Source organism: Symphodus melops (assembly GCF_947650265.1).
Source record: "Symphodus melops genome assembly, chromosome: 3".
NCBI lineage: Eukaryota > Metazoa > Chordata > Actinopteri > Labriformes > Labridae > Symphodus > Symphodus melops.
Window position 1 is genome coordinate 16,768,071 of NC_136693.1, and position 143,082 is coordinate 16,911,152.

At 39.2% G+C, this 143,082-nt stretch overlaps 12 protein-coding genes and 1 long non-coding RNA gene across 17 annotated transcripts; 4 read left to right on the plus strand and 9 right to left on the minus strand.

The window, feature by feature from the left end:
- The first annotated feature begins 2,503 nt into the window (after positions 1-2,503).
- rec114 (REC114 meiotic recombination protein) lies at positions 2,504-9,789 on the plus strand. Of its 4 annotated transcripts, none has more exons than XM_079338783.1 (6): positions 2,504-2,682; positions 3,750-3,839; positions 6,664-6,747; positions 7,098-7,271; positions 8,099-8,176; positions 8,392-9,789. In XM_079338783.1, exons 1-6 carry the CDS (start codon positions 2,599-2,601, stop codon positions 8,554-8,556), a joined length of 675 nt encoding a protein of 224 aa, XP_079194909.1. In that variant the 5' UTR covers positions 2,504-2,598; the 3' UTR covers positions 8,557-9,789. The 4 variants fall into 4 exon arrangements, with proteins under 4 accessions (XP_079194909.1, XP_079194910.1, XP_079194912.1 ...); XM_079338784.1 differs by having other exon boundaries at positions 8,102-8,176; XM_079338785.1 differs by having other exon boundaries at positions 2,660-2,743.
- nptnb (neuroplastin b) lies at positions 8,974-36,369 on the minus strand. The gene is made up of 9 exons (XM_079338774.1): positions 35,775-36,369; positions 23,712-24,059; positions 19,586-19,760; positions 17,843-17,937; positions 14,496-14,629; positions 14,054-14,327; positions 10,136-10,157; positions 9,977-10,050; positions 8,974-9,884 (listed from the first exon to the last, which is right to left on the minus strand). The coding sequence occupies exons 1-8, from the start codon at positions 35,848-35,850 to the stop codon at positions 9,990-9,992; spliced, it is 1,185 nt and encodes a 394-aa protein (XP_079194900.1). The 5' UTR covers positions 35,851-36,369; the 3' UTR covers positions 8,974-9,884; positions 9,977-9,989.
- An 18,584-nt stretch (positions 36,370-54,953) lies between these two features.
- Positions 54,954-56,993, minus strand: LOC306821054 (UDP-glucuronosyltransferase 2A3-like). Its single transcript, XM_079339226.1, has 2 exons — positions 56,973-56,993; positions 54,954-56,569 (listed from the first exon to the last, which is right to left on the minus strand). Exons 1-2 carry the CDS (start codon positions 56,982-56,984, stop codon positions 54,974-54,976), a joined length of 1,608 nt encoding a protein of 535 aa, XP_079195352.1. The 5' UTR covers positions 56,985-56,993; the 3' UTR covers positions 54,954-54,973.
- Positions 56,994-59,574: 2,581 nt separating this feature from the next.
- On the minus strand, positions 59,575-65,642 carry LOC306821055 (UDP-glucuronosyltransferase 2A1-like). Its single transcript, XM_079339227.1, has 3 exons — positions 65,552-65,642; positions 61,327-61,387; positions 59,575-61,204 (listed from the first exon to the last, which is right to left on the minus strand). The coding sequence occupies exon 3, from the start codon at positions 61,201-61,203 to the stop codon at positions 59,605-59,607; it is 1,599 nt and encodes a 532-aa protein (XP_079195353.1). The 5' UTR covers position 61,204; positions 61,327-61,387; positions 65,552-65,642; the 3' UTR covers positions 59,575-59,604.
- Positions 63,056-65,674, minus strand: LOC306821056 (UDP-glucuronosyltransferase 2C1-like). The gene is made up of 2 exons (XM_079339228.1): positions 65,552-65,674; positions 63,056-64,939 (listed from the first exon to the last, which is right to left on the minus strand). Exon 2 carries the CDS (start codon positions 64,937-64,939, stop codon positions 63,359-63,361), a length of 1,581 nt encoding a protein of 526 aa, XP_079195354.1. The 5' UTR covers positions 65,552-65,674; the 3' UTR covers positions 63,056-63,358.
- Positions 65,675-67,485: 1,811 nt separating this feature from the next.
- On the minus strand, positions 67,486-70,198 carry LOC306821057 (UDP-glucuronosyltransferase 2C1-like). Its single transcript, XM_079339229.1, has 2 exons — positions 69,838-70,198; positions 67,486-69,223 (listed from the first exon to the last, which is right to left on the minus strand). Exon 2 carries the CDS (start codon positions 69,221-69,223, stop codon positions 67,643-67,645), a length of 1,581 nt encoding a protein of 526 aa, XP_079195355.1. The 5' UTR covers positions 69,838-70,198; the 3' UTR covers positions 67,486-67,642.
- Positions 70,199-70,947: 749 nt separating this feature from the next.
- chrna5 (cholinergic receptor, nicotinic, alpha 5) lies at positions 70,948-80,903 on the plus strand. The gene is made up of 8 exons (XM_079338771.1): positions 70,948-71,359; positions 71,671-71,799; positions 74,596-74,747; positions 74,847-74,891; positions 76,131-76,240; positions 78,148-78,325; positions 78,425-79,120; positions 80,299-80,903. The coding sequence occupies exons 2-8, from the start codon at positions 71,712-71,714 to the stop codon at positions 80,455-80,457; spliced, it is 1,428 nt and encodes a 475-aa protein (XP_079194897.1). The 5' UTR covers positions 70,948-71,359; positions 71,671-71,711; the 3' UTR covers positions 80,458-80,903.
- Positions 80,904-83,026: 2,123 nt separating this feature from the next.
- On the plus strand, positions 83,027-85,463 carry LOC306820799 (UDP-glucuronosyltransferase 2C1-like). The gene has a single exon (XM_079338766.1). The coding sequence runs from the start codon at positions 83,119-83,121 to the stop codon at positions 84,709-84,711; it is 1,593 nt and encodes a 530-aa protein (XP_079194892.1). The 5' UTR covers positions 83,027-83,118; the 3' UTR covers positions 84,712-85,463.
- Positions 85,464-85,670: 207 nt separating this feature from the next.
- Positions 85,671-86,768, minus strand: LOC306820809. Its single transcript, XR_013778713.1, has 3 exons — positions 86,737-86,768; positions 86,440-86,513; positions 85,671-86,029 (listed from the first exon to the last, which is right to left on the minus strand). It is a non-coding gene; the product is annotated as an uncharacterized lncRNA (long non-coding RNA).
- Positions 86,769-87,137: 369 nt separating this feature from the next.
- Positions 87,138-88,548, minus strand: LOC306821786 (uncharacterized protein; the record flags this gene model as incomplete). The annotated part of the gene is made up of 5 exons (XM_079340359.1): positions 88,281-88,548; positions 87,886-88,200; positions 87,677-87,781; positions 87,443-87,470; positions 87,138-87,249 (listed from the first exon to the last, which is right to left on the minus strand). Exons 1-5 carry the CDS (start codon positions 88,315-88,317, stop codon positions 87,138-87,140), a joined length of 597 nt encoding a protein of 198 aa, XP_079196485.1. The 5' UTR covers positions 88,318-88,548.
- A 1,118-nt stretch (positions 88,549-89,666) lies between these two features.
- On the minus strand, positions 89,667-97,069 carry chrna3 (cholinergic receptor, nicotinic, alpha 3). The gene is made up of 6 exons (XM_079340073.1): positions 96,974-97,069; positions 96,434-96,573; positions 94,154-94,198; positions 92,483-92,592; positions 90,971-92,174; positions 89,667-90,880 (listed from the first exon to the last, which is right to left on the minus strand). Exons 1-6 carry the CDS (start codon positions 97,032-97,034, stop codon positions 90,752-90,754), a joined length of 1,689 nt encoding a protein of 562 aa, XP_079196199.1. The 5' UTR covers positions 97,035-97,069; the 3' UTR covers positions 89,667-90,751.
- Positions 97,070-99,423: 2,354 nt separating this feature from the next.
- chrnb4 (cholinergic receptor, nicotinic, beta 4 (neuronal)) lies at positions 99,424-106,515 on the minus strand. The gene is made up of 6 exons (XM_079339781.1): positions 106,184-106,515; positions 104,312-104,457; positions 103,442-103,486; positions 103,087-103,196; positions 101,644-102,694; positions 99,424-100,165 (listed from the first exon to the last, which is right to left on the minus strand). Exons 1-6 carry the CDS (start codon positions 106,233-106,235, stop codon positions 100,001-100,003), a joined length of 1,569 nt encoding a protein of 522 aa, XP_079195907.1. The 5' UTR covers positions 106,236-106,515; the 3' UTR covers positions 99,424-100,000.
- Positions 106,516-121,268: 14,753 nt separating this feature from the next.
- Positions 121,269-140,034, plus strand: LOC306820802 (ubiquitin-conjugating enzyme E2 Q2-like). Of its 2 annotated transcripts, XM_079338772.1 has the most exons (14): positions 121,269-121,285; positions 121,824-122,007; positions 122,369-122,473; positions 127,734-127,856; positions 128,207-128,260; positions 129,227-129,367; positions 129,764-129,848; positions 131,553-131,613; positions 131,701-131,791; positions 131,889-131,947; positions 132,129-132,177; positions 132,294-132,389; positions 134,645-134,711; positions 135,023-135,705. In XM_079338772.1, exons 2-14 carry the CDS (start codon positions 121,849-121,851, stop codon positions 135,238-135,240), a joined length of 1,308 nt encoding a protein of 435 aa, XP_079194898.1. In that variant the 5' UTR covers positions 121,269-121,285; positions 121,824-121,848; the 3' UTR covers positions 135,241-135,705. The 2 variants fall into 2 exon arrangements, with proteins under 2 accessions (XP_079194898.1, XP_079194899.1); XM_079338773.1 differs by lacking the exons at positions 121,269-121,285; positions 135,023-135,705 and adding an exon at positions 136,807-140,034.
- The last annotated feature ends 3,048 nt before the right edge of the window (positions 140,035-143,082 follow it).

Here is a 143,082-nt window from a genome sequence, read left to right on the forward strand (position 1 = left end):
TTATGTTGTTTTCATGCATAAAACAAAACAATAAAATAAATATATTACCATATTTTTTTTTTTATCGTTAGATAAAAGATACAAATTTTGAACCCAGAAAACATCTAAAAGGCTAAACACTCCACAGTTTCATCATGAATTGTTAAATGTCCATACGTTTCATAATTTTTGATTTACGAGTCCTACCTGCATTGTTTTTCCACTGCTCATTAGCAAAGTTTAAAGCTGAATCTGGAAACAAACGGAACGGCGGAAGATTAGATTGCTTTTCTTGTGACAGAAATCTTAACTCACTACTTTTTGCATGGTCAGTTGTAGCATTTGCTCACTGCAGAGATATTGGTATCTGTAAAAGGAAACTTACAGTGGGTACGGAAAGTATTCAGACCCCTTTAAATTTTCAGGTCTCTCCAGAGATGCTCAATCGGGTTTAGGTCAGGGCTCTGGCTGGGCCAGTCAAGGATGGTCACAGAATCGTTCCAAAGGCACTCCTTTGTGTGCTTAGGGTCAGTGTCTTGTTGGAAGGTGAACCTTCGGCCCGGTCAGAGGTCCTGAGCACTCTGAAGAGGTTTTCCTCCAAGATATCATTCCAGTCGTTCTGTCCCTGCAGCTGGAAAACACAACATGATGCTGCCACTACCATATTTCGCTGTTGGGATCATATTGGGCAGCTGATGAGCAGTGCCTGGTTTTCTCCAAACACACCACACTTAGAAGTAACGGCAAACAGTTCAATTTTGGTCTCATCAGACCACAGAATGTGTTTTTTGACAAACTCTATGCAGGCTTTATGTCTTGCACTGAGGAGAGGCTTCCGTCGGGCCACTCTGCCATAAAGCTCCGACTGGGCTGCAGTGATAGGTGACTTTGTGGAACTTTCTCCCATCTCCCTACTGCATCTCTGGAGCTCAGCCACAGTGATCTTTGGGTTCTTCTTTATCTCTCTCACCAAGGCTCTTTTCCCACAATTGCTTAGTTTGGCTGGACAGCCAGGTCTAGGAAGAGTTCTGGTCATCCCAAACTTCCTCCATTTAAGGATTAGGGAGGCCACTGTGCTCTTAGGAACCTTAGGTGCTGCAGAAATTATGTTGTAATCATGGCCAGCTCTGTGCCTTTCCACAATTCTGTCTCTGAGCCCCTTGGGCAGAATCTTTGACCTCATGATTCTCATTTGCTCTGACATGCACTGTGAGCTGTAAGGTCTTCTATAGATACGTGTGTGCCTACCGAATCAAGTCCAATCAGTTGAATCAAACACAGCTTGACTCCAATGAAGGAGCAGAACCGTCTCAAGGAGGATCAGAAGAAATGGACAGCATGTGAGTTAAATGAGTGTCACAGCAAAGGGTCTGAATACTTGTGACCATGTGAAATTTCATTTCTTCTTTTTTAATACATACTGTCAAGTTGGAGTCCTGAGTGTACATTAATGAGAAATAAAATGAACTTTTTTGTTGCCTAATGGCTGCAATGAAACAAAGAGTGAAAAATTTAAAGGGGTCTGAATACTTTCCGTACCCAGTGTAAAAACACGATCTCACAAGTCACAGGTTTAGAAGCATCACGTACCTGTGCACCAGTAGGCTAAAATCATGCGCTCCATATCGCAGTAGTCTTCATCAAAGCAACTGTGGTTACAATCCTCTGCCCTTTGCTGCGTGCCCAAAAAACATCAAAACAAAAAAAGAAACATGAGGTACTAGAAGTATCCTTTATTACACCTCAGGCTTACCATCACACATCCACATTGGACCATGTTTTAATTAGTTTTATATTGATGGATTCATAAACCTCTTACAGAACTTATTCAGATGTGTTTTTTTTCTCCTGTAATAGGCCTAAATACCTTTCTTAAACACATTAGGCTAAACTACTAGTCTTTACAATTCAATGTCATTTACAGATAGACACCAGGCCATCATGTTGATGATTTGCTCGTAGGCTCAAACATAAATGTAATTCTACAGTTCTGCATGAGGTCTACTCAGCCTCATTTTGATCTAATATGATTCTTGTGAATGTATCTTTAATTTGCAAGCATTTACATGAAGGCTCCATGATAATACTGAAGGGGCACTTATATGGTGTAGGGCCATTGTAAATAAATGTCTACTCAGCTTACCTTTATTCAGTTGAAAATGATCAGGCCTATTGATGGGTGTCTGATGTCCGGTTCCGGGTCGCTGCTCGTGTGGTCGGTCGGAGCACAGAGCTGCATGTCTTTATACACAGTATGTATCGAACTGTGACTTGTGTTTTTAACTTGAACTAACATCTAGACACTTTCCTCTCTGCTGTTCTTCGTATCTAACTCTGTGATTGGATTCTAACCTGCACTAACACACTAACACCCTGACACTTATTCTTCTTTTACACTTTATTCTTGTTGATAGGTTAAACGTGTTTGTATAGTTGCACTCTTTGTGCCTTGAATTGCCCCCCGGGGGACAAATAAAGTTTTTTGAATTTGAATTTGACTTAGAATTTTTTCAGAGCGCCCAAGAAGGACGCCCACACAAACTTTTAACTTTACAACTTCAGTGTTTGTAATACATTAACAAACAAAAAACATTGACAAACATACATTGTCTGCTGGATATGGCAACTTGTCAGGAGTGGAGATTAAAACGCTATGGTCGTTTCATTACTGGCGCAGGACAAACAGGGGGAGAGCCGTGGAAGGTAACTCACTGTACTGAATATTCAACAAGCTAGCTTAGCTTATCACATCGAGCTAACGATGGTAACTATTCAGTCTATAGTACGACATTAGTCCTTCATAATCATGTTTTGACCGCTAAAAGATGCAGTCATTGCAAGGGTGTTGTATTGTTGTACATTTTTTTCCCCGTCTCAAGACACTCATTAAAACTAACATTATAAATTACCTGTACCTGGAAGCTAACTGCCAGCCTGCTGTGAGTGACCTCTTTGAATCAACCTCGAGTCATCTTTAGGTTTATAAATGACTTTAACTCCGTGTAAAAGTTCTTCTCAGAAGAGAGGCAGTGTTGATGAATGTATAAGACTCTGTCCTCTATTAAGTTCTTTAGTAACGTGTGTGTTTGAACGTGTGTCATGTGAATCTTGTGTTGTTGTTGTTTTTTTTGCCAACATATCGTAGTTTATAGCTTGTGGCTTTATGTTAGGGACTTTATTTTCTCAAATGGTTTCACCTTCAGCCACCATCCACATAGAGGGTTTTTCAGTCTCCAGTCTAACACAGGCAGGTGTCCTGTCAAAAATATTCACCTATTTAAGACTTATTTAGTTGTTACCAATGAGAAGAGAGCCTATTTATCAGAATACACCTGCACCGACTGTGTTTCAAGGCTACCCTACCTACAGGAAAATCTCAACCTTAGCAGCCCTCTAAAGACACGGGGCCTGTATTAAGAAGTGAGTTTCACATATCCAGGTTCTCTTTGGGTGATCTGGCTTCACTGACAGACATGAGAGATCGTGATTGAAGAAGTCTAGTTTGAAGAATTGTGGTTTTGTCTTTCATTGACTAGATCTGACTCTAGATGGCATACGTTTTTGATTTTAAGAACCCTTTTGTAAAGTTCACAGTGCTTACTAAAACACACTGTGCTCAAAATCTTATAGAACTGATTGAAATGTATAATAATCTAGTGCTCATAGATTGGTCATTTACCTGAATATGCAAAGAAAACAGAGACCCTTTCTAGATGTATCCATTAATGCTTGATGTCTGCCCAATGGATTATTTTCTCTTTCCCTTCTAGGTATTCGACGCTAATGGCGATAAACCAGGAATTTTTCTCAAAATTTTGGAGTCTGGATACTTGTTGGTTTTGCAAGGGCAGGAAAGTTTGGTAAGTTGACAGTTTGCCCATCTATTGTCTCTCTGGCGATATGACACCTGTGTTTCAAGCCTAATCAGATCTGGGTATGTCTGTGTGTTATGATTTGTATTTAAACATTTGCAGTGTAGGGCTTTCACACATTCAGAGAACTCCTGATATTTGCCGGAGGAGTGCCCAATCAAACGGCTGCATTAGGTGGTATTTTCATCTGGATATTGTTCTTTGCTCTTTTGTTATTAGTTTGATTTTGTTGAACTACATGTAACATGTTGACATAAAAGCAGTGAGTTTAAAACTTCATTCATATATTTTATGTATTGTAACCTAAATAAAGTATATTGTTAGGTAGAATTATGTAACATGTCTCAAATACACGTTTTGGAAAATAGAGCAAGAAGCACATTTATCAGTGTTCATTTATTTCTCAGTCTACAACACAGCACTGGAAAAATGAACTACACGTTGTAGTGAAGTTCCTTAATGGAAAAAGAAATGTATTTTTTATACTGATGTACGAAGGATGACCTGAGAAGATTACATTTAAATCTGTAACAGAACTCTGCTCTCGAGATAAAAGGCTTCAAGGGAGGCCCTGTAAAATATTCCGCTGAAGAAGAGCTTGACATTTCACTTCAAATCTGATGGGATGTGGTTGGATTGTTTTTGGTTGGTTTGTGTTAAATATCCCTCAGAATGTTATTGGGTGAAGGTTTGATCGAGGTTTAAGAATATCACGGAGAAGAATTTGTGGTTCAGGCTTTCAGAAAGAAATTCTTCGTTTGGTTTGATGTAAATGTTTTTTTTTTAAATATTTGGTGTTTAAACCGGCTGTGATCTCAAATTCCCTGACTCAATTTCTATTTCATATGCCCCATTAAAATGGGCTCAATTATTTGTTTTCTAAGTGATGTATGTTTGTATCCAACCTTGGCAGAGTTATGTGTTCATCATAATTCAGAAGTGGGTCAATAGCAGTTTTGAATAATCAGGGCTAGGAATGATTAGATTCTACTTAACAAATAATGGAGCAGACTGTGTTGCATCAACACTTTAACAGCTTAAATAATAGCTGTGTTACACTTCAGATCTTATAATAGGTCTGAAATGCCAGCGAAGAGAACGAGCATGGTGCTTTCTACGAGTGGCCTTTGGACTTCAGAAGTCAACGAGCTGACCTGCAGACAACGGACATGTGAGGGCATATTCAGTGTCTTATTAATGGAGTTCTGGCAGGTGACACAGCTATCTTGCTGTGCCAGGGTGCGGAGCCAGACAGATATTCAGGTCAGGCTGAGGAGACGTTTCACCAAGGATGATAGACTGGTCTATTATAGATTGGTGCTGTGAATGCTGAGGAACTTTCAGTACAGAGAGCTACAGCCTATACACTGTGAGGCCCAAAGAAAACATTGAACAAAATCAAAGTTTGCATTGTCAAAGAGAATCAAAGTGTAACTTATTGACTTCAGAACTCTTCTTAAAATATGGATTACATGACCTAATCAAATAAAATCTGTATTCTGTTAATGCATTTATTCATGCTGACCGTGCAAAAACTGGTGGTGGTCTGAGGGAAAGCAATCGAGAGTGTTTTAGTCGACATACTATGAGCCACCAGAGCGGCTTCACTTGTAACTAGAATAGAATAGACTTAAGTCAAATTAATGGGAAGCTACTAAAAGTGTAAAACAGCATTCTGTTAAAAGGTATTCACTCATCTGCGAGCATTGTCCTGCTGAAATTATTTGTCATTCATCTTTGATTCGGGGCCATACAATATGGTTCTCAACACTGTTACACAGCCTTATAAATCCATTTAATCAGCCTGCAGGCCTTTATGGGAACATCTGTGCTTGTCAAACTTTAATTGTATGTAACATTTTCCATCATATGGCTCCCCCTCCGCTCAATCAATTCATGAAGCAAAATCTAAACACATCTATCAGAGCATCTGCAAAAAGAGGATTGTAAAAATTCCACTTGTAAAAAGTAGCTTTGGGCGGTCTTTTCTTATCGAGCAGCACATACTTGGAGTACTCGTCTCTGAAATCCTTTTCCAAATCAATAAATCAATGGCTGTAAAAATATACATAAATCAGACATGCTGCCTTAATCTGGATTCATGTACTTTGTCTTCACTTGTACTCTCTGTGTGCTAATGCTCCTTGTCTGTGCTTCCTGTATGCTTTTTGTCTGTGTTTAAGTGTGCTATATGATACACTTTCTATCCGATGTCTGTGTGCTGTTTTATCAATTGTTTCCATGCGTATGTGTTGTGTTTTAACCTGCCAGGGGCTGCAGATGAAAATGAGTCTGCATGGTTAAATCAGGCACATTAGTTGTGATTTTTAATCGTGGGTATATTGTAGACTTTCAGTATGAATGATTCGACAGCATGTAGGCCCTTACTTCCTACTTCAGTTCCATTGTTCATAGGGAACCAGCTTTATAGATGTCATGTCTGTTTTCAAATTCAGAAGGACGAATTATAAAGCATACTCAACAAAATAGGCCGGTCACAATATGAAGCTACTGTTTTGATTGTTAACATTTAAGACCTTATCCTAAGCCTTGATGCTGATGTTGCTGGGCAAACAGAGACCCCTGCAGACCGTTTCAAGCAACTGTTTATTTCTTCCTGTCAGCTTGATTTAAAAAACCAAAGTCCTTTTTGTCCATTTATTTGATACAGTATTTCATGAGTGAATGAGCAGCCGTTAAGTTTTTTTCTTAGTTTTACTAGAGGGGATTTGAATGTACAACACATATTTACTCTAAGTAAGTTCATGTAGTCTGTGGTTGAAATAGTTTCTTTTCTCTGTGGTTTCTTTAGGATACAATATCTCTGCTCTGTGCTTCGGATTCTCACAAAGTTCACCAGAAATCTGACAACCTGATGTTTCGATTTACTGTGAAGGTGAGATGTGATTTGTCTTGCCAATTAACGAAAGGTGAAACCTTCTTAACGTTTTTATGTTACAGCTCGATTGCCTTGTTAGAAGAAGAGTATTATTTTTAACACACTTGAATAAATGGAAAATAATAACGGGGGTAGGAAGTTTGCGTTAGTTGTTTTTGTACACTGTTTTTTTTTTTTTTTTTTTAGAACAACTTAATTGTAACGTTTCTGCTTCATTTCCTAAATGTAACCTTCATTCCCTTAAATGTTACATTTAAATATTGTCTTGTTTCACAACTTCAGAGTGTTGTCATCGGCGAAGTTTAGACGGACAGAAACACACTGGATGTACTTTTGAATTGTTGCAGGGAGAGAGCCGCATGGTGAGGATGCAGTTTGATGGAAGTAGCAAGGCAGAGGCTATCAAACAGTGTTCAAGTGCTGTGGAGAAACTGATGGAGTACTTACCTGTCACCACACAGAAAGACACCCTGCCTGCTTCTAATCAGACCCCTGCCGGGCTTCCTGTTCCAGTGAAACAGGTTTCCCATTTTGCAATTCAAACAATAAAAAATGCATTTATCAAGCATTATTATATGAATATATTATTTTATGCCATCAAAAAACATAGCTCCAACAAGACGGACTGAAACTGACGGTCTCATTGTTCCTTTCCAAAGAGTTACTTCCCTTCTGATGTCACACTTTACTGCCTCGTGTGTTGTAAATATTAAAAACCATCGTTTTAATCGTTTTGTATCATATAATCATTACTCACGTTCAACCATTCTGTTGTCCGCTGCATGAATCGTGACAAGCACTAGATGGTGCTATTTGTAAGAGTTATTCTTAGAGGTGACTTTACTGCTGTTGTAGGTGGACAGAGATACCGTTTGGGCTGCACACAAGTCAATAACCCATCATAACACATACAGGAAATACAGTGAGGGAAAATGATCCACAACCTAACGCATAAAGACAAGAAAATAAGTACAGCAGTCTAAGAAGTTTACCATTCAACTGATTGACGTGTTTCCTTGTGGCCTTTTATTTATAATATAGTCTACAAGGAAATGGTAAATTCTCTCTACCATTTTACCACCACAACGGTAAATTCTGCCACTCAGTTAACGGCGTTGAGCATGAAGGACTGCAAAGGAACGGAGCCTGCCATGGGTCTGAATGTGACCTTTACTGAACAGACACACTGAAGGAGTTCACAGTGAAGATGAAAGGGCTTTGAGGGCTAGATATCTTTCAATTAGTAATGAAGCCATAGGTTGGCCTCTTAACCCTGCAGTGTCATGACGTGTTCCTCAAATCTTTTTTTTTTTTTTTCTCTTTCCTTTTGTGTGTAATTGTATGTCAGCAGACTTCCCAGGGAAATGCTGTGGGGGCTGAACCTGTGGCTGTCAACGGATCATTGTCCATAGAGCATCTCACCCAGGTATTACAATTAAAGGAAGAGATGACGACAATCATTTTTCTTGTATATCAACACTGCAACTTATTGCAACCAGTTTTCATTATTTCATTAATTTGTAAGAGGTGCAGCCGGCTCAGTTGAGTTGACTTCCTTTAAACTGTGAACGCCAACATAAGCGGCTCTATTTGCTCTTTCTTCCATGACTACGCTGATGACTCTGCTGGACCTTCCTGCAGCACTTGTTAGGAGGGACGGCTGTGACTCTGCCTCAGGCGTATCGCCGCAGTTCTTTGGCACATGTCGACCTGGAGCCCGTCCTGCGTTTGTGTCTTCTTGATCCCAGCTTTCCTGCGTTTGTGGAGAACGTGGAGGCGGAGCTGAAGAAACTGCTTGAAGAATGAGGAATCTCATATAGAGCTTAAAGCGAAGAGGTCAAGTCAGTGCAACGTGTTCTTTCTTCTACAGTTTGTGTAGGCAGCTCCTGTTAGTTGTGAAGTGTTGATACTTTGCTGCTACTGATGTTCTTTTGAAATGTTGCACATTTTGTTATTGTGTATGGCCTAATGCAGATTTTCAATTTGGGCACTGAGAAGAATCTGAAACAGAGAAGAATTTCAAACTTTTTATTCAGAAAAAAAATATTGGTCTCACTCATATGTTTGATCTTGGCTATATACTCTGGTCCCTCTGTTCCCACCTTGACGCAGGTCCCTTTCCACCTCAACACACATGGGTACATTGTATTGAAACAGGAGTCATGCAGCTACAGCAGTGAATTTTGCTATGCCCGCTTCCAAGTGATTCCCACAATATTAAAGCTTCACTGAGTAAAACAAACTGCCCTCCATATATCTATTTAAGAATACATATTGCATAGGATTATAGCCATGCTATACAGTTAAAGAGAGAAACAAAATCAAAATCAACAAATGAAATTGGGAAATATAAAAAAAATATTATTTTTTTTACAGATTTCCTATCATTTGAACACTCATACTTAAACATACACAAGACACCTAAGTTACTCCGGAAAGAAAATAAAAAATAATACACATCATTTTTGTTTAGATAGTTAAACACACAGTAGTCATTTTCTGTAATCACTCTCAATAAACTGTAAATACTGCCAGTCTTTGAAGCCCTCGCTTCACAATTAAAGTTCTGTTCAAATTGGGCTTCACAAAATCAAACTGATTTAACTGACCATGATATGCTGTACAAATTTTCAAGAATAAAACTAACTCTACATATATATGTATATATAAATATACATATATATATTAAATAGGGATGACTCCATAAAAAACATAGGTCATTTTAGATGCAAAAAAAGCCACATGAGGGATAACAACAGAAAAAGTCTATTCTGAGTATCCTATTGCGTAATCATCTTGCATGCATTGTACATGATATGTAATACAAAAGGGATCACCTCGTCTGAGGATACGATTAAATCAATAAAGGAGACACAAACAGCACATTAAAAATGTGTACACCTTTGTGGTGCTTTTAGTCATTATTCGTCATCCTGTACTCTCCATGTTAAGACTGAATAAGGCATGCTTAAGACAGCCATTATGTTCTTTTTGTTGCCAGTGTTATGCTGATATTGTTTCTCATAAAATGAGACAAGATATGCTTCTTTTTTCTTTTTTTCCCAAAACTGCCTGGAGCTCCAACCACCTCTGACACCTTCTTGTAGTCCAGAAACGCAGTTTAGCCATCTCATCTGTGGAGAGAAAATCAAGAGAAGGCGTGACTACGGATAATCCTCGCAGAGAGTTCTATTATTAGCCCCCCATCCCTACAACAGTGTCTTACTTGAGTAAATTGCTTATTTCATATTCCTCTGGCGAATGTTTTTGTCCTTGTGGTTGTTTGTTGAATTTGTTTTCCTAGGAAAGAAGTAGGTATGATTTAGTGACCTGAAGGAAGTAATGATTCAAATGCAAGAATAGGAATAAATAGGAATATACTTACATTGGTCCCACTGGTTCATCATCTTTGGTATGAGAAGAAAACAGGACAAAAAGAGAATTAAAAAAAAAAAAAGTCACATAAAAACAAAAAAAGTATGGCTTGTTTCAGCACATACGTCTTTACTTCACTGACTTCATTGTCTTTGTTTTTCCAAGGTGGCCTTTAGTTGAGCTATTTCAGACAGGTTAACAAATTCCTTAGTAAACATTCATATTTTGTGATGCTGCAGCTGAAAGCACAGATTGCTTTGAATACTGGTGCAGCATAGTCGTGCACTGGTGGGAAGCTCTGACATCACAGACATGGGAGTCAGCTGCTGAAGAGCTCTGTATGCACAGGCTTTGTGTCTGATAAACAGACTCTGAAGGAACACACGAAGGCAAACACATCAGACTGAATTAAGTAGCTTCATGCGGAAAAAGAAGACAGGTTCAATGAAAGGAGAAAAAAAAAAAGACGCGTGTTTAAAATGTTCAGTATTTTTTGTATGCAGTAGAAGGGCTGCAATGTGGAAAAAAAAAAACACGTGGTACAGTCTATACCATAACCACGTCTTTGACGCCTTGCATTGTAAACGTAACCTCCCATGCCATCTGACTCTCATGGGGTTTCTAATCGTTTCAGACCGAGCATATGTGTAGGAGGGTTACAGATGGCTCACTGAAAAGCCATCTTTTAATTACACTCTAAGTAATTTCATAATGCTTTCGAATGAGCCTTGTATTTGGGTGTGATACTGTGACTGACTTGGCATAGAAACATTTTTTCCCTTCGAGGCTTTCAGTCAGCATCTAGACCTGTTATTTTTTTTTTAAATGCTTATTCCTCTCGTACTCTCATCTTTGGATGAATTTCTCACAGGGACCAAAGTATGAAATTGTCGTTTCTCTCAAGGTACAGTAGTGCAACAACCGCATTTACTACGAGCTGAGCGTAAGATACACTGCTGGAAGAGGTACTGGTGAATAGTGGATACTGTTGCTGTGAGTGACAGTTAGAAAATTAACAGCCCTCAGGTTAACATGGTGGGGGGGGGGGGATTTTTTTTGCATAAAAGTGAGGATGTGTCAACCAGTAAATAACCATCACAGTGAGAGATTTCCCATGCAGTTATAAATCTGGGATTAGCAGCATTCCATGGAATTAATATGAAGCAGATTATGGCAGTTAATGTTTGTGAAACAAAAAAAAATGGTTCTGTGTGGTTCTGTGATCACTTGTGGGAGGAACATCTGTGAGCATAAACAGTGTTTCACACCTCATCTAAACAGCACAACAACCGTTTGTACTACAATGGCTTTGACATCACATAACATGACAGATTTTTTACTCTGTGTGTGTGTGTGTGGGGGGGGGGGTTTAGCTGAACATTGATAGTCATAGTATTGTATTAAGTCCTATTTCATTAGTTTTAGTAAGCTGTTTATGTAACTTAATAATAAAACAGAATGTGGTGTGAATTTTAAAACGTGTGTTACTACATGAAGCAGGCTTGTATTCAGCAAATAATCATCACACAGCAGAATCTGTCATTTTATCATCTGGTTTTGGAACAGTGGATAGAAATGTCATTGTCTGTCTTCAAGTCCTCGGCCATGAAGAAGGAAAGTGTTCAAACAGCTAAGCCATCAAGAGACTAAAATTCATAATGCAGGCAGACAGGGGAAAAACCCTCTGGGAATATGGGATACTAAAAGGAGATTGTAGAGAGACTGTGCACTATGAGCAGGGAGTCCTCATCCCTGATATGAATGGCGTAAACACGGCAAATATAATCCACCTTAATCTCTTCATTTTTTCCGGTAGATGAAACCAAACTACAGGCCATCAATGCACACAGCTTAGTTGAATTGTTTTTTAGTGTGTGAGCGTGTACATGGTGTGTACATGCGTGTGCTCTAAAACCTTTTCAATCGTTTTTATTTGTTTATTTTTACATTTGAAATGATTGACAGACAACGTTCGGGAACAATGATGTAGTGCTGATAAATAACGTATCTTTAACTTAATGTGTTCAGGTAGCTATTACAGCCTCATGTCTTAGAAACATTGGAAACTATTTTAAAATCAGTGAGCGTTTTTACGTCATATAATTTCTCGTTAGATTTAGAAAGAAATGACAGTGTTTAGTGAAGCTCCATTAAAAAACTTCTGTAAACTTCCTCAAAAATGATTATTACAGAAATAATCACTTCAAGCTATAAAGTGCTCTTTGTGATCTCAATCTATTGAAGGAAATCAAATTACTTCACATTTAACCTTTGACATATTAGAAACCAAAACAGACTCCATTACTTTGTGTTACTCACATATTTGACTTAATGTTTCTTTTATAGATAAATTAATACAAAGTAGAATTACCCGTAAGCTCTATTTATTACTGGCAGACAACTGTTGCTCATTATTCATCATTAGTGGGGTTACTGTTTGTATCTTTGGTGTGTTCAAGTCTCATCCATTAGAAAAGGAAACCTCGTGAGTAGAGGTCAGAGCAAAGCTTTCGTGATCGCTGAAGATGCCTCTGGGTGTTCTAGACATTTTGATCTGGTTTGTTTTTTTGTTTTGTTTTTTTCTTTTCTGGCATTTTGACTCCTCTCTTAATCACGACCAATTTAATAAATTCAACAAAAAAGCTGATTTCATCTTTTTGGATACAAACAAACAGTCGTGCAGCTCCATATCAGCCTGAATAGAGTAGCAGTACACAAAGTGACCTTTTTTTCATTCATATGTGCCATGGCTGCAAAGTAACGCATGTACTGAGGAGTGATCATAGACGAATATTGCTCATGATCACATTTTGTTTGCAAATGTTCCTGTGACTTTAACAGGGAAAAAAAACTATTAAACGTATCCATAACATGTGTTTTTATATTTTCTCATACATAAACTGTCAGGCTCTTTGAGAATCTTTGGGTCACTCTTGGATTTATGTATTCAAAGTCTTTTTGAATAAATGAGTTCAATCAATGAGTTTTTTTTTGTAAGATTTACAAAGGTTTTTGTAAATTATTGATCGACTTTAAATCTTAGAAGAGAAGAATCTTAATTTATACATGAATCGATTTGTTTACAACCTCTAATATTCTGTATATATATTATATTTGAACATATTGGTTGATCTTTTGTAATTTCAGGGGGATTTATATTTTTGATTTAATTGAATGTAGATTAAAATCATTGAGGATATTATTAGCAATCAAGGGCCACATTTTCTTACAAAAAGTGAAACCGAATTAAGGCATGCTGGGGGTTTGAATATTATAAAATACTATTTAATTAGTTATTATAAATGCTCATAATTTTATCCACAGACTAGTTTTTTTTATACATATTAACTTTTTTTGTGTTTTTAGGAAAAATCAGTTAGGGCTTTTTATAAAGATAATGAATTCTGAGGAATATATGCAATTTAAATTAATCCCAAAACATGCATCTACCACCAATAGAAATATATAAGACTTTGAGTTAGAGCTTAATTTACGTAAACATAATGTACTGTGTTAATATGAGAGTGGAGACAATCCTCATAATGTTTATGTTTTGGATGGACTATGCTAATAGAAACATACAAAACTGACAAAAAAAATAAATAAATCTCCAAACCATGCAGGTTCTCTCACTTACCACCAGTTAAGATTATGTTGCCATTAGGAAAGAATGGGAAGGGAAAACAATGGTAACCAAACATGTTATGAAGTTACCTACAGGCTACATTTTGATAACTCCAAACATGTTCATTAACTCTGCCATGTCCATGAAAAACAACATGTTACCACAGATTTAAGAGCAGCACACATTTTACCCTAACTCTGGAAAAAACTCAATGTTGCCAGTGGAACAGAAACGACATCAACACTTTTATAATTGGTGACTTGTCAATGGCCAATGTGAGTAAGTGACCAAGCGTTTGCTTACCATCAATAAAGTCGTCGGGCTTCTTGCGTTTCTCGTATACGACGATGATGACAACAAGGATGATAATCTCTGCGAGCACACCAAGGAAGGGCCAAAGCGGCGCAAGGTGGCTGCGCACCCGCAGTATCGTGGTCTGAGCAGTGTTTCCAATCACATTACTGGCATTGCATTGATATACTCCAGGGTCTGTTTTTATATCCAGGTTGATTATGTTGAGCTCTGTGTAGTTTTCTCTGTTAGTGATGAAGAAGCGTCCGGTAGAGTTGTCAATGTCCTGAAACACAACGATCATTTCTCAAGGTCATTACGACGAAAACACGCCCAAGTATTACTTCTTTTGTGTCTACGTCTTTCTTTATCTATTTGGGCCTGTTAACTTATTTATTTATTTAGAACTGTATAGATTTGTTTATTGATTGACCATACGTATATTTAGTCATACCGTGTAGGATGTGCCATCCACTTTACGCCATGTCCAGGTGGGATGTGGGTAACCAACGGATTTGCAGTACATCATTGCATCTTCTCCCTCGTTTTTATTCTCACTCCTCTTGTGGCCGGTGACATCAGGTTTTGCTGGACAGGTGAAATAAATAAATAAAGCTGATCATTAGCTGATTTGGCAGAAGTAACACACACAAAGGACTATTGTAACTGCGACCAGATGGCATGAATATGGGAAGCATGATTGGCTGTTCTGGCTATAGTAATAGTACGTGTTATTCAACTGTCTGTGAAAGGACTGTAATTAAGAGTCTCTATAGAAGGACTGATTCAATGAAGCTGCCTGCTTCACTTTGAATTTCCCATAACTTTGAGCTTCTGGAGTCCAGAAGAGGCATAGTTAACAGGCTCTTTTTGTCTTGTGGAGATTTTTTCTTTTTTTCTTTTTTTTTAAACATTCAAACACATCACAATGCATCATTAAGTTCAAGTGACATCATCTTTGTGTCGCATACAAAGCTTGCTAAATTGGTGTACTGGCAAGTTTCCAACATGTAACTGTAGATTCACTTGGCTTTCGTAAAGTGTCTCGAGATAACGCCTGTTATGAATTGACGCTATATAAATAAAGATTGATTGATTGATTGATTGACTACACAATCATCTCATATTTTATTTTCTTTGTTGTCATCTTTTTTTAGACCCTAGAATACAAAGGGGGATTTAGCTTGTATTCTGAAGTGTTTTTAGGGTCACTTTATTTATTATTATTTATTTTGCACAAATCATTTTCAAGAGGATTAAGGTCCTAAAAGTCTCGAACAAAGGAGTGCTGTCCAAACTTCATCGGAGCTGTATATTAATGAACATTTTTAATGATGAAATATGTTTCACTCTCCTTTAGGTACTATTTATATTATGCTAGACTACTTATTGGTTTTGTTGTCGATGTTTAGCGGTGATTGGAGACAAAATAATCCAATGCAACTGTCCACCATGTCAAGATGAAGACTTGCCGAAAAGGATGGCTGGACTACAACAAAGACAGCTCTATTCTAGCATTTCTGTTATTTTCTGAGCATGCACAACCCCACGACCAGACCCCAGAGAAATGGACTTATACGCTGGTAGAGATAAAGTATTTCAGTACAATACATAATGAGGTCATGGAAGAGGGGAATCAGTATGTTATATGAGCTTCCAGATGTTCCCATTGAAATTGTTCCACTGTGAATTCAACAAAAGAGATGTTGAGCACCAGAAAAACCAGTGTGAATTGGCCCTGATGAATGAAAAGGCTGATAATGAAAATTCAGCACAAAGGTTTCAATTCAAGCATATGTCATGCATGAAGCACTGCAGCAGTCAAACTGATCCATATAATGAACAGTCTTTCCCAAAGGTGAGACAGACACGCCGTGTAACTCAGCACAGCACCAACGACATAACTGTTCCTTCTTTTTCACTAATCCCCCCCAAAATTACAATAATTCTTTCCACGCAATTAAGCAGGATAAGGTAGAGGCCTGGAGTGCACGTTTTTCACCGAGGAGGCTCTGAGCTCTCCCGCTCTAATTACACTGCACTTGTGCTTCCTGAGCAGGGGGCGTGGTCGAGTTTGTTGCTTATCGTGACTGCATTGTGTCAGTGAGTGACAGCGCGGGGACAGCCCTCAGAGTGCTGCTCCAACAGGCAGAATCCTCAATTTCACACTCCTGACTGTGCTTACAATGATCACTATTCTGACTGTGACAGGCAGAGGTGATGTGACACATGATTGTGAGGGGGATGTGCGAAAGGAGGAGCTAGGTCAAAGCTGAAAGAACAGAAAAGAGCAGATTAAGATGACGGTGATTTGTTGTGCATATGTTAAAGGAAGAATAAATCCTTCATTAATTGTTTGAAGCCAGGTATTTAATGTGTTTAATTTGTCAAACTTACATTTCTTTTTTGAGAGTAAAATTTGAATTAAGTAATTATGTGAAGAAAAAATTACAGAGAAAAATACTTAAGATTTCCTCAAAATGAGAAATTTGAGCACCAAATATGTATCTGTGGTAAGCTTAGTATCACAGACAATAAAGTCCACTGCCTGCCACAGAGATGGCGGGGACTGGATTCCGAGCCTTAATCCTACAACATCACAGAACCCTCCATCTGTTGCCTCTGAGCCGAGTCCTGCAAAGATGACTGTGCCAAGGACACTGTAGGCGAGGGATCTCAGTGAAATGCTGCCAGAAGCGCATTGCAAAGCTGGCTAGCATGACAGTGGGCTCGCTACCTGGGTCACAAAAGATCCCAAACACCTCGAGAAAATCACAAGTGCTTTTTAGAACTGAAGAGATGTTTAGTTAAGGTTCAGCAGTCGTCCCCACTCTCGATATCAAACAGTCTTTTGTTTGAAGAAGAAAGTTATTCAATGTAGATCTATATTAAGGACAAAATCATGCATCATCAGTTGGTTAAAAGACTGACTTTATTCCCCTTGGGACAGATTGTAAGCCTCAACAGTCACAAGCCTGCAGTCTGGTGACGTCTCGGACCCTTCAGTTTGAATGGCAAAAGTCCCATCATCTCACAGTCTAGTGAAAGCATTGCACACACGGTCATCACCCATGTTACGCAATCAGGCAGTGTTTTAAGACCAGCCAGGGAATATGAGGCAGGGCATGCTCAGTATGCACTACAGCCATGCCACAGCAAATTGGCTTAGCACTACACACGAGCAAGCTTCTCTTGAACAGGGTTTCACTTGCCCATAGTCAGAGAAGATTCCTTATTCATTTGGATTGCTTCATTGTCAGCTTGAATGAAACCAACAAAAGTGTTTGTTTTTTTTAGTCAGTATTTTAGCAACAGACCGTCTTTGTTAAATTTCTCTACTAAAACCACAGCTTTTTTTTTTTTAAATATTAAAGTTATCAACACACTTAAATCATCCATTTTAATCAAGGTTTTTAAGTTGATTAAGGATGCCTTCTAGTGAGCTTTGAGTTTGCGTGTGTTGGTGAACATGTGCTGTGCCTGTCTATTCTACTAGACTGTTGTCACAGTGAGAGCCAAGAGTGACACCTGCCTCCGGATTGCCCCTGTCATCCCTGCTGCACTAGATGATCACAAACATCTTTGTAAACAAGGACTCTCTTTACACAGCTTTTGGGGTTAACTTTTCGAGGACACCATAATCTCTCAGTTTCTCAGAAGGAAGACACAGATGTTCGGCGCTTAATTAAAGTGTCAGCTATTTTGACAAATATTTCATTCCTCTTGAATGAATCAAGTGTTACCACTTTGTGTACAGTGGCAACAGCGTTCAGTTTGAACTTTGTCACTGGTGAAACTTACCTTTTACTTCGATTGTTGCGTTTGCATTCGGCGCCATGCTGAATGTGTAAACGCACATGTATTCCCCAGAGTCATCTGCTCGTGGTTTATTGATTCTACAACGAAACACAAAAAAACACACTTATTCCCCAAAAAAAAAAGATGTAACAGTCACTTCCTCTGAAAGTAGTCAAGTAAATAGAGTCCACAAATTTCAGTGTTCAGAGTTTAACTCTAGTATTTACTTTGGAGTACAGCAGTGAAAGCTCGAGGGACACGCAAGGCCAAGGGAGACAAAACGCTGGCATAATGCTGTTATATTACGGAACAGCAGCTCTGGATTCTGCAGGAAAGGGCACCACAGGCATTTTAGCTGTAATCTTCAGAGTATCACTGATGTAATGTGACAAGGAAGTGACCAATTGGTCTTATCTTGTGGCTAGGGAGAGTCTGTGGTATGTCTACAGGGGTGACAGTAACTTTGTGCTCCAGTGGTTATACAGTGTGACAGCAGGAACTAACGACTAGTTGGTACCTTAGGCTACAGTCATTTTATTGTAATTGGGTACATAGGTATATTTCTATTCTTAGCTTAGGGCAGTGACATGCTGTCATTTAAAAAAAAAAACAACAACAACAAAAAACAAATGAACAGAAAGCCCAGTAGTTGGCTCAGCACTAACTTCAGTCAGCGGTGGTCAGTTTAAAACTGAAACAACATCAGCAGTAATCTTAAAAACTGTGCATCACCGATAACACATCATGAACAGCCGACTGCTGGGATAGTTTATGGATCAAGGATTGCAAGAAAAAGCAGCAAGGCACCCCAAAAAAAATGAAGCCGACTTTCAGCTAGTCTCCGAGAAAGGCCGAATAATTCTACCATGTGTTAGAGTGTGAGAAAAAAATACAAAAGAAAAGGTTGAATTCATGTGCGTGCGTATCTCTAGAGAAGCCCTGTTCAGACTGATGTTTTTCACGGAGTGATATTTAAGTCTCGGTGACGTTTCACCTTCAATCAGAATGTCGTGGAGCCGTAACAGGGGTACGAGGTGATTCCTCCCTCTGTACCGTCTCAAAGGCAGTAATAGAAGTGTAACGAAGGTGAGATGGGATCAGCTGAGCAGGCTGAGGTGGAGGGGGGGGGGGGGGGGGGGGGGGGGAGCAGTGTGTGTAAGTGCATGTCTGGCTGTGCGTGTATGTGGAGCTCCCACTGTGCCATGCATCTGCAACGCCAAGACGCAATGCGAAATTCACGGACTGGGACGAGAATATTACGACATCGCGGACTCAATATAAATTTACGAAGAAGTAATGACAGTTGAGCTTCGTTAAGCTTGGCTGAATTTTGACCTCAGCGAGTGATGGGATAAAGTAACCCTATAACAACTATTCTTTCTGATATGTTTACACAGCTTCTTAGGCCTAAACATAACTCGAATGTGACTTTAGTACACTGTGTCTGGACAATGGGCAAAACACTAGAAATGTGCCATGTAAGTACAGTCCATTTACACGATGTGAGCAACACTATATCCTGCCTTTAGCTCAGTAAAGTAGGGCTTACTATGTGTAAAGTTTTTCCATTCGATCTTTTCTCCAGACCTCCATTGTGTATCGACTGGATAGCCACTTCTACATTAGAGTTGTAGATCAACAAAGCTGAAGTATCATTACATTTACGTAGATGGAGGATGTTGTCTTCATTGTCCTCACCTCCCAAAGCATGTCCTAGCTACTATATTAAGGCAAGCTGTTTGTCACCTGTATATCGTATTCCTCTGCTCTGTCCGTGTGTTGGGGATCTCCTTTCCGTTCTTCATCCAGAAGCTCTCCTGGTGTGGGGTGTGCGCAGTGGTGAGGTTACACAGCAGGGTGACAGGTTTGCTCGAGCTGTCCGCTGACAGGATGATCTGATCAGAGGCATTGATCTTTGGTTCTGGAAGACAGAGACAGTCAAACCTTGTCACAGAACTGGGGCTCAGTGCTGTTTTAAATGCTTCCACCCGTGTTTTAGTAGCTGGAGGCTATATGCAGTTTATATACAATCTGTGTAGGAGGGTGTCTATGAAGGGAAGACAGTGAACACATAATAAACGACACATCAAGAAGAAGAGGTAACTGGAATGTATGGTAGCATGAATGTACCATAAGCAGTACTGTGGTTGATTTATAGACTGTGTGTAAAGGCTTATTTTCTGATGAAGAACGGTAATACATTAAAATACTACTGCATCAAATGTCTATGTTTCATTGTCTTCACATTCTTAATGTACATGTGCACAGTCTTCACAAGTATATTTAAGAGAAGATAAACTATAACTGATAACACGTTATTTTTAATGTTACACTGTTAACAGAGCAAACTGATTCAAACCGTGTATTTGAGCTCTGAGCTAGAGAATGTTATATTATTATTAGCATTCAACAGTCTGCTGACATTTGACATGACTGTTGTGGGACTACCTTTATTACTTCCCCCTACTGAATCGCTAAATCTACTCATTACTACACGGTACCGAGCTCCATTTCTCAAGGACATTTGGGGAAGCAGGAGGCGTCATCTGAGAGTGTGGCGTCCTTCGCGCTGCCTTGAGTTGTAAGCAGGAAGGCTTCACCGCCCTGCCCCCCTCTCTCATTCTTCCCCTCCTCCTCCTCCAGGGCGGGCCAACCATGGCAACGATGGAGCCCCCGAGGGGAGGAGCAGAGAGGAGACGCATCATAATCTTACTACTGGCTGTTAGACGGCCACTAGGAGAGCAGAAGGGAGGAGAAGGGGAAAGCTTGGCTGCTGACACCAAATGTGACGTTTCAGCCTTGATGACACCTCCTTCATGCAATTCTGTATTCTGTATAGCTAAAGGGATATCTCCCAACCCCCCCCCCCCCCCCCCGCTAAGCAGAACTACATGTACTATTAATAGTATCTTTGAGACATGCATACCCGCACAACATGAGGTACATAAATTAACATTTTGCAAACACAACACAGTGTTCCATGGGCATTTTAACCAGAAGGTTGTTTGTAGGACACCTTGTCACAACTTAAAATGTGGTCACTGCTGAATAATGTATCACTGTAGCCGAGCGTAACCACAGTTCAACTGTCCTCAATGACCCAAGAATGTAAGATGTAGTGAAACCTTACCCACCCATTGTCTTATAGAACACTGTACTGTATTTAGACAAGTATCGTATCTAATTATCTGTCCGTTAATATTTTTGAGTTGTGTATTTTATTATTCGCACAAACATGTTTTTTCCATCCTTACACTATCTGGTTCTCTCAGAGTGGCAGTTTTGTTTTTGTTGAGCAGCATGCTGCTTCATTATGCCAAGATGTATTACATCAATTAGCTAAGTAGTTGAGACATAGTAACCAACTTGGCAGGGCCTTTATTCAGGGGTAAACAATGCTGCTGTTGAAAACAAGGCAGTCCTCAAATCACCATTTAGATTTAAATGACATTAGAGGAGGAGCCATGTCTCAGTGACTGTATTAGAACAATGAAACCAGTCACCCTTCTTCACATAGGGATGAGCTCATTTCAGCCACTTCTTTGATAATACATTATTATGTTTACTTTTAAACCAACACCCTTGTGTGGTTTATTAAAACGTACAGCGAGTTGACCCTTATAAACCTATTTGACTGTTTTAAAAAGTGGTACAAAAGGGGTTTTTTTCTTTCTTTTTTTTCACTTTTTGTGTTCAGTTGACTACAACAGTGTAAAGTGATACTTAATACCAAATCTATTTGTATGTATTTAAGTATGAAACAATCACCACCATTTCACATCAAAAACAGCTGTGTTTAGCTTTTTTTGAGGAACGAAAATGTCCTGCTTCCTTTTTTGATTTAGTTTGTTTAGCATAAAAACTTTTTCCATTTCTATTTCATGAATTCAAGCTGACCACAGCTGATGTTCTTTGTAAAGTCAATTGCTCAATATTTAGTGAAGTATTCATATTTTTTGTTGCTGGGATTTGGGTAAGAGAACCAATAACAATTTGAATGGCGTATGCTAAATGTGGGCTCACAGAAAGCAAAATAACAGTTAAGCTTAGCATGAAGACTCAAAGCAAGGGAAAACTGCCAGCTTGGCTTCAGGAAGTTTCTGCTCCAGGCCATAAGTCTGTCACATATCCCCCCCCTAAAGGGATTTAACAAACAAGATATGACATGTCAATTAATGAGCTTTAGAGGTAAGCATTTTTACTTATAGAAAGAGCTAAGCTCGCTGTCTTTGTATGTGTTCAATCTTTATGCAAAGTAAAACTAGATAGCTTTTTTGGCTGTCATATTTACCATATTAACAAAAGTATTGACATTCTATTGTCATGAAGAAGATTAACTTTCTTTCCTAAAATGTCCACCTATTTCTGCATTTTTTGAGTTTCATACTTCAAAGTAAGATTTGGTAAGAGTGTCACTTTAAGCTCGTAAAGATTTTTATTTATTTTTTTTAACCATGCACATGCATTCTTTGTATTTTGTAGAAAGTAACCGGAAGTATTTTTTATGAACATGCTGACCATGCGGAAATTTATGAAGAGCAATTCACAAACTAAATAAGACAAAAGGGACAAAACAATCCAACTTTCCCCAGCTACATACAACACATTCACATACATTTGCCATTATAAATAACCTATTATATACATGTAAGAAATGGAATATTACATGCATATTGGGGGAACCTGTTTTTTCCTCAGTAATGACAGAATATATACAATAAGGGGAGGACTTAAATCGCTAGTTTGATACCAGCTTCTGTCCTTTGAACTTCTTCTAATAGATAAACAACTTATCACCTAGTGCTCATACGGAAATACAAATTTCACAGTCCAATCAGAGAAGCCAGAAAGGCTCTAACTCCTCTAAGCTTCTCAGAGAGCTTCACTATGACTAACAACATTCCACATCTCCCTTTGCTCCAGTGGGCAGTGCACTGAAGCATGTATAGATTACAAGAGTCCTGTTGAAATACACATGGCTTGAATGTGTGTATGCATAGAGCAGAGGGTTAAAAGATATAATGTCATTACTGATTCACACTCACATGCTGAATGGCTGAGAAGGCACAAGGTTACAAGTGCAAAGACAAGTCCAGAGAGGCTGTGATGAAAAAAAATATTTCTTTGTCTCATTCGCACCAGAAATGAGACACTCACAGCCTTCACGTGGTCTTACCCTGTATTGTATTACCAAACAATTTGAAAGCAGAAATGATTTGCTTTTATCAGGTGAGAGTTGAAAGCAGCAATCTCTCATTCACATCTTACAGACCCCTCCTTGTGTCTCCTTACAGCTCGATTTACACTGTGCCCAGAGTAAGAAATTAAATCAAAAGCAATATTACTTCAAAGCACCACTAGTTGTCTGAGGACTTTTACCAGGCAGGGCTTTGAAGTAAATACAACAATTCAGACAAGAGATACAACATATTGTTAGGGGAGTTGGTAACACATGTATATCCAAGAATAGGAAATGGGTAAAATTAGGATACATAGAAAAAGATCATGATTTAGATACTATTAAAGGACACATGAGACAGTAAGAACAGAAAGTTTGATGTGGGTGAATAGAGGACATTGTAGATAGAGACTTGAAAGTTCTGTGTTTGTTGTCATTAGTGACAAGATGCTCAAGGGAGATGAAAACGAAACTAAAAAGGACTCCACTTGCAAAATCATTTTGTCAATTAAAATCTTTTTTTCCCCAAATTTTACAATTAAAATATTTGCTAGCATGTGAAATGTTTAATTTTTGCCTAGCCAGGACTTGCTGGGGTTTGGGTGGGCTCTTGCTTTGAGGGACTGGAGTGGTTGGGACAAGGGATTACAAGTTCCTTCACCATCTAGGTACTATGGGACATAGACCACTCACTCTGTAGCACTGAAATGGTGGCCTGGGCCCGGATCCAGGTGATGGCAGGGTTTTGTCGGAGGTTATTGCGTTTTGGGTCGTTGCTAGCCCGACACTCATAGGTCCCAGAGTCTTCCAGTGTGAGGCGCGTGATGCCGAGCACACTAACCCCATTGGTGCCGTAGGCGGTGTTGATGGATACCCGGCGCTTGCGGGCTCCGTCCCACAGCTGCTTGAAGGAGTCAGCGCGGTTGATTTCAGCATACCACCACTGGATCTCAGGGGTGGGATAACCAACCACGTCGCAGTACAGCTCAAAGGTGTCCCCCGTGAGCTTAGTCTCAGACATTGGCGACTTCACAAACCCAGCTGAAGAGGACAAGTGTATCAGGGAAGCAGGGAAGGAAAAGGTAAAAGAGGGTTAGAGCAATAGAAAGGTGTGAAAAGGACCAGGGATGGAGAAAAAAATGAAATAAGATCAGTGTACATGGAATTAAAAGAACGATTGATTAAAGGCAACAGAAAAAAGAAAGCCCTTAGGTCATTGACAGGTGGAGAAAAAAAAGGTTAAGGATTATTCGTTTAACGTCAGAGTACCTGACCCAGGAAGACCATAGAGCTTTCAGTCATGGTCATAGTCAACCAGTCCCAAGTCTTCTCCCTTACACATCATCACTTTCTTTCTCACATTCATTTCTTTATAAAATGAGGACGTTATCTTTAAAATATATCACAGCTGTGCTCAAGCTACAGTACTTAAAATTCAGCACACATAGTCCACCAACTGTCATAGAACACAACATATATAGTGAGAAGGAAATCTGCATATTGAATCTGAGTTTAATCAGTTTCCCTTAAGTTTGTTTAATCAGAGCCTAGTCAAGTAGATGAAAAGTCACACTGCTATTCCATGCTCACTTTATATCCACAATCAGTAGCATTAGACACACTTGACCCCAATGAAATGAATAAGAACACTGCATTAAAAATCCTGCAATCTGTCAAAATCAGTGGCTTGGAAATGTTCCCCTTGAGCTTAAGCCTTGCCGACACCACCCTGTCAGAGGAATGAATGTCACTGTTGAGTCACTGAACCTACTGAAATTAAAGAGGTACAAAATTGTTGATTCCCCAGCATACTGTTTGCAGTCAGTTAAAAGAGGTGAAAGGTTATTTTACCACCACCAAAGATGTAACAAATCGTTTCGTAGTAAGTACATCTGTTAAATTGATTCTTGAAAGTGATTCTGATTTTAACCAGTGCTCTGTCTCTTTGTGTTTGAATATGTTTAAATGAAGTATCAATGTACTTTTTTGACATGCAACATCAATTTCCCCAAAATAATTTTCCCTCGTTCTTTTGCTATTTATAACATGAGTCTGCAGCCTACCAGAGGCGCTGCTTGTCAATAGACAAGGAAGGCAACTGCCTATGGCCCCAAGGACAGTAGGGGGCCCCCCAACAGCTGACGAACAGCATTGCCTCAAAATGTGCAAATTGTGCAATGACAGTAAGGAGGAAACCTTCCTAATGGGACCCCATCTAACAGCACTGACTCTCAATGCCCTCTTAAATGTTGCGTGCATTATTGTTGTGAAAATGTATTTATGGACGCTGGTTGGCGGGGCCCCAAATACATGTTTGCTTAGGTCCTCAACAGACCATAGAAGCGCCCCTGGAGCCGACACTATACACATGGTCTAGGATTTGGGGTACGCCCTTGACACATCTGTAACCAGGCTAATATATAAACGGAAATCAACGGACGATTAGTGATGTAAGAACACTTGTGCATATAACCCACAGCGTTGGTCCCATTCTCTGTAATTCTTGATATTGTCCCATGTTAAAAAACACTTCTCAAATATATACTGTAAATTAAAATGTGCATGTTAGTTCAGTCTCTTCTGAGTTGTGAAGATACAAATATCTAAGTGGAACAAAAATGAAAAAAAGTTCACAATAAATGCCAATCATCGCAAAGCATTAAATTTTTAATATTGCCATATATTTAAACACCTGCATGTATGTATTTGTGTAATATACCGGTATGTATAAACCTAATCTCTTCATCCATATCAGCTCCTGCTGGTGGCGCTTGAAATTAGGTCAGCCAGCTGTCATTTTGGATAAGCCAGACTTAAAGAGCAGGTTTTCAAAATTCTCTTATGGCCACAGTGGGGATTCATCCCCCTTTTTCACCCATCACATCAGTAGTTAGTCCAACAATACACTCTTCAGACCTAATGAACCTCACCTAATGACAAATCACCTGGACCACAGCCTCTGTTCTCTGCTGCCCCTGCAGCCTGTCAGCTCGAAACCACATGAGCTTAAATGAATTAGAAGAAGAAAAAAAACTGCCCTTAACTCTGCCCTGAAATGTTTCGGAGGAAATGGGAACAAAGAGCCTGTGGTCTCCTGAGTGCTGTGTGTTGTGTCTAAATACAACAGCTTACAGGCCCTCACTGATCTGTTTGCTCTGTTCAAAGGAATGTATCATAAGCACATGAACAGATCAAGCCTGAGGAAGCAGAGAAAACATCCATGCTATTCAGCTCATCCTCACAATGAAGCCAGTTACATTTCATTTCAAGAATAGTAGTGATAGTTTAACTTCAAAGTGAATATATCCAATCATTCACAAGGTTTGCTAAACTTATGTAATACTATAAATGCATGTTTGTTAAACTCAAGTACATTATTCCCTGCTACACTGACTCAATCTTGGCAGTACAAGTGCAGCTAAAATATTTCAAACTCAACAATACATAAATTACACTAACTACCATGGTAACAAGTCTGTTGCCCAACTCCGATTAGTGACTCACAGTAATATGAAAACAACTGAGACGATGGGAACGAATGATTGTGAACAGAATTAAGCAAAAATATATTCATAAAAATGTCAGTGTTACTGCTAGGAGATGTGGCGCTCACACAACTTGTGTTTTCTATGTGCTATGCCTTGAGATATGCAGAATAATTAGCATTTGTTTCTTTTTTCTCTGGAAACATCTGGGCCCATCAAGCTCACCATAATCCCAGAGGGTGAATCCAAGCCTATCTGCCTACACTGTTAAAGCAATATTTCAATTTGACAGCACATTTACAGTGCAGTTTCTTACTGTGGTTGTGGGTATGAGGGTGAAAAGCTTTGCAAATGACACAAATGACTACGATCAGCCATGCGTATGTTTTTATAATCACAGTATAGTATCTGCTAAAACACCCTAATGAGTGTCCTTCAAGGTGATGGCAAAGTAAATAAAAAAGGGAACAGATGACTTAATTTAAATTCAAGCTCAGGGAGGATCGGTGGAGAAACGAACACACCACAGACAACACTCTGCCAGTGAGAAGACCAATTTGTGTTGTTTGCACAAGAAGCTTATATAGGGAGTGTAAAAAAACCAAACATAAAGCAGCCAGTTGATTCACATTCATTTCAAAGGTGTGCTGGGAGACTAGAATTGACAAAGAGAAAAGCAGTGGATGGTACACAGATCTCATCAATCGGGTAGCAAAAGTGAGATCAGTAGAGTTCCACTTCGCTCTGGCATGGCGGCAGCCTATTTTCTTAGCACGCATTTCTTGGCACTCACTATGATCTTTGTATAGTCAAACTGACAGAAGTCAAGCAATATCACACCTATCTCAACAGTTTAGCCATCTCGTTAAACCTTTTCCTCTGAACCAACTAACACTATCACATTGCTCTGTGTAAAAAAAAAAAGCGAAACGAGCTAATATTCTCTCCAGACAATTCTGCCAATTATGCAGACTTACTTCTGATATGCATTTTTTTGTTACCTCCACTGCCAGCTTGAGATAGAACAACTTTAGCTGGCACCAACATGCCTTTCCTTTTACATAGTACAGAAAGTGTATCAGAGACAGTAAAGTCCCATCTTAATCAAGCTGTGCAAAAAGGGCTAATGTCTGTATATAGACACCTATATGTCACAGATACAATTATATGAAGATATAATTGAAATCATTATTTCCATTTCAAATTTGTACCTGAACTACATAAAATAAAAACATAGTTTAAAACGCAACAAAACACAAAACAAAACCTTTGACCGTGACAGCTATATTTAAGACAACTTGACGTCGGGGGTTTTACAGTAGAAGCGTCACCTCTGCACTGCACCAGAATGCCACATGTGTTGATACTACAGAGTTGTGATATGTGACAGTTTAGCAAAGAAACAAATGTACACAACTAGATGTGGGAGGTCCACGTGTAATGTTTGTCAGCACCTGTACTGTATGACGAGTGCACAGAGAGTCAGTTGCGAAACATCTTGTGTAACGTGATGCGTAATGACATTAGAGCCTTTTAAAGGGGGCCTATGCTAACAAAACATACTGTACATAACAAACAACCAAGATCAAACGTGTTGATCAAAAAGTGTTGATGCTTATTGCTAAACTGATATCGAATAGTTAAATGTTACCAATTTGATTGCCTAATTGACCTCCATTATGTAACTCCTGTTACCGCTCAAGATAATTGAATGGATTTGTCCTGAACTGGATTTGGTGCCACAGAGATGGTATATGACTAGAGGTAGCTCAGCTGCCTCATGACACTCTTTAACCATGTCTCAATCACCCTCATGAGTGTCTGTCTTTCTATCTGGGGTAACCTCACCGTCCCGTAAAAAGTACAGCACACACACACACAATTGTCTAACTGGCCAATCAAGGTTTTGTCACAGGAAACTGCAAACGAAAGAAGTAATGCAACTGTTTGACCAACAGTCTGAATGAATTTCAATTTCAAATCAAAACGGTGACTGATTAGTTTTTGTGAACTGATCAACAAATATTAATTTTCTTGTTTTATGACCAAAAGAGGTCAAAATATATCAGTTGTTAAAATGATTCTGTAATAATTTAGAACTACAGGAAGGACATCAAAGTCAGCTCAAGGTTCAAACACGGTTTTTAATGTTGTACAAGAGGAGCATTCAGAGAGCAACATGCAGGTCTGTTACAAAGTGAAGACTCAATGTCTTAGGAGAAAAGCTTGGTATTTATCCGTCTCTATGAGTGTGTTATCACTCTGATAGACACTCATGTATGCCCTCCTGCACTTACAGGAAGCCTTCACAGAGAATGAAGTCATAATAATAAGTGGTCACTCAATACCCTGCAGTGTGACGCAAAACAACACAAAGGCTCACATTTAAACCCTTACATTAAACATTCCTTTGTAAGACTCCGTTTCTTTTCATAAAGTAGAACATTTCCATCATATCAGTAATAATTGTTCGAAAACATCAATGCAACAATTTAATGTCACTTTCAGTTTTTGTTACTGCACAACAAGTGAAGAATTGCACAGTTGACACTGACAGCAGTGTGTGCAAACAAGGCAAGCAGGCACGGCTTGCTGTCTTGTGCGATGCCCTTGCAAGACATGACAAAGAGTACTTATGTCCCAATATACTCTATAAATAGTTGGAAATCTAGAACGCTACAAGTGACAGGACAATGTACATGCAACACAAATTCATTTCAAGTCAAGAAAACTATCCTCTGAAGCTCCATAGAGCTTACAGAATTTCGACCCAGCCTCTGTCCAATGTAAATCTTCTTGTGTCAAATTCCTGTTAAATTCTTATAACGTTTTTATGCCTTATCAGTGCTTAACAAATGAAGTTGAATAGGATTGGAAGGCATAGGTTGCTCCAAAAATCTGGTTGCATGACCCTTAAGAGTGCTCAATTAAATGGCCCGTGGTGAATTGTTGTTGCTGCACATTTGGAGATGAGACAAACAAAACAAATAATATAAAGCAAAATATCAGACAGGCAGACCTGGCTATGTTGTGAATTCTTGGGGGGGGGGGGGTGTCATTTAATGTAGCACATTAAAAGACGATAGAATTGTTGAAAATAATCCGAGCTTCACAGTAAGAATAGACATAGTGATCTCCCCATCTTAAAACTGATCGAACGAGGGAGGTCAAACATTTGGACAAGTGCATGTTTTTGCACAAATTAGCCAACACCAAATAATGAAGTCCTTCACAGTGCCACTTCTTTCACGCTTTAGCTCACTTTACTCCCAAGTGACATGTGCACAATAGTATCAAAAATAACCTGTAGTTTTCTGTGACAACTGCTGTCTGAGGCTGCATGGAAGTCATAGTCATTACAGCCTACATACTCCACTGATGGAGGTAGAGAGGAGAGCTCCCCTGAGGACTGACAGCAAGCCACACACACCACCACCAAGCAGCCGGAGAGTGAGTCAGCTGCTTTCCTACAAACTGGATCCCCATCCACATCCCACAACAAAGACAGAAAAGCAGCGAGTAGGAAACCACCCTGGGGACACTGAACTGGTTATGTGCTATACAGTATGTGAGAGAGTCCTCGCTTTGGGTGTGGGTGAATCTTTGCTCCTGCATGGTTCTCTGACAGTCATTGGTGCCTTCACAGCTCATTTGTATGAAGCAACAGATCATACTTAATGATTGTATCGTTATCTATAACTCACTGTTAGTAGTATATTATGACAAGACTTTCTACCAAGGCCCTCATCGAAAAGCCTTTTCATCACATAGTAAAAGTATAAACTATTTCTGTTATTATTTTATTTTACTCAAGTAAAATTAAACAATTCGTATTAAACCTGCCGATTGATTTGAGTGAAAACCTAAAGGCCACCAATGATCAGACAGGTATTCTGGATTGTTCTAGCTAACTTTTTTTTTTTTTTTGTTAAAGTCAGCAAAGCTATCATGAAAAGATGTCACTATCACAACTCTCAGAATAACTCAAACAATCATAAAGGTGTAACCTTTCCTACACTCGCTGTTCCAACAAAAATAATAAGGCGTGTCAGGCAGTTGTCAGTCAAGCACAGTCTTCATACACCCACACACTTCTGAGAAAAGGTCAAATTTGGCATAAGTGAGAACACCTATATGAATGTACTATGGGTCTTGAATACTTGTAATTGTGGTAATATATGAAGCAAATCTATTGTGTACAACCATTCCCCCCTTTTTCTAATTGTTTTGATCTACCTATGGTGAGTAACAATTCCAGCATAATATAAGTCACTTGACGCTGCTATCCTGCCGTTTTCACTCTAAACATTTCCGAGTAATTTTCATAACATTTTTTGATGATTCTATTATTTTTAGTCCTGATATCAAAACAATCTCTTTAAGGAACAATCTGTGACTTCCTCATCCAGTTGACGTCGCCCTTGAGCACCAGCACTAAAACAAAACAATAATGCTGTTTGACGATACCGCTGCTACTCCGAAGCCTCCGCTCTCCTCCAGCGGCACACCTCCAGCTCCTCTCTACTCGCGTTCGCGCGAAGACGTTATCAATTACAACGCATAATACAAGCACCATTAAGCTCAAGAAGCGGACAAACTTATCCTTTGCTTTAGCTTTTATTGCCTGTGGTCTGCATTGCTGTGTTAGCTGGCTTATGTTAGCACACTCATAGCAGCACATAAATTGTCACACAGAACGACTGTGATCTAAATACACTTACACATTTAAGTGACATCCAAATAAGCTGTGAGTAGGCTGTGTTATTCTTCTTTTCTCTCGTCCTTGACTAAAACAGCTTAATACGCAAGGCCATGTACTATATGATGTAAACACAGCTCAGACAAATACATACTTGATGTCCTTGATTTATGTGTAAAATGTTACACATTCTTCCCTTAACTACCCTTTATTACTAACATTTTAAATTTGTAGAACCGAAGCCTTTGATGTCTTTTGAAAACCTTCATTTGTTGAAGTATAAAATAGGCCAAGTAACTGCTCTGTACACTATTTAGTTTATCATACAACGGTAACTCTTTATCAGCTGATGGAAAGACGAATTACCCAAAACAGGTTGCAAAGAAATTGATAAAATAATGAACTGTGGTAAATTCAAACAGTGATTACTGAGTGAGAATATCAATTGTTTGTCATAGCCATTATAAAAACAGTTCATATGTGCATAATAATCTGAAAAGGCCATTTCCTGCCCCCACATCAAGGTCAATACAGTAGCATCCCCTTAAGGAAACATCTGTGCTAAAGAGGCTATAGTGATGCATGGCCCTGAATGCGCTGACTTGATCACTACATTGATTGATGACTCTGCAGTGAAGCAAAATATAACTGTTATATACAAAGCACACAAAAAAGAGAGATACTGTGGGCCCTATATATTGACACTTTCTCCCTTGTACTACTTGAGCCTGTCTCTCAGATCACAGACAATGGCAACAGTTTAATGAGATTTAAATCCCTATAACCCTCGTGCTGGGGTAGAAATGCTCTGATCCCATCTTTTAATCACACCGAGGGAGTACCTCCTATTTCTCTATCAGGAATCAACACAAAGAAATTCAAATGATTTGATGTAAGACCAGAGAAACACAGAGACAGATGGGTCATGGGACTCTATTTCCCATCTTTAACAAAACAAGGCAGTGCTAAAATTAGACAAACCACATCTCTTCGAGTGTCTCTTCAGTGTGTAATTCTTCTCTGCAGGAAAGCTTTTCCCAAACATCTGACAGACTTACAAGTATTGTTATTATTATTTGTCATCTGGACAAATAATAGGCCTGAGCCTTTCCTTTACAACACACAGTATTGTTTCTTCTAGGTTTCTATAAAATATTTAAACCGTCGAGAAAAGTCCGGAAATGTACACATGACTATTACCTTTGAGTATTTTCTATAGACGCTGCACTACTGCAGCACACTTAACATAAGTTGTCCCAGCAGAATAGTGCAAGGATGTGGGCAACTTCCTGTGTCCGTAACTGAATGTGAAGCAGGAGATAAAACACAGTTTGCATGCACACTTTACTGAACAATTCACTGTCTTAAAAAAGTCTGCATCACCATGCAGCTATGGATCATTGCATATACCTGCAGTGTATTTTATAGTGTGTGGTGTTTCTCCCAATCAGTGCATCATGTATCAGATTTCACAGTGTGGAGGAATGACTCAGTGTAAGAGCTGGCTTGGGTACTACTGCATATTTTCCAAACTTACAAATGAACCTCTGTCAAGCGTCCGGACAGAAACATGATAATGGACATGATGCTACAACATGTTGGCTTATTGATTGGATACTGTGTAGCTGTAATTGCTTATCATAAAATGCAGCGAGGCCTCTGTTGATGGTAATGCACCGGCGAGCTTGAAAAGCAATATAGGGCCCTATATATTGACAAAACAGCATATTGTAATTGCAGTGCATATTGCAATATGTTGGCATGCTTGCTCTAAATCATGCCTTTTTACTTTGACTGTGTAACTTTAACAGGAAGTAGTGTTGCAGCTGTGTTCTTAGTCTTAAACCACAGCTAAACAAGGAACTGTTAACAGTTGCATTTTTTTTTTTAAATGACATTACTTATATCAGCAGGTTATTCTAACAGTTGTCCTAACATGATCTGGATATTATAATTTACACTTGCAGTGGCAATAACACAACGAAATTGGCAGCAGGAGAAGGCTGCATGTTTTCTAGGGAGCAATTATGTAAGACACGAATGCACTTCCTCAGGTCAGCTCCAGCCACCTTCTCAACAGCTCTTTTATTTTCTTTGCAATAAAGATCCCATGCCTCATCTTAAATAGTGCATAGAGCCACCTAGCAAGCCTTTACAAGGCTGTACAGCTGTGCACAAGAAGACCGTCCATTAAGAGTTAATGAATTCACTTTCACAAAAGGACCTTAAAGCCACAGTTCTCAGCGCTGTGTCTCGGAGGTAAAAATAGAAACGAGGCAGAATGGACGGATGCTATTTACAGTCCTCGGAATATCTGTCGCAGAAAGTGGCCACCTATAGTAGCCTTTATTTCCCCTGAACATTTGTGGAAAATGGCACAAATTCCCCTCCGCTTCCCACATACGGTGATTACATCTCATACACTTATAATTACTATTCTGTACACAGTACCGCATGAACTCTGTAATATCGCAGGAAAACGTAGGATTGCATAAGGAGCCATGTTCTGATTACCCTTCATCTGAACTGTGAGAGAAAGGAAAAGATTTTAGGTGCACGCTGTTTGAGCATAAATCAGAATATAACCAGCGTGTATCGCATGTAACTGTGATCAAAGCTGTAATGAATGTAGGGTGTCTGTGGATTAGCATGCATTAAGGATTTCTACAAGAGACAGCGAAAGCACACACACATTTAGAGACTGGATGGGACCGTTCTCTCTGCCGCTGACCCCTGCATGGATGTGTGTGCGTCCGTCAGCGGGTTTGTGTGTTTCTGTGGTGTGAACTGGGCCTCAGTGAGTGGGCACTGACACTGGGCAAAGACCACAGGAAGTGTTTGGAATGCCTTTGCTTGAGCTTTATCAAACAATAGACGGCTTATTGCCGATTTTTTTTCTCCAGAAAGCAAGAACAGAGAGAATGCCTCCGTGTGCGCACACAGTCTTCATGCACCTTCGCAACATTCACTCGTTAAATTTCAGAAATATAGGTTACATAGCTGCGGTGGTATTCAAGTATTGTTTTTGTCTGCTCACACGCAGAAGGTGTAAGTTTCTACCGTGCTTTCTTGTGAAATGATTTTAAATATGTGAGGTCAACTATTCCTGCGTGTTGTGTTAACAAGTATTGCACACAAATATGCAAAGTGTTCCAATTTGTTTTCACTTTGTTAGTTGTTAAGAGGGTTAAATGATCTTAAACATGTTCTTTTTACAGTTTCCTCATCCTTTCATCCAAATGTAAGCTGTTAAGTTCTGCATATAGTGGGTGTTCAATTATCCCACAGAGGAGAGGAGGTGGACATTAAGCGTCAAGATTATAAATGTGCAGAGTAATTCTCTATTTCATTCTATCCCACTGAAGGGAGGTTAGATTGTGTCAGTAATGTGGACATGTCAACACAGGGGCTGTGACAGTTGAAGTCTCTTTAATAACATAAATAAAGGCAGTGATCATAATCCGTACTATTTGAACTCAAAAGCAGCAGCATTTTTAGGAAACGTTAATTAAATGTTAGAGTTGCTTCAGGGACAAAAAGGTAATACACAAAACGCTGAAGAAAAACGCAAAAATAACGATAATTTTGTGAATGTCTTTCTGACTTGTTTGGCCCTCCAGGTGACGTGATTCAACACAATTTGAAGTCAGGAGGACACGCTGTTTACAGAGGAGGACAGCCAGTAACACCCAGCAGCATGTTGCTGACATTTACTTAAACCACATCATGTCAGCTTTTTTTTTTTTTTTTATGATTAATGCACAGTGAACTTTTAAAAAAATAAAGTTACCAAAGAGCATCATCTGCAGCAGTAGAATCCTTTAGAAGGTTGTTTTTTTCATTATCAGAAAATCAGATGTGTATGCATTTCAAGATTAACTGAAGTTTTAAGACGAGTAGATCTGCGACTTGCCTTGTCAGAATAGGTGCATAGGCCTGCATCAGTGATACAGGATCCCTTGTGTTTACAGTATTTACAGCACGGGCTGGACAAGCCTTCAGTCTGAGTTTGTTGTTAATTCTATCTTGATCAGCAAACAACTGGTTCGTCTTGCTTGAGACACTCTGCTTCCCAACCCCCTATGACCACATAAACGACACACTGGACCCTAAGGCTATAGGCTGCCATGTGTAAATATTCATTTCTTAATTCATGTGTGTTTGCCGACAAGGCCAGGTTTGCTCACTATTAATACCTCTTGTTGTTTATTGTAAAACGAATCTGACAACATGTACCACCTGACAGCCTGTGTAGGTTAATTCCTCATCCAGACACACCTTCCCTTCACTCAGCTGACAGTAAATAACCTTGCCAAAATGTCACAACATCGTCGTTTATTTATTTGCAGTTAAGAGTTAAATCCTGCGGTCAAAAAACTGAATTAGAGTCGCATGATGTCTGACTCTGGCCTTGTTTTCGGGATGCATTTAAACTGTATTAGTAGCGTTATCGCAGTCCCACTCCAAATCCTCCTTGGAATACATTCCGCTCGGGCGTCTTCACACAAGTCAAGTCACTTCTCCCCCACCGAGCTGTTTACAATCATGCCATGGTCACATCTGCTTTCTTACCGCTTTGCGCCGACACGAAGGGCAGCATCAAGTTCCCAAGAAGGACCACCGCCAGCATCACTGCGTTAGGATGCATCGTCGGGGCTCGACGAGAGTACCAGGGTCTCTGTCGGACGAATGTGGGAGGAGAGATCGTGTTTTAATCACAAAATCTAGAGAGATGGGCCCAGCATAGCACCGGGTTCTTTAAAAATAGAGCGCCGAGGATTGACAAATAAAATGTTTGTAGATGTCTTCTTGGTTGTAAGAGCGAGTTGAGGACAGCGATGGGTGAAAGGTCCGAGGACGAGGCCAGCGGCTCAAGGATGCCGATATGCGGCCATAGGCGGCGAAGAAGCCTCTTCGGATTGCGGAGGAGAGGTCTTCGGATGTCAGGGAGATTGTCCACAGTGTAGTTGTGAAGATTCAAAGATGCGCAGAGTGATGCGCATTTACGCTCTCGCGGTAACGTTGCGGTGATTAAAATGAAAGTAGTGCACAAATTACTCCCAATGGGAACCAATGTATCCGAAACATAAGTCTGCTCCAAAAAGAGGAACAGATGCTGGTAGGACACCAACGGCAGCAACGACAAGCTGCGCGTGCCCTATGCGCTCATGACCGTGAAAAGAAACACACACACACACACACACACACACACACACACACGCACGCGCGCACACACACATAAAAGGTGAAAACACGTCTATAATTGATGTTTATGAAATCAGTGACTTATTTGCTCCTCCATTGCAGATAAACGTATTTTAAGTGAAGACAGGTGCGCATACTCATCATGTTCCATTTGCAAGATGGTGATACTGCTCATACAGCATTTTCTGTACTGACTACAGCTTCAGTATCAGCACGGCCCATATGTTTGTTTGTTTTTTTTCAGCAGCTCTTGCAATATTAAATGCATCTATAAATTCACTGCTTGTATTTTAGCAGAAAAAAGTGACATTATTAATAAAACTATTCAGAAATTATAAATATTGGAATAGGCTTGGTTTTTATAGTCAAATTTAAAAAATAAAAATACACTAAATTCTTCTGCAGAAGCACTGTTTTCAACAGTCCCATTTTCCCAATCCTATTTCACAAAGCCCAAATACTTGCTCCTGTCAGGTTTTAATGTGAGCAGATTATGGTGATGCTCTTGAGCTCAGTGAGGTCATTTATAAATTATGTCATCACATCAGTGGTCTGGCTGTTCTCAAGCTGTATGAACCACATCCCCTTGAAAGTTCAACATGGCCTCCTGTAATCCTCTCTATCCTTAATCTGTGCTACGGCGTGGGCGCCCTCATGTGGCCAGTTGGTGTAACTTGAAAAAAGTCTGAATGTCTCTTTTTTTTTTAAGTTATAATCAATTGCAAAACACCAAAAAGCCCCTTTACCTTTAGCACACTTATTTACTCAGTTTGAAGGTCTAAGGGGTGAATTTAGTGACTTTTTTAGGTATGTAATGTTCACTACAACATTTAGGTTTTTTGTTTACTTTAAGTGCACATTTTGGTGCATTTTTAATAGATGTTTCTATTTGTTCAGATGCTTCTCTCTTTTTATAAACTTCCATGTATGCTCTTTTTTTGTATTGAAACAATGCAAAAAGTCAGCCTGCTTAACTGCAGAACAAACTTCCCTCCACTTTACAGCCCTCCCTCCAGTTTGTCTATGAGAGACCACATTTAAAATGTAACCCCACCTGAAACCTCGCACAGGCCAATCAGCTAGAGAAGTGTCAGAGCAGACGGCACACCCTCCTTTGTTCAAAACCAATCAGAGTGGAAGTGTGGCATTTTGCCCGAGGGAAAACTTACCCCTGGGTGAGTTAATTACGCATCACTTAGCTGTTGCCAATGTGTTCACAACGGTGGACCCTCTTTTGGGCTTTTTACCACGATTGTCTTCATTTTTCGGTCAATCTAGTATGGAAAGTAGACAACAATGGCTTACCAGGCTGAAAAATGAACTTAGCAACAGTCCTCTGGTATCAAATGTGGCGTTTGGCTTTATCCTCATGGGACTAGAGAAGCTGGTGGAGCTGGAGTTTGAGTGTCCTTGCAACCCTACATGGAACGGAGTATTTTCATCAGCTTTCTTCATCATTCCTGCCGTCATGGCCTTTACCTTGATGTTGATCATTCAAGGATGCAGATGTGATACGTGGTGCAGGAAAACTGTTTCCCTCTCCAGTTTTGTTCCTGCTATCGTGTGGCTGATCTTGTTGTTTCTCGACGGCCAATACTTTGCTTGTGCTATGACAGACTGGGAGGGTAGATTTGTAATAGTTGACAAGGCGGCTCCACAGAAGTGGTGTGAGCCGATAAGTGAGGGAGAAGTCACCCCACAAGAACTAATGCTCCGCTCACAGCAACTCTTTGTTTTTTCTCAGGTGAGTTCATTATCTTAAACTTCATAGAACCATACACTGCATGTTTGTATGCACTTGAAGATCCATAATGTTGCTTTGCCTGACCCTTTGGAAACTATTTCTAGAGCTCTGTTAACAGTCGTCAATAGACACTAGACCATTTCTTCTGATGTTTATTTAACAACATGTTGCTTTACTCTTTTGTACCCCAGGTTATAGGCATAATCCTCCTCATTTTCATCTGTGTGGGTCTCGTAGTGTATGTAATCAGAGAAAGCTGCGAACAAGAGGTGGAGATGGAGGATGCAGATGTAGCTGAGCTCACAGTGCTCAGGATGAGCTCTTTACGGACCCGGACATCATGAGAGGACTTGCACCGCCCAACAAACACCTGCCCTGATGGCATGGAAACTTTTTAAATCCTTTGAACAGACTTCACTACCAGTTTCATAACTATTGTTAATAGGTGCTGTTTAAAAGTGTTTTATGTTAAGAAAATAGCTCATGATTGGTAAATGATGCCTCCAAACGAAGGTAATGTAAGTATGGGTGTCATTGAAAACAGTATTTTGTTTTTTATATGATCTCGAATTTGTAACCATTGTTGTGCCTCTTTCTATAGTTCCTGTCTTTAAGGAAAAGTGTTATATTTTGGGAAATTTTGGGGCGGCAGTAGCTCAGACTACTAACTTTGGTTGGGTCTCTGGTTCATGTCCCGATGCGGACCAACATATAGCTGTTAGAGTAGCTTGAGAGGAGCCACACTACTTCTCAAGGACTGCCGAGGTGCCCTTGAGCAAGGCACCAAAAACCCTCCAGCTCAGGGGGCGCTTCCAGTGGGGTTAGCCGTCGCACTCTGACATCTCTCCATTAATGCATGTCCACAGGTCCTGCTTGTGTATGTGTGTGGTTCAGGCCTGTGCGTGTGAGAAGCATGTCTCTACAATAACATGTCTCTCAAATTACCCCTTGGGGATTAATAAAGTATAAATAATAAAAAGAAATAAAAATACGCCTTTTAACATACTTATGTCTAAAGGGTAAAGGGTTTGATGAGGAGGTCAATACCAAACTCATATCTGTCTTCTAACTTTAAAACGCCAGCTAGCCGCTGGTTAGCGCTGTCAGCATTGTTCTGGACAATGCTGTAAAGCTGATAACAAAATCAGCTTTACAGTACATCTAAAGGAAGGTCTGTGCTAAAGCTTAAACTTTTCAAAGTAAATTTATTATGTTAGTTTTAAAGGCAGTTATGTTTCAGAAGTGATAAAAAGTCAGGCACCTCCCTCTGCATGAAATGGTAAACGACCTGTTTACCCCTGTTCTAGGTCTTCATGCTACGTTCAGCTAAATAACTTTTACACCACTGTTTCAAATAAGTGACAATCAACCTTTGCAAGGTTTTTTTTCTTTCTCATTTGTTATCAGGAATGATTAGCCAGCATCCATGAGAAGCTCATACAGAATTGTTCCCTCACTTTAAACTTACCTTTAAAAAAAAGTGGGGGTTTTTGTGCCTTATGTACAGGCTTTTTCAACACAAGTGGAATCCACCAGGCAGCTAATATCAATCTGACTAATGTTAGTTGACTTGTTATATTGTGCGTGTTCTGAAAATGTTTATTCAAAGTAAAGTTTCACTTGATATGTTTTCATTTTCCCACAATGGCCGTTAATACCTTTAGACTTTTAAAGGGTCTTGCTCCCCCTCTTGCCTCATGCCGCCAACAGATAAATCTGAATAAACTGAAATTCTTAATGATCTAACTTTTTGACACCTATAGATGTAAAATCATGTATACACTGATTTCTATCATAGCTGTTCCCCGCCAATAGTAGACATAGAGATAAGTTCTGTAACTGTATTTGCGGCACGGTTTTTTATTGTTTTGTAATAAAATTATTTATTTATTGAACCAGGGCTGTTGTATTGTCATGTCATAATTGCATAACAAAAAACATACACATTGATAAAGGAAACTTGAACCTTGAACAACCCTCACTGCCCAACAGTCTTGGGATTTTGAGTTTGTCCCAAAATAAAAGCTAGATGTTACTGTAATGTCGTGACAGCAAGGACGTTTAACAAACACCAATCTACTGTCGAACATCAGCTTTTAACACTTTCCCCGCCAGAGAATTCTAGAATGGTTGCCAGCCAGCGCCAGCCTTTTTCACCATTTTCACCAATCTTTCAAGACCCACAGAATATTTTGTTCTTTGAATATGTAAATATTGAATACATCAAAAGAAAGATCAGAGCCTCTGCTTTCATATACACAATATATATATATATATATATATATATATATATATATATATATATATATATATATATTCAAGCTTCATTCAATCTTTTTTTTATCAGCACTTGAATATCGGCCATTTTCACAAAAAAACAACATTCCGGACAAAAAGCTGAGAAAACAGCACTTTTGTAAAACACAGTTATTTTCAAGAAAGAAATGTGATTTTGGATTCTTTTTCCTTTCATTTGACAACTACAGTTATATTTTAAAATAAATAACTAAAATAAATAAAAATGATTACATAAAATTATAAATGTTCTTTGAATAGCACTACAACATTTACAAACTATATTATACATTTTTCTTCTCTTATACACTCAGAAATACTTTGTTTTTACAAACACTTAAATATTGGTTATTTTCAATAATAAAACATTAGTTGAACAAAAACCTGATCAAGAAGAGAGACAACTGTGTCTCCCAGGGAAGTGCCTTCTCCACAATAGGGTTTCATTTTGTAACAGTACCCTGTGTCAGAATCGCAAAGGATGTAGGATTTGAACCCATATTTGACAGATTTTTGGGGATTATATACCCTGAACGCTAGCCGTCCCCGCCACAGAAGCATAACCTCATCAATGCAAAACTTGGTGTTAGGTTGATACGTTTGACTGAATTTAGATATAAGGTAACATAAGACAGGGCGGACTTTGTACAACCTGTCAGTGCTATTTGCTGGCCTTGATTCATAATCATTGGAGTGTATAAATCTCCATTGATTTCAAACCGGTTGCGGGACGTGTCCTTGTTGAAGTAGGGGGTGGCCAAAATGTCATCTGTAGACCAGTACATTTCAAGGTCAGGCTTACGAATGATATGATCAAGACCAGCAGCATCATCATTTAGAGGTCCAGGATTCTCAGTGAAAAGAGAGTCTTTTGGCTGCCAGTTCATTTCTTTCCATATCAGATTACCTGGACCAGGACGTGACGCCCGTGATTTAGAAGGAAGTTAGACTTAACCTTATAGAACATCATGAAATACACCACCACAAGTTATATGTTTTTCTTACCATTTGATAGCGTTTTAGTCATCTTTGGCTTACCGAACCGCTAGATATCTGGACGAATATAGGACTGGAAGTCAGGGGAAGACCATCATCCGAGTTGTCGAGGAGAAAAAGGACACCTGGATTGATTGCTGATGTGGCGCTGACTATTCTAAAGGAATTACCTGAATAGCTATGAACCTAACTTATTTATGGCTCGTGATTGATGTAACACGTCGCCGGTATGAAATAAGTTTAGTTGACCTTGGTGCAATGTGATTCAATCAGCCAACGCAAGCAAGCTAACCAGAGCTTCATGAGCGATGCAGCATACTCAGAAATTATTTTAAGTGCTACCATGGCAACATGCGTGGAGTAATAGCTGTAGAATGTTAAAGTCATGAAGAAGTGATTATGAAAACATTTGTAATCATTAATGATGTAGAATAAAGAAATACAAGATGCATAAAAATAGAAGTCGGATCTTGATGCTCAGGAACCTGTGATGACCAGATTGAGATGCTGCAGAAAAAGCAAACCATATTAGCATTATTAGCAGCATCCTTGGTACACATGTAACTCCTGACGAAGTTTGCAGGTCCAGGAAGGTCTGAACGAATTGAAGACCAAGATACGGAATTTCAGTTTTATGGTGGATGATTAGGATTGTGTTGGACATGAATTATAGCAATGAATGACCGTCCTGCTGCCATGATGACTGAGTTCTCGTTGCTTTTGCGACTGAACGATTAGGATGCAGTGTACAACTGAATAGTTGTAACCGATTTATGACAAAACAGACGAGTTCATCAAGAAGCGTTTACCTGGATTAATAACAGTTTACAAATCTGCGGTCCATACTGAAGCCGAGACAGATACATAATGTGCAGACCCACCGAGTCCTCCGATTTGCGTTACGATTAACCTAAATGTAAATGGCCTGTAGACTGCCATGCCGATGCAGAGTGCAGTTCCCCCCAAAATCTAGGGATGCACTGAAATATGATGAAAGTTTAGCATTGACTTTATGAGTAGACATGGCTCGCTGGAACTGATGTTAAAGAGGCACGATTGTAATGCGACCCGCTGAATGAGGTCATGACTAGTATGAAGGGGCTAAAGTACCCTTTGCTTAAATAGTAAGTTAGTGATCTTCTGATTTACTTCGGGATTAAATATTCCTGCACGAGTCCATCGGTCTGCTGATGTTGCTTCCGACCACACGCCAAATAGTGTGCCTTAACTGGACAATCACCTACTGTTCGTACTTGCAACTCTTATAATTGTAATGCAGGTCGATTGAGCTGCTGGTTGGTATGGGTGGAGAAGCCAGAGCCGGGAGCCATGAGCAGAATCCTCTATGGCTGGTTAGCCACACCTCGTTGACTGACAATATAGTGAGAACTCCACGTGCGCTTTAATCTATGATTATCATCACCACCTAAATTAGGTTCAACACGCATGCTAAATCAGTTATACTTTAGCAGTGGTAAACCACTCTGTGTGCACTCATTGCTGAATTAGAGAGAGCTCTCCCGGGTTTACCTGCCAGCCGGACAACTGTCAGAGTGAAATGTCGGTCGGTCGGTCGGTCGGTCGGTCGGAACGCTGTCACTGAGAAATAAAATTTAAGCGACTGTGAGAGACATGATGCAGCTTTGAGGTAATTACCAAACTTCACAAATTTTGGATGATCAGGTTGATTCCTGCTCCTGCGTGTCCTGCCATTGCCCGTGGGGCTGAGGTCATTCGAGTGGAGATGACTTTCTCCTTTTGAGTTCACTTTCTCCTTTAAATTAGAGCACTTATGTGTTGAAGAATATACAGAAAATTGATGTACTTATTCTACAGCCCTTATCTGACAACATGAAGTGTTAATCTCAACTTTTTTTTAACCTGCAATATGCTCTTTAATATGGCGAGCCCTCCGCGTGGACGCGCAAACGGAGGGGTAGTGGGTAGGGCTAGGGTGTAGTGGACGGTTTGAAAAAGACCCAGGGATACAGGTAGTAGTAGGGGTGTGGTTTAAGAATGAATGAAGAGGTGAATGAATGAAAGAATAACACCAGTCCTCCTGTCTGAACTTACGCTGAGCTCCATTTCAAATGTACTATGTCCAAATTATGTCTCTTAACTTGAACCTCAGCAATACTGCAGTGAAAATGCACAAAGTCTCATGTATTATACAAATATCCCAAACTGCAAGACTCATAACGGTGCACGTCAGTGCATGAAGACCGTCTACTCTGGGCTGGACAGCAGGGTGCTTAATCTGTGGAGTTTTGGGGACATTTTTTTCCTGTCAAGTTCCATCAGGACTTTCTGCACAAACTCAAAGGTCTTTTGGAGTGTTTTTGGATACTTTAGATTCAGTGCATAAATCAGACCAAACAACATGGCAAAAGCTACTGGAACTGAGTGCAGGTCGCTCATGACTGTTGATCCTTCGATGACAATTTTGATTTCTTTGGGTTGATGGAAAGGATCCTCTATCTCAATGGTGAAACTTGTCAGGGTCGACTGCTCTAGGTCTTCAGCCTCAATGCTCTGCATATTTAGCAAAAAATCAGTATTCATCAAAAGTGACAAGACAATAGCATGGGGAAATCTCCTCTAACTTTAGACGAATATGAAATGTTTTGATCCAGTAGATGTCGCCCTTGAGCACCAGCATGAAACCAAAACTTGAGCTGCATTGTTGCGCTAGTGTAAAGGGTTGAAAAAAAGTGTACATAATTAAATTAAGTAAGTATTGTTTTAAGCTAAAATGAAAGTAAAGATGGATGTCGGTATGCTACAAGGCCTTGGGTTAGCTGCGTGCCAAAACTTTTGAACAAAGAGAAGCGTGCTGTGAAAAAGGATGCAGAGAAGTATCTCCGGACGTCTCCAGACGACGTGTGGAAGAGGAAGAACAAGGGGAGACAACTGGTTGTATCCCTCCCAAACTTCACACCTATGTGTTAGGTGTGGCAAAGCATTCTGGGAGTACCTGCAAGGCATGCTGGGAATAAGAGTCTTTTGTCATAGTTCTCCAAAGGGACACATCATCCTGGCTGGACCCAACATCAGTAAGAATATAATGTTTGAAGTCGAGTATTTTTACAGTTACCTGTGTGAGAAATAGAGATGTGAAGCTTTACACTAGCATGCTGGGCTAGCGCACCTGGTGCTTATGCATGGTGACATTACGGAGCATGTGACCATATTAAGGCACATTAAAGGTTTTTGTTTTGTTAAACTAAGGATTCAGAAATCATGCAGAGAGCAAATATGGACGTTTGATGTTTGTAGGTTTGTGATGTGTAGTTTGAGACTGAGTAATTCAAGTAAAGACAGCTACTGAGGTTCACGTATTGTCTAATGTAAATGTAATACTAGTTACAGAAAGGTTGTGTTTAATTAGTGTAATAAGAGAATAAATCCTGCAGCCAAGCTGAACAGCTAAACTTTATGGCCACTTTGTATTTTTATAAAGGTTTGAGAAACTCTCCTCCCTGGCACCCCTAGGCCAGGTCGGGGAAGCAACACTAGCAGGCTAACAATAGCAGGCTAATGGTAGTGCCCTTTAGTTTGCTTGTAGCTTCACATTGGATGTAAATTTACACAAAATGGCCGTGATCAAAAAAAGGTTGAGGACTCACCTTGGCCAGTGAGTCAAAAAGGCATGACCCCTCCCATAATGCAGGTCATCAACTCTGTGGTGTTTAAGAAGCTGCACTATTCTTGGGTATAGCTTGCCACATTCTTTGCATTTCCACATGCATGAATAACAGGAAACCTGTGATAAGAGAGATGAATAATACACATATACAATGACATAGAGTACCTTTTAATATGATGTGTTATGTTTATATTACAGTAAACGTGGTATTTATATATAATGTGTTTTTTCTTCTAAATTTGTCTCTGCAACAAATTTAATCTGCTTAATTTTTCAATGACTCGCATTTCAAAAAATCCCACTTGATATTCCATTATTTATAGGAGTTCACCAGTTGTACTTTAACAGATATTCTGTTATTTATGCAAGTTTGAAACAGAATCAGCTTTGTTTTAATAATGTTAATGTACAGCTGCTCGCTTGTGTCTGTGTGTGGATAAATTGAGCAGATCAAAGTTGTTTGTTGCAAAAGCTTAATTAATTTAGAGGGAAAACACATTTGACATGAATACAGACTTATTATAATGGTGGTTTGGGACCCAAAATTGGGTTGTGGAGCTTTTTTCAAATGCTGTCAATAAATAAAACAAATTAATTGAAAAGTAAAATAAATTTGGGTTGCGATTTTCCACTAGTTTTTTCCCCTCACTGTCATGTAATGTCTTGTAGTTTTCACTTACCAGTGTAAAATTCAGGAACGCTATGAGGAGTATACTTGAAAAATGTCAGATCGTCTGTCAAATTGCAGACTCATCGCTTCAGTTACAGTGGGCTCGTGACAGACACATGCACAGTGTTACAGCGCATTCCCGCCTCATGACGCAGGTTGACGCAAACCTTGCTTCATCTAAAAAAGTGCATTGATTAAATTAAGTATTCCAGTTTAAAGTCTTGCTGCATTTTTTTTAAGTTGTTCCAATAGAATAAAAGGTTAATCCATAAACATAAATTAGAATTCAAAAACACATGAAATGAACAACAGCTTTGTTTGACTTTTTTCAGTTACTTTAACACAGTCAAAAAGTAATATCTCTTATTTCAAATTGAGTCAATCATTTATTAAGTATATAATAAATGTATATAAGTATTGAAACCCTGTTCTATTTGTTGTCGGTGCTCTTTAGCCTGCCGAATGTCCTCCTGGGCTGTATGGTCCATCATCTCTTCTCTGGCTATCTCGCGCTTCTCCTCCTCGATTCTTTGCTTCTCGGCTTCTTTTTTCTCGATAATAAGGGCCAAATTAGCTGCCTGATAAAACCGTCCTATCTCTATTTCCTGCGTCCGATCCTCGATTTTCTTCTGTCTCACCATCTCTCTATCTCTTTCTTCCATTCTCAGTATCTCTTTTTGTTCATGGTCTTTGATTTTTTGCTTGTCTTTATTGTTTTGCAACATTAGTTCGTAATTATAAGTAATGAAACTCTGTTCTATTTGTTTTCGGCGCTCTTTAGTATGTTTATACTCCAGGGCTTTTCGTTCCACCGTCTCTTGTCTGGCTCTCTCCTTGGTCTGTATCTTCTCCTCAGGTTCCTCTTGACACTGAGCAGCAAGAAATGTCGAGTGGCGCTTCTTGACCTCATCGTTAGCCATCGTAGGTAGAATGACTGCCCGCTCCCTCACCGTCCTGTTGCGTTGCCGCTGCCTGCGGACATTGTCTATCTCAATCATTTTATGCTTCATGGCTTCTCCTATTTCAACTTCGAGAGATAATGAAAGCAGTATATTTATAACATAAGATATTTAGATTTGGTCTTAAAATACACTGCACTACACCAGTGTTTTTCAACCTTTTCTGAGCCAAGGAACACTTTTTTCATTGAAAAAATCTCACGGCACACCACCAGTCGATAATGTTAAAAAAAATGAAACTATGTAGCCCATATTAACAATATAAAGTAATTCTTGTGTTTATTTGGTATCAAATAAACACAAATAAAAATATTTCTACTCACTCAGTGTGAAACCTGGGCTTGTTTGGATGAACACAAAGTTGATATCCTGGCAGGAATTGAAGAAAGACACACACGAAGCTCTTCCTCAACAGCTCTCAGTCTCTCTCTGTTTTTAGTTTTTATAGCAGTGAAGCTTGAAAAGCTCACCTCACACAGATATGTCGTGGAAAATGGGAGCAATGTCAAAATAGCTTTGTTTGCCAGAATAGGGAACTCCTTGGCAGTAGCCAACCAAAAACTGTCCAAAGGTAGATCTGCAAAGCTTAGCTTTAAACCACGATTTTGTCTCAGTTCACATAGGTCCTCCTGCTCCTGTAAAGTCATGTCCTTTCCAACAACTGATGCTGAGCTATAAGGGTCCCTAACCCAGTCAAGGCATTCAGTGAAGGCTGAAGAGAAATAAAATGACATCTTCTCCTCAAAAGTTTTCAAATGTTTAACTATTATCTCACACAATGCAGCAGTGTTAACATCTTGCCATTTCTTGGTGAGTGGAAACATTTCAAGGTTGCCAGTTTCCACATGTTGCCAGAGGTGCACATTTGAACGGAATCCATTTATTTTATCTGTACTTGTAAGCAGGTTTTCATTTCGGCCTTGCATTCGTGTGTTCAGTTCATTAAGGTGATGAAAAATATCTGCCAGGTATGCCAGCCCTGCACACCACTCATCACTTGCAAGCAGTTTTGCGTCATCGGACCTCTCATTTGTCAGAAAAACTTTAAGTTCCTCCCGCAGCTTCTGCAATGTGGTAGCTAGCTTTAAGGGCTCTCTCATTTACCTTTGTGGTTTTTCTCATGAAAGTTGCCTGTTTCTCCGTGTGTTCACGCAGGCGAACAAAATAGTCCACATAGCTCGCGAGACGCGGCAACGCAGAAGCTGTGTAGCATTAGGCTATCATTATTAGCCACTTACGGGAGTCTGATTGTTTAGAGCAGGGGTGTCCAAAGTGCGGCCCGGGGGCCATTTGTGGCCCTTGAGTGGATTTTTTGTGGCCCTTGACTTCAAATCGAAGAATCAAAAGATTTTGGCCCCAGGCCTCATCAGATGGCATATTTTGTTCTTGTTTTCTTTTTCATGTTAGCGAGGGAGACCTATAAAAGCCTGACTATTCTTTCCAAAAAATTAGAACACAACAGTTTCCCACTCCAATTAGTTATTGTGTATTTACATTATTTTTTGAACAGGTCAAAATACAAAAAGTTCCTTCCAATATTAAAAAAAACAAACAAAAAAAACCCTGTGGCCCGTGAGCGATTCTAACGCGACAATTTTGGCCCGCAAGAAAAAAAGTTTGGACACCACTGGTTTAGAGCAATCTGCTGGTTTCTGGTGAAGGCGGTGGTTTGGTTTGGTGATTTACGGTGTAGTGCCGCGTCATTATGTTTCGTTTGTGCGTGTAAATCACTTGGAAGAAGCACGGGTGACACGGGTTCTGTGACAGCGTCCATAGCAACCAGTGACGGTAGAGTCGGTGTGCGCATGCTCCTCCGGGGCTAGGCATTCTGGGTAATGTAGTTTATATTGTTTAAGCCATTTTTTTGTCTTTGCAGGCTTCTTTGATTTCTATATTATATTATTTGAATAATATTTTTGAAAAGTATTTGATGTTATTTGTTTTTTTATTTCAGGTTTATGACCTGTGGTCATTTAATTTGAAATAAAAAATTAAGGATAAACTAGAATTATGACATTGTGCTCTTCCTGATAAGCCTTTTCGGAGGGCTAAAAATGAAGAAGTCTGAACAGGCTTAGCAATGAAGCTCAGTTAGCCCTGCATCTTGTGGTGACTCCAGGCATTCCAGGGCTGACCCCAAAAAACCTTGCTCAGTTTTCTCAGATTTTCCTTTAGTAACTCATCTATTTTCATTGTATTCAGCAAAGAGATGTTCATAATTAGGGGTGTGCCTGAGTTGACTTACCACCAGTGTTATGCATGGTTTTGGCTATTTGCAACATTTTTTTTACTCGTACCAATTGCTTTTGCATGCATTGCTTTTGAGTTTATGCTGTAAATAAGATATTGCTTGTTATTAACTTCATTAACCTTTTTTAATCAACCTACTTATTCTTTAAGAGTGAGTGCCGCACTGTAGGTCAGAAGCTTAGGATGAGGCTTATATGTTGGGGGAAATATTTTGAGTCATGAGTAGTTTCCTATTCATCTTACTGCCATGTAGTTCTAACTGCTGACTCCTTGCTTCCTCTCTGAGGTCATATTGTGAAGCTGGGCAACTTAAGGATAGATAGTGTCATATCTAATCCAGTGCTTGATCCCCCAAAATAAGGTGGAGGTGGTTGAAACATACAATATAGTGCACAGCCAACTACAGTACACAACACACTCCTTTCATTATATTTTGGAAAGCATGTCACTATCCCCCTCTTGGTGGCTCAAGGCCCCCACTACAGGAACCACTGATCCAATAGATGGATATGTGGTCAAATTTGTTAATTCTTTTGGCCATGATTAAAGGTCAAGTGTTTAGTGGTTGGCAAATATTTTACCTTCTTTTTTACTTTGCCTATATGTAAAAAAAAAATAATAATAATAATAATAATACACTGTGAAATTTTGTCCTCAAACTTGTCTCCAGTCTTTACCCAGTACATATTTTATTTTGTATTTATCCACTATGTACTCAGCATGCTGCATCATGTCTGCATTGGCCTCATCAAGCCTTCATTAAAGTAGTTTCTCCATCAACCAATTACAAACATGTGAACTCATCAGCTTAACAGATAGTTTAATGAAACACTAAACAAAATATCCCCCTGTGTAACACAACATGCGTGGCTTCTTTACCGGCAACAATTTAAACGTATCAACACTTACAATTTCAACTTCGACTGAAGCTCCTAACCTTTTCTGATGCTTGTCAAAACATGTATTGATTTACCGCTTAGCACAAGACGCCTGAAACTCATTTGATGTGATTCAGTGTTTACTGGAAAACCTGCTGATGCAGATTACTCACTGAGGCAGAAAGTTTAGGGTTCCATTCATTCAGTAAAGGTAAGATAATTTTTGATCCAGTGCCAAGAATAACTGTAGATGTAGAATGTGAAACATCTGGTGGAGTTACCATGCATCAAAACAATAACGAATGAACAAAGCTTATTATTAATGACATGAAAATGTAACCGTCTCATCAATGGGTTTACTCATTTACTCACTCGTTTCTGTTGCTCAGGGTTGTACATGCTGCTGTGTCACCAGCTGGATTTTTTTTGTTGCGTTTTCTCTCTTCCATTTTATTCTGCAGTACTTGAGCCTAAATTAAACAAAAAATATTGACACTAGATGTAAAGATCCTATGTTCTATTAGTGATGCTGTTTCATAATTCATTTTGATAACCACTCAAAGAAGATTGACAAAATCGCAAATGTAGTAGCTCAAGAACTTTTAGTCTTGTGAGCCTTTTTGAAATTTGATTTCTATCACTTATTTTTTATAAGTCACTTCCCCTCCACTTCCCCCTCACTGAGCTTTTTTTGGAGAGACCAGTCAAGGCTTGCATGCTATACCCCTGATGGTGAAATGATCCTGTTGTGTGTTTCTGTCATCTTATGTCTGTGAGAGTCAAATTGATGCTGCCACTGGTTCCATAAACTCAGACAATGGACTTGAATTCTGCAACAATGTGAAGGGGTGGGGAGAGAAACCAAGCTGTCTATGAAAGCTGACTTTATAAATTTCTTGAACATACTCACTGCTGCAGGGGAAAGCACTAACAGAACAAAAAAGATTTGTGTCAGATGGTTGTTGTGATAGTACTTTTGAATTTGACATCTCTTACATGGAGAAGACAATAATTTAGTGGAGTTTAGTGAGTGTCAATTGTGCAAGATATGTGTAAGTGGGTCTACAGTATTTATCACATAAAGTGCCACTTATAGTATGTACCCTGATGTCTGTGTGTGTGTGTGTGTGTGTGTGTGTGTGTGTGGAGGGCAATGCTGGTCATGCTAGTGTGTCATGATGTTACCATTTCCTGCAGCATCTTACTGATGTGTCAGCTGAAACAACCAGTCCTCCCTCTCTCTCCCTCTTTCTCTCTCTTTCTCTCTGTCTTCCTCTCTTGTTGTCTGACACTAAAAAGAATTACGAGTTTACAGAGACACTGAAGAGGAGTAAGAAGAGAACACTGGTCAATGAGAGGAGTGAAGTATTCAGCCCACAGAGCCACCTCTGTCGCTGTGGTACAAGAACTCAAGAGTGCTGACAGTAACACGTGTGTGTGTGTACGCACACACACCTACACACACACACAGGTCATTAGGTATGAAAGAACCCCAGAGCAGAAAGCCTTTCAGACCTCATAGACCAGTGTTTGTTGTTTTGTATTGTGTGTTAGTCCATGTGTATGAGAGCCACTTGTAACTCTCAAATTTGAAAGAGCATTAAAATGGGACATTTACAAAACATTGAAGTAAAATTAATAATAATAATAACCTGGTTAGAGAAGCTGGGCTGTACAGAATCTATACACTCTGATAATCAAAGGAGTGCAGAAGATGGAATGGAGTATTGTTGTACAGGAGAAAACAGAAAAAGTCCTTCCCTATGCACTGGTTCTTTCAAAATCGGTATATTTTACATATTGACCTTTGTGAAACAAAGAGGGTCTTAGTTTTTCACAGCTTATTAGCAACAGCCTTGTTTACTGAGTCACCTGATCGATGTTTATTTTGTGGTGTCAGCTGTAAGATTGACAAAAAAACACTTGGACACCATTCTTGTTCCTATTAACTTCCTTATAATGACATGTACATTGTGTTACATGTTCTCAACACAAGTAAACCCATGTCTTCCTCTTCCAGTTCCAAACAGCTCCGAACATGTGAGTCATCGTCATAAGAATTATTCAGATAAATACATATCATCTGCCTGAGGCACATATCAGCTGTTTGGACCTGAAATGTTTCAGCTTGTGTTTGAGGGCACCTTGTTGCCTCAGAAGGAGAGAGACAAACATCATACAAGAGCAGGGGGAACATTTTCAATAAGTTCATGTTGTACCCAAGTACCACTACATTTTACATGAAATACTCACCACTGATGCTCAACATCCACAACCTATGTTTACCAATGCACCTCTTGTTTTATTTTTCCTTAATGCTATATTCAATATATTTTAACAATTCAATTAGGATTTGGTTAAAAAAAAAGACTGATCATTTTAAAGCAGTTTCCATTCATAGGAAAAATAAAACTGTTGGTAGTAACCTGGTGAATGGCACATTTTTGTTTTCAGGCCACTTTATTCCAGAAAAGACTGTTGTTCAGTAGCTTAATAGGCTGGAGAATCTGCTGCCTGGAGAATCCATGCTGGTCTGACAAAATTGACAAATACAGCTAAGTAGAGTTCTAACTTGTGTTTCTTGTTTCTTTTTTACAACGTTGCCTAAGTGCCAGTTAAGCCTATTAAGTGTAGAAATTGGAGCAGACCCTGCATGTTCTTCCTGTGGGGGGAGCTTATTCAGAACTTTACAGATTGCCTTGAGGAAGTTGTTTTTATCCACTAAGCACCTTTCACTCTTTCACAACAGGGTGTCATATTCATCGGCAAACAAATACAGACCCACAACTGGGAGTCTTAAACTACTTTTATTAGTGGCAAGTACAGGATATTTGCCTTAAATATAATTGCAACCACTGTTTAGCCAATGATACAATTTTGCAATTGTATATCTTTTGTAGCGCTAAGTCCTCTCCTTCTCTTGGAAATACACAGGTTTTAATGAATACTAATACTACACCTTGTACTGGTTGAGTGAAGATCAGCATGCTGCGTGCCTTTAAGATAATAAATGAGGTTGATCCTAAATGTAAAACTTGGCCGGTAACATCCCCGCTATTTAATGTTATACACTGTTACACTAAGAGACAGGAAAACACTGTATCAAGAGTTTCACATGCATCAGATTTAAGATGAATCTTTCGGTGTCTTTAAAGAGGAGAACTTTGAAGACAAAACAGTTAGGACAGTAAAATAGGCAGAAATAAAGAAAGATGAATGTTAATTTTTCATGGTGTCAAATCGTAATTGGAAGAGAAAAAACAAACTGCATTTGTACATTTTACAATTTAGAATCACTTGATTTTAACATTAAGATGAGTCCTTTAGAGAGTTTCAGCAGCCACTTTGTTAACATAATACAATACCTAATTGTCCCCCAAGGGGAAATTTGTTGGTACTGGTATACATACAGTATATGATAACATGGCACATGAAGAAAACATAATACAAACTTAGACAATGAAATAGACCAGTCTGCGAAGCTTATTTAGAGTTTCAAAAGCTGAACTTATTCACACATTTAAGTGAATTTCTAGAATGATAGGTGTAAGTGAGAGGATCTATCTTGTTTAGGAGACTGGGTTAATCTGTATGAAAACCCAAGACTGAACTATAAAAAAGTAGTCCATACTACATACAAAATCCTAAAGTGACAAAAATCTAAGACCTACATTAAGCATTGATCAAAAAGACAAACTATAAGTTTGGAGTGTCACTCTCATTTTATTTGTGAGAAATTATTTGTTTTTAAATCCATGTTTGGCTGCACAAGTCTTGGATATGGAAGGGGAAAATAAATCCTCAATACTGTGTGACATTTATAAAAGAAAGTAGTAATTTAAAGTATAGCCCAAAAAGATGAATCAACCAGCCGATAATATTTGGCTGATATTAGCTTATCTAGTGAATATCTGTATTAGCTAATTTTATCACAGATATGCACTGATATTACAGGATTTCTAGAGTCTAATATCATTTTATTTGAGTGTCATTGTATTACACTAACTGGTGCCTTTCATTGTCAGAGTGTACTTTATGGATGACAACAAGCATTGTCACTTTGTATCAAGCAGGAATGCATCTTGCTTTACTCACTTTCCACTTGATTGAACTTCTTGTCTTTATTATATATCTTTTTCACAAGTATTTGAAAACTGCATTTGGGGGATCAACTTAATAAATGTGAATATCAGTATCAGATTTTTCTCTCCCACCGATATCGATGTTAATGGTTCCAAAATGCATGTACATTGAAAATTATTTTAAAAAGTACTGGAAAACAAATCTTTTGGATTAACAATTGAAATATAAGAGAAAGCAAACACAAGAACTGCAGTCATTTGTTTTATTTCATAAATTGTATTTGATTTCCTCATACTCTGAAATGTGACTGTGCAGCTTGTAAAGCCAAAAGAACTCTGAACTGTAGTTAAACAGATATCATGATGCCAGATGTTTGCAAGTGCAATGAATGTGTATATATTTGAAATATGGCACGGCAAGATCATGTTTTAAAAAATCAATGATAACAACCTGAAAAGAAAAGTAAAGTTTTGTTTTTCTAAAATACCTTAATTATGAAACAATACCAGTAGCAATTAATTACAATCTACTTTGTGGATTTAATAAAAACAATAAATGATTCAAAATTATGAATTTTGAAATGGAAATCAAACTGTTTTTTTTCCAGTTTGTTAATCGTCAATCCCCACAAAACAAAGTACATATATTGATATTTCCTTATCATATTCAACTATAACATTCTTAGCTTAGATTTCAGTTTAATTGAATTTATACTAATTGAAGATCACAGAGGTTCATCAAATGTTGTATTATAGAGACTGACAGAAGCTAAAGTATATATAAATTGCAGCAAGCTGCATGGAAAAATTACTCAAAGATGAGCTATAATCTCATTCAACCCTCACTGTCCAAAGTAGGTGTTTTATTTAGTCAGAACATGGACAACAATACATTATGCTGCCAAAAGCAGGAAGTCATTAACATCAATACCCCAAACACTCATGGTTCACACCAAAGTCCCGAACACCCATAATGCTTTGCAGCATCCAGTCCCCGCGATTGGCTCTATGATTGCTACAATATATACAGTAGAACTATGCAAGAATCATTCTGTCTTTCCCTTTGAGGGAGATTTCACTTTTCTTTTTAGACACATTCTGTAGCATGTCCATATTGACACAGTTAAAAATAACAACAATAGTAGTGCGACTGTTAGTAGAAATAATATCACATCCACAGAGTGGTAGGAATACCAGGGCAGTTTGTAGGACTCTGTTCTCAGGTGAGCAGCACCTTTGTGTCTCATGACAAACTCTATCCAGAAGAGGGCGTTATCCAGAGGCTTGATGGGAGTATCTCTGTGCAGCCTGGAGAGTCTCTGCATGTTCATCCTGTAAGAGGGCTCATTCAGGACTTCCTGAATTCCTTGATAAAAGATATCTTTATTTATTGTAGATATATCTAACATCTTCCCTGCTCCTCTTGATTCAATTCTTAACACATTATCACGCTGATCAAAAATCAATGGGAGACCTAAGATGGGAACTCCATGATAAATTGCTTCTTGAACTCCATTTGTTCCTCCATGAGCCACAAATAGTTTAATTTTGGGATGGCCCAAAAGATCATTCTGTGGCATCCAGTCAACAAGTAAAGTGTTGTTGCCCAGAGCTGCTGGTTTGTCACCTATATGTCTCCAGATGACTTTCTGAGGTACTTTGGCAAAAGCTGAGGCGATCTCCTGGGTTAGGTCATGGGGAAGTTCTCCAATCATTGTCCCCAGAGACATAATAATGACTCCATGCTCGCCAGAACTCTGCACAAACTCCTCCAGATCTGCAGGAAGTGGTTTTGCAGGTTTACACTGAAACCCTCCCATGTAGATGACATTAGGCATGGTGGGACGAGGGAACTCAAAGACAAAGTCCACCCTCATGAGCCACAGGTCTGCAGCCTGAAACAAGTAGAGGTAGTCTGCCTCAGGACCTAAATATTTCTTAATTATGCCATCATAATGTGGTGTGACAAACAATGAAATTTGAAGTTCCGAGAAGCCAAAAACTAAAACGTTAACAACTCTTTCAAGAAAGCTCATCTTATCTGAAAATTCAGTCCCTGGCAGTGGAACATATGATAGAGGAGACGGGGCGATTGCAAAATGGCCTTCACCATGACTTGTCCATCTGACATTAAACACAAGGGGTAACCTCAGGTAGTGCGCAAATATGGCACCTACTGGAAAAACAGGATCTGTAAGGACAAGGTCATATTTGGCATCCTGTAGTGACTGTAACTGGTTTTTGTTTTCAAAAAGCATCTCAAGCATTTTGGATGCTTGCACATGCATCTCAGAAGCTGCGCTTGCTTGTTCCATTTCCAGCTTAAAACGTGCCCAGGCAGACCTCCCCTCCCTCTGAATTTCCATCAGGTTAGAGGCAAAAGCAGTGATAAAGTCTTCATCAAATCCAGATTCCATTTGGAGTGTAATAGACTCATAAAAAGGGGAGGTCTCCTTGATGTACCAGCTGTCAGGGTATCGCACAACAGTAATCTGGTGACCCCTTGAATGAAGTGCCTCAATAATAATCTTCATGTTCACCCAGTGACTCCCGTCCATGGGATAAACGAGAATTTTTCCTCCGATGATCATGGTTGGACAGAGCAGGCAGAGAGTGATCAGGACCCACAGTGAATACATATTCTAAATTTGGGAGGAAGGACATTTGTGTTAATTATTTCCAGCATTTTTATCAAATGGAACATGTCCTTTGGGTGTGCAATTTATTATCTGAATTTGTTAAGACTATGTTCACAAGTTTTTACATTACATGTGCAGCAAGCTTCTTCATAAATTACCAGTTTTATTATTATCTGAAAGTGGTCTTGTAATTGTATTAAACAGAATTGTTAATGTTCCTTAAAACAACTGCATTAGTGTCTACATTGAATACTTTTTATCTTGCACAAAAAGAACTAATGAACAACAACACACGTACCTGACACAAGTACGTCCAAAGTGAGAATCCACCTTTGGAAACACCGCAGTTTAAACCTCACTGAAGCTAGTCATTTAAATTAAAAATGATTTTAAATGATACAGTTACCTTTTTTGACATCAAATGTATTTCTTGAAATAGTTCTCCTTTTACAGAGAGGAGCACACGTGTTGTTCCTTCGACATTCAACTTGAGAATGTCTAAGGTAATCCACTTTAATGTACAACACAGGTGATAAGAAAGTCCAAAGGGGAGTCCATGTCATTCATAAGGTCTTGAACTTTAGGCAAATATTCACAAAACTAAAGCCATAATTACTTCCCCTTGACACACGTGTTCATAATCATCAATATTTAAGATTGTCATTGGATGTCATTTTTTACTTTAGCAAAAATCTGTAAATGCATTAATAACACAACCTTTTATAGCTGATAAATAATCAATAAACCCTCGTATGACTTTAAAAATGATAATTAGTTTATCAGTTTAAAAAATAGTTTTGTGGTTTATTTTTAGCAGAAAAAAACCTTTACTGGCCAGTTTACAGATAATGTATTCATTTCCTTCATGGTGCCTTTTAGAAAAAAGAGAAAAGCATTTCTTTTTTCACCTCAATAATTTCTGAGTGGAGGTTTTCGTACTCATCACATTAAAATTGACACAAGTATTCAAACAACGACAGTGAGACTTGGAGGGGGGTCATTGGGATGAACAGCCTCCCTGATCTGAACCAGAGCAGTGTTCTGTTATTGGACTTCTGTGCCAGTCACAGTTTGTCCATAATGAACACCATGTTTGAGCACAGGGATGTCCATAAGTGTACGTGGCATCAGGACTCCCTAGGCCGGAGGTCGATGATAGACTGTGTCATCTGACCTCCGGCCGTGTGTCTCGGACACTCGGGTGAAGAGAGGGCTGAGCTGTCAACTGATCACCACCGGGTGGTGAGTTAGATGTGCTGGCGGGGGAGGAAGCCGGTCAGACTCGGCAGGTCCAAACGTGTAGTGAGGGTCTGCTGGGAACGTCTGGCAGAACCCTCTGTGAGCGAGGTCTTCAACTCCCACCTCTGGACGAGCTTTTCATAGATCCCGGGGAGGCTGGAGACATTGAGTCCGAGTGGACCATGTTCACCACCTCCATTGTCAAAGCGGCTGCTCTGAATTGTGATCGTAGGGTCTCTGGTGCCTGTCGTGGCGGCAATCCCCGAACCCGGTGGTGGACACCGAAAGTAAGGGAGGCCATCAAGCTGAAGAAGGAGTCCTATCGGGTGTTGCTAGCGCATATGACTCCTGAGGCAGCGGACGGGTACCAGGCAGTCCGCAGCCCGGGCTGTTGTGGAGGCAAAACTCTGGCCTGGGAGGAGTTCGGGGAGCCCATGGAGGAGGACTTTTGGACGGCCTCGAGGAAATTTTGGCAAACCGTTCGTCGCCTCAGGAAGGGGAAGCAGTGCTTCACCAACACTGTTTACAGTGAAGGTGGGGAGCTGCTGACCTCAACTGTGGATGTTGTCGGGCGGTGTAAGGAATACTTCGAGGATCTCCTCAATCCCACCGTCACGTCTTCCACTGAGGAAGCAGAGGCTGAGTTCTCAGAGGTAGACTCGTCTATCACCCAAGTCAATGAGGTAGAGGCCTATCTCGGGATCTTGTTCACGAGTGGGGGGAAGATGGAGCGTGAGATTGACAGACGGATTGATGCGGTGTCTGCAGTCATGTGGTCGCTGTATCGGTCCGTCGTGGTGAAGAAGGTGCTAAGCCGAAAGGCGAAGCTCTCGATTTACCGGTCGATCTTCGTTCCTACCCTCACCTATGGTCATAAGCTTTGGGTCATGACCGAAAGAACGAGATCCCGGATACAAGCGGCCGAAATGGGATTCCTCCGTAGGGTGGCTGGGCGCACCCTTAGCGATAGGGTGAGGAGCTTGGTCACCAGGGAGGACCTCGAAGTAGAGCCGCTACTCCTTCACATCGAGAGGAGTCAGTTGAGGTGGTTCAGGCATCTTTTCCGGATGCCCACTGGACGCCTCCCTAGGGATGTTTTCCAGGCATGTCCCTTGACACGCTGGAGAGACTATGTCTCTCGGCTGTCTTGTGAATGCCTCAGGGTCCCACATGAAGAGCTGGAGGAGGTGTCTGGGGCGAGGGAAGTCTGTGCATCTCTGCTTAGACTGCTGCCCTCGCGACCTGGCCCTGGATAAGCAGCAGAAAATGAATGGATGGATGGATGTTGCCCATTAAGGACTTTGTTGAATTCCCTTTGCAACTCTATTGGTTCTCACAGGAGCCAATAAAAAAAATACTTGTTTTTAATTAATTTTAAAATTGTATTTAAAGCAACAGTTTTTTATACAAAACCCCCCCCTAAAAACAGTTTCATTTATTTTTAAATCAGTGTTAAATATTTGAGTGAACGAGAACCTTTTCAACCTGAAGGAAGGATTAGGTATGAAAAGCAAAGCATCAACAAGTAACAGAAAGAGAATTACAGAAAAGTCTGTAGGACTGTGTTTATTATATTAACCAATATATAAAAACATTTACACATGTTCTCTCACTAACAGCAACAAAAGCCAACTATTTTTAAGCATAAACATTGTCAAGCATATCACATTTTGTTTTACAGAGAAATTAAAACTGTATATATATATATATATATATATATATATATATATATATATATATATATATATACATACATAGTATTTCTCCTCCCTTCTTAAAGCAAGGTAAGTATGCAAGAATCATTCTGTCTTTCCCTTTGAGGGAGGTTTCACTTTCCTTTTTAGACACATTCTGTAGCATGTCCATATTGACACAGTTAAAAATAACAACAATAGTAGTGCAACTGTTAGTAGAAATAATATCACATCCACAGAGTGGTAGGAATACCAGGGCAGTTTGTAGGACTCTGTTCTAAGGTGAGCAGCACCTTTGTGTCTCATGACAAACTCTATCCAGAAGAGGGCGTTATCCAGAGGCTTGATGGGAGTGTCTCTGTGCAGCCTGGAGAGTCTCTGCATGTTCATCCTGTAGGAGGGCTCATTCAGGACTTCCTGAATTCCTTGATAAAAGATATCTTTATTTATTGTAGCTATATCTAACACCTTCCCTGCTCCTCTTGATTCAATTTTGAACAAATTATCACGCTGATCAAAAATCAATGGGAGACCTAAGATGGGAACTCCATGGTACATAGCTTCTTGAACTCCATTTGTTCCTCCATGAGCCACGAATAGTTTAATTTTGGGATGGCCCAAAAGATCATTCTGTGGCATCCAGTCAACAAGTAAAGTGTTGTTGCCCAGAGCTGCTGGTTTGTCACCTATATGTCGCCAGATGACTTTCTGAGGTACTTTAGCAAAAGCTGAGGCGATCTCCTGGGTTAGGTCATGGGGAAGTTCTCCAATCATTGTCCCCAGAGACATAATAATGACTCCATGCTCGCCAGAACTCTGCACAAACTCCTCCAGATCTGCAGGAAGTGGTTTTGCAGGTTTACACTGAAACCCTCCTATGTAGATGACATTAGGCATGGTGGGACGAGGGAACTCAAAGACAAAGTCCACCCTCATGAGCCACAGGTCTGCAGCCTGAAACAAGTAGAGGTAGTCTGCCTCAGGACCTAAATATTTCTTAATTATGCCATCATAATGTGGTAAGACGTTGTTTATAGTATGAACTCCAGAGAAGCCAAAAACTAAAACGTTAACAACTCTTTCAAGAAAGCTCATCTTATCTGAAAATTCAGTCCCTGGCAGTGGGACATATGATAGAGGAGACGGGGCGATTGCAAAATGGCCTTCACCATGACTTGTCCATCTGACATTAAACACAAGGGGTAACCTCAGGTAGTGTGCAAGTATGGCACCTACTGGAAGAACAGGATCTGTAAGGACAAGGTCATATTTGGCATCCTGTAGTGACTGTAACTGGTTTTTGTTTTCAAAAAGCACCTTAAGCATTTTGGATGCTTGCACATGCATCTCAGATGCAATGTTTGCTTGTTCCATTTCCATCTTAAAACGTGCCCAGGCAGACCTCCCCTCCCTCTGAAGCTTCAGCAGCTTAGACATAAAAGCAGTGATAAAGTCTTCGTCAAATCCAGATTTCATTTGGAGTGTAATAGAATCATAGAAAGGGGAGCTTTCCTTGATGTACCAGCTGTCAGGGGATCTTACGACAGTAATCTGGTGACCCTTTGAATGCAGGGCCTCAACAATGACCTTCATGTTTACCCAATGGCTCCCATCCAAGGGGACAACAAGAATTTTTCCTCCAATAACCATGGTTGGACAGAGCAGGCAGAGAGTACTCAGGATCCACACTGAATGCATTTTCATTCTGGAGTTGGGAAGGAAGCACATTAAGTATTATGAAATGCATTTTTTACACACATTTTTGAATTTAGTGCAAGAACTAATCAGCGACAAATTCCGACAACAAGAAGATGTGGAGTAACACACTTGCTGTTTTTCAACTCCAGAAGGACTTTGAGAAGATAGTTTCAGGGTCTTCAATGAACAGCTGTAAAGAAAGAACAAAAGAGTTTTAAAATGTTCATAATGTTAATCTTTAATCAGATATCACCAGAAAAAACAAATGACAAGAAAAACATAGATATCAACTCCTTATCACAAGTGTTCACTTGCATTTAAATTTTAGGTTGTCAATGGATGTCATTTGTAAAACCTTAGGTGGAAAACATTTACTTGCCGATAATGAAAATGAGCAAACTCTCATATCAGAAGGATCAGTTTTAAATCACACAATGTATTTTAACAAATCTAGAGGGTTGACTGCCAGCATGAAAAATAACTGTTGTATGTTTTTTAAAGGATACAGGCATATATAACACTGATTGGTGTCCTTTTATGTTTTATTTTGTATTTTGTTCAGGGTGCTCTTTTTAACAGTGTGCCTTTTACATATACAGTATAATATTACACATTTACAACACTTTGACACTTTTCACACAGTAGTCTACTGGTCTCAAGGTCATTTGCCCTGGCTGTGAGTGCTCGACCTTTATAATTATTATTAGTAATAGAGTCTGACTAATTAAACAGCCAGCCTGTAATATTGGTGGATATTAGCATATTAAGTGACTACGACAAGCATTTTTAATCTCCAGAGTGTCAACAGTCTTACAGTTAGAATTACATGATGCAATATCAATGACTAATTTCTCCTAATCCAAGTGAAACCTTTCATGGGGTAACTGTCGAAAACTCTCTTGCCAATGAGTTCATATCCAAACAAAGCAAAGCAAATTGAAGAGGAGCTCAACTGTGGGAAGAACACTTAGTCCCCACCTTCAAATCACAGCTCACAACACCTTTTTCGATGAGCACATTCTGTCTGAACATGTACTCCTTACTGTTGCTGTTTTCCTTTCTATGTAGTTGATTTTGTTTGTGTTTGACTGTTTTTTGTTTTAGTGTGCTGTAAGGTGACCTTGAGTGACATGAAAGGCACCCATAAATAAAATGATTAATACTTCATTATACCTATTTGACTGCAACAGCACGTTTAACTTTATGTAACTCCCTTAACAGTTCTATGTTTTCCTGTAGCTGGAGTCTAGGTCTTAAAGGTGTGCACAGGTCAATGTGGGTTCTATGATTATAAAGTCTTATCAGTGGATAACTGCCTTTTTATTACAAATCCAAAGTTCAACAATCACGAAAAATAAAAAATCATGTCCTGATCAAAGCAAAGCAGATAAGAGAGGAGCTCTCACGCACAAAAGTTATGTCTCTGAAAGGGTTACCAAGAGTTAATTGATTAAGATGGTGAGGCAAATAAGTAAAGTAAATCAGTAAAAACATCCCTCAATTATACATAAAATGTGAAGAAATCTGAAACTATAGGAGTACATAAGTAAAAAAAACAAAACGTGGAATTATTTGAATAGACCTGACAAAGCAGATGTCTCATTATCCAAAATATCAAGATACACAGCTTCTCCTGTCAGTGATAAGTTATTCATAGCAATACATTTGATGGAATATAACATAGTGGGATAAAATAAAGTACTAGCTGTGCTTCGCCTCTGTTCACATTAACCTCTGACATCGTATACTGACTTAGCAAATGATTTATTAGGAACACTAGTGCTTTGTCATTGAGCAAAGGTTGAGTAAGATAATACATATCATCAGTGGCAACAATTAAAGAATAAACCATGTGAAATATTTTCTTATGACAATGTTTATTTAAAGAATGGTCTTTAAAATAGAGGGATTGTCACGACAGCCATTAATTTCATACAGACAAATTGCAAATTATAATCTAACTAATTAAAAAAAAGAACATACAAAAAAACCCTTTACAAACAATGTTATTGATGTATTGTATGTGCTGCCAAAATTGATTTATCTGTGCAGCTGAAGCATAATGATAAGTCAAAGTTCTCACCGAAATCACAAAGTCAGAAAATGTTGATGGCATATTTTGGTATATAAAGTGAATACACAAATGGATGTGTTTTAGCGATTACTCGCGTTTCACTTTCTTCTTACACATTCTCTTGTAGAAACATCTCAACAGCATGAAAACAATTAGAAGAACGAGAAACAAAACTCCAGCCAGGAACACAAAGACATCAACTGAGTGGTAGGAATACCAGGGCATCTGTAAGGACTGTGCTTTCAGGTGAGCTGCACCTTTGTGTCTCATGACAAACTCGATCCAGAAGAGGGCGTTATCCAAAGGCTTGATGGGAGTATCTCTGTGCAGACTGGAGAGTCTCTGCATGTTCATCCTGTACGAGGGCTCGGTCAGGACTCCCTGTATGGCCTTTAGGAAGTTGTCTTCTTTGTCCACTGTTTTAGTGCTCAGGATCTCTGCCCCACCTCTCTCTTTAAGACGCAGCAGGTTGTCATATTGGTCAAAAAACAAAGGCAGACCCACAACTGGGACTCCATGATAAATTGCTTCTTGAACTCCATTTGTTCCTCCATGGGCAACAAATAGTTTTATCTTGGGATGCCCTAAAAGATCATTCTGTGGCATCCAGTCCACCAGCAAAGTGTTGTCTCCCAGAGTGGTTGGTTTTTGTCCTTTATGTCTCCAGATGACTTTCTGAGGCAATTTAGCAAAAGCTGCAGCGATCTCGTCTGTCATGTCAGCAGGAAGTTCACTCACAAAAGTCCCCAGAGACATAATAATAAATCCATGCTCTCCAGAACTCTGCACAAACTCCTCCAGATCTGCAGGAAGTGGTTTTGCAGGTTTACAATGAAACCCTCCCATGTAGATGACATTAGGCATGGTGGGACGAGGGAACTCAAAGACAAAGTCCACCCTCATGAGCCACAGATCTGCATCAAGCATCAAATGTTTATAGTCAATACCAGGCCCAAGATATTTGTCACTCATTTTCTGGTATATGTGAGAAATCATGTGATTTTGTGTTTCCGTTACTAAATGCCAAACCACATTTTTAACTCTCTGCGAGAAGGTCATCTTGTATGTGTTGCCAGATCCTGTTATAGGAATGTATGATAAAGGTGAAGGAGCAATAGCGAGGTGAGCCTCTCCACCTAATAGCCAGCGAACATTATAAACCAAAGGGAGGTTTAAATATTTGGCCAAAATCACTCCTCCACCCCAGCATGGGTCGGTGAGCACCAGGTCAAACTTGCTGTCCTTCAACTTTTTCATCAAATCTGAATCATCCAGGATCCCCGTCATAAACACAGCCACAGCTTCGTGAGCGTCCACAAACAAATTGATCACTCCTACAGATGTGTAGAGAAAGCTTGTCAAAGGAAGAGCCCCTCTCTCAAAGTCAATGAAATCTTTGATGATTTTTGTTATGGTCTTCTGATCTAAGCTCCTCTCCGCTTGAACTGTAATCGTGTTGTAATAAGAGGATTCCTCTGGGATGTACCAGCTTTTGCTTGACCGCAGTATTGTTAGATTGTGTCCTTTCTCGTGACAAGCTCGAAGAAGGATATCCATGTTTATCCAATGACTGCCTTCTATAGGAAGGACCAAGATGTTTCCACCCTGACACGCTTTAGGAAAATAGACAAGTAGCAGCAGAGCACAGCAAAAACAGACCAGCCTCATCTGAAATAAAAACATTGAAGGTCAGACAAAAAAAAAATGTGGATAAAAATAGAAGAAATCGATCAGAAAAACGTTTTATCATATATTGATTTGGTCCTCAAAAAAGTTGGACTTCTGCAGTTGTGGCAGACCTTGTCCTTTCAATAGGTAAGTGGGGGTTACTGAAAAACCTTATCTTGGTTTAAATGGACCCTCACTGAGATTTTATTCTTCAGCATGCTGGGACACCGTTTGTCTGACACTGAACCAGCTGCAGTGGTTGCATGCATTCCAATCAGTGTAGGACTATTTACATTTTCAACCGTGTATCCCAGGGTCTTCGTTTTTAAGTCAGTGATCATATAGAGCGTGAAGTGAACTTCAGTCTTTTTCAACATTGCATATAGTCTAGTAAAAATGCTTTTATGCAAATATACTTTGACTGCAGATGTGTTATAGCTCTGTTACTGTTCACTAAGTATTACTGAAAGATTGTTTGTTTTTCAATCTGCGGGGAGACTTGAGCACGGACCTTCACAACTATCCTTAAAGTTAACTGTGCAAATAAGAAATTAAGTCATATAGCATCAACAGTCAAAAAGACAACAAATACTCATCGGATTTTCAACGTACTTTTCTCCGTGTTGTTGATGGCTCGAGGCTGAAAAGTCACAGCGTGAGAGGATAGTTCCAGCCTGAGCTCCAGTCGCAGTTTACACAGCGGGTCCAGCAGTTCACGTCTCTGTGGTCCACAACAACGATATCCGGAAGAAGAAGGCAGCAGATCAGACAACTTGGTCAAATAGCGCCCCGCACAGTAAGAGGTTTTAACAGTTCTACAAGTTCTGTAGTCTGAGAAGAAACGAGAAGGGTCCGCAGGCTGTAAGAGAGGGGCGGAACCAGAGACGGAACCCTTACAGGCTGCGCTTTTCATTTTGCCTTTCTATAGCTTTCAAATACAAGCATATGTTTTGATGGATATATTTCAAGTCTATTGAGTTGTATTACATATAATCATCAGGTTAAAATTTAGCCCTCTCCTATTCAGTATTTTCTGATTTCTGTTGCCCATAATAAAATGTTGCTAAATTCACTGAACGTGTGCTACAACCTGTTACCACAGAATCATTTTAGTTTGATTGGTAGTTATACACCTCACCATGTTATTTATCAAATAGCATGACAATCTGATGTAGAATTGGAAAAAAAGCTATCTAAAATATGAAAAAGATCTATATTTCATATTTATTTCCATTTGAGATTAAAACTAAATGACCAGTTACCAAGGAATCATTTTAGTTCACATTGGTAGATCACCACCTCATAATGTGATTAAGCCAAGTATCATGACAATTTAATTTAGAATTTCAAAATAAAAGCTATTTGAAATATGAGAAAAGAGCTATGTTTCAGGTTTATTTCATGTTAAAACTAAAAATAAATAAACTAGGGCAAAACAAATGTTTTAGATTGGTAGTTCACCAGCTCACAATGTTATTAAGTCAAATATCAGGACAATCTGGTATAGAATTTCAAAATAATAGCTATGTGACAAAAATCAAATTTTCAAGCATTATTTCAATTTAACTTGAGAAATGAATTAGCTTTTTCACACAGACTTATTTTAGTTCGGACTGGTAGTTCACCTCCTCATAACGTGATTGAGTCAAATATCAGGACAATTTGATGTAGAATTTCAAAATAAAAGCTATCCAAAATATGAAAAAATATCTCAAGGCTTTTTTTCAATTTAACATTATATATGTATATGTATATGTATATGTATATATATATATATATATATACACACACACACACACACATATTCAGGAAGGCACAGAGCAGGCTGACTCAGGTCTTTCAGTGTCTGCGAGAGACTCCTCAAGGCCTTCTACCAGTCTGTGGTGGCCTGCACAGTTACTGTGGTGTGCTGGTGGGTGGCATCTAGACTGGTGAGGCAAACAGGATCAACAAGCTGGTTAAGGAGACCCACTCTGTCGTTGGCCTGGAACTCGACTCTTTGGAGACAGTGGCTAAGAGGAGGATGAAGGACAAAATCCTATCCATCCTGGATAACTCTTCTCACTCTTTATGACGAGCTGTAGCAGATGAGCAGCTCCTTTAGCCAACGCCTCACTGAGAGGCTTTTAGTGTGTAATTGTAACATCTTTATAGTTTAACATGTGCAGAAATAGTGTTGTTTGTAATCCTTGAAGCTTGTTGCACTAACTTCCTCTGGGTAAGAAACGGCACCGGCCATGTTAAAAGAAAGCCACGCTGTCAGGTAGTTAGTAGGAGGTTCAACAAACAGAATCAATCCAAACTCAATGATAGCTTCTCCTGTCAGTGATAAGTTCTTTATAGCAATACATTTGATGGCATATAACCTAGTGGGATAAAATAAAATACAAGCTGTGCTTCGCCTCTGTTCACATTAACCTTTGATATCGTATACTGACTTATAGCAAATGGTTTATCAGGAACACTAGTGCTTTGTCTTCGAGCAAAGGTTGAGTAAGATAAAACATCATCAGTGGCAACAATTAAAAAATAAACCATGTGAAATATTTTGTTTTGACAATGTTTATTTAAAGAATGTTTTTTTAAGATAGAGGGGTTGTCACAGCAATCATTAATCTCATTCAAACAAATTATGATCAGTAATTTAAAAAAAAACATTAAAAAAAACCTTTAAAAACAGTGTTATTGATATATTGTATGTGATTACTCGTGTTTCACTTTCTTCTTACACATTCTCTTGTAGAAACATCTCAACAGCATGAAAACAATTAGAAGAACGAGAAACAAAACTCCAGCCAGGAACACAAAGACATCAACTGAGTGGTAGGAATACCAGGGCATCTGTAAGGACTGTGCTTTCAGGTGAGCGGCACCTTTGTGTCTCATGACAAACTCTATCCAGAAGAGGGCGTTATCCAAAGGCTTGATGGGAGTATCTCTGTGCAGACTGGAGAGTCTCTGCATGTTCATCCTGTACGAGGGCTCGGTCAGGACTCCCTGTATGGCCTTTAGGAAGTTGTCTTCTTTGTCCACTGTTTTAGTGCTCAGGATCTCAGCCCCACCTCTCTCTTTAAGACGCAGCAGGTTGTCATATTGGTCAAAAAACAAAGGCAGACCCACAACTGGGACTCCATGATAAATTGCTTCTTGAACTCCATTTGTTCCTCCATGGGCAACAAATAGTTTTATCTTGGGATGCCCTAAAAGATCATTCTGTGGCATCCAGTCCACCAGCAAAGTGTTGTCTCCCAGAGTGGTTGGTGTTTGTCCTTTATGTCTCCAGATGACTTTCTGAGGCAATTTAGCAAAAGCTGCAGCGATCTCGTCTGTCATGTCAGCAGGAAGTTCACTCACAAAAGTCCCCAGAGACATAATAATAAATCCATGCTCTCCAGAACTCTGCACAAACTCCTCCAGATCTGCAGGAAGTGGTTTTGCAGGTTTACAATGAAACCCTCCCATGTAGATGATATTAGGCATGGTGGGACGAGGGAACTCAAAGACAAAGTCCACCCTCATGAGCCACAGGTCTGCATCAAGTATTAAATGTTTATAGTCAATACCAGGCCCAAGATATTTGTCACTCATTTTCTGGTATATTTGAGAAACTATGTGATTTTGTGTTACCCCTAATAAATGTAAAGCCACATTTTTAACTCTCTGCGAGAAGGTCATCTTATGTGTGTTGCCAGATCCTGTTATAGGAATGTATGATAAAGGTGAAGGAGCAATAGCGAGGTGAGCCTCTCCACCTAATAGCCAGCGAACATTATAAACCAAAGGAATGTTTAAATATTTGGCCAAAATCACTCCTCCACCCCAGCATGGGTCGGTGAGCACCAAGTCAAACTTGCTGTCCTTCAACTTTTTCATCAATTCTGAATCATCCAGGATCCTGGTCATGAGTTCAGCCATAACTCTTTGAGTGTCCACAAACGTCCCGATCACTCCTACAGATGTGTAGAGAAGGCTTGTCAAAGAAAGAGCCCCTCTCTCAAAGTCAAGGATATCTTTTAAGATTTTTGTTAAGATCTTCTGATCAAAGCTCCTCTCCGCTTGAACTGTAATCGTGTTGTAATTGGAGGATTCCTCTGGGATGTACCAGCTTTTGCTTGACCGCAGTATTGTTAGATTGTGTCCTTTCTCGTGACAAGCTCGAAGAAGGATATCCATGTTTATCCAATGACTGCCTTCTATAGGAAGGACCAAGATGTTTCCACCCTGACACGCTTTAGGAAAATAGACAAGTAGCAGCAGAGCACAGCAAAAACAGACCAGCCTCATCTGAAATAAAAACATTGAAGGACAGACAAAAAAAATATGGATAAAAATAGAAGAAATCGATCAGAGAAACTTTTTAGAATATTTTGATTTGATGACTCCTCAAAAAAGTTGGACTTCTGCAGTTGTGGCAGACCTTGTCCTTTCAATAGGTAAGTAGGGGTTACTGAAAAACCTTATCTTGGTTTAAATGGACCCTCACTGAGATTCTATTCTTCAGCATGCTGGGACACCGTTTGTCTGACACTGAACCAGCTGCAGTGGTTGCATGCATTCCAATCAGTGTAGGACTATTTACATTTTCAACCGTGTATCCCAGGGTCTTCTTTTTTAAGTCAGTGATCATATAGAGCGTGAATTGAACTTCAGTCTTTTTCAACATTGCATACAGTCTAGTAAAAATGCTTTTATGCAAATATACTTTGACTGCAGATGTGTTATAGCTGTGTTACTGTTCACTAAGTATTACTGAAAGATTGTTTGTTTTTCAATCTGCGGGGAGACTTGAGCACGGACCTTCACAACTATCCTTAACGTTAACTGTGCAAATAAGAAATTAAGTCATATAGCATCAACAGTCAAAAAGACAACAAATACTCATCGGATTTTCAACGTACTTTTCTCCGTGTTGTTGATGGCTCGAGGCTGAAAAGTCACAGCGTGAGAGGATAGTTCCAGCCTGAGCTCCAGTCGCAGTTTACACAGCGGGTCCAGCAGTTCACGTCTCTGTGGTCCACAACAACGATATCCGGAAGAAGAAGGCAGCAGATCAGACAACTTGGTCAAATAGCGCCCCGCACAGTAAGAGGTTTTAACAGTTCTACAAGTTCTGTAGTCTGAGAAGAAACGAGAAGGGTCCGCAGGCTGTAATAGAGGGGCGGAACCAGAGACGGAACCCTTACAGGCTGCGCTTTTCATTTTGGCGTTCTATTTATTTTCAACATTTCTTTAAATGGACATATTTCAAGTCTAGCCTACTGAGTTGTACTAAATAAAAACCTTTTCACTAAACAGCCTGTTACCACAGAATAATTTTAGTTTAGATTGGTAGTTCTACACCTCACAATGTTATTTATCAGATATCATGACAATCTAATTTTCTTATCTTAATTTCAAAATAAAGGCTATCTAAAATACAGCCATAGAGCAAAAAAAAAGAGAGCCATGCTTCAGGTTTATTTCAATTTGAGATATATATATATATATATATATTTATATATATATATATTAGTTTAGATTGGTAGTTCACCACCTCACAACGTGATTGAATCAAATATCAGGACCATCTGATGTAGAATTCCAAAATAATAGCTATCTGAAATGTGAAAAAATATCTTTATTTCAAGGTTGTTGTTTTTTTTCACAGAGAGCGAGATAGTTAGATAGTTAGATAGATAGATAGATAGATAGATAGATAGATAGATAGATAGATAGATAGATAGATAGATAGATAGAGAGAGAGAGAGAGAGAGAGAGAGAGAGAGAGAGAGAGAGAAATAGATAGAAGCTATTTTTCTTACATATGTCAGATAGCTTTTATTTTGAAATATTTGACATATTAATAACAAAGCTTGATGTTCAAAAAAAAAAACCTCCACTTGTTTTTAAACAGTCTGGAAATTGATTTATTTTTTTAATCTCATGCAATATTTTTGGGTGCTATTCAATATGCCGTCGCCATGGCAGCACACACACACACGCTCACACAGAGAGATTGACAGTGATTGGAGGGACAAATGTTACATCACATATTACTGTGTGCTGTGTATTAGACAAGAAACTGGGAAATGTGAAGCAGATCCTCAGTGGCAGAGCTTTCTTTGCATTTCCTTGATGCTGCTGTGGAAAGGCGGCAGCATGAAGGGGGGCTACCATCCCTGCCTGTGATTAGTGACCATGAGACTAGGAAAAGGGGAGGAGGGGGTTGTTGTGGTGGCAAAAAGGGGTGGGCTCTCAGTTTGGAAAAGGAGAAGGAGGAGGATGCGTTGTCTCTGCACAATTGGAGCTAGGAGAGAAGCAGTATCTGTATGAGACGAGAGAAGTAACCTGCGTGCAATCAAGGATTGCTTGAGCAGCACTGTTGCTGTCGTCAACCGCCGCCACTCTGGATAGTGTGTTAATGGAAGAGACCCAGAGCAGGTATGTGTGCAGTGTTTACTGTGTGAAAGATGTCTGAAAAGGTAAGGTAGAGTGCATCATGGCTTGCTGTTTATTAAAGGTGTGCTATCAAATTTGCATCATCTTACATTACATCTTTACAGTGATTTTTTAAGGTGATCTGTAAGCGAGACTGCATTGAGATTTACCAGAGGTAGACTGCACTGGCTGCCTTTGAATTTGAACCCTCAGCCAAAGTCAGGATTAAAATATGTGCTCTCATAGCTTGGATGTTTGCCTGCTGTACACTATCTAAAGCATCTGTTTTATTTATTTATCTATTTATTTCCCAGATCTGCGATGCCAGCTGTGTGGATCCGGTGCCACCTCTGATATGATGTTGAGAGCAGGAGGGGCAGCCACCTCACTAGCACTGCTGCTGCTGCCATTACTGTGTTGCTGCCACCTGTGCCACTCACTGCGTAAGTTTCCTATGGGTTGGACATGCTTCATCAAATTTTGGTGATAGTCTGAATGTGACAAAAGGTGTAGATGAGGATAAGAGGGGCTCAAGTGCATATGTCAAAGCAGGGACAAGAATATGAGGAATTGGCAGATGGTCAGTGAAGGGTGAGCAGAGCTTGAAATTTAGTAGTCAAACTAAATTAAATGTGCGTGATAGAGTCCACTTACCTTCTTTTATCAAATTTTACAGTTGTTCATGCAATTTTATCACCAGTTTTCATCATGTTATTATTCTAACTTTATTTTAAAGTCAGATATGTCTAAGCTTTTCGAAAAAACGTCTTTCCCAGTTTTCACAAACTCAAGTGAGCATGGCTGCTAACTACAAACTGGCACCTTGTTAATTAAGATAACTCCATTGATTGGAACACACCATTAGGCATACAGTGGCTGGAAAAAAAAAGACAGCCAAACAGCCACCAGAACAGTGGCAACTACTGACAAAAAACAACAAAAAAAGTTAAAGATTGTACAACTAACGTTATAATGAGTGACACTGAGGTAAACACAGCACAGCTGGGTGGACAGAGCAGAGATGACAAGGTCAGATGATGAGCTGAATCAGTCAACCGTAATGGGAGCCTGAGGGAAAGTGATGAATGATAGTGAAGTTTCAGCCAATATGTGAAAAAGAGTTCCAACCTAGTAAAAACTGTTGACAAGATTGAAGGAAAGAGCTGCTTTTGCTATGACAGTGTTGCACATCTTTGCATTAAGAGCATACTTGTGTGCATCCTGCTATATTTTGATTTTTTTTTCTGCCATTCATGTTTTGCATATTTATCTGCTTGTAGTTATGTGCCATCTAAGATAGAACTTAAGGGTCTTCTCAGTATAGGAACAATGCATACAAATGTTCAAATTATAATGACTGTGTGTCCTGCCCTCTGCTGCAGAGAGCAACCGACTCAGCTCTTCTTAAACACAGCAATCAGTTCATTAATATGAATATTACGTATGTATTATGAAGTAAAATAATCATTACCTGTAGCTTGTAGCACATCCACTATTTGTGTTTGTTTGTATGTTTCTGTTTTCATATTAGCACTGAATCTTGCAGAGATCTACAAACTCGAGAAAGATGACGATGATGATAACAGTGCGGGAGAGGCTGTCGAAATGATGAATTTTTTTTATCCCACGATTGATTGGGGTGTTGCAGCCCTGTCTTTATTGATCCACAAGCACGAAAGAGTGACCCCATACAGTTTTTCCTCAGCCTTGTGGTATCATTCTCGGTCCATAAATTGAGTATATTACCGCTGTGTGAATGATTTAAGGAGCAAGATGAAAGAAATTGTGTGTAATTCACAATGTAATCGATCTGTTCTGCAGTGTAGAGGAGGCCTGCTGCAGAAAAACAATGCTCCAGTTTGACCGCAGTTTATATAATACAATACAATACAAAACTCCTGCATTGAATAGCCACCGAATGCCATGGCTCCATGGTGAATATTTTAGGGTCTATATACAACATTCCTCGTAAATACATTTTCCAAACTGTGGTTTAGTTTACTAGGATCCCTATTAGCTGCAGCATTGCAATAGCTATTCTTCCTGGGCTCCTCCTGGAGCTGTTGATCTGTTGTTACATAAACACAATCAACTGTCCAATTCACAGTTCAGTTTCTCATATAATAGTGGTGCAATGGATTATAGTTTATCTGTGACCTCTTCAGATGACTCCCACGGATCAGGCTGCTTGTGATCCGTCGATTGATAGTACCATCACAGTGTAAAATAAATGTGCTGCCACAATCCCAGCGCAAAGTCTCAGTGAAAATAAGGCAAGGTTTAAGTTAGTGCACACAGGCACCATGAAGGTGTGCTGTAAAAATAGACAAAACAGTCAGTTTAAAAATATTTGTAATATCTGTGTTTTTGGCTGACTTTCATACAGGAAAAAGGGGGTGCGATGCATTGATAGATCTTTGTTTAAGGATACTTTTACTGAGAGATGCAGCTTTTTAAGTTTAAGACTGGTGCACTTCAGTTTTTGAAAGCACTTACAATGTAAAAAGATGTTTAGCTTTGTTGGACTGCTTATATCCTTCTTATTGGAATTAGAAGGATGTCTTATTAAGATTGGGGATTGTTTTGATTTGTAGTGCTGTTAAAATGCACCGTTTGAGCCATTGCTAGATTTGTTGTGATATGTCACACGACTACATAAAAGCCTACATCTACACTTGTTTCATTAGTAAGCAGTTCTTTTTTAATGACTCCACTTTGAAACAAGAGTGCCTGCATTATTTTTAATCACCACGCACATGAGTCATTCCTTACTGTGGTGAATAAAGGGGAGACACGCAGTAAAGTAGAAAAGGATCAACATATAAAGTAAAGGGTTTCTTTGATCAAACAAACTGCACTCATCACTGCTACATTGAGTGCTTGGTAACCAGTGTTGGCTTTCTCATTTTCATTCAGCATTGATTTTCGGGCTTTGCATGTGTTTGAAGTATTATTGATTCCTAACATTGTTAAATATTTATTGCCGCCTGGTTAAATCTTTGTGTTCTCTATCTGAAACTAAAAGTTTACTTTGAAGGTTATATCCAGAGGAAAAACCCTTGAATGAAACACAGTGAGGTCACAGTGGTGAACATCACTGTTTGAGGATTGCAATGCTTGTATTACAGCTCTCATCAAGAGTAGAGTCTTTATGGGACTAGTGAACAAAACGAAAAGTGCTGCTTTCAGAATGATCTACACTTACTATGAACTTCAGTTTGTCTTTTGTTGCCTTATAGGGATTCCAAAACTCTCCGCTTATGCAAAAGCAGAGGACAAGCTGTTCAAATACCTCTTTGGAAACTACCAGAAATGGGTTCGCCCAGTAGAATACCTAAACCAGACGATACGTGTGAAATTCGGACTGGCCATCTCCCAACTAGTTGACGTGGTGAGCACAGATTGTTTCTGACCGTGTCAAAGATTACCCTCATGTCGAAGCTTGTTTGTTTCATTTCATATTGAACTTGTTTTCGTTTTACCATTCTAGGATGAGAAAAATCAGCGGATGACAACCAATGTGTGGATGAAACAGGCAAGTAGGCGAAAAACCACTGATACAGCATGATCTTTCAACATTATTACTTAATATCCAGGTTAATATGTGAGGCTATTGCAGTGGAATATTCTTGCACAACCTTTGACGAACATGGCAATTAGAGACACTCGGTCAGGATCTTCATACCCTCTTGTAATCTGGTCAGGTGGCATTTCACAGATTCTCTTTGAGTCGGTACAGTGCTCAGTGCCCACACACCCTTCATCACAAGCCCTCTCCTCCGCCACTCCTGTAACCCTTATTTTATGCCTGTCCTTTCTGTCATACATTTTATCAATTATCCCCACAGATGAGGCCATGCCATGCAGGTCAGCTGCCCCCTTTCACACTGATGGATAGCGTATGGCAAAGAGAGAAATGAAGGGCATTGAACCTAGTCATTTCAATCTATCATTGTCATTGCAAAGTGGAAAGAAAGGCTTACCCTTAACATCATTCTATTTCAAGAAACTTATCATGTACAGCAAGTCTTGTTAGGGATTTAAGACACAGTAAATCTTTCTATATGCTTGTATAAAGAACCTTTTCAGATTTGAGCTTGACAAATATGAGCAACAATGCTAACACACAATGTATGCCAATCCCAAGGAGGGAATATTGACAGGAATTCTTATTTGCTGTCCTGTTGTTAGATGAGAAGATTTATACTGTTGTTACTGTAGCATGTGAATCTGTCAACAGATGTTGGTTAGTTTACTTAAGCTCAAAGATAAACAAAGAGACTAACAGTTAGCTTGGCTTGGGCAAAGCCAAACCTCTGAAGCTCAAAACGTGATCTTGTTTAAATTGCATGTAAGACTTTGAAGAATGTGTTATCTGTATGCATTTTATGCATAGATTTTTGTATTTAAACATTCAGTAATTAGAATAATTATTTAGCATTTGAGGTTTTGCTAGATAACTTTTGTTTGCAAGGAGACACTATAGCTGCTGTCCCTGTCTTTGTGCTGCAACCAGAGCTTATTTACATAGTGACATTAATATTATCAATTAGGTTAATCAGGTTGTCAATTAAAACCTTTTTGCTTGTGCACTTAAAATCTCTATACATATAATTTGGCTGTGTATAGTCTTGTTCGTCCTTTGTATGACTGTTTTCCACAATCCCATCAAGCTATCAGCAAGAAAGAAAACTACACATTTCCCAAATATCAGAGCTTTTTTCAAAGCCCTCAAGTCTTCTTCTTTTTTAATTTCCATGTTTCTTCAATGTAGGAGTGGATTGACATGAAACTGAGGTGGAACCCTAATGACTATCTGGGCATCACAATTATACGAGTCCCATCGGACAGGATCTGGCTCCCTGACGTCGTACTATATGATAAGTATGTGTTAGTAAGCCTTATGTATGCAAGGAAATGACCTGTTTCAAACATGATTTACGATTAAATAAGCTACATATACATTTTATCTATTAATATATTGTCGTCCATGACAAAATATTTTTAACAGTGACGGAAAAATCTGAAGGCTGTCTGTCATTTTGACTGGTTAGAAATGTAGGTCAATCAATAATACCATTTTGTGAGGCACTTAATGTGGGAAAATCCTTCACAAAGTGTAACTCTGTAATTACAATGCCACCAAATGATCACAACAACAGCGTTAAATATAGGCCTATTTGAGCTGATGTGGAGTGAACAGGGTTTGTTTGATGGCGCCTATCAAGCCACCCAAGGTCTTCTTACATTGGATAAAATCATAAAATAACACAGAATATTAAAACCAAACATTGACATAAAAAACAAAAGTGTGCAGTGGAGGGAATTCCAATGTCAGTACCCATGGTACTGAGGTGTGGTGTGGAGGTAGTTAGCAGTCCAGCAGTGGCTGATCGAACAGTACGTGAGGGGCAGTAGTTATGGAGGTCGCTGATGTAAGTGGGGGCGAGACGGTGAGGAGCTGTGTATGTAAGGAGGAGGTTTTTGTAGTCGATGCAGTAATGTACAGGGAGCCAGTGAAGTTATTGATGATAATAAAGGTGATCAGATGATTTGGTGTGGGTGATGATCCGGGCGGCTGAGTTCTGGGATAGGACCTGTTAAGGGTGGGAGATTTGTCATGTTGATATGACTGATGTTTCTGAAGGAGATGGTCCGTTGAATGATCAGGGACAGTGACAGCAGTGACATTGGACCAAAAGGAGCAAATGCTGTTGTGTTGACTGTACTTGAAGCTCCATCCAGAGCCTCTGTGGTTGTATTTCGGTCATCTGAGAATGTACTGGTGGTGTGCAATCTGTGGTAGTAACAGAGCGACAGTGTAGCACTTGTCAGAGTCAGACACAACGCAATCCAGAGGAACAGGTTTAAAATCCACATGTTGTAAAATGGTCAGAATCGTAGTCTAGTAGCATATGATCCAGGTGATGAAGCCACAGAACCAGTGCTATGGAGGCAGAGGAATGAAGCTTGTAGGTTGTAGCTTCACTGGAGATGGGGAGACAGCTGAGCTACACCAGGGATTAGCAGCAGGCTAGCCAACTGGTTAACTGAAACCTGATTCATGCTTCTTGCAGTCTGCACAGTCGGCGCTCAAGCGCTCAGCGCTCATCACATCACGAAGAACAGACCTTTTTGAATGACATGGGTCTTCCGGGTCCTGCAACCAATCATTGCTACGTGGTCAGCGCGAACCCATCTGCGTTGTTTCAAAATCTTGAAGGTGCACAGCTCGGCACTCAGACCATCCGTGAACCCTTCTTGCACCGCGCTGGCCGTGATTGCCTAATATCACCAGGCCGTCCGCATCAACTACGAGAAGCATGAATTAGGCTTAAGCATCCTCCACGTTTGACAGTGTGTGGGCGCAGGTAAGCGTCCAGGAGAGCTGGCAGGGTGGCAGCGGAGCAGTCGGCTAGGGCGTGCTTCGTGGGGCACTTGAGAGCAGGCTATGCAGTCACGGAGTGCGGAGGAGAGTCCCAGAAATCCTGTGCCGGTGATCTGTGTAATGGTGAAGCTAGCCAGAGGCTGACCAGTGGCAAGGCAGTAACAGAAGACAGGTAATGACTGTTTAACTGGTGTTTCAGTGTCACAGTGTTAGATCGAGCAGGCCTAATCTAACAGAAGGCTTTAAAGTCCAGAGTTCATACACAACACGATCAAAGAAACAGAAAAGTATAAAAAAAAAAAGCAGAAGGGGCACGGCAGCCGCTTGCCAGTTTGGAAAGTGTAACACAACCTCTGATTACCATATAACATTTAAGATGAATTCATGTATTATCTTTCAACAGTTCAGATGGGCGTTTTGAGGGTACAGTCACAAAGGCTGTTGTAAAATATGATGGAACCATATCATGGACACCACCAGCCAATTACAAGTCAGCCTGCACCATTGACGTCACGTTCTTCCCTTTTGACCTCCAGAACTGTTCTATGAAGTTCGGTTCCTGGACGTATGATGGCTCCCAGGTAAGTTACTACTTCTCAGTAGATGTGTGGTAAACTATTTAATTGTTAATTGTCAGTAGTGAGCAGTGATTGATGTGAAGTTATCTTTGTATTTAAAAGGTGGACATCACACTGGAGGACTTCCATGTGGACAAACAGGACTATTTTGACAATGGTGAATGGGAGATAGTGAAAGCCACAGGCAGCCGTGGTATCAGAACAGACAGCAGCTCTTCCTATCCCACCATCACGTATTACTTCATCATCCGCCGTCTGCCACTTTTCTACACCCTTTTCCTCATCATTCCCTGCATTGGCCTGTCCTTCCTTACCATCCTCGTCTTCTATCTCCCGTCAAACGGGGGAGAGAAGATATCTCTTTGCACCTCAGTCCTGGTGTCACTTACAGTTTTCCTCCTGGTCATCGAGGAGATCATCCCCTCCTCTTCAAAGGCTATCCCTCTCATTGGGGAGTACCTAGTTTTCACCATGATTTTTGTCACACTCTCCATTATTATTACAGTCTTTGCCATCAACATCCACCATCGCTCTTCATCTACACACCATGATATGGCCCCCTGGGTGAGAAGGATTTTCCTGCACATGTTGCCTAAACTGCTTTGCATGCGCAGCCATGCGGATCGCTATGCCACAGCTGGAGCAGCCAGAGCTAGATGTGCAGTTGGACTGGGTCTGATGAAGGACCAAGCACCTGAACTGACACCTCTCCTGTACACCAGACACAGCCTAGAAGCTGCTTTGGATTCTATTCGCTACATAACCATGCATGTAGTTAAAGAAAATGAGGTCAGAGAGGTGAGTTTTTGGGCTTTTGTGTATTTATATTACCTCAGGTACATCCAAAGTAAATTTTTATTTTTCATATGACCTCACACACTCACAGATAGGTCCACATGCAAAAGAGGCTTCTTATTGCTTATAGCTGAGGGGCGCTTCTGGAATGCATATATAACATTATTATTATTAGCAAGTGTGCAAATGTTTTTATGAAGTAACTCATACTTAAAATAAGTACTCAAATCTAGTTAGCTATGTAAAATAATATCACAAAGAATGATACAAATATCTATAGTAGCCTCCATCTTCAAATGAATAGATGGCCAGTAGGAATGTGGACTATCATTTTTGTCACTTCTTGTTAAATATCAAAAGTCATGTCTAAAATAAAGCCCTCCTTATAGGTCACAAGTTTAAAAAAAGTCTCAGAGCCAAAACATGTATGTGAAGTTTATTTTTAAAATTTCCCTCTGATCCTGTATTTTATCATGCCTATAAACCCCTCGAGTTCAGCCCTGTTCAGAACAGGCTGTTTCTGCATCGATAGCTTTAAAGGCAAGGTTGGTAATTTTTGAAAACTAGCATGATTTTGAAAGTAGCATCCTCTCTGTTCTCCGTGTTCACCCACCCCGTCCCTCTGTGCTCCCTCAAAAGCCACGGCCCTCACTTACATGCACTCATACATGCATCCACACATACCGTCATTGGTCCAGAAGTGGATTTCAGCTCATGCATTGAGTAGAATTGTTTTACATCTCCAACTTTAAAATTTCACAACCAATTCTCCATAGTGCATCTTGAAGGTGGAAAGCCAGACTCAGAGGGAAAAACAAACACCTAAATGTTGGAGTGTCACATACCTGAGGGAGGGTTTACTTTCCATTGTTGTGAAGTCACGGAGAGGAAAATTTGTCTGGCCTGTTTGAGCACCCATTTTCTGAAAAGTTGAGCAGGAAAAAAATGGAGGGTGGATTTTACTCATATTTGAAAGTTTTGTAGACAAGTTAAGGGCACACATTAGTGTTAGAAAAACATAGTAAAGTGTATTTTACATAATATATGACCTTTAAGATTGAGTGCCTCATGTTGGTCTCAACATATATGTAGATGATAAAACATGGATTATACATTATCAGTACTTTAAGTTATATCATTTAACTATCAAGAGAATAACATGTTTCTCCTGGATGTTTCAGGTGGTTCAAGACTGGAAGTTTGTAGCTCAGGTCCTGGATCGGATGTTTCTTTGGGCCTTCCTGTTGGTGTCGATCTTGGGCACTGCCCTCCTCTTCATCCCAGTTATTTACAAATGGGCCAACATTATTGTCCCTAACCATGCTGGAAGCACCCTCTAGCAACCTCAGTCCAAACAACAGCTGACTGATGGAAGCACACAAAAGCACATTCACAGACTTATAGGACATATTGTGGACTGAAGGACTGAAATACTGAGAATCGCAACATGTTCCTGCTCTGATTATCTGCAGTCATCCTCGGCACTGAAGCGATAGATCAGGCTGCTGTTTGCTGATTTTATCTAACAAAAACCTGTTTTTAGTTTGAGAGAGATTTAAACTTTAAATTGTATTTCTGAATGCATTGATAATATCTGATTCAGTTCATTTCAGTACAACTTTCTCCTTGTCAAAGCAGCTCACCACCAAGATAAAAATAACCACACACAATAGATAGAAGAGGACCTTTGCTCCCTATTCTCTTTTAATTGCTCACTATTTGGAAAGATGACCACTTTGTCTGTGGTACATGCTCTAAATGGGATGATTCTAGATCTAATCCCTTATAAAAGACATACACATCATGGCATCAGCAAGTGTTATTAATATATTGACATTTCTTTTGAATATTATCAAAGGCAACTGTGCAAATTCATTAAAGAGCTGGAACATAATGCTGAAAACAGAATCACAGATAACTACTATATAAACCTATATCTTTGTGACATCTGTTAACTTCTGTGTACACTTAGAATTCCATAGTTGCATAAAAACAATGTGTAATTTTGACTGGAAGTAGGTCCAGCCCTCCTTTTTAGAGATCCATGTGGTGAAATGATTTTCTATTCCACTTGAGTGTGCGTGGGAGGAGGAGAGGTTGACTTTCTTGCCAAGACTTGAATTTCTCAGGCAGCACTTCCTATGAGCTTAAGGACAAATTCTCCTGAGGACTGTAAAGCTACCCTTTGTAGATCAGTACAAAGACAATGCAGGTCCACAATGTTTTTAGCCTACCTGTAGCTTCGCACCATGACTTAGCTTCAGTGTGACTGAAAACAGATCTTGTTTGATTGATGCTGCATGCAGATACCTCAGATGATGTGATTCAGAGACATGTTATGTAATGTTCTTTTTCGCCACCAACATCTACAATGATTAGGAAGAAGCTGTCAACCTTTGTCAAGCCTGCACTGCCACTGCATGGTCATGTTGTCACATTACATCTAAAAAGAAAAAGCAACAAAGGCCCAATGACAAGCATGATCATGTTTTAGACTGAGGTTGTGAAATCTCCAACAGTTGAGTTGGTTACTACTACATTGAATGTAGAGAATGTTATTAAAAAGTGATGAACAAAATCATTACAGATAGAAAATGTAATGCAGTTTTACATTTTGTTCTTATTGGGATTAAATGGATAAAACAAATGAACAAAGAAAGGATGCAGCCCTCTCCAAATATTGCAATGGGTTTGTAAGTTTATTGATTGAGGATTTCATTGTCAGACATCTGAAGTTTGATGCAGCTCCATTTATCCATTAAATAAAGAATCTGAATCTGAATTCACAACATAAAAAATTAAGACAACATAAAAAGATGTGCAGGCCTACGTTTGAAACAACTTTCAATAAACATTTTCAGAGGCCTCAACCCTCTTTTGATCTGGGATCAAACTCCATTTTTGATTTCTGGATTAGGTTTTGTTGTTTTTATTTGATACCTGGCCAAGGATGTTATTTTAATTACTTTAAGGAAAGCCATCATGGACTTCTTTTTCACTATGCTAAAATTAAGGATGATTTTAAGGCTGAAATAAAAAGCAAACAAGCAATGCAATACACATCTAATGAGCCTGATATGAAGATAAAGAAAGGATGAATTATACATAAATCAATGTATAAAGGTGCATAGCTGCACAATATGCAACCACAAATATGTTTTCTTTATTTATTTTATATTAATTATCCCCATTATCCACTATATATAATAATACAATACAATGCAATCATACAACATAATAATTATAATATTATTGATAACAACACAACAACATACGAAATAAAAACAAAGGAGACCAAGTAGATATATAGGATCCTTTTTTTCCCCCAGTAGTAAGACAATATCCGAATAATTCAGGGCCCATGACTATAAAATGAATAAGACATGTCTACATAAAACTAACTTATAATGGCTTTCATAAATAAAATAAAGGGGTGAAGGCTTACAATACAGGATAATTTCCTTGCACTGCTTTTGGTTTGTCATTCGAGCTTCTTATTTTAATCTAAGGAACATAATATCTATTTGATCACCGTGTCTCTTCACTCTTCATTTCTTTCATTATAGCTGAAAGGCTTGAAATTGTGATGTTTTGTTAACATAACTTTGAGAATCCTACCAACAGTACACTGTCAATAAACATTTACAATACCACAGAAATGCTTCATGGGATAAAGGGTCACTAATAAGCAGCTGAAACATGTTTCTACCAAAAGCTTTGACAAAGAGCCCACATTGTAGTATATTCACTGGGGGAAAATTCCAAAGGAAAATGAATGCAAAGTCCACTTACGTAACTTTCCTGGAATTTGTACTTATTTATTCAGTGGTATATTTGGTGGTCCACACCAACATCAAGCGCATGCAGTCCGGGGCTACCTCATGTTAAACAGGTGTGTCACAGATTAGATTGATTTATAGTGAACTTTGCACCGCTTGTTTTTGTTAACCCATGGGAATTAAAAATGTTTTTGTTGTATTTTTTTTTTGTTCAGGTTGAAGATGTACCATAACAGAAATGCAACATTTCTTCTCTTGTTGTGCACAGCTTTTTCATCATGGAGGACATGTCACGGAGGTAAGATTTTGATCGTGCCTTTAGAGGGCAGCCACTGGGTGAACATGGACATCATGATCAAAGCTCTGCACTCTGAAGGACACTCAGTTGATGTTTTACGAACAAATCAAAGCTGGTACATTAAGGACGGCTTCCCACACTACAAGACAATCACTGTCCCTGTCGCTGAAGCCTTCAACCACGACTTCATCAACCCAATCCTGAAAAAGATCATTGACATTGAGAGGGGGGAGAGCTCATTTTTGAAATTTGCAGGTTTGCAGTTGGAGCTGTTTGATGCCATGTACAACATGCACAGAATAATCTGCAATATGGCGATAAGCATGTTTAAAGATGAAGACTTGATGAATAGATTAAAGAAGCGCGACTATGACTTGGTCTTCACTGACCCTGCATGGGGGGCAGGTATAATGTTGGCTCATGCTCTGGAGCTTCCCCTGGTTTATAATGTGCGATGGATCACAAGTGGAGAGGGACATATGGCCATTGCACCTTCTCCTTTATCTTACATCCCAATGACTGGGTCAGGACTTTCAGACAAAATGAGTTTCATACAAAGATTTAAAAATCTTCTTTTCTACTTCATTTGGCAAGCTCAGGATGGATTCCTAATCAATCCTCAGTATCAAGCTGTGTGTGATGAATTGTTTGGCTCAGAGATCAGATACAGAGATCTATTACAGGGGGCAGATCTGTGGCTCATGAGGGTGGACTTTGTCTTTGAGTTCCCTCGTCCCACCATGCCTAATGTCATCTATATTGGCGGGTTTCAGTGTAAACCTGCAAAACCACTTCCTGCAGATCTGGAGGAGTTTGTGCAGAGTTCTGGAGAGCATGGAGTCATTATTATGTCTCTGGGGACTTTTGTAAGTGAACTTCCTGCTGACATAACAAACACAATTGCCGCAGCTTTTGCTAAATTGCCTCAGAAAGTCATTTGGAGACATAAAGGACAAAAACCAACCACTCTGGGAAACAACACTTTGCTGGTGGACTGGATGCCACAGAATGATCTTTTAGGGCATCCCAAGATAAAACTATTTGTTGCCCATGGAGGAACAAACGGACTGCAAGAAGCAATCTATCATGGAGTCCCAGTTGTGGGGCTTCCTGTGTTTTTTGACCAATATGACAACCTGCTGCGTCTTAAAGAGAGAGGTGGGGCTGAGATTCTCACCTTAGCTACTGTGGACAAAGCTGACACCTTCCTGAAGACCATAAAGGGAGTCCTGACCGAGCCCTCGTACAGGATGAGCATGCAAAAACTCTCCAAGCTGCACAGAGATACTCCCATCAAGCCTCTGGATAGTGCTCTCTTCTGGATAGAGTTTGTCATGAGACACAAAGGTGCAGCTCACTTGAGAACAGAGTCCTACAAACTGCCCTGGTATTCCTACCACTCTGTGGATGTCTTTGCGTTCCTGGCTGGAGCTTTGCTTCTCATACTAATGATTGTTTTCATGTTGATTTGGTGTTTATGCACTACCAGGAGTAAAAATAGAATTAAGCGTGATTAATCATTCGAAGGATGTATATTGTATACATTGCATCTGTGAAAACAAGAACATGCCATTAGCATGGGGCCAATGTTGTTAACTAAATATAAGTAGAACTGATTATTTCTGACTTTCTGAAAACTACAAATACCAATAATAAAAAGTTGTCTTTTCCAATGTAAATGTTTCAGAACATGTAACAAAGGGGGATAGGCCAACCCCTTCTAAAGGGCAGGGGGAAACCCTGTATGTAGAATCTGGTAGCCAGGCTCTGTAAACACTGATGCGCTCTTTAGAAGTTAAATGAGATTTCTAATTAGGTCTTCATCGAAGGCTCATAGTCCTTGTTATGTAAGCGGACCTTGTATGTTCAGACTGAAACAATACCAAAGAAAAACTTTTGAGAAAGGTATGTGAATTTTCAGCTTATCTGAGTAAAGCTGTTAAAATGGCTCAGAAGCTTTAAGCCTCTTTGTTTAGAGGTTATTAACGTTAATGCACTCTCCTTTCCCCTACATTTTAATGACTGACGAGTTACTCCATTCATTCTGGAGGTTTAGTCACTGTGTTGTCCCAGGAGAACCTGAATGACCTAAAACACTTTCCTTTTAAATACTAGATGTACAGTTGTTGAAATTATTTTCCTTTTAAATGGCATATACATTAAACACATGTTATTATGTACTTTAATTCATTAATGGTTTTCTTTCATGATGATTAATATTTTAATAGAAATAAAATGCTAATCCAGTATTAAAATGAACATCACTGTTGATACAGTTATACATGAATTATTGTATATTTAAAGTGAGATGCATCTCAATGAATCAGCAGAAAAACACGTTTTATTTCTATCAGCATAATATTATACATGAATAAACAGGATACAACCAGCTACATATGTGTCTGATAACTGATAGCTGTCAAGTGTTTCAATCCCTTTTTCTTATTATTTTCTTTCTTTTTCACTCAAAGTTTGAAATGACAGACAATATCACCTTTTTGCTTCAAATGATATAAACGCGCATCAGTTATTTTAGTGAAGAAAAAAGGATACATGTTGAAATTCACTTATTGTCTAATCGGCTTTGAAAAAGGAGCCGTTCTTCTTGCTTTATTTTCACTTTTGATAGACTATGGCAATGACACATCATTAATTTGTTAAAAATGAAAGCAATTAAGGTAGATAAAAATACATTCACTTGTAAAACACAGATGAAACAACAACCGAACAAACAGACGGTATCATGATGCACTGAAGGGAAATTGAATCAATGCTGCTGGTATTCTTTCATCTTGTAGGACGTGGAATACAAATCCCGTCTCCCAGGTTCATCCTCTGTGGTTGAGAAGTTCACAGATTAAAGACAGGCTCATTGGTGTCTGTGTTAAGTAACAATGTTTTAATTGGTTACACTCTTTGTTAGCAAACAGACAGAATTAGCTGTTGTGGGTCAGTGTGCTTGCTGAAAAGGTCCGCTCACATCTGTTACAAATAGAGTCGTGGTTTTCCTGTATCGTGCACTGAACTTACTGACAGAAAACAAGAATCTTTCATCTGAGCCCTACAGCCTCCTAGTCTAAAAACGCTTTCTTATAAACATGTTTACTGATTTTAACATTTACTCGTCAATAAAAACAAGACAGAAGGCACACACCCTGTCACTCTCATCTTTTTGTTAGATACCCAATTTAACTTCTAGTGGAGGTTAAAATACTGATTATAACACAAAGCAGATCTTCACTTACCAGCAACACTGTACAATCCATCATACTCAGGGTAAGAGTCATCAGCTTCCTCAGCAACCATGCCATTCTGATACCTGACAAAATGTTGAAAATGTATATCAACAACAACAATAACAATAATAATAATAATAATAATAATAATAATAATAATGATAATAATAATAATAATAATAGTAATAATAATAACGCAAGTTGACTAAGATTTTAAAGAAGTCACATTACAATATAACATTTGTTTTTATCTAACTTATTAGACACTGAGGGTCATATTTATTTAAAATTAATGATATTGCTTACTGTTCTTCCGACTCCATGCTGAAAGATTCATCTGATACATCAAAGAAGAGTTTGTAGTATAAGAGACAGAAATCCACAGGTCACTTTTGGCAGATAACACTTTGAATCTTTCTATATGTCCCAATATTCGTAACAATAGTTAATTAATTATGCATTCTTTTGTTAAAACCTCATGAATGTTTTCGAAAGCTCCATTGTATAATATGACAGGGATAAACGGAAAAGATTGAACAGTTTCAGCTTAAGTCAAAAGATGATAAATTACAAAGTTGGACCATATCAGTTACTGTATGTCTCGTACTGTTCATGCTCTCATTGTTTTCAGACTGGGTAGAATGGTTTTAGATTACTCTTTCAAGTCATCAAAGATAATTCAATCACCGTTTCCCCTGAGTATGTATTTACTGTAATTCTATTTTCAACATACCATCCTCTGTTTCCATATTGTCTGCATCTGCCTGCTGCTCCTGCTGTTCCTCCCACATGTCTGTATCCGCCTGCTGTCTCTCTGCACTGTGAGAACATGCAATGTAAGATAGCCACAAGCCCAACAATGTTTGACACAAACATCAGACAATTTCTTTTTAAAATCTTGCTTCTAAGGAATGTCCATGACTCCCTGTTTCTGATGTTTTATGATCTGTTTATATATATAGGAATACTGTTTGACATGAAACGAAATCAGTAAGGCTTGTTGAACACTTACCCAAGGATGGACGAAGCTGAGGCTGATCCTGTTGATGAGGTGAAACAAAATAAATTTTGGATAAATTAAACATGCACACATCCCCAGTATAGACAGTGTAATATTTTAAAAAAAGCTTTAAAATTAATGCTGAATATATAGATGTTTATTTTTATAATGGGCCAATAGCAGAGCAGTCAAACCAATTTTTTTAAATTGATAGATATCTAAATAATATATTTCTTATTATGTGACCGTATTTGTTGATCCACCACAGAGCCAGACCCAGACCCAGACTCAGAGATAAAATCAGGCTTATCCCAACTGCAAAGATGGCAACCTCTTGGAAGAAGCGACTCCCTGAAAAGCAACAAAAGCATTTAAACATTATCATATATGTGTTCTTAAAATGAGTATTTTTTGTTATTTGAAAAAAACAAACAAAAAAACCCCCCTAAACTAACCATTGACCATAAGGATTACTGCATTGTTTCCATAGATATCATGCTTCTTGATGCATGTAGATGGCAGCACCACACAGCTGTAATGGCCTGAATCCCTCATGGCTGCTCCCTGGATGGTGAAAATTGCCTCCATCTTTGTGACATTAAATGTTTGCACCTGCAGTATGGAGTCATTTCTTCGCAGGTACGAGTGGATGAGCTGACATTCTCTGATTGTTTGCAGGGTGACGGAAAGAGTGCACCTGAACTCCACATAGTCTCCCTCGTTGACAGTAGATACCCCAGCTACTGAAATATCTGCAGGGAGAAAATTGGCTGTGCAGCAGAAAGACAAAGCAAATTGAGTGGAGGTATATAACATTGATATTGTGCATTATTGTAATAAAAATTCAAACCTATAACTAGAATCTCAATGATGTTGTGTCCTCTCATGGGAACTTGTTTGGGTGAATCCTTTTTTAAGGAGTAAACACAGCTGTAATTCCCACTGTTGTGTCGATTCACTGTCTGTATGATGAAGGTGGTGTCATTTTGATCTTGCTTCTGCAGTTTCTTTTCAACTTGAATGTCATCCTTGCACAAATAAACATAAACTTCGATGTTTTTCTTCCCAAATGTGCTGCAGGTTAGATAAAGGTCACTGCTCTCGCTGATTCTTTTCTGCTGGGCCAGGACCCTTGCAGGAAAAATGTCTGTCACATTGATGAGTTGATAAAGAAATAAAAATCAATCAATGCAGAACAAAGTATATTTGAAAAGAGATGTATAAATGTTTTCAAGTGAATGAAAGCTTACCATTACTTTGACTTTTGACACAACATGTGACGCAGCCTAAGAGAAAAAAATAAATAAAAACTATACTTTGTATTTCCAGGCAAAGTGTTATCTACCTGAAAGAATAATATTTCAATAGTTTGTCAGGATACTTACAAAGAAAAATGAGGATTAAATTCATGATCACCATCTTGAAAGCCATAGACCTACTTCACAGCACCTTGTGAAAGAACTTCTCATGTCACAGACTATTGAAAGTGAAACCCTGCACAAACCAATAGTAACTTCCTGTTTTATGTTCCTGTTAGTCGTCTGCTGACATTTGAACACATTTGTTCTAAAATTAAACACCAACTCTTTAAATTTAGTTTAGTTTAGTTTTAGTTGTATTTTTGAATGAAAATGGTTTGTTCTTCCTTTACTTCATACTCAGAGTCAGTTTTTGTAGAATTTGTATTTCTTGAGACAACTCATCATTTAAAAACACATTTTTGTCTGACATCACGCAGTACTGTCACTGTTTGGCAGATCTCCAACGCATCAGTCCTGAGTGAGCTTATATTACAGTAAGTAGCCAGATTTTCTCATCAGATGTGACATGGAGCAATTACACTATATCTGTCTGTGCTACCCTGCCAGCTTTCAATTAATACAAGCAGGTTTTTGGTGTAATCGCATAACTCGCCATCTGTTGTGATTTTTAGTCGTATAATGAGAATCTGATAGCGACATATTAAAAGACAGAGCCCACGGTGGAGGCTTTTGAAATAGATATCTACAGTGCAAGTGAGAATATGAACATCTTCAAACCTGACCCCTGCACAAATTTATCTTAAATATCTGGACCTCTACAGTATGCGTGGAGAGCCTGTGTTATGTTGCACCAAACAGGACGACTTGGATTTCAGGATTGATTGGTTCATCCCTTGACAGCCGCAGATATATGATGTTAGAACAGACTCTACGGAGTCAAAGAGTGGAAACATTTGGTCAGAAGAGCGGTTTGATGAAGAGAATAGAGAAATCCAATAAGGTCCTTCATCAGTTACTCTCTGTATTGATCATGATAGGATTAGCTGAGTTAGCCTCTAGAGTATATGGAGCAATAAACACAACCTCAGTGCCACATACATCTACATCCCATAGCTATTGTTGCATAAGCAGAAATACTTGTAGTTTAGAAAAAAATAATTAAGATCCATCTCACTTTAATATAATTGTTTAAAGATTTATTTAGCGACATGTGTGAGTAAAACAGCACTGAAATATGGATGTCTAGATTGTTGTTTTTTTCTTGCAAATCAAATACTTTCCGGTCATTACATAAAGCCATGTTACATGGTCAAAAAACAGCGTTTACTTCTCTCATTTGATCTAGCAGATAGTTCTATGTAGATTTAACATCCACTATCTTTATGTGTTGAACAAACATGAAATGCAGGAGGAAATTCAATGGATGAAACAAAATAAAATACCAGTACTTTCGTAAAATGTTAACCCTAAGAAGATGCCACAACAGCTCATATAACATCCTAAAATTCCCTTAAATAAAAAAGGCGTCATGCCTTTTTATCAGTCGCAGTTTCGCAGCATTACCACATGATGGCAGTCCTTGAAAACAGTCCTTGCTTATTTCCTTTACACACAGAAATTGTGTGTATTCCAAAAAATAATCTGTGGAGTAAAGGTTACACTTTTGAACCTATGTTCATATTTTCTAAATTTGATATGGGTTACTTTAAGTTTATTGAATTTCTTTCCTGATACTTTTCTATAGAATCGAAGATTGCACTACGTTTGTGACAATATTGTCCAAAACAGAACCCCACCCACTTTGGTCTTTGCCATTGTCTTTCAGCCATGTTCTCAGCACTGCAGAGCCCTCAAGCCACTGCAACAAACAAAAAACATCATCTCTTTGTGCAAAACAAACAAACAAAAAACATTTGAGTGAGATTTGGCACAGTCACTCTCCTTCTTTGCTTTGGATTCACTCTTTGTTTTCTCTCTTAGAAAGCCAGGTTTAGAGTCTTACATGAAAACAATTTCATCTAGTTCAACAGTCTGAAATATTTGTTTTTTTCACAGTTACTCAAATATCTTCTAAAAGTAAGAGAGGCTGGAGGAATAGGCCAGCTGTCCCCAAGATACACACTAGCACAAAAACCCAGAGGAAGATTCTGTCGATAACCATGGCCACGTACTTCCAGTCATCCTGAACCTGATGGAGGATCACAGTGAAATATTTTTTTCAGGTTTTTAAAATTTTTTTTGTAAAGCTTTAAAATGATAGTGTTTTTAATGCACTCACCTCCTTTGCTTCATTCTGCAGTCTCATGTTCTCTGCAATGTATTTGACACTCTCAATAGCCTCCCTGACCTCAGGAGAGAGTGGCAACAAGGACATTATTCCGACATCCAGAGACTCAGAGCTGGAGCACTGACTCCCTCCTCCAACCCGGACTGCACTTCCTCCTCCCGTCAGCGCCCCCAGGCTGCACAGCCCTCCAGTCCCTCCTCCTGAGTCTGCGGGCAGTTTGCTAGATCTCTTGTGCCAGCAGCAGTTGCAGTGGCCCTCTCGGCAAATGAATGCAGATCCTGCACTTTCGCCTTTGTCTCCACTTAAGTTATTAAAGTTGGAGAGCTCAGTGTTGTTGAGAAGTCGATGACGGTTTGTCAGGGTGGACACCACGCTGGAGGCCAGGGCCTGGGGTTTGTGCTGCTTCTGTAAGGTACTTGAAGAATGAATAGCACAGGGCCTTGAATGGATCTTCTCAACACTGCTGGCCACTGACACATTCTCGGGGTCCCTCTCTGGTCTGATCATAAACATTACTTTAGGCAGAAGTCCTAGAAAGACTGTCCTCACCCAGCAGGGCATTGTGTGTGTCTTTGGCGTGCGGTAGTGCACATTCAAAACAAAAACAGTGATAACAATGGAGAGGGTGACAAAGATCATGGTGAAGAGGAGATACTCGCCGATCAAGGGGATGACAAGGGAGGTGGAGGGGATGGTTTCAGTTATAACAAGAAGGAAGACAGTTAAAGACAGAAGGACAGAAATACAAAGAGTGACTTTCTCCCCGCAGTCAGAAGGAAGATAGAAGACGAGCACGGTGAGGAAAGAGATGAGAAGACAAGGGATGATCATGTTAACGGTGTAAAATAGCGGCAGTCGACGGATGTACAAGGAGTAGGTGATGTCTGTGTAGATTTCCTCACAACAGTTGTACTTAATGTCGTGTTTGTAACCTGGGGCATCGATGATATTCCACTCGCCGCTCTCCCAGAAGTCTTTGAGGTTGATTGTGGAGCCAATAAGCACCAGATCAATCTTGGCCTTGTCGTACGTCCAGGAGCCGAACTTCATGGTGCAGTTCTGATAGTCAAAGGGGAAGTAAGTGACATCGATCTTGCAAGAGCTCTTAAATATTGCCGGAGGGATCCAGGTGACATCGCCATTGTAACGTAGCAGGGCCTTTGTTTTATCATCCACTTGGAAATCTCCCACTGCACTGTTCCCAGAGTAAGAGAAAGAGAAAGAGAAAAAGAGGAAGACTATGGGGTTGGAGACCAATGATTGAATAAAGACTAGATTAAAGGATGTTATCAAATGATGATCGTTTGAATAGATGCTAGTAGTTTTATTATGACACCACCTGGTATTCCTTTAAGACTTCCTTCAGATTATGGAAGAAAAAAAGATGACACATGCTAAATATGGAGACATATAGTTTATCGCTGTCGGCTATCATTCATAGCAAAGGGAACAAACAATCAATGAAGATGTTAAGCCAGGGTTTATATTAGCTGTTACACTCACTTGTTGTAAAGCACAATGTCTGGCTTCCAAATCCTGTTGGACGGGACTCGGATAAACTCGACACCTGCATAATCTTTTGGATTCCATCTTAGTTTGTAGTCATTCCAGATCTGAAACAAAAAACAAAACACATAATATTTTATATACATTTAAGACAATGAAATAAAAATGTCTAGAGAAAAATTATCGACAAAAAGAGGTATCTTTTTCTTAATTGGTGAAACTCAAAAGAACAAGGCCCTTGATCTAACTAATTTGACATAAGGTCAGATCCTAAGTTAGTTTATCATGAAATGTATCCGCTTTACTACTCAATGAATGCCTTATTTGATTATTTAAAGAATCCAAGAAATGTTAGAATGTGTAAAGATACAAATATTGTAAATACCTACAAGACAAAATATTTTACAATACATATGAAGCAACACTACACATTATAAAAATGATCCTTTGACCACACTGGCCAGTGATGCTTTATCATGAAGCTATACTTATTCACTGTTACAACTAAAAGCTATTGTTAGCATGCTAGCATCTTTGTTTTGGCTATATAGTATGCATTTTGTACATCCAAGTAATATAAACAAAATATGTTTGTCCTAAACAGCCATATAATCTAAAAATAGTTATAAAAGCTCAGAGACAGTAGTTGTTTCCTCGTAAAAATCATCTTTTACTTTATGAATGTATTCTGGCACATTTGAAATTATGATTGTATAATTTCAATTGATTAATTTGTAAAAAAAAAAATCCCTCATAAAAACAATAACAAAATGTTGTATCCAACTGCAGCATATAAACATAGTTTATACAGGATATAAAGTGAGAGATATGGAGCACAGGTTACGGTTTGTTTTATGGACCCTTTGGACAATTTGTTTTGTCCCTCCTTTGAGGACAGAGAATGATCCTTGTGAGAGTCATAAAGCAACAATGTAGAGCTACCTCCGAGAGCTGTAAAAAGCTCACTTAATCAAGAAACCAAAAAAACATACATAGTTTGCTGTGAGGTTTGAATGGCCAGCTGTTGTTACATTGCTTTGAGAGATACTAAAACAATAGATTACATTAAAATAAGTGCAACAGTGTTTAAATTCTCAGCACCAAAGAGCAATTGCAGCATGAAAATGGCTCTAGCGCAGATGTTTATTTGCTCAGCACTTGTTATGTGAGATCTAGAGACCTGCCCTGCCTCATTTAATGCTACACTGTTTTACTGCATAATGCAGCATAGCAGAGGTGGGACCAAGTAGATGACAAGCCAAGAAGCCTTACAGCTTATAAAGAAACAGATTCATTCATGATGTAGATTTGCTCTGTGTAATTATGGAATAGTAGTGCACACAGTGTGCCATAGATGTTATCTGTCATAAAGACAAAGACAAACATTTTGATGTTGGCAAGTACGACACATTTTAGACTACTATCAAATTATTTTTTTCAAAAAATAGACGCATTATATTGATGATGAAAGCTAGGTTCATATGATTTTTTTTCTTTTTCAAAAAGAGGGCCAGAGGATCAATGTGTTTAAAGAGCTTTCCTCCATGAATAATTCATCTTGTCAGTCTAGCAACCAAGAATCATGTATGACAGAAGGCTGGATCCATACTTGATGTCCTTGCCCAAGGTCCATTTGCACAGACACACACCATCACACCATCAACTTACATGCCTCAGCCACAGATTTGTCTCCATGATCTGATTGACTTCATCCTAAGAAAACAGCAAATGATGATCAAGGCTTATTAGCACAGATAAACCAGTAGAAACTTCACATTTTAGAATTTAAACAGTAAAAAACAATGTCAAAGGCGGGTCAGACATCTGTGAAGCACAGACAGGAGGATTAAGAGCAACACAACTGAGTCCTGCACAACTGCAACATAGCAACAACAACAACAACAACAACAACAATAATAATAATAATAATAATAATAATAATAATTTAAAAAAAAATACATTTTGGTCACAGCACTGTATTCACTTTGATCATAACAACTATGGGGTAAAGCTGGAGCAGAGGACTAACTGGGAAAGGGAGAGTGTGTGTGTGTGTGAGATAGGTTTGTGTGTGACTTAGACCGTGAATGAACAAATCTCATGACCCAGTGCATAACATAAAGTATTGATGATAATATGTAGTATTCAGGAGAGGGTGTACATGGCTGGTGAGCAATGGAAGAGAAATGGCTGCAGGGCAAACTTTATTAGATTATCTTTGGGAAAACGTTGATTTGATATCACTTTGAAAGATCTGTAGAACATCCTGTATCTTACCAAGAAATCAGACAGAGTGCAGATACAAAGACAAGTGTTGGGATCAGCTCACCAAAGGATTCAATTAAAACTAATTGTTAGACAATTTAGTGAAGACCCCATATATATATATATATATAGACTTAGAAAGCAATAAGTTTGGAATTTGGAAGACTAAACAATTGTTCTCATTTCTTGACAAGAAATGCATGACAAAACGAACGACTGTACATATTCAGACAATATTACCTTTGGATCATTGCAGACATGCTATTTCCCTTTATTTCAGTGTCAGTGTGCTAAGCTAAGCTATCTGCTTCTGTCTATAGCCTCATATTAAAGGGAAAGCATGAGAGTGGGATACCTGTCTCATCTATCTCTGCAAAAATAAGTAAATACAGCAATTTCCTAACATGTCAAACCTTATTTATATGACAGTCTCTTTCAATACATGCACTGTCACCTGTCCTTAAACCCTCCCTCAGAGAGCCTGTCATATTAATGCTGGTTGTGAGATGATGACTGACCCGCCACATGCAATGATATATTGATGCTCCTAATGAGCTCATACAGCCCGACTCTAATTGGTGTGGGTTGACCAATACCAATTGCATCTGTGTTAGGAGCAGCAGGTGTAGGGAGGGAATAACAGTCATCCATCAACACAGGGACTGCCTCTACACAGGCAAAGTAAAACAGATTGAGAATGGCTACAGTGTGTCAGACCACACACGTTTACACACTAGAAATGACTAAAAGATACTGCATAGGCGATTGTATTCATACGGACAAAGATTTTACACTGTTAGGTACTTTTGGATGAGAAATTGTTAATCATTAAATTCAGCATTTTCCAAATAAATTGTACAAATAAACTGTGTTAGAATGGCTGAGCTCAAAGATTTCCTTTTTGTTTGTTTTTTAACCTATTGTCTATCTCTTCTGTAGCTCGACATCTGATTTATAACTTTAGTTTTATATTAACACAGGGGAGTGTGTTAGCTATTCTCTTCACCAAGTCTAAGAAGAAGAAAAAAGAGCTGATTAGCAACTCCTAATGCCACTCAATACAAGCAGACAGGCTAATGTGATGAGGTACAATGTGTCCAATCCTGTTGATTCTGTAAACAGGGCTGTTCCCCCTGTCCAATGACTAGCCTTTTTGCTTAATTATTAACATCCTCTCTAAGTGTCTGAGTTGAAACAGAGGCGTCTGTCTGCCCTGCAGCCTGCACTCATCAAGCTTCAGCACAACCTTTAGCTGAATCCAGAGGTACTCGTGAAGTAGCAGTGATAGAGTGATAGAGGCTTTCCTAAAGTGAGAGGTACTCAGACAGCTGACACTTTCCATCTTGTCCTGTCCATACAAACAGCCACACTGCCTCTTTTCATCTGGTAGTACCTTCTCAGGACTATAAAGCAGGGGCTGCACTGGCAGGGTGTATTTTAGTTGTCTTGGATGGTATCACAAGTTCACTCCTCTGTAAAACTTCGTTGTTCCAACTTCTCATATGTCTTCCCATGCATTCAAATGTAATTCTGGCGTTGTGTTATTCCTTGTTTCCCCCTCAGGTCCTGACTGCTCCTTCAACAAATTGATGAATGTTTGGCCATGGTGAAGTAGCTGCACATAAATCACAAGGACTACAAACGCAGCAGCCCTGGTCAAACAAACAGCGAACAGTTGCTTACCACTTTGACCAGCTGTGACATGGACACCTCAAACTGCACAATAACTGGATCAGACACATTTTCCACCGGCCGTATGTACTGGTTGTATCTGGAGAATATCACAGAGAAGAGCTTGTGCTCTGCATCCGAAGCGGATCCTCCTGAAGAGAAGCAAAGGGTTAGATATATGACTCAAGTCACACTATAGCCTGGCTACCATAAGGTGACCATAACAGCCAGATATTAGTTACATCAGTTCTCACTACTTTGAGGGAGCAGAGCCAACATATTTGATATATTTCAGAGCACTGATTGTGATAAATAACATTCTTTATAATCCATAGTGTGAAAAATAAACTGTGTTTGTTTGCTTCCATGTTAGGATTTTCTTCTCCTGTTTTCCAATATGAGCACATTCTGAGCTAATGTTAAAATGTTCTCATACAGGGTATGATATTTATTACACATTTGAATGGAATAATTCAACCCGTTTATGCAGAGCAACAAGTAAGTAAAAAAACATTTTTAGTTAAGGACTAATATCTTAACCCATTAACTCACCTGGAAGAAGACAGAGGAGTAGAGAAGACACGTATAAAACGAAAGAAAAAATTACTTTCATCTTTTTTTTCCACCGACGAGTTGAACATGAATCCACGCAGGGTCAGAGGCAGCTGCTCCTCGGGGCAGACAGCAGGAGAAAGTGTGAGAGTGAAAGCAGCTCGAGAGAGAGAGAGAGATCGAGAGAGAGAGAGAGAGAGAGAGAGAGAGAAAGAAAGAGAGAGAGAGAGAGACGGACGGACGGACGGCTCGAAACGCATTGCCACCAACAACACGCTTTTAATATCTGGGAGTTTTTGTGTTGCGAGTCCTTTTTTGTAATTATAAAGGAAATAAAATTAATTAATCTAACCTTTGGTGCCCCTAGGGGAAATTCAAGGCATCCACTAGCAGTATACAAGACATGCAAACACTGCATGTCTTAATAACGAGAAACACACAATTATTGTAAAAAAAACAATGCATTTCTGTTTTTCTTGCACCCCCATTATTGCTCTGACATGGGCGGGGCTTGGGTATGTGGCGTCAATCCTCCCACAGCAGCATTTGACTAAGCATAATATTGGATTTAATAATAAAGTACAAGAAATGTTTCTCTAACAAATATATATATCTCCCAAGCAATCAAGAGACGACAAGCTTTGTTATCTCAAGTTCAGAAATGATTAACTTGTGATGTCCAGACACAGATGACAGCCATTTGTAACTTCTGTGGAAATTCGATGGTCAGTGAGTTGTTCAATTAATCTAATATCTTAAAATCACACTCTTGATTTAGCAGATTTGCTGAATATTTTAAGTCCATACTTTTCACAATAATAAATGAACAGTTTTTACTTCTATTGAGTTAATTAAGTCCACACTTGTACCTTGCGCTTTGAGACCGATGCAGTGTAACCAACATTTATTGTGGACCGTGAACATAGACCCAGGTGTTGACATATAGTTTCTACTCACGGGGAAAACGTTCTTATTAAATCACCACATAGCCTTCATCAAAAAAAAATCAATATAGAGCCTGTTTGCAGCTGGGTTCATTTTTGGTGGCCTTTCAGCATTATAACATAATTGTTATATTCATGATTGATTTATTGTTTCCTCATTGATTTTGATTTTCTGAAGTACTTTCTTTTCCCCAAAAATATACTTACATGTATTTCCCTCTGGACCAATAACGCACCTATATCTATCTATCTATCTATCTATCTATCTATCTATCTATCTATCTATCTATCTATCTATCTATCTATCTATCTATCTATCTCTCTGTCTGTCTGTCTGTCTGTCTGTCTGTCTGTCTGTCTGTCTGTCTGTCTGTCTGTCTGTCTGTCTGTCTCTCTCTCTCTCTCTCTGATGCCATTTAATTATATAATTTCTCTTTTCTGTGGCCAGCAGGGTACCAGGCCCTGTAGTTTTCCTCTTCTGTTCCTCAGCTGGATAAGAGCTTTCAGCCCTGCAGAAGGGCCCTTAAATGTTAAATCCTCTCCCAGAGATTCTGTTTTGTGTCTGACCCTGCCTTGTCAACTCCCTCAGTAGAGTAAGTGAGAAGGAGGCTGCACCTGAGGGGAACTTGTAACATTGCATCAATATCGACAGAAATGGTAATCCTACTCTAATTTTTTTAAGGAGTGTATGGGGGTAGGTAGATCAGTGTTGTTAACTTTATTTCTAAAGGCTGGCTGTCTGTGTAATAGAACAGTTCTCTGAACAATGTTACCATGCATATATTAGACACTAATTACAAAAGGCTGCTGACAGGAGGCTCATGATTTATGGGCCTTTTCATGAGTGCCAAATGACAACTTCTACTTTGTTTAGATTGAGACAGATGATGGATTACAGAGGCTCTACATTCATTAATGACAGGGAGATAACAGGTGAGTTATAGGGAAAAAAACAAAACATGAATGATATTGAAAGGTCAAAACACAAATGAAAGAGAATCAAGTGCACATCTTGACAAACATGCTGTTGCCATCTCAGGATTTTAAACAAGAACAGTCTGCAGAATCTGTAACAAGCCCACTCAGCACTGTTTGATGTGCGTCAGTTTGTATGCATGGTGAAGCATCATTTATATTTTGCTGGCCAGTTTAAATAAGCTCTTTTTAGAGATGAACTCTGATAAGAGCATATATGATGTATTCATTTCAACAGGTAGAAGTATTTTTTTCTTGTCTTCAATAAAAACATGTCAAGCCCTACAAAGCTCTATATACCTCTAATTGATTTTTTGATTGTTATTATTTTTGCCTGGTCAGACTTTTTTTTCATTTCAAGTGAATGGCTGTTACACCTTTTTGATAAAATGTTCTTTTGGCACATCTTAAACTAATGTATTGGCTCTGGGCATAAACTAGCCCTGGCATCAAAGATAACTAAGCACTTTGGCAGGAACCTGACAATGTAAAGACTTTATTGGTGATTTCATAGATTTAATCAAACTGAAAGAGGGCACAGTTTACCTTTATTATCCCTTCTTTAATCACACATCACATTTCATCTTGATCACAACGAAAGTCAGTTTTCATCTGACAGCAAGCAGATCTTCCTCATATGTATATTGGGGGAAAATTATGCAACAATTCAGTATAAATCAATGCAGTAAATGTTACATTCAGTCCAGTCCTGCAGAATCCTTTATAGACGTGACAGAAAATGACCTCAGTGCTATGATGTTGAAATGGATCATCGTTTCTTTAATATATCAGGTCCTGTAAAGGGTACTATTGCTGCTAACGTTGCAGCCTTGGTTAATAGAGAATATTGTATTTTGGTGCCCTCATGGATCTTAGTGGTTCCTCTGATTAGTGGTTGCAAGTAATCCTTTGTATACGCACATCAGATGCCTTATTGTTGAATTTTGGCACAGGCTGAGATGCAGTGTAGTCATTTTCAACCAACCAATATGGCTGCATAGGCTTTATGCTTACAACAGAAACTTTCAATAGTCATATTGTCATATAGTATTACCGGTATATTTTTTTTAAAGTAAACCTTAGCTTGCTCTGTAGTATTTCTATTCTGTTACATGCGAGTGGTGTCCTTGCTGGCTCCCTTGCTTGGAATAATCTGAGTCTGGAAGACAGGTTGTAGAAATAAGCCCAGGGTTCCCACCACACACACAATTACAAAGATCCACAGGAACATCCTATCCACCACCATGGCCACATACTTCCAGTCCTCTATCACCTGCAAATGTAAAAAAAAAACATGTAAACATTATTCTCAACATGTTTTGTATATAGACATGTATTATTAAACATCAGTGTGGCAGAGCCACTGCTGGGTGTATCTGAGTGAGTGAATGAAGGAATGAATTGGTGTGAGAGTGATCTTTGTAGTGTCATCTCTTTTGCCATGATGACACTATTATGTAAACATCTCTTGGTTTATATTACATGTGTGAGCATATGAATTGCATCGAATTTGGGAAGAAATGTTTTGTTACAATTTTTCTCATTGTTTTGTTACATTCACTCATCACAGTAATACTGCTTTGTTACAGAACACTATGTTTATGTTATTTAAAGACTTATATGATATGATATGAATAGATGATAAACTATATGAAGTTGCCTTTGGTAGGATCATTTCTATATTGCTCATTTACAGAGACGTTCACTGATTGACCTTTTAACCCCATTTCCAGCCCTGCCCTTGGTTGTTGTTGAAACGAGTAATTCCTCACAAGAAGCCATTGATTACCTGAAGTCAGTCATCAATTTGCTGGTCACAGCCACTGTTTAAGGTTATTCCTTCCTGTGCCTCAGAGGTCACAGACTTTACAATGAATGTTATCATGTCATACAATGACTATTGATTTTCATTTAATTTGATTGGGCAAAATATGGAAGAGGACAGTGTTTAATTCAACACATGCTACCAGATTTTTAGATTATAGATGTAAACCTTTTTGCTATATAAACCCTTGAAAATTAGAACTGTCAGAATTGCAATTCTGTTTTTTGATCTTTTCACTGGTTTTGAACTGATGAGATGTTCATGAATTATTGTATCTCTTGTGTCACACAGTGTGGTGTGTGTGGTGTCAACACAATAAAATTACTGCTCCCAATCTGTTCCTGAGAAAGATTCCAAGTCAGGCTGCCTATGAAGGAATACTTGACACACAATGACATCAGACTGGGAACCGTTACCAACTGGATGTTATGTATCTTTACAACTCACCTGTAGCTCCCACTAAAAATTGTACAAAGCGCTACGTTCTGATGTCCACTGCAAAACAGAACGCACGGCAAGGGAGCCAGCTGACAAAGTTAAACGCTGTCCATATTTTGTTCTTCTTCTGAAGTCAAGTTTGATCACAGGAATTTCTATGAGGTCTCGAGTTAGATCTTACCACAGACATCAATTGTGTGATCTCGCGGTCTGGCTGAATAATCGAGTGCTTGCATTCAGAGGATTATAATTGTTAAAAAATTGGTTGAAACTGACCTTGCTGTATGACTGTGGTCTCCTCTGTTTTTATAATCAGTTAAAATTTAAAAATTATCTGTAGCAGTGTGTAGCCAGATTTTTGTATCTTAACCTCCCAGTGTTTGCAAGTGAGCTTGTCCTTTATCATTTCCTTTAGTTCTGCCATCGGGCCTTTTGTCCATTTTTTAAATATTCAGAATTTTGACATAAGTTGAAATGTTCATACATACACTTTGATCGTCGTCGTCTCCCATCATGTGCTCTGCCACAAAGCGGACCCCATTTACAGCCTCCTGGACTTCAGCGGCCCAGTCTGAATTTCTGCTCTGTGGGAGATCTTGGGTGGAAGCAAAACAACTTGTAAGGTCATTTGGCTGCAGGTCTCCTTTCCTGTTGCAGTGGCTGTGACTCAGTGGAGGAGCTGCATTTTTGTGCCCTGGCATGGAAAAGACACAGTCTGGGGACAGCAGGGCAGCAGATGACATGGTGATACCAGATTTAGATACAACTGGGTAACTCACGCCCAAAATGGCCCTCCTCGCCCGCAGACACCGCTGCTGGCAAAGTCTCTGGCGTGCAGAGTTATTACAAGGGCGTCTCATGAAGAGTAGAGCGGGCAATTTGACCAGAAATATCAGCTTGACCCATGAGGGCATGGTGTGGGTGCTGGGAGAGCGGTGGTGCACATTGAGCACACATACACTGGTAATGATGGAGAATGTGACAAGCACCATGGTGAACATTAGGTACTTGCCTATCAGAGGCACATCCAGTGAAGTGGGGGGGACAATTTTTGAAATTAAAAGCAGGAACACAGTGAGTGCTAGAAGGACAGAGATGCAGAGGGTAATCTTCTCTCCACAGTCTGATGGTAGATAGAAGACCAAGATGGCCAGAGAGGTAATCAAAACACAGGGAATTATCAGGTTGATGGTGTAGAAAAGTGGCTTCCTCTTGATAATGAAGTCATAGGTGAGGTCCACATACGTGGGATCCAAAGGATTGACAGTCCGTCTGCCTGGCAGCGCCAAGATATCCCACTCCCCACTGGGTGTAAAATCATCCATACTGGCCACCTCAGACCTGAGGATCAGGTCGATCTCTGTGTGGTCGTACGTCCAGGATCGGAATTTCAGGGTACAGTTCTGCTGATCGAAGGGAAAATGCTTGACCTCAATCTTACAGGCGCTTTTGTAGATTGCTGGAGGAAGCCAGTTGATAGTGCCATTGAAGAGGACTATAGCATTTGTGAAGACTGTCACCTCATAAGTACCATCAGCACTAATGAGAAGGAAAAAAAAGCCGGGAGAGAGAAAGAACTTTAATTCCTACCAAAACGTATACTTTAGTTTTCTTTTCATGTGTTTTATATGTATTGTTTGCACAAAATATAAACAAAACAGTGTCGTAATGAGGACGATAAGAGGAAAGCTACTTTCTGTATCATTCAAAATAAAATTCAAAACCAAATAGGGTAGACTTAAAGGTGCCTGTATATCACAACGGATGTAGCCCAAGTTAATCAGGTGGAGAATACAGTACATTCATGCCTAAAAAAAAAAGGAAACTATCTTGGTGTGTCTACTAAACAAAAAATCTAAATTCACCATAAATAAGAAAAAGCGTCTTTTTTATTTTGCAAACATTGTAGTGGGTTTTCAGATAACGCTTACTTGTTGTAAAGAACAATATCTGGGAGCCAGATGTGCCTGGAGGGAATACGCAGCTTGTCAATGCCTTCGTACTTAGCTGGGTCCCATGATAACCTGTAATCCTCCCAGAGCTGGAGAGAAAGACAGCGAGACCTGTCCATCAAGTCTGACCTCTACTTGCTGTCTCAGGACCAACTTATTTCGCATTACATGCTTCATTATCAGTGGAATATGTTTAGAGCACAATTATAGAAGTGTTTTGTTCCACATTTAAAGAGGATGAAAGGATACGGTTTAATTCAAGTTCAGATGGAAGGACATTTAACAAGACCCAGGCTGACTGGCAGTTTATGACACAGAGATTCATCAAACTTACCTGAGTGAGCCAGACATTTGTGGTCATGATCTGTTCTCGTTCATTCTGGAAATGTACAAGAGAGATGACAATTACTCTAAGAACTTGTTCAAGCTCAAATACAATTGAGTCAGACAAAAGGAAAAAAAGGTAAACATTGTATAAAATTCAAAAATATATGTAATACTAATGACTGTAAATTTGCTGACACTAAGTGCTGATATAAGCCAGAAATCCAAGTACTTAGAAGGGGAAAAGGCCCAAAACAACAATGACTCTATTAACCTTCAAACACAACCATATTTATAGTTCACACATCTGTGTTCAATGGACAAGAAAAATGCAAGTACTGTAGATGTTTGTCATATTTTCAATTTAATATTTGTACAAATGTGATTATATCGTAATCGTTATTGCTTTACCCTTTAATCTATATTTTATTTCATTTTATTTTTTGTCATTATGCATTACATAGCAAAGTTTTCCCTGAATGCAATGACACATATTGCAGTACAACACAAACTCATAAAATATAGCTCCATGAAGCCTTCTGCCATGATATGCAGCTGGGAGGAGCATCCACTGTAAATCAGAGAAGAGGCTCTATCACTGAGGCTAAAACAGCTTTATGGCCCCTTTTAATCCAATGTGCTGAAGTTTCAATCTGGGCATGACGAAGGCAGCGATCACAGCTGACCACATCTATCCTCCACTTCGTCCATTCTTTTAGAGCTATGGCTTCTCTGTAAAGGGCCGCTTTGAAATTAACTGCTTTCTGAAAGCTTTGTGGCTCTGCACTGTTGTTTTCATTCGTTTCTTCTCATCTGTCTCCCCAGCATGTATTCTCTCCTTTACACTAACATTAATGAGAAGGAGTATTTGGAGTCTTACCACACTGATGAGCTGAGCCAGAGACACTTGCAGCTTCACTGTGACTCTGGCGCTCCTGTTGACAGCCGGGCGGATGAGTGGATTGTAGCGATTCTTTCCCAGCAGCCAGTTCATGAGACGCTCCTCTGAGTCAGCACAGCTGATACCTGTATTCACAATATAGGTCAATGATAAGTATATGCACATGTAACGGATACAAGTACATGTCTATGTTATGGTTGGATGCCTGGGTATTATTGCCATGCTTTTCACACCATGTTGATGCAGTCTGAGGAACTATAAGCTATAGATATCTGCTATCCTGCTCTAACACATTCCTACATTGTTGACATCCTTTTGTTACAGAAATGTATAAAACAAAAGGAAGCAAACAAATCTGTTTGTCAAAATGCTTTTAATAATTCAGCTGTTCACATTAATTCCACAGACTCCTATTTAGTGACTGCATGTGTAACTTTCAAGGTCCTTTTGAACACAGCAGCTGCCAATAAGGGAAAGCCAGACATGGCTGTGTCGTCAAAATTATATCTAAAGACAGCAAAGTCATTTCAAAGTAATGACATTTTTGGGGGGAGGGGAGATGATTAGACTGCAAGCTTTTCTCTTTAAGCAATCTTTGGATGCTCTGTATGTTTGACGTTTAAGAATACCAACACTTAAACTTTGTTTACTTTCCTCCCTTCTTGATAACTGAAGCATGTGTGAGAGGTGAAGAGAAACTGATTGAAACTGATGGTCATTGCTTCTCATCTAGAACAGTTTGAATACATGTAGTAACGCCTCTTTCATTTTGCTTATATGCGGCTATAGTCAAAAATGACCCTTCTTTTGCAGAGTCCTAAACTTTGTGTCATTATCAGCACAACCGGAACTCGGCAGTGTGCGGCTTTGCCCAACGTGTCGGAGCATATTGCCACGACTGTGCCATGCGAGTCATTTTAGTGAGGTCCCATCAAACACAGCCTGATCTCACAGCCACATTTAACAGATGGTGTGTCGCAAAGCCCTTTAGAGGCCAGTCAAACAAAAATTGCTGTGCCAAGGATCCTGAGTTTTTCTTCTCTATATGTGTGTGTGTGTGTGTGTGTGTGTGTGTGTGTGTGTGTGTGTGTGTGTGTGTGCGTGCGTGTGCGTCTGAGAGTGTGAGTGTGCCTGCGTGGGTAGATTGAATTCGGTTATGTTGACATTATGTTGATTGAGAGGGAGGTCAGGCGTGTGAATACATTGCTAGAGTCAGCCATTGCAGAGTTGATAAGGTCACTGTGAAGAAAACTGTAAACATGATTCTACAAACATTTTATACAGTGTGAGTCCTAAGAACATAATGAAACAAGTGAATGAACCAAAACATGGTTGACCTGTATGAATACAGATCAGGTTTTTTTTAGGTTAAGGAAGCTGTTTCTTATAACAACCACTATTTGTTTTATATGTTTGGAGATTATTTTTATACACTAAATGTCTTAACAAACCCTCCTTAATTGTTCTGATTTGGTAACCATAACAGGCCCCCTTTGATGGCAGGACAGACTAATCAAATTGTCCCTGGTAGTACGTATTTAAGGACAATTAAATACAAATTATAGGCACTTAAAATATTATTTACTTTCCAATACAAAACATAAAGCAAAAAAATGGATGTACACACACACAACCACACACACACACACACACACACACACCCACAAACTTAAACTTAAAGCATTTACTGTTGCAATTTGAAACGCCTTTAAAAACACACTTATAACATGGGTTTTTTAATCAAATCAGTTTCGAGCAGGCGTACACAAAAACGTAGAACTGCCTTAATTAGCTAGCCTAATAAATAATTTTGCCACTCGTAAAAAGTCGTAAGAAACAGGCAATACTTACCGTGAAGCAAAGAGAAAAGGGAAGCGAGTAGAATGGGAAAAGCCCGAGTCATTTTTCCAGCACCATCTGCTCCGCGCTGACTGTCAGTGAAAAAGCCTGAAAGCTGCGGTCTTCAGCGCTCTGTCTCTCGGACATTCCAGACTCCTCGCAGTTTGGACACTTAATCAGCACAGTGCTAATGTCTGGGGGGGGGGGGGGGGGGGGGGGGAATCAATAACCGAAAAGTGATACTTGTTACTGCACGGCTTGGCTACTTTGAAACTACTCAACCAATAAACATTCCCTCCTCGAGACAAAGCTCTTACCTCTATGCGCAGCAGCCTGTCCTCGCGCGCTGCTCTCTGCGTCCCCAGCAAGTCCCGCAGCTGGTCCTATAGTAGGACTCCATTCAGCTAGTTTACGCCACTTCTTCAGCAGGTGCGTTTTGGTGGTTCAGGTTACATGCTGATCAAACTATTGTGTCTTGTGTTTTAAAAAAAAAAGAAGAAGTAAGTTTTGATTTCTATCATTGCCAAAATTGTATTTGCACTTGTATGAATCCAGCATTTTAATTTCCAAACAGTAATGGGACATGATATTCATTCATTTCCCTCTGCTTGAAAACTTCATGGAAAAACCCACATTTTGAAGATCTCTGTAGCTTTATAAATCAGCAGTTTCTGTGCTCACAGCTTTGTTTAATCTAAAACCATCAATATACAACCCAGAAAACTTTGTTTTCAACAAATGTTGATCTAACAAACTTCCCATCAACAAACATAGGTTGACAATTCGTTGTGGCCTGTGATCTTTGCTGACTTCACACTGTGTGCTCAAGAGTGGACCGTTAATTATTCGATGGTACTGGATAAGATTTAGTGAGCTGAGGTCAAGGCAGATCAGGAGCAGTGCAATCTTAACTGGCAGATTTACAGTTATCACAGTGTTTAAAGCCTCATTATAATGGTCAGTAAAGGAACTGCATAAGGTATGAGGAGACCCTCCCAGTGGACTTGTAAGGTATACATTTGCTCCAAATACTTATTTTCTATAGATCACTGAGAGCAGATCAGTGGGAGCTGATTAGGTTTTGACCCACGCCTGTCTTTTATCAGATTGAATGGATGGGGCAGGGCTTTTGGACTGCACTGTTTCCTCATGTTTATGGAATCATGTGTGTATCGTACATATTATCTTTATTCCTCTTTCTGCTTCAACAAAAACAATGAATAACTAGCCTCTGACTGGTAGCCACTTTGCAAAATGCAGCTTGTCGAAGTGTACAGACCAAACGATAAACAAATAAGAGTGGAAGTTGCTTTAAGATACAGAAACCATAAGAATAAACATAATTGAATTATGAAATACATTATAATACATACAGTATTGTCTGAAGTCACATCTTAGTCCATCTATATCCATAATGTGTTTTTTATATAATATATTGTGGTCTGGCTATAAAGCGTTCTATTATCATCCTAAACAGACTTTAGCTCGTGTCCCTGACTCATCTTAATCAAGTTTAGCTGGTTGGGACCTGTCTTGACTCTCAGTGGACACAATAAAAACAGGAAACAGCTCCAAGGATCAAAACATTGTGCAGACTGATAGGGTCTTGTGGCTTACTAATGTGCATTACATTTTAGAAGACTTTAATACATTTATTTTGTTATTGAATAATAATGAAATAATAGATGACATAACAGAAAAGGTGAAATACACCTATAACTGACTTGACAAATTGTGTAGAAAATGATGCTACATTCTGAATATTGTATTTTCTTTCTCTAAGTCTGAAAGATGGAAATTTGACACAGTGGACATGCTGACATGTTGAGGATACTATTGTACGTGTGTGAGAGACTTTTCTGCATGTCATGGAAAGCAAGAGATGGCTAATCAAAGAATTGCTGCTGTTGCAGTACCATGTTACACCGCTGCCATACCACCCTGTGAAGGAAATATATCAAGGAGGCAGTTCATTACCTGGAGTGCTCGGCTTCAGTACCAGAGAGTCGCAGCCTCATGTGAGTATATCGATTGCCCTCCATCCGAATGCCTGCTGGGGGGTACAGCCCATCTCATAGGTTTATATGAGATGTTTTATTATAAAAAGACTTCTTCTGAATGTTTTCTTTTATATGTATTTGTGTGTGTGTGTGTGTGTGTGTGTGTGTGTGTGTGTATTCTTCATCATCTTGCAGGGTTTAGATTGAATTACAATTAATGTAACAAAGATACAGAAAAAGTAATCATTGGTCAACAACATAATTGTCAACAGTGTAGTCTAGTGTCTACTGTATTCACTGTAACGACAGAATAAACAACAGCAAACAATAACAACTAAAACCCAGGTAGAGAGGATCGTACTTCAATTTTTTTTTTGTATCAGAGCTCATCTGATGCTTCACATTTCTGCACGATGTGTTAAAGAAAACATTGCATTTTCCCCTAACTAAAGTTATTGAGCTTGATTCTAAAGATATAACTGTCCTTAATGGCATCAGCCTGGCACCACTGTTAGTTCTATTTGATCAAGATATGTCCTTTAACTCTTAAATAAAGCATATTTCAAGGACAGCCTATTTTAACCTTCATAATACTTCTAAAATCAGTCATATCATATTGTGCTCTGGTAAGTCTCAAAAGACTCTACAACTAGTCCAAAAGGAAAAGGGACAACATTACTCTTGTATTGGTTTCTATGCACTGGCTCGCTTTAAAATGTAGAAGAGAATTTTCCTCTTCTCACTTACAAAGCCATTAATGGTCAGGCACCATCTTATGTTACAGAGCTAATAGTGCCGTTTTACCTTTTGAAAAACATTACGCTCACAGAATGCAGGCATGCTCGGGGTACCTTCAGTGTCTAAATGTACTATGACACAGCAGTGTCTAGGACCTCTGGCGAAGGTACAGGATCCTGAAGGACCTCAGACAAGGGTGCAGGAGTCGGCATGGATTCTACCGAGGGCCTAGGAGTCAGCAAAACCTTCATTGAGAGAGCAGGAGTCTGCAGAACCTCCCACGAAGTCACAGGAGTGGGCAGAGCTTCCCAGAGGGACACAGGAGTCAGCCAGACCACCGAGAGGGAACCAGGAGAACGTGGATGGAGCCCTGTTAGAGCCCGAAATGTAACAACGACCCGAAATGTAATAAAAAAAATGTTACAAAACCAAAAATATAATAACTGGTCGATAATGTAACAAAATACTGAGCACAGAATGTTACAAGTTGTTACATCATTAGGAGAAAAATATTTTGCCTGCCCCATAATGTAATAACTGACCCAAAATGTAACAACTCAACAACTTGTTAAAAAAATGCACAACATTTTAACAAGTTGTTACATTTTGGGCAAAAAGTTACAACAATTTGGATTCAGCATTGCATTACATTATTTACCATTTATTACATTTTGGGGTTTGTAACATTTTTTTTTTTGTATCACATTTCAGGTCGTACATTTTGGGTAGTTGTGACATTTCGGGCTCTAACAAAGCCCCCAGTCTGAAAAAGGCGGCTGAAGTCACTCAGCAGGCACAGGGGGCAGACGGCGCTCCGCCAGAATTGGTGGCAGATGGCGCTCTGCTGGAACAGGAACATAGGGAGGCTGAGGCTCTAAGGAACAGGGAGGCTGAAGACTGGGCTTAGGCCTGGGTTAAGGCTTGGGCTGGTTCACAGGCTGTGGTACACAGGCTGCTGTGGCAGAGGGGACTTTTGGGAGTTGCTTCTTGGAGGCAAATGGGAGCCATGATTTCCACTTCTCTTTCTCTGGCGTCCACAAGTCTCAGGGAATAGTACCAGCCCAAGGAGACTGCTCAATCTGAGCAGTGCTTCTGGTCAAACCAAAAATGTTTTGAAAATAATAAATTTTTGAAAAACAATCCATTTCATCCAAAGTTTCTTCTGGGTCCATTTTGTGTGTTCAGATCATTCTGTTACAGTAGAAGAGAAGTGAATAGTAGGACCCAATTGCAGGACTAAATAAAAATATTGACAGTAAGTTCTGTGATAGTTTAGAGTTTGTTACTGAACCTGCTCATCTGTTATCAAATCTAATGTGTAGCACTTGGCTATTTCACTTGGCAAAGATGCTTTACACACTGACAAAAAAAAAAAAAAAAAAAAAACTCGTACTAATTTTATTGATTCATATCCCTGCAAGCAATACATTTTCACGGGCTGTTTAAAGAAGCAATGGGAGGGTGAGCATTTTGCTGACTGAATGATCAGGAGGTGAAACCTTCACACTTGGTTCTTTGTAAGTGTGGAAGAAAGTGAGTTGTCATTTCCTTCAGACTGAACAGTTAGTTATAGATAGTTTCTAAAGAAGACAGATTAGCCTGTTGATTAATGCATTCAGTTTCTAAATGATAGACAGGAATGTGAAGCGTTAAGTATGTCATGCAGCAAGAGTAAGGAAGATAGATTATCTTTAGTGACACTCGCAGATAGAGCTTGACTTAATGATCTCCACGGTGACATTTTTTACTGCTCAGAAGGAGCATTAAACCACACCTGTCTTTAGGTGCCGCCCCATAAATCCTTATGGGATTAATTGGTCTGGGCCATCTCAGATCTCCTCTCTCAGAAGCGTGATTTACAGATGACCTTTTGCGCAGGTCCAAAATCTGTAGGGTTGTCTCCCTTCTCCATTTCCTGTCATTCTTCTCAGTCTCATCTGGATACATACAGAAATGGGATAAACAAAAGGAATTAATGGACACATTCAAGCATATGTGGGGTAATTTTCAAGATTTTTTTTTTCAAACATTCATGGAAATTTTCTGGGAATTTTGGCAGTCTTTCAGGAAATTCTTTTGAAAATGTTCTGGGTAATTTTCAGAGACACTTTTAGAAGGTTAATTACTTCCAAACTTCTAACAATATTTTTGACTCAGAATGGAAATAATCATTTATACTCCTGATACTAATTTTATTGCATAAAAATAAAGAATACATTTTGGAAAATGTCCATTTTAGTAATGCATTGCCACAATCATGTCTTTCACTCTATTCATTTTGTAAATAAAATGTTCATGTCAGCTTTTAAATTGCATCATTAACCATCATTTTGCCACATTCAGTCCCTTGAGCTATTTTCTGTTGAGCATGATGAAAAAGAGGAGGCATTGGTCATGGCTGGAAGATAATTATGATGGAGTATAATACATAAAGCAACTCTTGTGGTATTGGACATTGGATGCTGAGCTTCTCTCCTGGGGCTCAAAGTCAGGTCAAAGCAGTGGGGATTCAATCAATGCCTATCAGCACTGGACATGGAAATGACCTGCGTGAGCTTGACCAGCAGTGTGAAATTGGGAAATTCCCCACCATGAAAGGGGTCCCAGTGGGAGGATGCATCCTTAATATATATAATCAATTAGTGCAATCAAATCAGATAAGAGCAAACAGAAGTCATACGAGAAAAGTGCATTTGTTTTGAATAAAAATGTTGAAGGGGCTGTAAGCATTTTGTATTATCCTTTTAGAATTGCATCTGAATTTATTTTAATATCTTCACTGTGTGACAGCTTTAAAACAGTAGAGTCTCTAAAACAGATAGCTGAAGTCATAATGAGTACACAGAAAACTGATTAGAGGACAAAAAATTGTGTGATTCATGTTACTGACCTGTATGTGACTGGAGCTTTTATGATGCAACTAAATCATTTAACCATGGAGAATTGGATACAGTATCTTGGGTTAATGACATCTGTACATTTGGCCAATGTTACGTCTCTGTGATTCAATTCTGTGTCTGTGTTACCCTCAAACCAAATCCTCAGGGAGAGACATGAAGAGGATGAAGCTTTTCTGTCATCCAGGCTACCCAGGAGACCACAGAGGCCCTCATCATTATCAGGGGGAGCCCATCATAGTGGGCTGGGTTCAAATGACGATGTGACTGATTGCTGAGTGCCTGTCTGGACTGGCTGCTAATCATGCTGGGTAGAGATAATCAGCTCACCCCTGGCAGATATAATATTAACAGATAGGATGTGAGGCTGCATGTCCCACTTTGAAATCCAACCATTTATCAATAACTTGAAAGCAAACGCACCTCGGTGAATTGGATAGTTTGTTAGAGTTGGGAAATTTAAGGTTAACCATAGGTACTTCTCGTCTTGTCTTGCATATTCCTCCAGATCCAGTGTGTGTGTGTGTGTGTGTGTGTGTGTGTGTGTGTGTGTGTGTGTGTGTGTGTGTGTGTGTGTGTGTGTGTACACAATCGAACCTGAGAGCACTAAATTATAACCTAATGAAACCATATGAGTGAAATCTAACAGTGATAAAATGTCATAATTTACTTGAACATTAAGAACAACAGTAAGATGAGAAATGGGTACCAACTGGTAATCTATAATCTCTATAAAAATAGAAACACCAACCCTTGCTTCTTTAAACGGTTGCAACAGGTCCATGAGCACATTACTTTCTAAAGCTAAAAAAAATTGTAGTCGCTGTACAGTCTATTTGCTCGACATCCAAATGGGAGTTCAGAAGAAAAAAAATCTGCATTCTGTTCCAGACATTGTGTGAATCAAAAGTAGTCTCCACTTTTTAGACCATATGCACAGTGCAATCAGCCTTATCATATCTTTTCCTGAAAGCCTCCCTGACAGTTAAACTGTGGTAACCTGTATGAGTCAAAACATAGTGTCTTCACAGTGATTTTAAACCACAAGTTATTCATTATAACACATAAATTATGCCTTGCAAAAAGTTTTATAAAACATTATTATTATTACACTACTACTGCCTCTTATGTTGGTCAGTTGGTCCTCGCTCAAGAAGGTCAGGGGTTTGATCCCCAGCTCCTGCAGTCATATACTGTGAGTGTTAGGCAAGACACTAAACCCGAAATTTCATGTGTATGAATGGGGTTAGTTGATATTATCAGGGACAGATAACATAGCAGCCTCTGCTCAGTGTGCAAATTGATAAAAGTGTGACCTGCAGTGTAAAAAACACAGGTGAAACTAGTCAGGTGAAAAGCGCTGTACAAGCTCAAATCCAATTACCACTTGCATACTGTTATATTCCCTTGGAAATAGTTTGATTTTCAAATAATATTGGTTTTAATGCTATGTAGAAAAAAACGTCTCACATATAGATGCATACGGAAAAGCATATGATTTTTCTTTTAATTCTGGACACATCCATAATCTTTTTTTTTATTTTATTTTTACATTCTACTATCTGTTTGAACAATTATTTCAAATATTTTTGCATTTGTAGCATTTCCTATTTTTCTTCACATTATGGTAAACACTTATTTATTAATTTACTAACTTGCTGATGCTTGCTAGTCTGATGCCCTTGAGTGTTAATTAGACATTTGAGATGTCAATGTAATTAGTAGATGATTTAAGTCTTCAAGGTGGTATGTTATTACTTTAATATCCTTTTGTTTGTATAGTATTAGAACATCTGTAAGTAAGCTCAAGGATTCATGAGAGAGAAATCTGTATATCATGAAATGTAACTTCAAGCTTAATGATCTAGTTATGTGACGATAGTATGACGAACAGTGTCTCTCTTTGGCATAAGTCCAGAGAAAGAAGATTGGCCGGTGTCCTTGGCTTTGATGAGGATGATTTGATGAGATGCATGTTGTGAGCTGAGCATAGAAAAATTAAGTTATGGACTACTAATCTTAAAATGCATAAATTTCATTTACAGCATAATAGCTGTTGTAGGGGACAGCTGAAGGAAAAGTTTTACACCGCCTCAGGCTAATAATAAAAAATACTGCTCCAATCTATAGTTTTAAGTGGGAAAGCACGTGTATTATCCCTTCCACATACACTAGCAACAACAGCTAAAAAATCTTAAATCTGCTCCGATGCAAAGAGGAGTTGCTCTTTCTGACAAGTTTGTGTTGTCGAGACTGACTTCATCTAATCTCTATGGTTGTTAGCCTGGTGAGAGGATGCTGACTGGTCCACAGGCAGAGGTAAATTGGATGTGTCAGAAATCCAGATGGTATGTTGCTCCCCTTGAGACCCTCTCCTTCTTGAAGTCTCCACAGTGAGAATAATCATTGGTGGAAAATGTTATCTCCCACATACAGCTTCTCAGCACAGACACCATATGTCCCAACCTTCTCAATTGTATGATACCACTCCCTGTTCTCCACACCTAGGCTGCACTCACAGGACAGGAATATAGTTGGACAGGTAGAAGGCACCTTAGAAACTTTCTGAATTGTGAAAGAAAGTGAAAGGATCAAAGATACTAAAATAGGATTTATTAGGTTATTCAGCTAACTTGAGCTCAGTTAGAGTAACCTACAACCTGTAACTTATCAGATACAGCTACCCAAGTTTATACTTTTTTTTTTTTTTTTAAGTTTGCTATACCATTTAAATGGTGAGAACAAATGCTGATTTCTGCCTTTATGTGCCTCTATTTCAGAATATTTGCCCAGGGCCATGGAATAATTTAAATAATATTTGTTTTAAGCTAATTGATTTAAGCAGGGCCTCCTGTTGCCAGCCTGTCAAGGCCTCTCACTGGCCCTGTACACTGTATTAGCATTAGGAGGGCTCGATCGGCAATGGCACACACATTTACAAGAGCCTTTCCACAAGCCAATTGTGTCTCTTGCCAGAGCAGCAGTGCTCCAGAAAGTAAACAGACTTTGGCTTGAATGTGATTAGACTGCAGTTTACTTGGTTAGACCACACGAGGAACCAGATTCAACTGAACATTGATGCCCTACAGATAACCTTTATCCAATTAGACTGACACAGCACAGTCCATTTATTCATTACACCGTAAAACTTATGAAAAATGCATGACTTTAGAAAATGTAAGAAAAGCCATTAAACATTTTACTGTGCAATGTTTTATGCTTTAGCCTTTGTGATTAATTACTTATTTTAGCTGCCTCGTCCCATGACTTTAGTTTTCAATATTATAGATTTGATTTGAATTCATGTTTGGCATTATTAAAAGCTACAAGGTATATGAACATCTCATAGTCATGTGATCTCAAGCTATGTCTACCAACACAGAGCATATTTGATCAAATATATTAAATGATTAATGTTAAACTAGTTTCAAGTGTGTTGCAATCACACATTCTTGTCCCAGTTTGTCAAATACCATATGCTTTGTAAAATCACTTTGGCATCTCATTAGATGTCCATAGTACCTTTCTCTTATCATATGACACCTAAGACAGTGTTAGGCTTGTTAGGTGTGTTACACAGACATATGAGGTAAGGTCTTTCTCCTTCAAGTCCTACACTTGGTTAACATCAAACTGTATGTCAGGTCAGGTGTAGGATGGGAAATGTAAATTATTAAAGTTAACAATTCTCAAACTCAAGGTGGAGTGCTATTTGATGCAATAGTTCCCTGATTGCTGAGGCTCACGTTCAGTATAGTATGTTGTATGTTGATGAATGTTGCAATGTTGTTTATGCTACTTTTCACCACTCACTCAATTTTGATACGATCAGCTATTCTGATATTTTCCATTTCAAGAAAACACACTATACCTTCCCTTTAAACAAACATTACAATGAAAAAATAGAGCCTTCATTACAGCCACCTTGTTGCTAAACACAATCCTTTATTTTAAGTTTTCAAATAAAAAACACAAGCAATTTATGAGAATATGCTGCTAATCCATACAACACAATATGATGATTATGTCTATTTGCATTTGTTTTCTGTCTGGGTCTGTAGTGCTCTCAGAGCTTTGATAGATACATCCTTCATGACAACAATTCCAGCACATAGTTTGACTGATTAAAGATTTTCAAAATGATAGACAACAACATATGGTCATCAGTCCCCCAAGCATGCAGTTCATATACATTATTTTGAACAACACAAGCTGAAAAAGGTCTAATGTAGCTCCAATAATCTATTGGTGCCAAGGATGGTTCTGCTTTATTCTTGCATAAAAAAAACGTCTTTTCTTTTGTGTTATATAAAAATAAAGCTTTGAGGGGGAATTGTCTAAAGCATGGGGTGTGAGAGATACTGTAAAGATTTCTTGTAAATTGCCAACCATCTTGGTCAGTTGTGTTGATGATGCAAGCACATATGACACCCTCACTGTGAGGGCTCTGTGTCCTGGATGTGAACTGGCTTCTCTGTCCCAGCACCATTACTCACTGTTCCCTTGAAGAAAATTGACTATCACTCCTCGTTGGTGGGAATGGTGCAGTCTCCTCTGACAAACAGCCCTGCTGTTTGTGGTGAATCAGCACTAGGGCACTGTGAGGAATGACTTCAGGTGTCCAATGCTAAACACCTAAACCACTTCTAATCCCCATAAAACAACAGTTTTAAATGTCTTTTAACCATATTGTTCAAAAAGGTTCAAAGAATAGCAAAGTCAAGGAGTAGCAGTTAGCGCGGCCTCAATTTGGCTGTGTTTATTATGTGTAACTACTATTATGTGTAACGACCTGTTAAGCTATCTGTCCTTCACTTACAACAATTCGTAATAGAGTATCCAATGGGGATGACAGAAATTAAAAATGCAAGACTTTTCATCTTGTAATGAAGTTAGTGTAACATAATAAAGCCAATAAAGCCTCCATGCTGCCCCCCTTGACTTCAGCTCTGCTGTTGATCATAAAAAGATCATAAAGGCTGTGAATGGTGGAAGATGATTTGCTCTTGCTGTCCAGGATGGAATGAAGACACAAGACAGGGGTTTTAATTAACTTTTGGTCTGGTGCAGATGGAGGGCAGAAGAACAGGATAAATCACAGAGGACAGCAGCCGCCTGCCTCTTTATTATTGTGTACAGGCTCACTGTGACAAACTACATGTCAGTTGCTCAATCATAAAACAAGACTGAAAAGGATTCAACCAAAGATTTTGTTTTAGTTTCTTGTTTTAGTCTATCTGACCTTTGTAAGATCCTTGAATATATAAGGGTATGCTCTAAGGAAAATGCTTTCCAAATTATCAGGCTTAAATATAGAAAACATCATTCTCGGATATGCGTCTCCTCCCCTTCATTAATATGACTAGAACGTCGCTGCAATTAATAAGGAACCATATACAATGTCATTTTGCTTGTGCCACCCTTTAATTTACACATAAATGCAAAACAACATTAATTAGCTATGCTGTGTATATTTTACTCTGGAATTTCATTAATGGCTTGTCAGGATTTAAGAGGACATATTCTGAAATAATGAATTATGTCTAAAACTGACAACTCTGTCTATTACTGGAATATCATCTAGCGTAGAGGCTTAATTGCATTTGGTGAAATGTTTTATAGCTGCTGTCTTATATAGCATAACACCCTAACAGCAAGCATGTGTAGAGCCCAAGTTCCTCAATGTAGTCTCATCAATAAGCAATCAACATGAAGCCATTACACTAAAAGAACGTACACTAATTGATTGAACCTGCTCGAGTAAAGTCAACATTGGATGCATAGGTCAATGGAGGTTCAATAAAGTAGAAGCGAAAAAGGTGTAAGTGCAAGAAATGTGTGGAAGACGAAGTAAGTATTCAGGTGTGTTAGTTAAAGATCTTACAATATGAGTTATAATCAGATTTACATTGTATTTTAATTGCACGTTTCAGTTTCATTAAGTGTTTCCTTATTGTTTCAATCCCATCCAAATACCCTGTCTGCCTTTCTGAAGTAGACTGTTATATAGGTTAAAGAGGAAACTAAATCATTTGCTGGAGTCAGCAAAAAAGGTCTATCACATTTTGTGTTTACCACATCTATTCTGAATGATTTTACACCAGCACCTTTGCAACCCTAACCAAAACATGATTACAATGTTTGCTAGACTGGAACCTTGACCTTTTTCAAGGAAACACTACATTAACAAAGCCCCTGACCTCACAGCACACTCAGCTAGTTCAGGTAGATTGTATGAGGGTTTTTGTTCCCCCCCCCCCCCCCCCCCCCCCCCCCCCCCACCCCCCCCCACACACACACACACACACTTTGCTGTAATATTCAACAGTGAACTTAAGCATTTGTCATGGGATGGCTGAGGCTGTTTGAGGACATGGGGCTGTGTTTGACCCACATAAAACACTGCCATGGGTAATCCCTGATCATCACTGCTCACACTTCCTGGGGTCTGCAGCAATAGGCTCTTACAAATCACTCATCGCATACACAGCTTCGGTCAACAGAGTCAGCTGCCATTCAGTTCAGGGCCTTTTAAATGGCAAATCAATATTTTGTTCCTCAACACCGACAGCTCAAACTACAACTTTTAAAGAACTAAAAGAGCTGTGGCTAACCCCTTTCACACTGATCAGCTAAGCTACAGCATGTTCATACCTCTTCTCGATCTGTTCAATGTCAGAGGGAAGACAGATCAGAGACAAGGGCTTGTCCGGCTTTTTTTTTTTTTTACTGGGCTGGCTCAATTTAGACATCAGTAACATTAAGTAATACAAACTTTTAAAATAGCATCAGTCACCACTGATAATAGGTCCTATATGATTTGGCAGTTTGCACAAATATAGCTTTCATTTATACTGAAATATATATTGAAAACATAATTAATCTGAGCTTTATTCTATAAGGATTAAGAGGAAGATGAATCTCAAAAAGTCACAATTGAAAATGTGCTGCATGGAAATGCTCAGATATAAGATGACTTCGTAATTCTATCCATAAACTCATGAAACTAATGAACGTGACTTGATGTGTCCTCCAATCTCGATGCCATACATATTACAGAGGGATAAAGAAAATAAATGTTAACCCTTTGAAAGCGAGACCCTTATAGCCTGTAACAGGTCAGGCACACACTGTTATGAGTCAATTAGTTAAATCTTTCCTGAGCTCGTACATAGAGGGAATAGCTCTTAAACTTTGCTTTTAGGATTTGTGCTACCAAAACAATCACTCAAAAAATCTATCTTATCAAATTAATTGATTAAATTAATGCTTTCTGGAAGATAATGTCAGTTTCTTGGTATTTAATCTTATCAATCTCGACCCTTTGAATCTAAATAAATCTGTTTTAGTTTCTGCATAATAGTGATCAACATGTAGATTCATTGCAGTATAAAAAAATAATCACTGCATGACTAACAGAACACATTTGTGTGTAGCTTGAAACCCAGCAAACACAATTTAGTATCCAAGAACAAACAGCAGAACCTATTGTTGTGATAAGCTGACACAAGACCTTAAGAAGACAACACTTCCCTCTAGTGGGCATCATGTACTACTACAAACTTGATTTAAAGCAAAAGTATACTTCGGCCACAATATCCCTTTTTGGCTTTCTAATGAGCAGAGCAGTCTTCAGTTATTATAAGAATATAAGCTTGTTATCCTAACACAAATTAGAGGACTGGGTTTATCAAAAATAGATGGTTTATCTGGAGGAGGATCTAATATAACACCTGCCTGACAGCAATATACAAATCTGCACTTTACCTAGGCGTTATTCTTATGTTCATTCCTTCTGTCTAGATTGTGTATTTTGTTTGGTGAACAAGTGTTGTTCTTTTTGTAAAATGGAATAATATTATTAAGCTATGGAGAAGTAAATACAAAGCAGAAACAAATACATTAACATAATACATTTTGCAATATACGGTATACATTTTGATATACACGACTTATTGTCTAAGTTCCCTTCATATATCTTTTGTTTTCATCCAAATGTACACCTTATACTTATACAAGAACACTAACATTTAATCCAATGTTTAATCATGGTGGAAAAAATGCATGAAACTACTGTTTTATTTTAAAATAATCTGTATGACTTTCTTGAGTTAAAGCTGTAATATTTACAGTCTATGGTTAAAGCACTAGTGAAGAATTCCACCTGTACATGTTTCTGTACACATATTATTTGTATTACACCTGTTTTCACTTTTGGGAGTAAGCACCTTTTTCTGTCCCCTTTTGTTTTGATAATTATCTTTGACATGCTGAGAGAATATTCATTCATTGCATAAAATAATACCTTTGGTGGATGTGTAATAAGTTTTTTTGAGAAAATGTAGAGAAGTGAATCTCTGTGTAAGAGTACTGCAAACCACAATGGGCCATTTGATATTTTCTCACGTCTTTTTATAATTAAAACACCGGAGCAAATCACAAAACAGAAATCGCTCTGCAAGACAAGCAAAGGGCTAAGAACTAGTCAGATTACATGGATCCTTTTACTGGAGGCAAACATTTAACAATTCTCTTTATAACTGACACACCTCTTCCCATTTTGCTCACTTAAATTTAAAGACTGTGAACTGTGGTTAAGTTACATCCCTTTAACTTGATCAATAATTATATCAGTAACATTTCATTTCAGTGTTAGTTCAGCTTTGAAAGTATACATTGAACTTAATGCAATGGACTTTGTTTTATCAACATTATTCAGCAATCTATCTTTTATCCATTCTAACACTTCAACTCCTTTTGTACAATATGTTTCAGTTCACCTATTGATTAAGCAGCTGCTTTTATCGTGTCATCCACATAACAATTTCAGTCTTTTCTTCAACAAAAGGAAGATCTGAAGTAAAAACAGAAAAAATAGCAGCCCTAGACAGCTGAACCTTGAGGTACTCGATATGTAAGGTCGGTCATTTTTGACATAGAAAACTGTATGCCTGCCTTTTGTTTATTAGCCATCTATCCATAATCATGTAAAAGTATAGTAATGATCTGTCACATTAAAAGCTGAACAGCCTATGAGATAGAAATTACTTTATGACTTGCTTTGCAGTCAGGTGCACATAAGCTTTACTTTTAAGCAGCAAAAACACGTCTAATCATTTCTTTAAGTAGTGGCTGAGTAGAAAGAGGATTCACAATTAGTTATGAAATGAAAGTGATGTCAATAATTCCTAGTGAGACCATCTTCCCGAAGGACACCACAAAAATCATATTTTCCATTGTTAAGTTACCTTGATAAATTGATATTTAATTAACTTAACAACTTATTTGGAAAGGGATATTTTTTAACAAGACTATAACTGTAAAAAAAAAACAAAAAAACAATAAGGGCAGGAAATCACTTCTTTATTCTCATAAAAAATACAGTACATTTGCACACTGTTAAAAAAAAAAAAAAAACTTTGTTTAATTTTCTTAAATAAATCGAGGACGCGCTGAATGCTGGGACTCTGCGGGAACGGGTAGATTGCAAAAACGCCATCTTTAAACCCCACAAGAGGAGGCCAGTCACAGTTTGTATACCGGGATGAAAAACACTACAGCGGAATATAAGTTCAGATCATGGAGCTGGCATGATTATTCTCCGGTTAAATAACCCATGAGGAACTGTCCGATGGGACTGTAAAGGAGATGGTGACGGGACACCGTGGGAGCCTTAAATAATTGTTGTCACAGACAGGCAACAACAATAGACGGAAAAAGACGACAACAACAACGGACTAGCGGGCTAACTCGCTAAGCTAGCTTCTTGCCAAGTACTGCGCTGATTTCAAATGCTAACTGAGAGCTAAGCTAACGTTAGCTACTTTATCAGCACATCTGCTGGCTTTGTGCTCAAATTTGACCAGGCGCTGAGTATAGCTTGGTTGCTTGTATTCAACAACACAGACTTGGACTATATTTGACGTCTTTACCACTTTAAAGAATAATTTAAGAGTGGACATTACGCAGTGGCGATAGTTAGCTAAAAGCTAAGTCCCGACTTCTCCCCCTCCCCAGCGGCCCGGCCGGAGATGAGCCGAAGATGTCGGTGTCGGGGCTGAAGGCCGAACTGAAGTTTTTGGAATCCATTTTTGATCCAAACCACGAACGATTCAGGATCATTGACTGGAAACCTGACGAGCTGAGCTGTCAGTTTAATGTTACTGGAGAAAAGCTGTTAATTATCCACTGTAACATAACGGTAAGATAAACAGGATTTATACACTTCCCTTGTTGGCCATTAGCGAGCTAAAGTTAGCTGGTTTACTTTCTAGCTATAAAGCAGGTTGACTTTTCAGCTGTGCTATCTTTTGTTATGTTGGGGGCAGGTTATGTGGAGCTAAATAAGCCAGTGAGTAGGAGCTACGCAGTCTATTACATGGATGTTTTGACGTTGTTGATGAGCAACCATCGGTGTAAGCTAATGCTGCACTCTGGATGCTAACGGCGTTAACTCCAATGTCCTCTTATTATCTGACTCTGTTAAAACCCTGAGATGGAAAAGTGTTGTTTAGATTTAATGACGTGACTGTCTTTATTTTTTTCCCGTGTGATGTCTTTAGGAATCGTATCCATCTACGCCGCCGATATGGTTTGTGGACTCTGATGACCCGAGCTTAGCGCAAGTTTTGGAGAGGTTGGAAGATGTGAGAAAAGGAAGCACCCTGGTAATTACCCAGCCTTTGTTGATGTATAAAACACGAACGGATTGATTCTGCGCACAAGTTTGTCATTTGTATTGATTGCTACCTTGTACGCTGTCTGGACACACAAACACGCACCAGGAATCGGGATGATGTTGTGATGCAGCAGTCCAGTTTACAAAAATGCACAATGAGTAAACCATTTTTAATGCACAGTTTACTTCTCACATTGTCCTAATATGTAGAAACAGTTGATGCACCCTCATTTATTTCACCGTAGTGGTATACCATACAGCTGAAGGCTACACCTAATGTCACTCAGCTGAATTACTTGGCCAAATAAGTATTGACCAGGCCTCCCCTCAGCAGGAGGCTTTTCTCTGTGTTATGTCGGTATCATTTCAACATGCTGTATAAAGCTTCATAAGAAAAAAAAACTGCCATAATGTAGTGCTAAATAGTATTTCAGGGCCAATCCTTTATTTCCAGTGTTTATTTATCTTTAGCTATAATTAGGCTCTGCTTAATTCTAAGATTAAAAAGTGAGGGTTTCCAAATATTTGTTTCACTAAAGAATTCATATAGGGATCATCAATGCTTCATCATTGTAATATGCATACTGTGATTAACTAGGAAAAAAGTGTTTACCGAAGGAGCAATAGTTCAAGTGCCTTATTGACTTTAAAGAATCAGTCATGGATTGTTATTTTTAGTACCAACTCATTAAAGACTTGCATACAAAAGAGCAAGTTGAGATTGTACTTGTTGACATGTTACTGACAGAGATCCAACATTAATTCCCCACCAGCAACACATTGGAAAATATTTAACGAGTAACAAAGATAAACCTCTTTTCAACCTGACATAATTTGATGCTTTCTCCAGCTCGGTGTGCCAGACATTTATCTACTCTTTAGCCTCGCACAGAGAAAGAGGTCAACTTCATGAATCTAGTTTTAGTGGTTGGTGAAATGGACAAAATCATAATTACTTATCTAAAAGACTTATTTTCAAGTTACTGAATAGTTCAACCAAATCGAATTTCTCTGTATAATGTTTTTTAAATGCACAAATAAGGGAGGGCAGTTTGTCCAATGTTCAGTCTGGCAGTACCTAATAAGCTTAGTCTATTTGAAAAATGTCATTGTTTTCTAAAGCAACCTGTTGGTCAACACATGAAATAGTTAAATGTTTGCCAGTAGTTGGCACCATCAGGATGTGGGGTCTGGAGGTCTCCCCCAAAACCCTTTTAACCCCAGAAATGTATTTCCTGCGTTCTGATCATTTCTGAAGCACAATAAGAGCATTTAATGCACCACTTTAAACTTATTATTTGGAATTGTGTCCTCTTTTGTGTCTTTCAATCTATTTCAGGGACATTTTCACAGAGTAATGCAATCATCTATAAAGATGTGGACTTCAAGTTCTTGTTATTCTGTTCTATTTTAGCCCGGCAGAATTCTTACAACTGTAGCTTCATACAAGTAGCCTCTGCGTGTAAGCTGTTGTTCTTTTATTTCATTACTGTATTTACTTTTGTTTGTCGACTGGTAAGAAAGTTAAAGAAAATGGTAATTAAACAGAATGCAATTATTCTGTGACAGTTGCCATTTCTCAATATGTATTCTTTTCTGTTCTGGCGTACCCGTGAAACGTCATCTTTACCGGTCGAGTTACCGTCCCAATACACAAGATCACATTTTGCCAAGAACGGTTAAAATTTCCGGAAGTCTTCTCGACACGCCCTTTTTTCCAAGGATGCGTCGGTTGGTGGCTCGCGGGAAATTCTGAGTTGAGATATCCCAGCATGCAGTTCTGTAGCCAACCATTAAACTCCACAAATTAACAATGACGGTCAGTTTCTTAGCAGATAAATAAGGCTCGTCATGATTATACTACAAAAAGGACAAACGTTGAATCAGTCTTGAGCGACTGTCTTTATCGTTACTTGAAATATTTTTGATGAATATTTTTTGAGCAAGAAAGCTCTTCAACTCCACATTGAGAAACGGCCATAGTAAGTTTTACTGCAATCTTGAGTTTTATGCATTGTTGATTGACAGTCACCATGGTTACTCACTCTCACCTACCTGCTACACAGTGATTGAGAGGAGAAAGGAATGCTGACTGACATCACCTCAAGCATGGGAGCATGGAAATCAATGCACTGATATAAAGGAGTTTACTGTTCAACATATATTTTTTTGAACTAAATTCTGGACCTCGCTGATCATTTCTCTCCTTTGTATAATGTTTCATCCTCGATTCAGTTATGACAACAAGTGAGCTTCATGTGGAGAGGCTTGTTAGTAACTTTTAGAAACAAAGAGAGAGCAGAAAAACACAGACAGCAACATTTTTAAACAACAGGGGTTGTCTCCCATCGCTGACTGTTTGTCTGAGCTCGGCTCTGTTTGACTGTCAGCAGACTGTTTAGGATAACATCTGCTTGGGTTGTTAAGAGGGTTTGTTGTTTTGCCGTCCAATGTGCTAAAACGTAGCTGTCCCAACTTGGTAAATAACTGTTTCTTACACCTTGCCGAGTTGGAAAAATCTCAAACAGTTCCATATAACAGAGATGGAGTCCATATTACAACTAACTCTGAAGTTTCGTTTTCATATGCAGCCATGAGTCCCGCTCTGTTGCGAAGCAAAAGGGGGAGGGGAAGCGTCTGTGCAGAAGCATAGAACTGCATCAGATAGAATGAACACTGTAACCCGATACTATGATACTCTCTGCTTTGGTAGATAGTCAACACATTCTAATCCTTCACAATCTCAAACTGTCATTTCGCACACCTGTACACAGAGTCTGAAATTAACTTTTTCATTCACCGGCCAAGGTGGCGGGTAGATGAAGGAATTCACTGGCCAAACATATTGTTTACATATTTTTTTAAATGTCACATCTGTAACAGTACATTTAATTAAGAACGCATTATGATCTGTTCAGATAGAATACTTTTATCAGATCAGGAAATTGAGAAATTTAAAAAATGAATTTGCTTGTTCTTATTTTTTGAATAGGTAGTTCCAAGAGCTCCCCTCTGACACCCCCCCCCCCCCCCCCAACCCCCCACATTACAACATGACAGACTATAAAATCCCTCAGAAAATAATACATTATTATTCAACATAACAAGTTCTCTATTGATTTAGCCTTGACGACATTAGACACTTCATATAATCAGCCTGATCGTTATTAGACGCGTTTGTGTCTCTGACTGCTCCTGCAGCGCGTGCGTTTAGCGCGCTCTATATTTGCAGTGTTTGTAACGCAGCGCTGTTTCGCAGAGTCTGAGTGGGGATGTTCACAGACTGAGGCCTACAGCGACTGTGACATGGCGTCGCTATCGTTATGTTAGCTGCAGCCATGGTGAGAGTGAACGGAGAAAAAGCCGACCGTTTGGTCCCAACTCGGTCCACACGGATCACAGATCAACTGTATGCGTGTGTCGATGCACTGAAAGTAGAAAGGGGCGAAAATGGTCGTGGTGGCTAGCGCTCCAATGTGTGCATGCTGAAATGTACAGTATGTGGGCGTGTCAGCGTGTTCCACGATGCTCAAAGTCATGACAGCAGAAAGAGGAGCAGGGAACAGTACATGGATGCAGCAATGTAACACATGCTTAATACTCATAGCAGAGTTTTTAATGAGTTTTTGGTTAAAAAAAAAAAAAAGTACCTGCCCTGTGGTGCATAGCCCTCTGACATGTACTTGCCAAATGGAAAATCCCCCCCGCATTTGGCTCTTGGTGGGTGTTATTTTCGTACCCTGCCTATACATACATTTTATTCGCCCTGAGATGAGGCTTAGTGGTTTTGAAATGTGTAGCCAGCCTCCATGAGCCACTGCGGGAAAGCGCATCTAACATAGGCTGTGTAAAGAAAGCACCTGAGGGGCTCAACATGAGGAGGTCTGACTAGCTGAATGACTGTAAATAGGAAGCAGAAGGAACCAACCAACCCAGCTGCGAGTTCATCGGTCTAACAGTCGCTCTGTTCGTAACCTGCAGTGTTGCGGTGCAAACATAGACTTAGACAAAACAGATTGCTCGAGATTGCTGCACAGCATCAACAAGGGTCAGTCAAATGAGTTGTTGGCGACGTGCAGTCATTGAAAAACAAATGTGGTCAACAACTTCAAATGTGTTTTGTACTTATAAGACCACCCAGCGATGGATCATGAACTCATTTATTCTACATGCCAAATCATATTTTTAGCCACACGAGGTGAGTGGAAGGTGCTAGTTTTAGACTCTGTAATAGACTAATCCTAATATTACCAACAGTTTAAGTCAACTGGTCTGCTGATTATAGAGGGAGGAATTAAAACATCAATTATAGTAACTAGAGTCAAGCATACTGTAACATTATTGACTTTACTAAGAGAGAAGGGGGGGGGGGGTGGTGACAGGAGCGAGAGTTCAGGTACCTGGTCAGTCTTAACCTGTAGCAGGTTAGTATAAACCTGAGCCAGCCTTGTAACAAACTGCTTTCATGTGCTATGTGATATATGCGACGCTATTCTTCAGAGACTGGGAGGAGCAAGTACCGACAGGCAGGGTTTTTTTCAAACCACCAAGAGGCCATGTCATTAGATAATTGGGACAACATCTGAGTTCAAAATGTGTGACAAGCAGGTTCTTATGTAAGCCGTATGGGTGGTGTGACATCCTGAGCTTAGCTTTTCATCCTGAGCCTACTTATCATGCAGCACTGTTAGTAGGACACAAACTGTGCTTTTTATAGAAGTACTGTATGTTTTTTTTTTTTTTTTTTTTTTGGGGGGGGGCAGAAGATTTTCTAGTGTTTGAACAACAAGCAAGTCAACATCCAGATGAAAATAAGAGATCAGTGTTTGGTAACAGACGAACCTTCCTTTACAAAGATACGCTCGTTGTGTCACTGACCATGCAGCCCAACTCTTAACAACCACGGTGTTGAATTTCTGTATTTCTTCACGGGTTCCTCCACAATTTGTGTTTTCCGTTGAAACTTAAATCAGAGTTATCTGGCTGAGTCTCAACACTGCACTTCAAGAAGACAAGATGACTGTTATCATTCCACCACTGCAGTTTGAAAGACCTGTAACTCTGTCTTTGTCTCAGAATTCTGATTTTCTAGTTTTGCTTTCAGGACCTATGATATTCTAAACAAAATGTCAAACCTCATGCATATTAAACTATATAATCAACATCTGTTCCTGCCTAGCTTCATTCACAATCCTGAGTGGTATATTTAACTCTGTATCCCTGTCTTCTTTGTGCTTTGCCCCTCCTAGCTTTTGCAGCAGTTAAAGAAACTAATTTGTGACCTTTGTCGGCTGTACAACCTTCCCCAACATCCAGATGTGGAGATGCTGGACCAACCCCTGCCTGCAGGCCCAGTGGGACAAGACCGAAAGGCAAGCTGCCTAGTTTAGTCTCGTCACACACATCATGTCATCTCGGGAAAATCTCTAATATTTGATTACTCTAAAGAAATACCCTGAAATTATTTAAATGGTGATGTTTAATTATGCACACTTCAAACTACTTCTGCTCAGTAAACACAATCGCAGCGTACATTTCACATGGCCTCGTGATTTAGATTTTGTTGTTCCCTAAGCCAAACCAATATGCTCTTCCTTTCATGGTCAGTAAGTGTTGGTCTTCCGTGAAGCAAAACGATCCGCAAAGCGAAGTGAGTTTCATTCACATCACTCGATAAAGCTTGAATTCAATGCCTTCTGTATGCTATGTGTGTTTTGTGTAGCATGGGACGGAGGAGGTCACATCAGAAGAAGAGGAGGAAGAGGAGATGGGAGAGGTATGTAAGCGTCTTTAAATCCAAGCACTCGTTGCGTCGCTTTTAATATTTAGTGGTCGATGCGAAGTGGCTTCATCATCCCTTTTAGTCCCTCTGAGGAATGTGTGGTGTGACACCCTGAGCTAAGTTATTCATCCTGAGGCTACTAATCATGCAGCTCTGTTACTGTTTATATATCATGCGAGTACTGTGTGTGGCCTTTGAAACAAAGTAGATTTAAGTGGAGATTCCAGTGGACAGGTCGCACTTTCAACGCACATTGTTTCATTTAAAAAGTGCACTGCGTCTTATACACCGGTGAGACCAATATGCAGGTTCAAAATGAAGACTCACACGTCCCGTCGACAACACGAGTGCAGCCGCCACCATCACACATATTGCAAGAGTTTTGAGGCAATTGAAAATTCCTCCCCGTTCATTGTCCATTGCAAGCTGCGGGGATAAACAGCGACACAGGCGAGCTCGATGCACAACCCTTTACCATCATTTGTCTCTCGCGATGCAAAATCCTGCATTTAAAGCATGGAGTGCTCTTTTGATTGTGTGACTCCTATATTGAACTTCACAAGTGACCAGCGGAGTCATGCAGCACAACACACGGGCCGTCGGTACTTCAGAACTTATCCCCTTAGGCTGGGAGCGTGAGAGAGTGTGCAAACCCTACAAAGTGAAAACAGATGGAGCTAAATGAGTGACGCACCTGAACAGAAACTGCACTTTTTGGACCTCGCTAAACACAATAGAAATCGTCACACAGGTAGATAGAGTTAAAGCATTGCTCTCCCTAAGGAGACCCCCTAACACGGTTATCATATATACCGGTGTGACTTCTATTTGAGATTTCATGGTACATGATTGATTTTGACTCGCGACAGGCTTTTCCCGATGCGTTATCTATTTTTAATGTTGCATGCATTTCGGAAACTCCCAGAATAACACAAAAAGTCTGAAACATATCTTAAACAGGACATAGAGGATCTGGACCACTATGAAATGAAAGAAGAGGAGCCTGTGGACGGGAAGAAGTCCGAGGATGATGGCATCGAGAAGGAGAATCTGGCCATCCTGGAGAAAATCCGAAAGAACCAGAGGCAGGACCACCTGAATGTACGTTTATTCACCTTTTGAGGAGTTCATGTGTGAGAACAGTGCATACACTTGTATGAAGACTCGTTTTATTTTTTTCTTCCTGGGTGGAGCTCATAGCATCACCAACTTGTTGTTTGACTCAGCTGTTAACTGTTACTTGGGTCTAAATAGAATTTATCCTATCTAAGTTTTCATTTAACAATTCTCATGCAAACATGTTAACACAGGTTTCAATTTTTTAAGGCTCCGTGATAATTTTCTCAAGACGTGCGCTTATGTAGATGTCATGTCTACTGGAATTACGTTTTCTCTTTGATGTTTGCACTCGTGACGTACAGACGACGGGGTGACCCTTGCCGAGCGCCGTCTTCTTTGTCTTCATACTTACAGTTGTTGTTGTTTTGTGTGTCGCAGGGAGCAGTGTCCGGTTCAGTGCAAGCTTCTGACCGCCTGATGAAGGAGCTCAGAGAGATCTACAGGTCTCAGAGTTACAAGACAGGTATGCACACTTAACAATGGGCCGCTCCTTGTTGAGTGGAAAGAGAACGAGCACGTTGATGCCAAAACTTTGCAAACGATATTCATCAGTTTTCCTCTCTTGATGCCGTAGATGAGAATTAGTGAACTCTGAGCATTGCAGTACAAACAGCCACACACACAGGGGCCTCTTTTTGAGTGAAAAAAGCTTCTTAATGAAGGCTTGTTTTTATGAGGTCAGATCCACCCTCATGGGGTGTGGTGGCTGTTAGCACATGCATTTCTCAAATCAGTAACCAATAATATCGTGCATTAAAAAGAGATTCAAAGATTCTAAAAATAAATAAATAAATAAAAAACCTTCCCCCAAACATGTCACCATAACATTATGTCCCCTACTATGCCTCCTTCTAATCACCAGTGCAGTGTGAAACCCCACAGAAAATACCTTGAAAAATGGAGGGTGTTAGATTCACGTTTGATTGTAACTGAATTAAATCGCACCTAATTTTAGAGGAACCACTTCTGATACGTGCTGTGGTTCATCTGAAGTGTGCCGGAGAGTAAACTTGGTTTAACTATGAATCCTCATGCCCTTTGCATTCCCTTTCAGGGCAAATGTGATGTCTTTTTAAATGACAAATGGCTACATGAAGTTGCGCATTCCAAGATTGTGTTCTTTCACCGACCGATTCATGCTCAAACTTGCTCACTGATGGCAGTGAGCTACCGCGCAGGATGCTGTAAACAAAAATTGGGCTCGGTGTCTTTTGACAGTTGAACTGCCAGCCTTGAAATCAGTGGACAACCTGCTCTACCTTCTAAACCTCCAATGCACTTTTTTTTATTTTTTTTTATTCTCTTTTTAGCTCCCTTCACCTTCCAACAAGGCTTCAGATATTCTGACAGTTAAATGAGTGTGGATACTAAATGACTTCATCTTTATCTCACTGTTTGTGAAATGAAAGAGGGTGATTACATTTTGACAGTGTTTCCTACGCTCGGCATTGGACATCTTTAGCCCCGTTTCCACCAAGCGGTTCAGTATGGATCAGAACACTTTGGTTCAGTAAAGCCTGATCCTGTTTGCGTTTCCACAGCCAACACGTGCCCTATTTGGTAGGCGGCGCTTGAACAGGATGCCGATAGCTGCGTCAGCTACGTAATAGCGTGACATCATAGCAGTGCGACACAGTGTGCCCCGCCAATAAATTGAACAAAGAGGAAAAACGCGAGTTAAGTAAACAAAGACCAACATCCATCAATTCATCGACTTTGTCATTGTGTTTCCCCCGATATGCGTTTAGCAGCGGCAGTGCACCGCTCCTGAAATATGACCGCCACTGCTGATTTTTATTTATTTTTATTGGAGAGAGGAACAGGAAAACTAAAGGAGAGGAGAAATAATTTCACGACTTTCATCGACTGTGTATTTAAACATGGCGGGGTTGTGTTTGTCTTTCAATGCTGCTGTCGTACGGGACCAATCAACGGCCTGCAGTGTTTAGCTCCACCTTTTTAAGGTCGGATCGATATTCTTGGCACCCAAACAGAAGCGTACCAAAAAGTAGGACGGTACATGTGGGTAATTTGTGGATCTTTCCCGGCTTTAGTCGATGGAAACGCTATAAAAATGCGTGCCGAGACAAACCAAACTGAACCGCTTGGTGGAAACAGGGCTTTGAGGATCTTATTCATATCCATCAAATCCATTTCTTTTTTGCAGGTATCTATTCAGTTGAGCTTGTGAATGACAGCCTGTATGAATGGCACGTCAAACTAAGGACGTAAGTACCTCCGGGACCTTGTTGTGATTGTCTTTTTGTCTTTTCAGCGTGAACTGTGGCTAATTTGTTTGATTTATTGTCCAACAGGGTGGATCCAGATAGCCCCTTACACAGTGATTTACAAGTCCTAAAGGAAAAGGAAGGAATGGACTACATTTTACTTAACTTCTCATATAAAGTGAGTAAAATGACCTGTGAATTATTAACCCTTGAAACTCCTTTGATTAGTCTTTGAAGTCTAAATATGAACGTGTTTCGGCTGCTTGTCCCAACAGGATAATTTCCCCTTTGATCCTCCGTTTGTCCGGGTGGTTTCGCCTGTGCTTTCTGGGGGGTGAGTTCGTTTAACCAGTACACTTAAAAGTTTGATCCATCCCCACGACATTTTCAAGTTGATGCGGAGCAAGTGGAAAACTGATTAGGAAAAAAAACCCTACAATTTCTTTGTGAAGGAGACTTAATTGAGTTGTTTTTATAGACATTTATCTTACATGTTATTTCTGTCCCTGCTTTAGGTATGTTCTTGGAGGAGGAGCCCTGTGCATGGAACTTCTCACCAAACAGGTATGTCGTGTGATTATTAAGCCTAACTGTATGTTATATGAATGGTTTTGTATTGTGTTTGCATCTGTTTAACAGTTTATTCATCTGATTGATAACTTTTACCCTCCCGTTTGCAGGGTTGGAGCAGTGCCTATTCTATTGAGTCTGTCATCATGCAGATCAATGCCACTTTAGTCAAAGGAAAAGCCAGAGTGCAGTTTGGAGCCAATAAAGTAAGTGATGAACAACGAGAGGTTTCACTTCATTACGAGTCAGGAGATGTACTACTATGATATTTATATTTTATATACTGCTAGAATTACATCTCATACAGGGAAAATAGTTTTATTTTTTTATACCCTGCTATGGTTCACGTCTCATACAACGCACTATTTATATTTTACACCCTGCTATAGACCTGCTATTTCGTACCGTGCAATAAGAAATCTGATGTCTGTTTATCCATTTAAATTTAGTATGCTGCAAACTGTAAATGAGTCCGACCACACATATCCCACCTTCCGTTAACTAGGGTAACTTTTCCTTTTGTCCTTTTTTCTTTTTTTTTACCCATACTCTTGTTGTTGTTGTTGTTTTTTTGTTTTTAGCTGTGTGCACTTTAAGGTGAAGCCAAGTAATCTCGTTGTACAATTTGTATGATGACAATAAAGGCATTCTATTCTATTCTAAATGTCATGTGACAAAGTGGAGCAGGTCGATAGCCTCAGGTCTAGTTAGCTGACTTTACTTGTGTGGCTTGTGTGGGAATTTCCTGTTCAAGCTAATCTAGTATTAAAGGAGGATGCGGTGTCTGTATTGTGGTGGGTATAGAAGGTGTTTGTCTTTTTGTTTTGCTCTACTCAAACTGTCAGTGAGGTCGCACGCAACGAGATAAGTTTGTGAGGGAAGTCGTTCTCAGGGACTTAAATTCCATTTTGGTTCGTCATTAGTTGACGTGTCTCACTGTCTTCAGTTTTAAGCCTCGGAGTCAGCCCTGCCTGGAGTCTTTATGTTTGGTGTTTATCCATCTGTCTACCTGTCCGTTTGTCTTCCACCTTGGGAAAGTACAATATCTCAAGAAAAAAAGCTAATTACATCAAGTTGGTCACAAACATCAACTGAGATTCAATGATGAACTGATATGTGCGTTGTCATCAGGGAATTTAGTTTCCGTTTGTTTTTTTTGTCTATCTGAGAGAGTGCTTGATTATTGTGGGGTTTTTTTGTGTTTTTAGCCCCAGTATGTGACTTTTGTGCAACAACTCCCATTTAACGTGTGCACTTAATCATTCACCAATATACTGGATATATTGGACTGTCTCCACGGCACACAGAGTGAACCTTTCACGTCAGCAGAGCAGCTGGACTCCTTCTACACAGGAAGTGTATTGATTGTAGGTCATCTGCATCTTTGTAGCTCCCAGAGCTCAATACAACACACTGAAGTAGCCTTCAGTGGTTTTGTTGTGGGTTTTTTTTAAGGGACACTGACTTGGCATGGAAATGCACACTTTGTTTTTAGAGCCATCCCTTACATTAAGATTAGATTTTCTGAGTCTTTTGTTGTTTCAATCATAGCTTGATATAAATCCGTGGCAATCATTGTGAGTGGAAATCTTTGGGGAGGCTGGGAAGAGCGCATGGAGAAAAGATTAGTCATAAGAGTGATCAAAAAATGTATGTCCCACTTTTTATCAGAAACCTATATGATTATTAAGATGACTGTCGTCAGATAGTAATAATAAATGAAGCGATATCTTACCTCTCAGTCCAGGTTTGGTTGCAGCTAAATCATCCGATGAGGACATGGTTGCACCGGAGACTCTAACCTGCCATAAACTAATAAAGACAAATAAAAGTGTGTTCTGTTTAAGATACAGTCATGATACTGTTCTTTTTTTTTTTTTTTTTTTTTTCCCATCGTTAAATCGTGTACCTTCATAAAAATACCTTTTACTTGAAAAAGCCTTGAATTCATATTAGAGGCCATCAAACAATGGTGCGAGTTACAAAAACAGTGGCTGATTAATAAAATGAGTAGCAGGTAGGTAAAGAAGTTAATTGCAAACACTGGTCCAGAAATGAATCCTAACTGCAAAATTACTGTGCGCACTTATAATATGGAAAATCTTTAGTAAAAATTTTTTTGGACGAGACGTCGCTAAAAAAGAGCTTTGAAATGAACAACAATGACAAAATGTATGTTTTGTTTTTGTTACCTAAACAAGCAGGACTTAATTGGTTGTGTCAGTTTAGTGTGTATGTGTGTGTGTAGCAGGGCACGAGTTGACAGCTCGTGATATGAGTTGTCTTGTCTAATGTTATATACAGAGGTCAAATTGAACATTTCACTTGTTTCCATGTATACACTGATGTTTCAGAGATTGTGTTGCCATGACAACTTGCCCCAAGGTCATGAGAAGGGATTGACGGAAATATGCATGAACCCTGCACTCACGTTAATTTTCTCTTTCGTCTTCCATCGTAGAACCAGTACAATCTCGCCAGAGCACAGCAGTCCTATAAATCCCTGGTTCAGATCCATGAAAAGAACGGTGAGTGTTTGTGACTCCAGTTTCATACAGAGTGCATCCCTGACCTCGTTTACTGAAACCAAATCCTTCCCATGCATCAACGCTGAAACAAGTGCTTGTACCGTGCCCCTGACAGGAACATTTACACCCCTCATGTCCACACTATTACACTCAGTTATCATTGATGGATGTATACATCATTTGTAAGAATGTTGTTATCATGATTAAATACTATTCATTCTTTCTAATGTCCTACTTAACGAATAGAAGTCACTTTGGCTGTGCTGTCAATGTGATTTTATTAATGTTTGATAGCATGACTTCAATTTCAGAGTCTGCTGAGAGTAAGCCACAGATCGTCTTCAGGGTTTTATTTGAGCCTCAAGGAGAAGGGAGCAAGTATAAAGACAACTTTTGTTACAACAGACTTACATGTCAAAATGAAAAAAAAAGGGCTTTCAAAGCAATTCAGAAATTCAGTTTTATTTTTGTCTGTATGGCACATTTCAAACAAACTCAATGTGGGAGAAGCAATGGGAAAGAGACTTAAGTTAGGCTGAGGGAAACAGAAGAAAAGAGAATGTGAATAAATAAATCTACTTGTTTTCATTTGTCCGTACATCATAGAGATAACTAATCCTATAAAAAGTCTCACAGCTTTGGCGAACACAACTTTAAAACCCAGCTTTCATTGCATCACAAGGAAATCACCAAAGATGACACAAGTCTGTTCTATCAGTCAAAGGTGTTAAACTGAGTACTGAGTTTGGCTTCTGAAGTAGCTTATTGGTCACACATGTCAGTGTGGATCAGATCAAACATCTTTGTGACAGATTAGATAGAGTTTGTTTGTTTTTTTCTTCTTGTATGCGCTTTGATAATGTTGAACACAAAACATACACAGTTATTTGGCTGATGCACATGAATGAGTGTGAGTTAGATTAAACACAGTTTTATAAAATCAAGAAATTTAATGAATGGTCTTCTTGGAGAAACTGATCTGCCAGTGCTGTTTCTCAAATCGTCGATTTTGTGTTAAACTGTAATCTATGCCCCATCACCAAGTTTGTTGTTGAAGTCTATAGAAAAGCCAAGCTTTAGGGAATTTTATCAGATTTTTACAAATCTGCGAATAAATTCCTTACCAATAGATTTCTTCACAACCGTGTTCATAAAGCTTCATAAAGGGGTTCTTTAGGATTCGGAAGCATTGCAAACATTTGTTTTGCAAAAAATCTAAAACAAAGGTTTTTTTTTCTTTGGTGGAAAAATGGCCTCGTCCACTCTTACATTTACAGCAGCTTGTTGATGTTGAAATGAATACCTTGAATACTAGTTAAAAAAAATACTGCACCACATTGTTAAATGTCTTAGGGGTCCAGGTCTGAGTCTTCTCCACTCTCTACTGTTAAAGTGGGCATTAGTGGGGACTGGGACCTACCCTAACCCATTGCCAAATAAAAAAGTTGAATGATCTAAAATTGCATATTTTACCCATTATTGTGAAAAAAAAACAATTACCGTACTATTGTAAAAGTCGGCATGGCAATTTTTCCAACAAGTGGATTTTTTTTACCAAACAAATATTTTCAATGGATTCAGAATCCTAAAGAAGCCCTAGTTTGATCCCTCACAAGCTACTTCAAGCAAAGGTAAACATTTTCAAATGTTCACCAATAAATATAAAGTACCAATAAGGTACTATTCCAGGTACGCTGAATTTGAGCCGCTCTCACAGATTTTCCTGGAGGCGTTAGATTGTTTTGGATGTTTTTGTGTGTTTTTAAGACAACTTTGTGAACACATGATGTATTGGTAAGGAATTTATTCCCGGATGTTTGCATTATGCCCTTTACTTAAGGAGAACATATGTGAATGACTTTTACGTTGAACACATTGAGCTATATTAAGTTTTAGTAGAATATAAAAGTGGACGTCTGAAAGCCTGGCTGAATCTTTTTCAAAGATGTTGCGAAATGTTGCCGCAAGCCAATGAGGTAGAAAACAAAGAATTTGCAGACATGGTATTACCAATCAGAAGAAAGGTGGTTAGTAGTAACAGATCGACTTGTTGTTTGTGTCTGTTCTTAATGCTTTGTTGTTTTTTCCCCACTAGGCTGGTACACACCCCCTAAGGAGGACGGTTAAACAGACTCTCACTCTCCTGCACTGGGACCACATGTCATTGATTATTATTTTTTTTCTTGAGACCAACATTTTTTTGTTTTTTAAACCTGAAAACCATTTTGTTCTCTACATGAGAGTTTGAACTCCAAAGCAAAGTTCTCATTCATTGACCACCCAGATACTAGCACATAAACACACCCTCCCTCCCACCCGACATTTTCATCTGCTACTCGCAAGGGTGTGTCCTTTTCCATATATTTATCTCTCTGTACATCCTTTGCATTTTACGATCTCAGTTTTCATCCTGGCATTCATCACGTACGTCAGGAAACCGGTGGTCTAATTATTGCGTCAGGTCACCCTTTTGGTTTTGGCGTTGAGCATGCCGAGGTTACCTGCTGGCTGTGAGTTGAAAGGTGCAGCATGGCTTTATCCAGCAGTCTGTTGCTCCGGTCGCTAGACTCCGCCTCTTTGGCCACAGACTGGATCGGAAAATGGCATGTAACATTTCCCCTGATGCGACACATTGGTGACTGGGAAGACAGTTTAATGTGGCCGATGGGAAGAACCACTGCTTTTTCTTTCCATGGACAGGCTCTGTAATATTGTGCTCATGTATTATCTTTACAAAATACCAAGATCCCTCCTCTGGAATAATGTGCTTCTGAGGCTTGCTCGCTTCCAAACCTCTTATCTATAAAAGCTTGAAGCCCTGAGGTGGATGGGGGGGGGGGGGGGTGGCTAAAAGGACTTCTTGCAGCCTGAATGGGACAGCCCAAATGAAGAACAACATCCTGCTGAGCTCTAAAGGTTGGAGACCACCGTCGTCATCCGCGCAACCAGCTACGGGACATCTCCCTGCAGGGATGCGTTTGGTGTACGGCGAGATACTTGAGCAGGCGAAGCAGGGGCGTGCTTGGATATTATCACACTGTAATGTAGTTGATTTTAACTCCTCGTGTAAACATGTACATTTGTATTTCTGCAAAAGGATTTAATTGTTTATAATGTAACCTTGTCTGGGTCTTTGGCTTTGCAGAGACCTGTATTACTATATACCCTTGACTATTAACAGCGAGGGCACTGCAACTTCCTGAGACCCATTTAGAATAAGAAAAAGTTTCTTCATGGATACTCTTGCAGAAGGAAACAAAAGTATGCCATGTTCTTATGTAAGCTTAATGACTACTGCTTTTTTTTGTTTGGTTTTTTTTTGTTTGTTTTTTTAATCCTCATGTTATTGGCAACATTTACAGATCCATTCCCCTCACTGGATGGCACCTCTTAACTGCAGCAGGCGTAACAATAATGGCACAGACACTGCTGTTTTCTTGCAATCGAGATGTTTGGCTTTTCATATTTGATCACTCAAACCGGATGAACCTCAGAAAAGGTCATGCAGTGAAGACGCGGTCATGAGGAGTTTTATTGTACTGAAGAAACTTAAGTCTTAACCGCTTACTTTACAGTGTAGTCACCTGCTTGATTCTTGTAGCAGGTTCACATCCTGAGCACTTTGCCAATCTGGCAGTCACAACAAACAGTCCGGGAAGGGGGGAGGAAAGAAAAAAAAAAAAAAAAGTGACCTTTGCCTTCTGACTCTTCCTTGACCTCGTGGCTGGTTTTTAAAATGCAGCCGGAGTTTGAAATTCACAGCAATAGTCTCGACCGAATACCTTCTGGCTTCACACCTGGGGAGATAACTGGAGTCTATTCCATTTTCCAGAATATTTCTGTCGATTTCATAAATATTTGTTCAGATTTGCCACAGGAAAAAGGACCCAGCTCTTCCCATTAGCACTTCTCTGGCTACTATTCATAACCACTCCCAGCACTGCTGCCCCCTCTCAGCGTGCCAGGTCTTTGATGTAATGTGAATAATATGCAGAAAACTGTTTGGATCATTCCAATTAATGCAGTTATACGTTTGTTGTGGGTGTTCTATTGTGTGGTTACTTGCATTGTTTTAAGTATATTGTCCTGAAAACCAGCATAGAAAGCTTAGTTGTGCTAATTCATACAGGCATTCCTCATTTTTTTTTTTTTTAGTTGATTTTAAGTATTTTTCTTTCTCAGTGATCTTAACCTCAGCAACCAATATCTTTAAAACAGGAAGATGGCTATCAAACAGAACAGCCTGTGTTCTACATGTGTTTGGACTTGCTGGATGTGTATAAGAGATTTCAACCTGATTTTATGATTCACCACGAGCAAAATCTCAACATGACTTAAGGTCTTTGGCATGGTTGTTAGCTGTTGTGATGCCATTGGTAATGTATCAGTCACTTCATCCTGGTCACATTGTCAAGCCCACCCCTGCATTATCTGAAGAAGCAAACTCAGGAATACATACTGCACACTCGACTTTGCTAAAGATTGCTTCAGAATTTGTCATGAAACATTAGATTGGATGCGTCCGTCTTTTGTTGGGCCATGTTACAATGATGCCTCAGCTTATCCGAGAGGTATCGCAGTGTGGTTTGCTGTTGAATTGGACACACTTAGATTTACAGGTTGATAAATTAACGAGCAAGTTTTGGAATGATCATACTATAAGTCATCGGTTTTACATCAGACCACCCAGTTTCTTTGATATTGCTGTAGTTTGCATGTCAATATATCAAGTGGTGTTTTTTCCCAAGTTATGGAAGGTAAAGAGTGGAGTGGTTGGGTTGGGTGGTAGAAGACAAGTATCAATTTCTCCTAAATTGTTTACTTATCTACTCATCAGTGCGCAGGATAACTTCTCACTGTGTTTCACTTAATGAACCATGTAAGGTCATGAAGGTGACGCAGGGACGTACAGGACATTCCACCTGTTGGGAGTTTCTTTCTAAAGATGCCAGGAGTACCATCAAAAGTAGCAGTGCAGATTTTTTCGCTGTCAGATACCCGACTATTGGAATAGCCGTAAATATAACTATGTTGTGCACTGAATAACAGCTTCTCTGACACCATCTCATATTGCCCAACTAACAGAAACCTTCTCTGCTTTGGGAAGCAACGAATTGGTCTGAGGTCCGAAATTGCCTGATTCTGGGTTCTGTGCCGTGCTTCATTAACTGCAGTGGCCGGGTTATAAAGTTATGCACTGTTAGCATGCTTTGGTTTGGTTTCATTTTTTTTTTTTTTTTTCCATTGCAAGGGTGATTTTGAACATGTAAAGTAATTTGTAAACTTGCATCAAGTTTATGAATAAAGAATTTTATGAAATATATCTACTCCTTTGAGTGAACATTTGTGGTTAATGTAAAAAGATTATTATCCTTGAAATGTTACTTTTGCACTTGATTTAATACACTACGATTTTGTTTTCAGTTAAATGCACCTCATGCATGCATTATAATGTCATCAGCTCATTTGTGGAGCTCTATTGCAGATCTACAGTTTCACTTCAAGGATCTGGCCTACAAGAAAGTGTATTTAGGGCCAGAAGCACTGACAAGTGCTTTGCAGCCATTTTTGATGGCCTGAACGAAAACTCACCAAAATTTTCAAGGTCATCAGGTCTGGCAAAAAATGTGATATTTTTGCATTCGTAAAAGAAAACGAAATGTCTTGGTAGCGTCCCCTTAAAATTTTGACCAGTGCCATCTGTTGACAACAGGAAGTTAATGCTTCTGAATTCACACTTGATACAAAGTTCATCATATCCTCTAAAAAAGGGGTATCTTAAGTTGTTTAAACTTACCTTTACTATCCAGGCCTACTGATGTACTTATGTTCACTCAATGTGTTATCTTACGTTGTTTCAACTCAAATTTACTATTCAGGTCTACTCATGTACACTGTCAAACTTTGACTTTTACACAAATCAAACTGAAGGCCTGCTGCTTAGCCACATCTCGCGGTTGGACTACCGCGGTCGAAACAAACGTTGTGCACGGGTTTGCTTCAGGCTCTTCATCACCGCTTGCGGTTTTAATTGTGTCTGTTTTTGTCTAAGGAGTCTTGTGTTATGACCTAAGCTGCTACTAGAATCCACAGGAAGAACCACTCTATACATTTTTTCCCAAAGGACTGAACTAGTCCCTCCCCACGCCTTTCCACTGTGTAAGGCTCTCTGGTGAAACTTTGTTTCCTTTGGTCCTGTGTTCAAAGTCCAACTATTGTCTTACTAGAAAAAACTGACGCTTTACAAATCAAATTAATTAAAGCAAATTTCCATATCATGCAAATGACTGAGGAATTTATATGCAATGCACTTAAAAAAGCTTAAAAGAGGAAATCAAGTGCAGCATCACAATACATTTTCGTTGTCAAAAGGACAAAGACCCTGAAAAGACCATGGACAATTAGAAATGTACATGTAATTTCCTCTTGCAATAATGTAGAAAAGACATCTACGCTCATTTTATTTTCAGTCTGCTGTTTGATTTACAATGAAGAAATCTACTTTTATGATCACAATCAACTCAAAACGTTTGACAACAAGACACATGTAGGAGCTAAAATAGGAGCAAAGGAAGGATAAACAAGAAGGTCCGGATCCATATTGTAAAGAGTGAAAATGTGTGTTTGAACCAGTTTGTCTTGGTGGGCGGTGATTTATAGCAGCCTCCTGAGGGTAATGACTGGAACAGGAGGTACTGCACAGGATTTTTGAGTGGGATGAAAATATCTTTTCCTCCCTGCTTTTTGTACAAATGATTTCTTTTCATCATTCCCCGCCTATTACTCAAGCTGTACTGTTGGTGTTTGTGTGTGCCAGAAGCAACCACTAGATGGTATCAGAGCACTCTTGTAATTCCAGACTGTGCCATATTCTCTGGAGAGACTCATGAAATCCTTCATGTAACCTGAGTGTGTGGTTGCTGCTTGATAATAAAACTCCTGTGTGTTGCTCATGTTCTCTTAGTTGAATTGAATGAATAAAAAGTTATTCATTGAGGGCAGCTGCAAGTGGAGGTTGAGATTTCCAGAAAAATAATAATGCAAAATAATCTGCAAATGATATTTTACACATTGTTGTACAAATAGAAACAACAGAGTAGTTTAAATTCAAATAAAACCATTTCATTACGTGAAATGAAAATAAAATCAATGTGTAGAAATAAAATGTCTTAAAATATACACGACTGCAACATGTGTCTGCTGCTCTTTGCGTACAGATGAACACGCCTGTGTGTATGTTTATGAATTTTTGTGTCTGTCTGGCATCTTTGCTGTAGAGTAGCAGGCCAGGCCTTGTTATGCAGCTTCAGCCAATCTGTTTGTCCAGCCTGTCGCTCGCCTCAGACACAACATTGTGAAAAGACAAGTCGAGGCTCTGGGCCCAGAGGAAAGAGTCTGTGCATCTCTGTGATTAACTCGCTGGTGCCCACACTAAGACAGCAAGAAATAGCAGATTTTCTTTCCCCTCCTTTACCTCAGGACAGAGGACAGCACACGGTGGGCTGCATTCAGAATCAGCTGGAGTTGATTGATAGCCTGAGGCTGAAAGGCCGCGTCCGTCATAGCTTGAATTTTACCGCTCTGCCTTCCATCAGCAACATACTCAAGTGTAAAAACCCAGATTCAGATTAAATGTACCAAAGAGGCTGCAAAGATAGTTGCCTTGTGCCTTGCTGATTCATCTTTCTGACTAGTTTGACTTGTCAGATACAGTATATCATCTGAATATAACAACAATGTTAGATGTATTTATTTGCTAGATAATGATTTAAAGCCTAATGGAAACTCAACCGCTTCTATCACCAGAAATGTTGTGTTTGAGATATCAATAATCTTTCAATTAAAGAACTTGCATACAGTTTCATTAGTTTGTAATGACCTAAAAGAGCTAGTAGTTACATTTACATCCAGATAAATTTGAATAATGTAGTCTGTTCCTGCTGACTCCTTGTAACTGTGTCACGTAATAGTAACAACAGCAGATGGTTTTACAGACAGCAGGAGATTCCTGGTATTAATAGCCAAGGTTTTTATAGTTGTCTGTGTGAGCCTTGTTAGAGTAAATTGAGGACACATGCACAGAGCTGCAGTAATGATGTCCTGCTTTGAAAGACGAGGCAGAATCAGTGGCTGGACAAGGACCAATCACACTGTGACTCTGGATGACCTAATGTTAGAGCGGAGCATCTGGAGAGCAATAAAACAGGTGTCGACACAACAAACACTGTCACTATACAGCCATAAAAGTCTTCAAATGCTGACACACTTTGTGTTGTTGTTGGACAGGAAAAAAAGGTTCTTTTGTCACATCAGTTAAGTCCAAACAAAGGCCTAAGTTCATGACCCTTTTAACATACAATTTCAAAGGAAT

Bases quoted from the DNA above. Each gene is read 5' to 3' on its own strand.
- rec114 (XM_079338783.1), top strand. From the start codon at position 2,599: ATGGCAACTTGTCAGGAGTGGAGATTAAAACGCTATGGTCGTTTCATT. The intron at 7,272-8,098 runs GTTTCCCATTTT...ATTGTATGTCAG, and splicing joins TTCCTGTTCCAGTGAAACAG to CAGACTTCCCAGGGAAATGC. The intron at 8,177-8,391 runs GTATTACAATTA...ACCTTCCTGCAG, and splicing joins CCATAGAGCATCTCACCCAG to CACTTGTTAGGAGGGACGGC.
- nptnb (XM_079338774.1), bottom strand. From the start codon at position 35,850: ATGCATCCTAACGCAGTGATGCTGGCGGTGGTCCTTCTTGGGAACTTG. The intron at 14,630-17,842 runs GTAAGTTTCACC...TCACCTGTCCAG, and splicing joins CGCAACAATCGAAGTAAAAG to CAAAACCTGATGTCACCGGC. The intron at 14,328-14,495 runs GTATGACTAAAT...GTTGTGTTTCAG, and splicing joins TGGATGGCACATCCTACACG to GACATTGACAACTCTACCGG.
- LOC306821055 (XM_079339227.1), bottom strand. From the start codon at position 61,203: ATGAAAATGCATTCAGTGTGGATCCTGAGTACTCTCTGCCTGCTCTGT.
- LOC306821056 (XM_079339228.1), bottom strand. From the start codon at position 64,939: ATGAGGCTGGTCTGTTTTTGCTGTGCTCTGCTGCTACTTGTCTATTTT.
- LOC306821057 (XM_079339229.1), bottom strand. From the start codon at position 69,223: ATGAGGCTGGTCTGTTTTTGCTGTGCTCTGCTGCTACTTGTCTATTTT.
- chrna5 (XM_079338771.1), top strand. From the start codon at position 71,712: ATGATGTTGAGAGCAGGAGGGGCAGCCACCTCACTAGCACTGCTGCTG. The intron at 74,748-74,846 runs GTGAGCACAGAT...TTACCATTCTAG, and splicing joins TCTCCCAACTAGTTGACGTG to GATGAGAAAAATCAGCGGAT. The intron at 76,241-78,147 runs GTATGTGTTAGT...ATCTTTCAACAG, and splicing joins GACGTCGTACTATATGATAA to TTCAGATGGGCGTTTTGAGG.
- LOC306820799 (XM_079338766.1), top strand. From the start codon at position 83,119: ATGTACCATAACAGAAATGCAACATTTCTTCTCTTGTTGTGCACAGCT.
- chrna3 (XM_079340073.1), bottom strand. From the start codon at position 97,034: ATGAAAGTAATTTTTTCTTTCGTTTTATACGTGTCTTCTCTACTCCTC. The intron at 96,574-96,973 runs GTGAGTTAATGG...GCTTCTCTTCAG, and splicing joins ACTCCTCTGTCTTCTTCCAG to GAGGATCCGCTTCGGATGCA. The intron at 92,593-94,153 runs GTAAGTTGATGG...TTTTTGTTTCAG, and splicing joins CAAATCTGTGGCTGAGGCAT to ATCTGGAATGACTACAAACT.
- chrnb4 (XM_079339781.1), bottom strand. From the start codon at position 106,235: ATGACTCGGGCTTTTCCCATTCTACTCGCTTCCCTTTTCTCTTTGCTT. The intron at 103,197-103,441 runs GTAAGTTTGATG...CTTTCTCTCCAG, and splicing joins CAAATGTCTGGCTCACTCAG to CTCTGGGAGGATTACAGGTT. The intron at 102,695-103,086 runs GTAAGCGTTATC...CCTTCTCATTAG, and splicing joins GATATTGTTCTTTACAACAA to TGCTGATGGTACTTATGAGG.
- LOC306820802 (XM_079338772.1), top strand. From the start codon at position 121,849: ATGTCGGTGTCGGGGCTGAAGGCCGAACTGAAGTTTTTGGAATCCATT. The intron at 122,008-122,368 runs GTAAGATAAACA...TGATGTCTTTAG, and splicing joins TTATCCACTGTAACATAACG to GAATCGTATCCATCTACGCC. The intron at 122,474-127,733 runs GTAATTACCCAG...TGCCCCTCCTAG, and splicing joins TGAGAAAAGGAAGCACCCTG to CTTTTGCAGCAGTTAAAGAA.